This window comes from Scomber japonicus, chromosome 24 (genome assembly GCF_027409825.1).
Source record: "Scomber japonicus isolate fScoJap1 chromosome 24, fScoJap1.pri, whole genome shotgun sequence".
NCBI classification, from domain to species: Eukaryota; Metazoa; Chordata; class Actinopteri; order Scombriformes; family Scombridae; genus Scomber; species Scomber japonicus.
Window position 1 is genome coordinate 8,280,887 of NC_070601.1, and position 111,945 is coordinate 8,392,831.

At 36.8% G+C, this 111,945-nt stretch overlaps 6 protein-coding genes and 1 long non-coding RNA gene across 7 annotated transcripts; all 7 read left to right on the top strand.

Annotated features, from left to right (window-relative positions):
• The first annotated feature begins 20,707 nt into the window (after window positions 1-20,707).
• Window positions 20,708-21,065, top strand: LOC128354424 (uncharacterized). The gene is made up of 3 exons (XR_008321035.1): window positions 20,708-20,773; window positions 20,907-20,964; window positions 21,040-21,065. It is a non-coding gene; the product is annotated as an uncharacterized LOC128354424 (long non-coding RNA).
• A 19,483-nt stretch (window positions 21,066-40,548) lies between these two features.
• On the top strand, window positions 40,549-50,226 carry LOC128354033 (OX-2 membrane glycoprotein-like). The gene is made up of 9 exons (XM_053314277.1): window positions 40,549-40,675; window positions 40,984-41,045; window positions 41,507-41,575; window positions 47,213-47,345; window positions 47,758-47,847; window positions 48,119-48,208; window positions 48,374-48,625; window positions 48,806-49,138; window positions 50,132-50,226. The coding sequence occupies exons 1-9, from the start codon at window positions 40,549-40,551 to the stop codon at window positions 50,224-50,226; spliced, it is 1,251 nt and encodes a 416-aa protein (XP_053170252.1).
• Window positions 50,227-52,393: 2,167 nt separating this feature from the next.
• LOC128354034 (OX-2 membrane glycoprotein-like) lies at window positions 52,394-69,585 on the top strand. Its single transcript, XM_053314278.1, has 6 exons — window positions 52,394-52,464; window positions 53,753-54,000; window positions 58,582-58,672; window positions 59,010-59,318; window positions 69,339-69,432; window positions 69,525-69,585. The coding sequence occupies exons 1-6, from the start codon at window positions 52,410-52,412 to the stop codon at window positions 69,583-69,585; spliced, it is 858 nt and encodes a 285-aa protein (XP_053170253.1). The 5' UTR covers window positions 52,394-52,409.
• Window positions 69,586-73,477: 3,892 nt separating this feature from the next.
• On the top strand, window positions 73,478-77,103 carry LOC128354035 (OX-2 membrane glycoprotein-like). The gene is made up of 3 exons (XM_053314279.1): window positions 73,478-73,595; window positions 76,030-76,368; window positions 76,769-77,103. Exons 1-3 carry the CDS (start codon window positions 73,562-73,564, stop codon window positions 77,101-77,103), a joined length of 708 nt encoding a protein of 235 aa, XP_053170254.1. The 5' UTR covers window positions 73,478-73,561.
• A 2,692-nt stretch (window positions 77,104-79,795) lies between these two features.
• On the top strand, window positions 79,796-91,190 carry LOC128354036 (OX-2 membrane glycoprotein-like). The gene is made up of 4 exons (XM_053314280.1): window positions 79,796-80,218; window positions 89,948-90,256; window positions 90,464-90,566; window positions 91,127-91,190. Exons 1-4 carry the CDS (start codon window positions 79,915-79,917, stop codon window positions 91,188-91,190), a joined length of 780 nt encoding a protein of 259 aa, XP_053170255.1. The 5' UTR covers window positions 79,796-79,914.
• Window positions 91,191-92,830: 1,640 nt separating this feature from the next.
• LOC128354037 (OX-2 membrane glycoprotein-like) lies at window positions 92,831-97,348 on the top strand. The gene is made up of 7 exons (XM_053314281.1): window positions 92,831-92,879; window positions 93,442-93,780; window positions 94,163-94,474; window positions 95,252-95,309; window positions 96,359-96,494; window positions 97,093-97,165; window positions 97,332-97,348. Exons 1-7 carry the CDS (start codon window positions 92,831-92,833, stop codon window positions 97,346-97,348), a joined length of 984 nt encoding a protein of 327 aa, XP_053170256.1.
• On the top strand, window positions 95,185-109,134 carry LOC128354417 (OX-2 membrane glycoprotein-like). Its single transcript, XM_053314659.1, has 8 exons — window positions 95,185-95,309; window positions 97,093-97,165; window positions 97,332-97,445; window positions 98,075-98,386; window positions 98,861-99,190; window positions 101,187-101,471; window positions 102,365-102,466; window positions 106,810-109,134. Exons 3-8 carry the CDS (start codon window positions 97,376-97,378, stop codon window positions 106,812-106,814), a joined length of 1,104 nt encoding a protein of 367 aa, XP_053170634.1. The 5' UTR covers window positions 95,185-95,309; window positions 97,093-97,165; window positions 97,332-97,375; the 3' UTR covers window positions 106,815-109,134.
• The last annotated feature ends 2,811 nt before the right edge of the window (window positions 109,135-111,945 follow it).

Sequence of the window (111,945 nt, forward strand, 5' to 3'; positions counted from 1 at the left end):
TACATTAGTTCTTGAGCTCCATATCATCATTGATATATCTCTGTCTTTTTACCCTACGTGCAGCCAGTGCATTTTCCATTTATACTCATTTTAATTGCCATTGGTTTCTACTCCCTCTTTATTTCACTTCCATATTACAAAGAGCATTACAAATGGAAACATGATGTGCTCACCATGAGGGTCAAAGGTGATGTTCAATCTCCTTATAGCCACAGAGTTAAGTTAGCAAGGTTGTTCTATTTTTGCTGAATTGAATGAATTTACTGTAGTGATTTGTGAGGATATTGTGATTTATTTGACGGGGGCTGGGGTGAAAACAGAGTGAGTATTTGAGTGCTGTGAGACATGTTTGTATATCTGGGTCATGCTTTGGCTGGAGGCTTCAAAGCTTTCAGAGGAAATGCAAAGAGACAGATGTGCCTTTTTAAAACACATTTATGACTGTGAGCTTTCAACAGATGTATTAACACAAATAAAACAAGTCTAGAACTAAAATAAGCATTTCCTCCATTGCAGGACATAGTTTCTGAAGCATAAATCATTAATGGACATCAGACTCTGACAGAGTACTTTCTGTCTTTATGAAACTCACATGTGCCGTATACAATAACACTGCATTTGTTACCAAAGTAACCACAAATAAACTTATCAGATGGTATATATATATAATATATAGTTATATATAATATAGGCATAATTTTAAGACCAACAGCACCGTATATTTGTATGTAATCATAATAATAAAACATATGTCCAGACAGACACCATCATCCATTGATCCAGATCCCTTCACACAAGAGGAACGCCATGTTAACACCCACAAACTCACTGAATTATATTATTTTCTTCCAGTTTGTCATCTGTATATCAAAATGCTAAGACATAATACTAAGTTCAGTTTAGAGCTCCCGCCGCTTGTTACACCTCTTGACAAAGTTGTTGTAGTAGTTAAGATAAGTCACAAGGAGAGTACTAAATGTGTTGCTTCAAACATTGATATCAGTGATCAGTGATACCTTAAATAATACAATCTACTGTATACATATAAGACATTTAAAATCTTGGTGGGATGACCTCCCAATACTATCATATCTACTTCCTCTGGTGGGAGGCCTCAAGTTATGCAAGTGTGCAAGTGAAGTTGCACTATGCTTTCAGATGAGGGACAAAGACCCTTATCTGAAGCTGCGTCTTGAACATTACAAGTGAGAAAGAATAATCAGCAGAGTAAAAGCCACAACACCCACAGCAAAGATTGAGAGAAAACTGCGGTTTCTTTTATATGCACTTCCTCTTCTTTCGAAAGTGCTTGACTGTAAGTAGTCAAATTCGATTGTGCAGGCTCTTTTTACACATTTCTAGGCATGAGCATCATTTATTTGTCCGTCTTTGCAGTAGACAAGGACACGGATGTCAATCTGTCCAGAAGCTCACTATTTAAAGACTCTCTGCATCCTGTCAGACCAGACACTCGTTTTTCTTGAAATTACAAGTTCTACAAAAAAAAAAGGAACAGAAAAGACAAATTTGTTGGCCATGGATTTAATACTTGCATGTCTCGTTTAGAAATGCGTCTGTAATCTCCTTTTTTATCATTACTAGAAGAAATCTTAGATAGGCTCGTCACCACAAAAGAGGACAGTTTAATCACATAATCATACAATTAAATCAACATAACCACGTCAACTGCTCTGCCCAGTTCCACTTTCCCTTAACCCTACATTCATTTAACTCTCTCTGCTGTACTTTCTGTTTGTGTCAGTACTTTCTGTTTGTGTCAGTGTGTCAGTGTGTGTGTGTGTGTGTGTGTGTGTGTGTGTGTGTGTGTGTGTGTGTGTGTGTGTGTGTGTGTGTGTGTGTGTGTGTGTGTGTGTGTGATTAAAGTCCAGCTGAGGAAGCTTTGACCAGAGGTAGGCGAAGTAATGTCACCCAAAAACCCCATACAGTTTAAATCATAGTTCCACAGTACGCCTTCTGGCACTGTGATCACATTACAATGAGTAAGGAAATGGGATATTAAACTCAACGTGCCTTAAGAATAGCTTAATGAGGCATTCATTGAAAAAAACAATGCTGACATATGTAAAGATTTCATATTCAGCTTCACAACATTGGTCATAATCTTGAGCCGTGTTTGCTTCTATTGTATTCTGGTGGCAAAATCTAAACCAGTACCTATGTTTGTTGTCTTGTATTTTGTGTTTGTGTGAGATCCTCACCTCCAGAAGTAATTTGAGGTGAAGCTCAGCAACACTAGCTGTGATTGTGTCTCTGTGTGAAGGTGGATCTGTTATTTAAAGCCACAAACACAGTTCTGAAAGTCACCGAAGTGCTCAAATTTCACATCCAATTTATTTTGGGACCCAGCTTCAAGAAAAAGACCTCAGCCTTGGTAAGTTTGGCTTTGCATAACTTCTTTCTACATTCCACTCTAGAGCACATAGTGATGATTTTTTTCCGACGATTCCAAGATTCACCTACATATTGTCACAACTTGAAAGTAAAAACAGTCATGCCCTGCACTTCCTCTTCATGACACTTCTTAAGGTGTCTCTTTGTAGTTTGAGGTTTAGGGTGCCAAAGGAGTTTGTCGAAGTTGACACTCTTTCCTTTTTAGTTTAGTTTACTAGTTTCCAGCAGCAGCACTATTGTTTAGACCTTTCAGCTAATATGGGTCAATGGAAACTGTGGTTTTTCCTGCTTCTGCTGCTGTGGTTGTGTTTTGACATTGGCACTACTGCACAGGAGTTGCTTTCATTACGTGAAACTAATCCAAGTAAGTCAGTTTTACAGTTTGGAAGAATTGTAAACATTTTAATTTTCTTTCACTTTTGAAGCCTCAACTTTCTTATTGCAGAGACTATTGTGAAAACCATATCTGGGGGAGAATCAGATGTCACTCCACTGTGCCCCACTGCTCCACTGCATACCATCATGCTTATAGTGTGTAAAATCAACACAAAGAGGAGCAGAGGAGAAGAGTGTCACTTGCTGTATCAGTACGGAGAGGAGATTGAGAATGACTGTGACTCCAAATTCAGACTGATCAAAGAAAATCAGACTATATTTCTCCACCTGACTGGTTTAACATCATTGGATAGTGGGAACCACAGCTGTGAGTGTTCACATGCTCGAGGAACAGGCGCACTCCACCTCAATATCACTGTGGAAGGTAAAATTCATTTATATTCTTGCTTCTGTGTTGCTTTCAAAGTTTTGTGGCTGCAGTGTTGAAAGGAATCACATCCCAGTGAAATATAATATCTCTATAATGAGATAGAGAAATAGCTTGAATGCTGTCTGCTGATGTGACAATATTTTCTGAAAGTCTCATTTATGTGGTACAGATAGTTCAGTTTCTGTCATGTAGACGGAGGTTTGTGCACAAAATACTCACGTGGCTCAGAGTTGCGTGTGAGCTACGATGCAAGTAAAGAATATAATAGGGAGGCTAGAAAAAAGCCACAATCTAACACAGAGAGATGAAAATTTGGAAAAAAAATTAAACCTTTCAAAGAAATCAACATTTAGGTGGGCTACTTACTACAAAAGCAGACCTGTGCAAACAAGAAAAAGTAAACCGATAGTAGGAGCAGCACACGTCGAAGAATCACTTTGCACAGTGAAGAAAATGCCTTTTATGATTGCACAGCAAGTGAAAAATGGTCTCCAGGATGTGGGCGGACATGTTTTTCTTGTCAACAAACAAGACTTCATGACCATGGTGTCAGAGAACTCAGCACAAGATGCAAACCAAAGCAACAAGAGCTGTTCAGAATCAGCTTGATCACTCCCACGTTCACAACTTGAGAGCTTGGAGGTGTCAGTGGTGAAGGATGGCATCTTCAAGGAAGGTGTAAAGCCTTTGCTCATGTCTATGCCTGCAAGACTTTAGCCAATCATTGACAGCAAAGGATTTTCCACAAATGATTTAACTTCATGTGCATAAGCTTAACCTCTCAATTTTGGGCGCTACAACAGTCCATATACTTACTCTATGGCCTGCATCTGAACCACATCATTTTGATTTTCAGAAAATATTATCACATGAGCCTCCAGTTTGATTCAGAAAAGATGTCAGCAGTCAGATTCTTTTATTCCTGTTTTTTAGGAGATGAGGAGGAGGAGGCCAGCACTTTCTTTAACTCCCTCACGGTGGTGGTCGGTGGTGTTGCTGTGTTTATCATTGTATCTGGAGTTTTCCTCGGACTAATCCTGAGAAAAAATCATTGCAGGTGCAAGATTCTAACTTCATATTGTGCTTAAAGCTGAAAAGCAGTGTATCTAAAATGATGATGCTTGATATGTATCTCCATCTCTTATTTTCAGACACCACACAAGGCCGGAACCACATGAATTTCCTGAATGTGAAGGCCCTTTGGTGAGTAATGTACCTTTTTAAAAGAGACTACAGCCAGCGGAAACAGTACATTTACACATAGTTTTTTTCTTTAGCTTTAGCTGTCACACCAATCTAAGGTGACTCAAACAACAACAGTGCGATAAACAATTTCCGCACATGCTGTAAGGTGTTAAAACTGGAGGAGGGTTGCTGCATCTTACTTATACTGTATGAAATTCTCTGATGCCAGAAGTCACACGTTCAAGGGCACATTTCTTGTAGTTATAAAAATGTAGGATTTGAACAAGCACATTTACATAGTAAAGGAGAATAGAGAAAGAAGCCTGAAGATTGCAGAACAGAGGTGTGATGAAGGAGGATGTGATGACCTCGAAAGCTTTAGTATGACTCAGGTTTCCTGACCAGGGATATATGTCAACCAAATGTGAAACATGTTACTTGAATGATTTTGTTACCACTTACCACTCTGGATTTATAAGTTGTAACTAATACCTTAATGGTTTTATAATCATTTTCTGCTCCCTTCTTTCAAAATGTTTTCCCTTAACCTAATTTAACCAACCTTTAACTTTTGATAACTAACCAGCTTTTTTATAGTTTAGACTTGATGGCTTAGCATAAAGTGGAAAACCTCACTAGTAAATGTGACTGCATGTTTTATAGCTTTTTTGGTTACATGTAGAACCATTGTAAAGCTGTTAGTTGTTGCTTATAAACCTTCTTATAAAGATTGATTCATTGGAGATTTTCATCTATTTGTTTTATAGGAAGACGATGACCTGAACGACCCCTACACAAGCCTCCAGCTGCCTACAAGTGATGTCTATGAAGCCATTTCCTCAGTACGTGATCAACGTTACACCCACACAGTTTCAACCAGAGACAATATACCAATGACCCAATTGTACAGGAAATAAAGGGAAGAGAAACTGATGGGAGATGTGGTATTTATGAAAACATGTCAACCAAAAGTAAAGCTATCACACTTGTATTGTTAATATAATTATTGGGACAATGTAAAGTTTAGTTGTTTTTTTTTAGATATATTGAATTGAAGAGTGCAGTTTTCACACACTAAAGATGCAAAAGCATTGTGCTTTTGCATCTTTAGTGTGTGTGTCAGTCATAATTAAGAGCTGTTATGTTGTTTATTTATATAGATTAGCCTCCAATACCCTCCTCTCAGTACTTTTATAGATACACTACAATGTTCAGATGTTTTTGTTGATGATTTTTGTTTATGATGATGCTGAGCTATTGCAGAAGTGACAGAAATCAAGAAACACTATAATGTGTTAAAAATGCTTTATCAGATCATTTCTTACATACATGTACACTACACAAAGAAAGGGGTGTGGCTTACTAGCATTAAAACCAACAGTGTTCATAATACATGTTCATACTGCAAAACTCCTCTTGAATGAAAATAAAGTTTTTGACTGTCTGAATTTATCCAAGTGCTCTAACATTGCTCAAACAGTTCTTGAATGTAATAGAAGTGAGTGCAGGTATGATTTATATGTTCTCTCTTTGCATTCAACATCTTAAAGTGACGTTTGGGAAATTACATTTTTTCCACTCGGGATCATTAATTTGAAAGTAGAAGCGGTCAGGTTCACTTCTGTTTTAGGATGTTGCACCCAAAGTGCACCCATAGTGAACATTAGTGCGAACAAAGGAGCATTTCAGAACTGTAATCTGCAGTCAAAGCAGTATATTTGACCTTTGTCCAGTCTACTTTTGGCCAGTATGGATGGATGGAAACAATGTTTTTTTCTGCTTCTGCCACTGTGTACTGGCAGTAGAGGTACTGTACTAAAACTACCTTGTATTATGTCGGATTTATGCAGGTTATTGTATGTTTTAAAAGTGTTAAATCTAATCCACTAAGTTTCCTTTTGATTGCAGTGACTGTTGTGAAAACCACTTGGAGCGAGCAACACATCACTCCTGTATGTGTGGATGAAAACTCAGGTGGTATTGTAGTAGTTATATGTAAGGTCAACACAGGGAGACATCGGGGGGAAGATTGTAAGCTGCTGTTCACGCATGATAGACAATTTCACCACGAATGCGACTATAGGTTCACACTGATGGCCGTGAACCAGACTATATTCCTCAACCTGACCAGTTTAACACCAGTAGATAGTGGGAACTACAGCTGTGAGTGTTCATATGAAAGGGGGACATATGTTGTCCATCTGGATGTAACTGTGGAAGGTGAGTTTAGGTGGTTTATGTTTAAGTTGTTCAGTTAGAACAGATAAAATAACATGCTGTGGGTGTTTATTTGGGTTTTTGTGACCATGTGCAGATAAGGAAGGCGTCACTTTTTCTCGCATTAAGTTCATTGCTACAGCCGTCATCACTGTGACTGCTGCAGCTATGTTCATCACAGCAGCTGGAATCATCTGTACATATTTCCTGAAAGAGAAAAATCGCAGGTGAAAAACTTTAAATATGTATAATAATGATATTTTTATAGTGAGTCATGGTTAGAAGTACAAGTAGTTTTCTTTTTTTTGGCACAGAAATGTAAGATTTTCCTAATAAATGACCATTTCTAGTTTTCTTATAAGAGAGTTTCAAATAAGAAAGAGCATTTTCTTCTTTTTAAGGTGTATTGTTAAAATCTTAAGCAATTTTTACACTCATACTGTGCTCCTACTAACTCCTAACTCCTAAATTAATTTGCCCTAACAGAGAGAATACAAGTTCACAAGTGTCTGAATTAAACAGAAGTGAAACTACCCGTTATTTGGTGAGCTAAACGCTGTCTCAACACGGTAGTTCTGTTGTATGCTCCTCCTTTGTGTGCTGTGTAATGATTTTCAATTGTTTTTATAGGAAGATGACCCCTACACAAGCCTGCAGCAGCCAGCCACTGATGAATACCAAACTATCTCAAGTCATTTTGATACTGAGGCAGATCCAACCAGTGTCAATGACATAATCAGCAGTTTTAAGAATCAGGAAACGAGTGACTACGGGGATTCCCATCCAGCTTACCCCATCTATGAAACAATATCAAACTAAGATGGAAATATCAACACATGGACTTATTTTCTTCATTTATTACTTGAAATAAATGGATGTTGACTTGCTAGTATAGTTTAATGTTTTTGTACACTATTGCTATATCTGTTAACTGAACATTTGCTTGCACTGGGGGAAAACAAATAAAGTCAAAGTTATATGTCCTCTGTCTTCAGTCTTTTCTTGCTCACTGAACTCAAAAAGTAGGACACTTCCACTTCAATGGTAATCATTAATTCTCTCTTTGCAGTCAAAAATAATACCAATATGTATTTAAAATGTATTATTTATAGTTTAATATCATTAGAATAAAGAAAATGTTTTGCTTCCATACAGTTGCGGTTTGCTTCACCCTCACAGTGTCTTTATATAAGAGCAGAAGGCGTCTTGAGTCTTCACTTCCTCTCTAGAAGCGTACACACCATCTACCTCTGTGTTAGCTCGCACTTTTCATTAACGGGGTCGGGGGACGTGCTGTCCACCCACACTGAGGGGGACAGTTACTATACATTGCAAGCAGCAGCAGTGTGACTGTAGCTTGACCATTATGGGCGTATGGACACGGTGGTTTGCTCTGCTGATGCTGCTGCCGACAACGTCTCTTATTGACTGCCAAGGTACTGTACTCAAAGTAGTTTTCATAATGTTTAACTTTGCTGTTTATCTTTTTGTCTTCGGTTTAAATAGGGAATATATTTTTATGTACATTGTTGTTGTAGTACTTGCTCGTTAGGTGGATTCATGTTGATTTATGGTTGCTTGTCTTGCAGTGACTCATGTGAAAACCACCGTGGGAGAAACGTATATCACTCCTCCGATATGCACCAATGAAACAATGAATAGAGTTTTAGTTACTGTATGTAAGATCAGAACAGAGAACAGCAGCGGAGCAGAGTGTAGGCTGGCATACAAACATGGAGAGAAGTTATATAATGGATGTGACTCCAGATTCACAATTATGGAAAAGAATCAGACTATCTTTCTTCAGCTGACCCGTTTAACATCAGGAGATAGTGGAAACTACAGCTGTGATTGTTCAAAACGTGAAGGAACAATTACTCTCCAGCTCAATATCACCGTGGAAGGTAAATATTGGATTTCGTATTCCGTAAAATATACAATATTACATAACACTACTGGTAAAGTAGAATTTTAAAACCCCACTCCAGACGTTTATCGAGACAGTAGCGTACCTGATACTTGCCAATTTAAATGTCTTTTAATTACACCTATGTTTTTCACTCAAATGTCAGAACCTAGGCTATGAATATGGAAATATTGTTAATTTCAAAAGTTTCTTCACTGCACACACTCTTCACACTCTCCATATCACACTTTTATAGGTTGTATATTTGACTACGACTGACTCTAAACTAGTTTGCGATGCTGCAAATCATGCTTGCCCTAAAAGTCAGATCATCAGTGAGCTCAGAGAAACTTTCCACTTTTAGCAGATAAATGTGAAAACAGTGGAGCTCAAACAACTGTACGAACAACATATTTTGACTGGAAGAGGCCATTAAATGTTTCTTTACAAATAAAGTAAATGGCTATCTCATTATTCTGACATGTTTTTCTCCATGATTCTATTTTAGATGATGGTGATATAAAACCCACCAGTTTGACAGGCATGCAGAATATAATGATATATATTGGTGTAATTATAGTCTTCATCATAGCTGGAGTCATCCTGGGAATTATCTACAGAATAAATCTCTATAGGTAAGATATCTTGCTCATATTTAATGTTTGGACTAGATTATCTTTAATAAAGCTTATAGCTTAGTAATGGAGCTATATCAGTGGTACACATTGTGTTACACATGGAAACACTAAAAATACTATTTAGTAATGATTTAATGTGTTTATTTATCAACAGAAGACAACATGGATCAATGACCAATCTTCCAAACATGGTAATGAACATCACAGTTCTGCATCTAATTTGTTTGTGCTGTTTGTTTAACTTATAAGGAAACATATTTAAAAATGTCTCTCATTCTGCAGGAACCAGAGGAAACTGAGCCGTACAGCACCTACACACAGAGGGTGAACTCACTTTATTCAACTATCGGAATACATACTTCTAATACTAATTATTCAAATATGTTTACCACAGTAGAATGAATTCAGTAATGCTTTAATTATACAATATTCAGTATAATGTGATGTATGGTTTAATGAATAATAAGTGAAACAAAGCCTGATGTCCACAAGGTGACACTATGTTACATACATTTGTATTTGACTTTCCTGTAAGACTATTCCTCAAAATATATGTCTGTCTAAAATATTCACTCTTAATTGTTTTATATAAATTGTGATATTTTTGTATGTTTAATATTTATATAAGAGAAGAATAATAAGAGCAATGTACTGTTTGCTAAACATAATGATGATCAGAATCAATTATGTAATAAATAAAAAGTTAAACCTGATTGTTCTTCTGATGTCAGTTTGTCAAATTGCTGCAAAACTGTAAAAGTTAATATTTAACTACTAAACTAGTAGACTTAGTGCATTACTAAATCAGGTAGCACCACCAAAACTTCAAAATAAATAAACTGGTTAGCTTGGACTAGCTCGTTAGCTAGTCCAACTCCAGAGGTAGTCTGACATTACTGTAGACCGGATGTTTAAAGATGTTTTCTTTCAGGCACCTACTCTGTTTTACCTTCAGTGTCTAAATATAGTAGCAGAATCGCTTCCTTTCCACAAGCAATGAGACACCACCTAACTCTGAAGGTCAAACAGAGCAGAATATAGAGAGAAAATAGTTAAAATCTTTAAACATCAGGTCTACAGTCATGTGTTCAGACTATGGTTGAAGTTGAATCCACTAAGAAACCAATGTGACGTTTGCTACATTTAAAGTTAGTCTACTCAGGATAACAGGCAACATCATGTTACATCATGTTACATGCTTTAACAGACGTGTCGTGGTTGTCACTTATTTAGAGGCCTGTGCTTTAGATGCAAATGACAAGCAGCATGCTCTTATAAGCACACTTCTTTTAGCGGTTTAGACACATCTGTCCTTTCACTTGAATGAGAAAGTGAATGGTACTGTACACATATAGGCTAACCATGTTATATATTTAACTTTTTTTTTTTGCCTATTTCTACCTCTTTGGCAGTAGGAATAAGTTGTGGTGTTACTGTATTCATCGTTGTTATTGGTGTTGTTCTTGGATTCATCCTCAGAATATGAGTTTGCTTTGTCACCACTGATATTTCTTCTTATGTGAAACTCTCAGATCTTTGACTGAACCAGTCTGTAGATTTTACTGTAACACGAACTGATTTGCGTGAACAGGCCTCAATAAATGAACTTGAACCAAGTTCACCAGCACCAACTGTGTTTTTGTCACGTACAATAGTCAAACTAACACGATGCTGTGTGAAGACGAAGCCACAGTTTGTTTTTACAGAAAAGCTTGTAGGAGGAGGATGCCTGCTCTTTGCACAGGCCTGCAAATATGCGATGACCGCAAAAGCAAACATGTCAGTGAAAGCGAACATCATGATGTAGCCTGTTATCCTAAGTGGGCAAACTTTCTTTAAGATATAAATTAAGCAAAATGTCACATTGGTTTGGTTCTTAGTGGGTTCAACTCCAATTGTAGTCTGAACACGTGACTGTAGGCCTGATGTTTGAATATCTGAACCATTTTCTTTCTGTATTGTACTCTGTTTTGTCTTCATATGAAAGCACTCATGCCTTGCACTTCCTTTTAAGACAAGACATCAGCTCGTACCTCTGAGAGAGTTTGAGGTTTAGGTATCTAAAGATCAGATCAAAGGGGAGTGTCAGCTTCCCACCTTCAGTACAGTAAACTTTTTACAGTTACCAGCACTCAAACTGTTGCTCACACCTTTGACCAACATGGGTGTTTGGCAACTGTGGTTCGTTCTGCTTCTGCTGCTGCTGCTACCTGTATATAACAACAGCCAAGGTACTGTACAGAAAACAATCTGAACTAATGACCAATCTATTGAACATGGTACTGTACACCAAAATGTTGCTGTTTTATGTTGATTGTTTGCAGTGACCCAGATCAAATAGGAGTAATAAAATGGTTTTCGCTGGTGAATTTGACATTGGTATTGGTGATCACTGCCCTGTGGCCTGTTTTAGGAGTGCTCACTTAATCTTAAATCATTGTTAAGCATCAACTAAAACATTTTAACAAACGAGCCCTTCTAAATCATCTCTATTATAGTGATAGTTGTATTACATCTGAAATTCCAGATGTTGAGTTTGCTTTGGACCATTTCACTAAGACTTTCCTCTCAGTTGTCATGGCATGGTCGCCTACTAGATGCTCTGGGAAATAATTCTCATTGGGTTGCTTTCAGGTATTTAAGAAACAGATGTACAGCTCTGGTGAGGAAAGCCAAATCAGAATATTTTCTGGACATATTCAAATCCACCAATTTTTTGGAAGGCTGTAAATTCAATACAAATAAAAACTTTTCTTCATTTTCCAATCAAATCAAGAATTGGGGATTAGCTCCCTCTCATGTCAATTATAAAGTATTCTCTGTTTCTAGCCAGCCAGCAGTTTACTCTAGATCCTGTCTCTTCAAACATTGTCAAAGATGCTCTCCTTGCCATTGATCTCAGGAAGTATACGGAGAGGAAGATTTAGATCCATTTTTCCTTAAGCACTCAGCCTGTATTGTCTTAGACCCATATTTTCAATATCTCTCTTTCTTCTGGTGCAGTTCCTGGAGTTTGGAAAATGGTGCATGTTATACCCCTTCACAAAGGAGGTGACAAGAACTGTATTTATAACTATAAACCAATATCCAAATTACTTTCTGGGATCACTAGTAAACAATTAGTTGAAATAATTTCTGTGCAGAGTCACGTTAGTTTGATTCTTAGGGTATCAAACTTTAACTGTAGTCTGAACACATGACTGTAGACCTGATGTTTGAAGATCTGAACTATTTTGATTCTGTATTGTACTCTGTTTTATCTTCAGTGTTGCACTTCCTTTACAGAAGAGACCAGACACCATCTCTCAACTCTGAGAGAGTTTGAGGTTTAGGTGTCTAAAGATCAGATGAAAGGGGAGTGTCAGTTTCCCCCCTTCAGTATATTAAACTCTTCACTGTCAGCAGCACTCAAACTGTTGATCAGACCTCTTGACCAACATGGGTGTTTGTGAACTGTTTGTTCTGCTTCTGCTGCTACCTGCATATAACAACAGCCAAGGTAATGTACAAGAACTAGTTTCGATTATTTATCATTTAAGACTGACATTGTTTTCTGATCATCTTTTGTTTAAAGAATACAACTAAATATTTTCTAGATTTCATACCGACTTTTATGATGTTTGCAGTGACTCTTGTGAAAACCACTGGGAGAGAACCATATGTCACTCCCGTGTGTAGCAATGAAAATAAGACTCTCACACTTACACTGTGTAAGATCAGAACAGAGAGGATCAAAGGACCAGAGTGTAACCTGACATATCACTTTAAACACGGCTTTAATCATGGATGTGACTCCAGGTTCAGACTCATAAATGAGAGTAAGACTATATTTCTTCACCTGACCAGTTTAACACCAGAGGACAGTGGGAACTACAGCTGTGAGTGTATACAACGTGAAGGAGCATTTTATCCCCATTTTAGTATCATTGTGGAGGGTAAATGCTGCATTTATTTTTTTCTGCAATATAAAATATTACATGATAATACTGATGAAACAAGATCTTAAAGATCCCCTCCAGACATTTATTAAGACATCAAAAAATAAATAAAACAATGATGTCTGTTTACTAAACTATATGTTTTCCACAAAAAATGGATAATAACCAATTTAAATTTCTCAAAATTACACTGACTTATTTTCCTTCATTAAAAATGACAGTCTATCTATAAATATGCAAATATTGCTAATTTAAAAAGTTAAACTACTTTACAGAAGACGTGTCGCACTTCCCCGAAAAGTTTGTTCTTGATGTTTATGCACAGGCGGCTTCATGTCTTCATATATCACACTTTATAAGTTGTATATTTGACCAATATTGGCTCTAAATGTGGTGTCACAAATTATGATCATCACTCGTCCCTTAAAATCTGATTTTTAGTTGATAAATATGAAAACAGCCTTCTAGTGTCAAACTGTATGCATACATCATTCAGCAAAGTGGAGCTCAAACATCCAACTGTACGCAAAAGAAGAAAACATATTTTTGACTGGAGGGGGACTATGTAAAACAAATACTCATGTTATTTATCTGACAAGTTTTTTCTTCTTCACTCCATTTTAGAGGATGATAATGATGAACAAGCAACAAGTTTGACAGACATGCTGAATATAATGATATATATTGGTATAATAATAGTCGTCATCATTGCTGGAGTCATCCTGGGAATTATCTACAGAAAAACATTTCATGAGTAAGATATCATGCTCATAGTTCATTTCTGGAAAAGATTATTTTTAATAGAGCTTATGAATTTTTTTATTGGAGATACGTCAATGGTAGACATCTTGATACATCACTTGCAACACTAAAACCTATTTAGTAATGAGTTAATGTGTTTATTTATCAACAGAAGACAACATGAACCAATGACCAATCTTCCAGACATGGTAATGAACACCACAGTTTTGCATCTAATTTGTTGGTTCTGTTCATTTAACTTATAAGCAAACATATTTTAAAATGTCTGACATTTTGCAGGAACCAGAGGAAATTGAGCCGTACAGCACCTACACACAGAGAGTGAACTCACTTTACTCAACTATTGGAATACATACTTCTAATACTAATTATTCAAATGTGTTTACCACAGTAGAATGAATTCAGTGATGGTTTAATTGTACAAAATCAAGTATGATGTGATGCATGTTTTCCTGTTGAATAATAAGTGAAACAAAGCCACAAGGGGGCACTATGTTACATACATTTAAAGTAAGTATTATACTTTCCTATAAGACTGTTCCTCAAAATGTATTTCTTTGTTAACCATTCATGCTTAATGGTTTTTATATAACTGAATTATTCTTATACAGTATGTTTGATATTTTTAAGAGAAGAATAGTAAGAGCAATGTACTGTTTGCTAAACATAATGATGACCAGAATCAATTATGTCATAAATAAAAAGTTAAACCTGATTGTTCTTCTGATGTCAGTTTGTCAAATACCTGCAAGCTGTAAAAGTTAAATATTTAACTACTAAACTAGTTAGTAGACAAGTGAATTACTAAATCAGGGTGCACCATTAAAACATATGAAATATCTCTGCTAATAAACACTTATGTAATGTGTAGACTAAAAATAAAATGTGTTCAAAACATATTGGTTTGATATCCAACTCCAAGAGTGATCTGAACATGTGACTGCACACGTGATGTTCTTTCATTCTACTCTGTTTAACCTTCAGAGTGTCTTCATATGAAAAAAGTCATGCCTTGCACTTCCTTTTCAGAGTAGACAAGACATCAGCTTCCACTGAGAGAGTTTGAGGTTTAAGTATCTAAAGAACTGTTCAAAGGGCAGTATCACTTCCGCCCTTTACCAGCAGCACTCAAACTGTTGATCAGACCTCTTGCCCAACATGGGTGTTTGTGAACTGTGGTTTGTTCTGCTTCTTCTGCTACCTGCATATAACAACAGCCAAGGTACTGTACAGGAACTAGTTTCTATTATTCATCATTTAAGACTGCCATTGTTTTCTAATCATATTTAGTTTAAAGAAAAAATTCAAATTTATACATGCCATACTGACTTTCATGGTTGATTGTTTCAGTGACTGGTGTGAAAACCACTGTGGGAGAAACGTATATCACTCCTCCGATATGCACCAATACAACAATGAATAGAGTTTTAGTTTTAGTGTGTAAGATAAGAACAGGGAACAGCAGCAGAGCAGACTGTACGCTGGCATACAGAATTGGAAAAGAGTTACGTAATGGATGTGACTCTAGATTCACAATTATGGAAAAGAATCAGACTATATTTCTTCAGCTGACCAGTTTAACACCAGAGGATAGTGGGAGCTACAGCTGTGAATGTTTACAACGTGAAGGAAGAATTACTCTCCATCTTAACATCACTGTGGAAGGTAAATATTGGATTTATTTTCTTGCTTTTATGTTTCAAACTTCCTCTCAGTGTGAAATAATTACTACCCAGTTTGTTAACATTATGAACACATTAAGTAGCAGTATGATGTCTGTGATTGTAGAAGTAATCAGACCTACAGTACCAGTCAAAAGGTTTGAATGAAAAAGTGTGTGCAAACCTTTCTGTAAATGATATGTTACATTTTAAACTTTTTTTCTGCATTCACAGCAAAATACTAGCAAATAACGTATTTAATTTATTTATTTTTAATGTAAAAATTGTGTAGTGGATTCAGAGAAGATGCCAACAATAGATTATCTTGGACTTTCACTGGCTATTTTTTGTCTTTACAGCAGATCTCCCAGCAGACGAAGAGGTCAGCTCCAGTATTTTGCCTATGTCTACCTCTTTGACAGTGGGAATAAGTTGTGGTGTTACTGCATTCATCGTTGGAGTTGTTCTTGGATTCATCCTCAGAAAAATTGATTGCAGGTGAAAAGTGCTTTGAACCTCATAGAACAATGCAGTCAGTGGCTTTGTTGGAAAGCACAGAAGAGCTGATGTGTGTGTGTGTGTGTGTGTGTGTGTGTGTGTGTGTGTGTGTGTGTGTGTGTGTGTGTGTGTGTGTGTGTGTGTGTCACTAACATTTTATCTTATTTAAAGAAGCTGTTCAAGAACAGACACATCTGGATTATCTGCACGTGAAACTCCCAGCTTCTTGGTGAGTAATGTATTTTCTCATCAAATTAGCGTGAGAGTTGATTAGAACCTTAAAAAGCAGAGGTTTCACTAAATGTAGTGACCCAGCATCTCGACCATTGTTCAACATAATGAAGACAGACTTTTAAAACATGATATATTCAAATTTTGATCTGTTTTTAAAGGATAAAGATGACACAGATGACCCCTACACAAGCCTTCAGCTGCCAACAAATGATATCTACCAAACTGTCTCCTCTGTACACAATCAACAGGAAGCCTAGAAGCCTAGACAAATTCAGGCATTTTATACACATCATCTATCAGATAGAAACACTCTGTATAAAACAGTTACAGGGGCTGGATGGTTGAAAAAAATCAAACTTTATTCTAATTTTTCCTTCATGTATTGTGAATCACTGCATCTTATGTCTTCAAGCATCTAAAAGTTCACATGAAACAAATAAGCTCTCCTTTGTTTGACTGTCGGACAATGCAACTTGTAACAACTGCCCCCAGGAAGACTTTATTTTAAGGGAACACAAGTCGGAATGGTTAACCAATGAACCAGGCTGAAAATATCTGTGTAATATAGTATAATATTTTTCATGACCAGGTCTAAATAAATAGAATTTTTTGCTCTTTTCACAGGCCTGCAAATACGTTTCGTCACTAACTGTCTAATTAAAACAATGAATGAAGACAAAGCTACAGTTTCCTCATTACAAAAAAACTTGTAGGAGGAGGATGTTGGCTCTAAATGTGGTGTCACAAATTATGATCACTAACTCGTCTCTTAAAATCTGATTTTTAGTCGATAAATATGAAAATAGCCTTCTAGTGTCAAACTGCCTGCATACATCATTCAGCAAAATGGAGCTCAAACATCCAACTTTACACAAAAGAAGAAAACATATTTTTGACTGGAGGGGGACTTTAAATGTAAAACAAATACTCATGTTATTTTTCTGACAAGTTTTATCCCCTTCACTCCATTTTAGAGAATGATGATGAACAAGCCACCGGTTTGACAGACATGCTGAATATAATGAGATATATTGATTATATATTGATATATTGAATTCAGTGATGCTTTAATAGTACAATATCAAGTATAATGTGATGCATGTTTTCCTATTGAATAATAAGTGAAACAAAGCCACAAGGGGGCACTATGTTACATACATTTGTATTATACTTTCATATAAGACTTTTCCTCAAAATGTATTTCTTTGTTCAACATTCATGCTTAATGGTTTTTATATAACTGAATTATTCTTATATGTTTGATATTTTTAAGAGAAGAATAGTAAGGGCAATGTACTGTTTGCTAAACATAATGATGATCAGAATCAATTATGTCATAAATAAAAAGTTAAACCTGATTGTTCTTCTGATGTCAGTTTGTCAAATACCTGCAAGCTGTAAAAGTTAAATATTTAACTACTAACTAGCTTCAGACTAGTGAATTACTAAATCAGGGTGCACCATTAAAACATATGAAATATCTCTGCTAATAAACACTTATGTAATGTGTAGACTAAAAATAAAATGTGTTCAAAACATATTGGTTTGATATCCAACTCCAAGAGTGATCTGAACATGTGACTGCACATGTGATGTTCTTTCATTCTACTCTGTTTAACCTTCAGAGTGTCTTCATATGAAAGAAGTCATGCCTTGCACTTCCTTTTCAGAGTAGACAAGACATCAGCTTCCACTGAGAGAGTTTGAGGTTTAAGTATCTAAAGAACTGTTCAAAGGGCAGTATCACTTCCGCCCTTTACCAGCAGCACTCAAACTGTTGATCAGACCTCTTGCCCAACATGGGTGTTTGTGAACTGTGGTTTGTTCTGCTTCTGCTGCTACCTGCATATAACAACAGCCAAGGCACTGTACAAGAACTAGTTTCTATTATTTATCATTTAAGACTGCCATTGTTTTCTAGTCGTATTTAGTTATAGAAGATTTAATAGAATAATAATAATAGATTTCATACTGACTTTTATGATTGATTGTTTGCAGTGACTCTTGTGATAACTACTGGGAGAGAACTATATGTAGCTCCAATATGCACTGATAAAGTAATGAATATCATAGTAGTAGTGTGTAAGATCAGAACAGAGAGGATCAGTGGAGCAGAGTGTCACCTTGCATGTATGAGAAAGAATCAGACTTTCTTTCTTCAGCTGACCAGTTTAATACCAGAGGATAGTGGAAAGTACAGCTTTAAATGAATACAACCTGAAGGAACAATTACTCTCCATCTTAACGTCACTGTGGAAGGTAAATATTAGATTAATTTTCTTGCTTTTGTGTTCCAAACTTCCTTTCAGTGTGATGTGTTATGTGTTTTTCTGCATTCATAGATAAATATTTGAGTTTACTTGGAAACAAAACCTCATAAAACAATGCTGTCAGTAGTTTTATTGGAAACCATAGAAGAGCTGATGTATGTGTGTGTGTTTGGTGTGTCACTAACTCTGATATTTCTTCTTATTTAAAGAAACTGTTCAAGAACAGACACATCTGGATTGTCGGTATGTAAAACTTCCACCTCTTTGTTGAGTGGATTTGAACCTTATAAAGCAGAGGTTTAACTAAATGTAGTGACTCAGTATCTCTACCATTGTTCGACAATGAAGCCAGACTTTTAAAACTTCATGCATTCAAATTCGGATCTGTTTTTAAAGGATAAAGATGACAACCCCTTCACAAGCCTTCAGCTGCCAACAAATTATCTCTACCAAACTATCTCGTTAATACACCATCAACATGATGCCAAGACAAATTTAGCCATTTTATACAAATCACCTATCAGATCAGATAGAAATACTCTGTATAAAACAGTTACAGTGGCTGAAAGATTTAAAAACTAAATCTAACTTTATCCTAGTTTTTGCTTCATGTATTGTGAATTACTTCATTTTCAGCTGAGAGGAGATTTAAATTTAGAGACGCCATTACTGGGCTTTAATTATACAATATCCAGTGTAATATGATGCATGATCTCCTATTGAATACCAAGTGATTCAAAGACTGATATCCACAAGGTGGCAGTATTTCTATACATTGGTATTTGACTCTCTTATGAGACTATTCCTTAAAATGCATTTCTGTCTCAAGCATTCATGTTTGTTTTATATAAGTTGTAAAAGTTTAATATTTTTAAGAGAAGAATAGTATAAGCAATGTACTATTTGCCAAACATAATGATGATCAGAATCAATTATCTGAAAAATAAAAAGTTAAAACTGATTGTCCATTTGATGTCAGTTGGTCAAATTCAAAGTTGAAGAAGTTAAATATTCAACTAGCTAATTTCAGACTAGTGAATTACTAAATCAGGTTGCACCATTAAAACTTTAGAAATGTATCAACCTGTGTAATGTGTAAGCTGAAATTGAAATATGTATAAAACTGCATATTGGTTTGATATTCGACTCCAAGAGTGGTCTGAACATGTGACTACATATATTATGTTAAAAGACATAATTTTCTTTCATGAACCTACTCTGTTTAACCTTCAGAGTGTCTTAAGATAAAGGCAGAAGCAGTCATGCCTTGCACTTCCTTTTCAGAAGAGACAAGACAACAGCTCACACCTCTGAGAGAGTTTGAGGTTTAGGTGTCTAAAGAACTGTTCAAATGAGTGTGTCAGTTTTTCCTTTCAGTTCAGTAAACTCTTCACTGCCAGCAGCACTCAAAGTGTTGCTCAGACCTCTTGACCAACATGGATGTTTGTGAACTGTGGGTCGTTCTGCTTCTGCTGCTACCTGCATATAACAACAGCCAAGGTACTGTACAGGAACTAGTTTCTATTATTTATCATTTAAGACTGCCATTGTTTTTGTAATCATCTTTTGTTTAAAAAATACAACTAAATATTTTCTAGATTTCATACCGACTTTTATGACTGATTGTTTGCAGTGACTGATGTCAAAACCACTGGGAGAGAACCATATGTTGCTCCAATATGCACCAATGCAACAATTGATGCCATCATGCTTGTAAAGTGTAACATCAGCACAGAGAGGATCAAAGGACCAGAGTGTATCCTGACATATCACATTAAACACGGCTTTAATCATGTATGTGACTCCAGGTTCAGACTCATGAATGAGAGTAAGACTATATTTCTTAACCTGACCAGTTTAACACCAGAGGATAGTGGGAACTACAGCTGTGACTGTGTATATCCTGGACATACAGTGACTCCACGTCTTCATCTTAATATCACTGTGGAAGGTAAATGCTGCATTTATTTTTTTCTGCAATATAAAATATTACATGATAATACTGATGAAACAAGATCTTAAAGACCCCCTCCAGACATTTATTAAGACATCTAAAAATAAATAAAACAATGATGTATGTTTGACAGAGTATATTCCAACATTACATTATCTTGGACTTTCACTGGATATGTTTTGTCTTTACAATCTCCTAGAAGATGAAGAGGTCAGCTCCAGTATTTTGCCTATGTCTACCTCTTTGGCAGTAGGAATAAGTTGTGGTGTTACTGCATTCATCATTGTTACTGGAGTTATTCTTGGATTCATCCTCAGAAAAATTCATTGCAGGTGAAAAATTCTGACTGAAGTGCTTTAAACCTCATAAAATGATGTAAGTCAGTAGTTTTGTTTGAAAGCACAGAAGAGCGGATGTGTGTGTATTTGGTGTGTCAATAACTTTGATATTTCTAATTATTTAAAGAAACTGTTCAAGAACTGCTACATCTGGATTACCTGTATGTAAAACTCCCAGCTCTTTGGTGAGTAATGTACTTTCTGATCAAATTAGTGTGTGGATGAACATCATGTATTCAAATTCTGATCTGTTTTTAAAGGATCAAGATGACACAGATGACCCCTACACAAGGCTTCAGCTGCCAACAAATGATCTCTACCAAACTGTCTCCTCAACACATCATCAACATGACACCAAGACAAATTTAGCCATTTTATACACATCATCTACCACATAGGATAGAAATACTCTGTATAAAACAGGTACAGTGTCTGAATAGCTGAAAAACATCAAAGTTTATCCTAATTTTTACTTCATGTATTGTGAATTACTGCATCTTCAAGCTTCAAAAAGTTCACTTGAAACAAAATAAGCCCTCATTTGTTTGATTGTCGGACAATGCAACTTGTAACAAGCGCCCCCAGGAAGACTTTATTTTAAGGGAACACAAGTCAAAATGGTTAACCAATGAACCAGGCTGAAAATATCTGTGTAATATAGTATAATATTTTCTATGAACAGACCTAAATGAATTAATTTGAACCAAATTTAACAGATGTGTTCAATTGTGTTCTTGTCACTAACAACTGTCTAATTAAAACAATGTTGAATGAAGACAAAGCTGCAGTTTACTCATTACAAAAAAGCGTGTAGGAGGAGGATGCTTGCTCTTTGCACAGGCCTGCAAATAAGTGATGACCACAAAAACAAATGTCAGTGAAAGTGAATATCATGATGTAGCCTGTTATCGTAAGTGGACAAACCTAAAGACTTAAATTCAGCAAAAAGTCATATTAGTTTGATTCATAGTGGGTCCAACATCAACTGTAGTCTGAACACATGACTGTAGACCTGATGTTTGAAGATATAAACCATTTTCTTTCTGTATTGTACTCTGTTTGGGCTGAGCTCTGGAAAGCCGAGCCACAACGCATAAAATTCCTAATCCAGGCAGTGTATGATGTACTCCCAAGCCCGTCAAACCTCCACACATGGGGCATAACTGAGACACCAGCATGCCCTCTGTGCTCCAAGCGAGGAACCCTGGAACACATCCTAAGCTCCTGTTCAAGGGCACTTGGAGATGGACGGTACAGGTGGAGGCATGACCAAGTCCTTAAGACCATCGCTGAAGCCATAAGCACAGGACTGGCGTGGGCAAAACAGTTCCGCCCCTCCAAGAAGACCATCGCCTTTGTCAAAGCTGGGGACAAGCCAACTCCTGCCAGAAGAACATCAGCAGGCATCCTGACGTCTGCAAGAGACTGGCAGTTGTTGGTGGATCTTGAACATCAGCTGAAGTTCCCCAGCCACATCGCAGTCACCACCCTGCGACCAGACATTGTCCTTGTGTCTGAGTCCACCAAACAAGCGGTGCTTCTTGAGCTTACAGTTCCGTGGGAAGACCGCTTGGAAGAAGCTTTCGAGAGAAAGCTCTCCAAGTACGCAGGGCTGGTCAGCGACTGCCATCAAGCTGGTTGGAGAGCGAGGTGTTTCCCTGTGGAGGTTGGATGCCGAGGATTTGCAGCCCGTTCTTTGGCAAGAGCCTTCAGCTATTTAGGTATCGATGGAGAGAGGAAGAGGAGAGCCATCCGCAGTTCCACCGAAGCGGCAGAAAGGGCCTCAAGATGGCTGTGGCTCAAAAGAGGAGTACCATGGAGTCATGGTGGTTAGCTAGCCGTCTGGACACAAGCCGGGACTTGATCAATCCCGGTTGGGTCACCTGGAGGAGGGCGTATGATTGTTGAAAGACCCGAAACGTCCAATGAGTCCAGGCACATCACTGAAGATGTGTCCAGACTAGGCATCAGAAGATGTATGTACACAGTGTTTTACCTTCAGAGTGTGTTCATATGGAAGAAGCAGTCATGTCTTGCATTTCCTGTCATGTCTCTGACGAAGTTTGAGGTTTAGGTATCTACAGTAAAGATCAGATCAAAGGGGAGTGTCACTTTCTCCCTTCAGTATATTAAACTCTTCACTGCCAGCAGCACTCAAACTGTTGATCAGACCTCTTGACCAACATGGATGTTTGTGAACTGTGGTTCGTTCTGCTTCTGCTGCTACCTGCATATAACAACAGCCAAGGTACTGTACAAGAACTAGTTTCTATCATTTATCATTTAAGACTGCCATTGTTTTCTAATTATCTTTGGTTTAAAGAGAAGAACTAAATGCTTTCTATATTTCATTCTGACTTATAATTATTTGTTTGCAGTGACTCTTGTGAAAACCACTGGGAGAGAACCATATGTTGCTCCAATATGCAACAATGAAACAGTGAATAGAGTTTTAGTTTTAGTGTGTAAGATCAGCACAGACAAGAGCAGCGGACCAGAGTGTCGACTGGCGTACAGATATGGACAGGATTTTTTTAACGGATGTGACTCCAGATTCACACTTATGAAAAAGAATCAGACTATATTTCTTCAGCTGACCAGTTTAACACCAGAGGATAGTGGAAACTACAGCTGTGAGTGTTCAAAACGTGAAGGAACAATTACTCTCCATCTAAATATCACTGTGAAAGGTAAATATTGGATTTATTTTCTTGCTTTCATGAATCAAACTTCCTCTCATTGTGAAGTCGTAATACCCAATTTGTAAACATTATGAACAAGTTAAGTAACATTATGATGTCTGTGATTATAGAAGTAATCAGACCTACAGTAGCAGTCCAAAAGAAGCACACCTTCCCATTTACTTGAAAGAGAAAGTGTGTGACTAATACTGTACTTTAAGTGCTGTATGTTAAAATGATGTAGTGAAATATTTAATATTTGATTTGAAGAAGTTGCCAGTATTACATTATCTTGGTATTTCTCCTGAATTGTTTTGTCTTTACAATTTCCCAGCAGACGAAGAGGTCAGCACCAGTATTTTGCCTATTTCTATCTCTTTGGCAGTAGGAATAAGTTGTGGTGTTACTGCATTCATCGTTGTTACTGGAGTTGTTCTTGGATTCATCCTCAGAAAAATTCATTGCAGGTGAAAATGTTTGACTTATATGTTTTAAACCTCATAAAACAATGCAGTCAGAGGTTTTCTTGGAAAGCACAAAAGAGCAGGTTGTTATGCCTCAGCTAGAGGTGTCCGAGAAACAGTATGAAAACAGAACCTCATCTTCCCCAAGACAACAACACAAATCAGGTTCAATGCATTTATTTATATAAAAAAGTATATAATAAACACAACTAAGGTTACCTTCAGGGTGGACAAAGTACTCATAGTTTGGGTCATGGTGAGACAGCTGATCCACCACCAGACTAGTCCCCCAATCTGTGCAGCAGCTGATCTCGCAGTCAACCAATCACCCCCTGGCTCTGGCACACACTCATTTGCATATGGAACAACAAAAAAAAAACCTTTAAAAGAAATGTCACTGCAGGCTTAATGTGTGTGAGTGTGTTTGAGTGTGAGAGAGAGAGAGAGTGAGAGAGTGTGAGTGTGAGTGTGAGTGTGAGAGAGAGAGAGAGAGAGAGAGAGAGAGAGAGAGAGAGAGAGAGAGAGAGAGAGAGAGAGAGAGAGAGAGAGAGAGAGAGAGAGAGAGAGAGAGAGAGAGAGAGAGAGAGAGAGAGAGAGAGAGAGAGAGAGAGAGAGAGAGAGAGAGAGAGAGAGAGAGAGAGACTAACTCTGACATCTCTTCTTACTCTTAAGAGACTGTTCAAGAACAGACACATCTGGATTATCTGCACGTGAAACTCCCAGGTCTTTGGTGAGTAATGTATTTTGTGATTAGTGCTGGAGTGGATTTGAACCTTATAAAGCAGAGGTCTCACCAAATGTAGATACTCAGCATCTTGACCATTGCTCAACATATTGAAGTCAGACTTTTTAAACATCATGGATTCCAATTCTGATCTGTTTTTATAGGATAAAGATGACCCAGACAACCCTTATGCAAACCTTCATTGGCCAGCAAATGATGTCTACCAAACTGTCTCGTCAATACGCTATCAACGTGATACTAAGAAAAATTCAGCAAGAGACAGTGAAAACATATATGAAAACATTTGAACCAAGAGAAGAAAACATAAACATGTAGCTGTCTGATATTATTTCCCTAAATTTAGAGATTACAGTATCGGAGGGTGTTTTGATACCATGACAACTGGACTTATAAAGGAAAAAAAATGCACTTGCCTCTCTACCTTTATCGTCATCACACAACAAAAAACCACACAACTTCCTGTGTAGATTCACAGCTTGATCATAAGACACACGTGTTTAATGGCTATCTGCATAGAACAACAGCCAAGGTACAGTAGAGGAACTCGTTTTTTTTAAAGTCATTTATTACCAGAATGCCAACACAGCTTTGAGCATTGATGTGACTCCAGGTTCAGACTCATGAGAGAGAATGACACTATATATCTTCACCTGACCAGTTTGATACCAGAGGATAATGGGAACTACAGCTGTGACTGTGCATATCATAGAGGAACAAATACTACCCATCTTAACATCAATGTGGAAGGTAAATTTATTTTCTTGCTTCTGTGTTTCAAAAGTGTGAAGTAGTTAAGTAGCAGTATGATATCTGTGCGTGTACTACTTGTACAAGATCTACAATACCAGATTTCAGACCTACAGTACCAGTCAACAGGTTTGAACACACCTTCCCATTTACTTGAAAGTGTGTCCAAACCTTTTTGTGATATTTGACTCCGATGTAACTGCACACATGATGTTAAAAGACATGTTTTTCTTTCATGCACCTATTCTGTTTAACCTTCAGAGTGTTTTAAGATAAAGGCAGAAGCAGTCATGCCTTGCACTTCCTTTTCAGAAGAGACAAGACAACAGCTCACACCTCTGAGAGAGTTTGAGGTTTAGGTGTCTAAAGAACTGTTCAAAGGGGAGTGTCAGTTTCCCCTCTTCAGCACAGAGAAATCGTCACTGACCGCAGCACTCAAACTGTTGCTCAGACCTCTTGACCAACATGGGTGTTTGTGAACTGTGGTTCATTCTTCTGCTGCTACCTGCATATAACAACAGCCAAGGTACTGTACAAGAACTATTTTTATAATCATTTATCATTTAAGTGAATTGAGTTGAACAATTTAATGTTTTCTATATTTCATACTGACTTTTATTATTGATTATTTCAGTGACTCATGTGAAAACCAGCGGGAGAGAACCATATGTCACTCCAATATGCACTGATGAAACAATGAATACAGTTTTGGTTGTGGCATGTACGATCAGAACAGAGAACAGCAGCGGAGCAGAGTGTAACCTGGCATACAGATATGGAGGGGAGTTACTTAATGGATGTGACTCCAAATTCACAGTTATGGAAAAGAATCAGACTTTCTTTCTTCAGCTGACCAGTTTAACACCAGAGGATAGTGGAAACTACAGCTGTGAGTGTTCATATCCTGGAGACACAAGAACTTTCCATCTTAACCTCACTGTGGAAGGTAAATGTGACATTAATTTTCTTGCTTTTATGTTTCAAACTTCCTCTCATTGTGAAAGTTATGACCCACTTTGTAAACATTATGAACAAGTTAAGTAACAGTGTGATGTCTGTGATTATAGAAGAAATCAGACCTACAGTACCAGTCAAATGTTTAAACACACCTTCCTGTTTACTTGAAAGAGAAAGTGTGTCCAAACCTTTGACTGATACTGTACCTTAAATGATATGTTACATTTTAAACTATGTTGTGCATTCATGGCTGAATACCTGTAGATTACTTTAAAAAAAAATCTATATATTAATCTAAAAAAATATGTTGTGGATTCAGAGAAGATGTTAGCATTACACTAACTGACTACATCTTTCATTTTTGTCTTTACAATTTCCTAGAGGAAGAGAAGGTCACCTCCAGTATTTTGCCTATTTCTACCTCTTTGGCAGTAGGAATAAGTTGTGGTGTTACTGCATTCATCGTTGTTACTGGAGTTGTTCTTGGATTCATCCTCAGAAAAATTCATTGCAGGTGAAAGATTATGACTGAAGTGCTTTAAACCTCATAAAATGATGTAAGTCAGTAGTTTTGTTGGAAAGCACAGAAGAGCTGATGTGTGTGTATTTGGTGTGTCACTAACTTTGATATTTATAATTATTTAAAGAAACTGTTCCACAACTGCTACATCTGGATTACCTGTATATAAAACTCCCAGCTCTTTGGTGAGTAATGTACTTTCTGATTAAATGAGTGTGTGGATGAACATCATGTATTCAAATTCTGATCTGTTTTTTTAAAGGATAAAGATGACACAAATGACCCCTACACAAGGCTTCAGCTGCCAACAAATGATCTCTACCAAACTATCTCCTCAACACATCATCAACATGACACCAAGACAAATTTAGCCATTTTATACACATCATCTACCAGATAGGATAGAAATACTCTGTATAAAACAGTAACAGTGGCTGAATAGCTGAAAAACATCACAAAATCACAAATCTGCTCTGTTTGTCTCCTGCTGCTGGTAAATTTCCATTCACCACACCCCGGCTCCACTCCTGCTAATCAGCTACACCCACCTCATCAGCCAACTCTGTACACCTGGACTCTCAGCTGCAGCTCATCCCCAATCAACCCACTATATAGACCCCTGTGGTTCACTTACTCTTTGCTAGATTGTCTAGTGTGTTATGCCTACCTTTCCAGTATTTTTGATTCTGTTTTGACTGTTTGTATCTTGTCTGTTTCTTTGGACTTTGGATTCTGCATGCCCATGTTTGGATTTGTTTGCCTCTCGGACTGTTTTCTATTTTTTTGACTCTGCCTGCAATTCTCAGTAAATTAATTAATAAATTAATTTGAATCAAATTCAACAGCATAATTGTGTTTTTGTCACTAACAACTGTCTAATTAAAACAATGTTGAATGAAGACAAAGCTGCAGTTTACTCATTACAAAAAAACTTGTAGGAGGAGGACGTTTGCTCTTTGCACAGGCCTGCGAATAAATGATGACCGCAAAAAACAAGTGTCATGGAAAGTGAATATTATGATGTAGCCTGTTATCATAAGTGGACAAAAATAAGAATAAGACATAAATTCAGCAAAATGTCACATTTGTTTGATTCTTAGTGGTTTCAACTCCAACTGTAGTCTGACTGTAGACCTGATGTTTGAAGAACTGAATCAATTTCTAATTTCTTTCTGTATTGTACTCTGTTTTACTTTCAGAGTGTCTTTATATGAAAGCAGTCATTCCCTCCACTTCCTTTCACACCTCAGAGTTTGAGGTTTAGATATATAAATACCAGATCAAATGGGAGTGTCAGTTTTTCCTTTCAGTTTAGTTAACTCTTCACTGACAGCAGCATTCAAACTGTTGATCAGACCTCTAGACCAACATGGGTGTTTGTGAACTGTTTGTTCTGCTTCTGCTGCTACCTGCATATAACAACAGCCAAGGTACTGTACAAGAACTAGTTTTCATCATTTATCATTTAAGACTGTCACTGTTTCCTAATCATCTTTGGTTTAAAGAGAAAAACTAAATGCTTTCTATATTTTATTCTGACTTTTATGATTGATTGTTTGCAGTGACTCTTGTGAAAACCACTGGGAGAGAACCATATGTTGCTCCAATATGTACAGATAAAATAATGCATGCCATCACAGTTACAATATGTCAGATCAGAACAGAGAGAAGCCGCGGAGCAGAGTGTTGACTGGCATACAAACATGGAGAGGATTTACGTAATCAATGCGAGTCCAGATTCACACTTATGGAAAAGAATCAGACTGTATTTCTTCACCTGTCCAATTTAACATCAGAGGATAGTGGGAGCTACAGCTGTGACTGCTCAAATTCTGAAGGAGTTATTACTCTCCATCTTAATATCACTGTGGAAGGTAAATGTTACATCAATTTTCTTGGTTTTGTATTTCAAGCTTCACCTCAGTGTGAAGTAGTTACGACCCAGTTTGTTAACATTATGAACAAGTTAAGTAGCAGTATGATGTTTGTGATTGTAGAAGTAATCAGACCTACAGTACCAGTCAAATGTTTGGAGACACCTTACCATGTATTTGAAAGAGATAGTGTGTCCAAAACCTTTGACTGGTACTGTACTTTAGGTGATATGTTACATTCTTAACATTTTTCAGCATTCATAGATATATATATATATATGTTAAGTGTGTGGTGCAAATATTTATAATTTGATTCAGAGAAGATGCCAGAATCACATTATCATGGTATTTCACCACTTTTTGTCTTTAATTTCCTAGAAGACAAAGAGGTCAGCCCCAGTATTTTGCCTATTTCTACCTCTTTGGCAGTAGGAATAAGTTGTGGTGTTACTGCATTCATCATTGTTACTGGAGTTGTTCTTGGATTCATCCTCAGAAAAATTCATTGCAGGTGAATAATTTTGACTTAAGTGCTTTAAACCTTATAGAACAATACAGTCAGAGGTTTTGTTGGAAATCACTAAAGAGTTGGTGTGTGTGTGTGTGTGTGTGTGTGTGTGTGTGTGTGTGTGTGTGTGTGTGTCACTAACATTTTATCTTATTTAAAGAAGCTGTTCAAGAACAGACACATCTGGATTATCTGCATGTGAAACTCCCAGCTCCTTAGTGAGTAATGTACTTTCTCATCAAATTAGTGTGAGAGTGGATTTGAACTTTAAAAAGCAGAGGTTTCACTAAATGTGAAACATAGTGACTCAGCGTCTTGACCTTTGTTCAACATAATGACATCAGACTTTTAAAACATTATGCATTCAAATTCTGATCTGTTTTTATAGGGCCGAGATGACCCCTATACAAGCCTTCAGCTGCCAACAAATGATCTCTACCAAACTGTCTCCTCAATACACTATCAATACACCAAGACGAATTAAGCAATTTTATACGTATCATTTATCAGATAAGATGGAAATATATTGTATAAAACATGTGCAGTGGCCAACAAAACCAAGCTTTCTTCTCATTTTTTGCTTCAGTTTTTGTGAATTACTGCAATTTATGTCCTCAAGCCTCTAAAAGTTATTTACGTAAATAAAAATTCCTCCATTGTATGGCTGTTACATTTAAAATATGACAAATGCTCCCAGGAAGGCTTCAAGCATCTAAAAGTTCACATGAAACAAATAAGCTCTCCTTTGTTTGACTGTCGGACAATGCAACTTGTAACAAGCGCCCCCAGGAAGACTTTATTTTAAGTGGGTCAAAATGGTTAACCACTGAACCAGTGGTTAACCTCCAGTAGCAATTGATCATTGCTACTGGAGTTTTTCTTGGATTCATCCTCAGAAAAATTCATTGCAGGTAAAAAAAAATCTTAACTCATAAAACAATGCAGTCAGCGGTGTTATTGGAAACTACACAAGAGCTGATGTGTGTATTTGGTGTGTCATTAACATCAATATCTCTTCTTGTTCAAAGAACCTGTTAAAAACAGACGCATCTGACTTATCTGCTTGAGGAACTCCCAGATCTTCTCTGAGTAATGTGCTTTCTGATCAGAGGTTCAACATAATGAAGTCAGACCTTTTCTTTTTTATTTTCTTTTACTTTTTTTTATTTCCTTATTTTTGAAATGTCGTCATTCAGCATAATACAGCTGGTTGTTTTTAAAACCAAGTAGACTGCCGTGGCTATAAATCTTAATAGAGGCTAATAGTCCATGGATGTCTAATGTCTTTAGCCAACTGGAATCAGGCATGTCAGCATTGAATAACACTTGAGCATTGACCAGGAGTCAGACACAGTACCTTATACATGACATAACATTGGCATGTAATTCTGACAGAAAGACAAATGAATTATAAGCTGCCCTTTGCTGAAAAATAATAGATAAATAAATAAATAAACAAAAAACAAAAACAAACAAAAATAAAAAAACATTTTAATTTAAAAAAATGAAAAAGAAGGGTATGATGGTTCTATGCATCATATCAAATGTAAATGTAAAGCAAGGGCAGTCTGATCATTTCACCAATCACCTGTTTTTTCAGTTGTAATACAGCAGTCATGTACTCCATGTTATACAGCTCTTGAATTCTAGAAAAAGGGCTCTAAGCATCATGCTTTCAAATTCTGATCTGTTTTTATAGGACCCAAATGACCCCTACTCAAGCCTTCAACTGCAAGTAAATTATCTCTACCAAACTATCTCCTCAGTACATGATCAATATGACACCAAGACAAATTAAGTCATTCTATACACATCATCTATCAGATATGATAGAGATCTGTCTGTCTATAAAACAGTTATAGTGGCTGAAAATAATCAAGTTTTCTTCACATTTTTGCTTGATCATGAATTACTGCATTTGATGTCATTATCTTCTTTTGTTTAACAGGTAGTGTGATGCCTACTGAAGTGTGATCACATGTGTGTCGATGTAATTGTTTGGCTTTAATGTGTTTGAGAGAGTATGCATTTTTTTTAAACCAGAATTAATTAATCTGCTGTTGCAATGTTTCAACAGTAAGTGGCAGTGTGAGACTGGTTTTCCTGGTGACTGGAGTTAGGGGCATGTGTAGCAGACTCATTGCAGTATGCACAATTAAGCAACTGCAACCTAAGTATCTCAGTCTCACATTTACTTCCTGTATTTTGCATTAGTAATGTGTGAAAAACTCAAAGCATGTGCTGTAATCTGTGAGTTTATACTGGGAGATGATTTCAGGTATGATATAAGAGTAAAACGGGATGTGAAAGAGTTTGTCTGTTTAGTTTTTACCAAAGGGGCAGTCGCAGGAAGTAACAGAAATGGCACTGGACGCGCACATGTCGCTATTTATGGACATGCTAATCTAGCTGTGTAGGAAATGGTTTCAGCATTTCTATTTCTGGATGTGCAAATCCAGGTCATACATGATAGCATCTGTGTACCAGTGCATTTATGATACAACTATAGCCAACATTTATTTGGAAGTAGGAATGTAGAGGTGACAGTGACACAGAGAGGTTTGATAATTTCACTTCTGTACATGTTTTATGATCATGGAAAATGTGTCTAAAGAGACAATGAATGCAGTTATAGTAACTATGAGGAGAAAAAAAACAATGTAAGCTACTGAGATGTAAACTGTGGACGATTCAGCAATGGCAAGCCACAACTGTGTTTAATGTTTCTTTCCTGTATCCTGATACTATAACTGCTCATGGATGCTGCAGCCAGGTACTTGCAACAGTAGACAATGTAACATGTGACAAGGGTTTCCAAGAAGACATCTTTATTTTAAGAGGTCACAAATCAAAATGGTTAACCACTGAAACAAGTTGTAAATTGTAGTGTAATATTGATTCCTGAACAGCCCTCAGTAAATACATTTGAACCAAGTTCTGCAGCGTCAACTGTGTTTTTGTCCCTTACCATTGTCAAATTGATACAGTGCTGTGTGAAGGTGAAGCAGCTGTTTCCTTATAACAAAAAAAAAGCTTTTAAGAGCATGCTGCTTCCCATTTGCATTTAAAGCACAGGCCTCTAAATATGTGATAACCATGATAGTGAACATGCCTCTCAAAGCATGTAATATGATATAGCCTGTTTTCTGAAGTGGACACGCACAGAAAAGCATAAAAAATGTCATATTAGTTTGATTCTTAGAGGATCAAACTTCAACTGTAGTCTGAACACATGACTGCAGACCTGATGTTTGAAGATCTAAACCAATTTTTTTGTATTCTACTCTGTTTCACCTTTAGTGTGCCTTCATATGAAAGCAGTCATGTCTTGCACTTCCTTTTTCAGAAGAGAAGAGATACCAGCTTGTACCTCAGAGAGTTTGAGGTTTAGGTGTTAAAAGATCAGATCAGATGGGAGTGTCAGTTTCCTCCTTTCAGTATATTAAACTCTTCACTGTCAGCAGCCCTCAAGCTGTTGTTCACACCTCTTGACCAACATGGGTGTTTGGGAACTGTTCGTTCTGCTTCTGCTGCTACCTGCATATAACAACTGCCAAGGTACTGTACAAGAACTAGTTTCTATCATTCATCATTAAGACTGCCATTGTTTTCTTTTAATCTTTGATTTAAAGAGAACAACAAAATATTTGATATTTTTCATACTGACTTTTATGGTTAATTGTTTGTAGTGACTCGTGTGAAAACCACTGGGAGAGAGTCACTCCAGCACAGATGAAATAGTGGATAAAATCAAACCATCATGTAAAATCAGAACAGTGAGCAGCATAGGAACAGAGTATAGTCTGAGGTATACATATGAACACAGCTTTGAGCATGTATGTGACTCCAGGTTCAGACTCATGAGAGCACCAGCACCAGTATTTTGCCTATTTCTACCTCTTTGGCAGTAGGAATAAGTTGTAAGTAACATGATGTCTGAGATTGTAGAAGAAATCAGATCTACTACTTTACCGTTTACTTGAAAGAGAAAGTGTGTCCAAACCTTTGACTGATACTGATATTACATTTTTAACTTTGTCTGCATTCATAGATGAATACTGGCAGATAACATTGAAAAAAACTATGTTGCATTGATCGTTGTTACTGGAGTTGTTCTTGGATTCATTCAATCAATTCATTGCATGTAAAAATGTTTTACTTATGTGTTTTAAACCTCATAAAACAATGCAGTCAGAGGTTTTGTTGGAAAGCACAAAAGAGCTGACGTGTGTGTGTCTCTAACTCTGATATTTCTTATTTTAAGAAGGATTGTCAGTAAGTAAAACTCCTTGCTCTTTGGTGACTGTATGTGAACCTTAAAAAGCAGAGGTTTCACAAAATGTAGTGACTCAGTGTTTCGACCATTATTCAACATAATGAAGTCAGATTTTTAAAATGTCAAGCATTCACATTTGTATGTATTTTTAAAGGATAAAGATGACCCAGATGACGCCTACACAAGCCTTCAGCTGCCAGCAATTGATCTCTACCAAACGGTCTCCTCAGTACACCATCAACATGACACCAAGACGAATTCAACCAGTGGAGCTGGATGATGGGGAATTAGATGGAAGACACACTGATCCAAGTTATATCTACGAAAACACTTGAACCAACATTCAAGGGAACATAAACATGCTACTGTCTGATATTGTTTTTGTTACTTACATTACAGTATCGGACGTCTTTTTTTTAGAACCATGATAACTGTTTTATTTCTTACTTACAAGAGAAAGAAATGCACTCGCCTCTCTACCTTTATCGTCATCACACCACAACAGAACAGGATTTCCTGTGTAGATTCACTACTTGGCCATAAGAGACACGTGTTTAATGGGTGGTGGTCTGAGTCTACTACATCTCAGGTCCAACTACAAACACCTATGTGTCATTATTCTCACCTGATTCCTATTGTTTCCCCTCTCTTAGTGTATTAAGATGGTGTCTCTCCCCTTGTGCCAGAATTTCTTTCTTCCATGATCTCTGGCCTTTATTCCTGGTGTTAACCTCCACGTATATGAGTCCAGCTTTGCATATTGATTCTGTCTCACTCGTATTTCTCAGATCTGTTGCCTGTGTCTGACTGCTTCACCTACTAACTTTATGTGAAGTAAAGAGATATTAAGTTTGAAAACTACCTGTGTCTGAGTCGTGCTATTGAGGTGTCCTCACCTTGTGGTTTCCACAGTTCATATCATCAGGTCACTAAATATGTCATACCCACAAACACAAACATGTCAGTTTAAAACATATAACATGATGTAGTCTGTTATCCTAAGTGGGCAAACTTTAAGACATGAATTCAGCAAAAAGTCATATTAGTTTGATTCTTAGTGGATCGACATCAACTGTAGTCTGAACACATGACTGTAGACCTGATGTGAACTGTTTTACTTTCTGTCTTCATATGAAAGCAGTCATATCTTGCACTTCCTTTAAAGAAAACACATAAGCTCACACCTCTGAGAGAGTTTGAGGTTTTGGTGTCTACAGGTCAATTCAAATGAGAATGTCAGTTTTTCCTTTCAGTTCAGTAAACTCTTCACTGTCAGCAGCACTCAAACTGTTGCTCACACCTCTTGACCAACATGGATGTTTGGGAACTGTGGGTCGTTCTGCTTCTGCTGCTACCTGCATATAACAACAGCCAAGGTACTGTACAGGAACTATTTTCTATTATTTATCATTTAAGACTGCCATTGTTTTCTTATAGTATTTGATTTAAAGAGAACAACTAAATATGTTCTATATTTTATACTGACTTTTTATGACTGTTTGTTTGCAGTGACTGATGTGAAAACCACTGGGAGAGAACCTTATGTTGCTCCAATATGCACCAATGAAACAATGAATATTATCACACTTATAACATGTAAGATCAACACAGAGGCTATCAAAGGACCAGAGTGTAACCTGATGTATCACATTGAACACGGCTTTAAACGTGGATGTGACTCCAGATTCAGACTCATGAAAGAGAATCAGACTATATTTTTTCAGCTGACCAGTTTAACACCAGAGGATAGTGGGAACTACAGCTGTGACTGTGTACAGCCTGAAGGAACAATTACTTTCCATCTTAACATCACTGTGAAAGGTAAATGTTGGATTTATTTTCTTGCTTTTATGAATCAAGCTTCCTCTCATTGTGAAGTCGTTACTACCCAATTTGTTGATTGTATGAACAAGTTAAGTAGCAGTATCATGTCGTGATTGTAGAAGAAATCAGACCTACAGTAGGCTACCAGTCAAAAGTTTGAACACACTTTCTCATTTAATTGAATGAGAAAGTGTGTCCAAACCCTTGACTGATACTGTATTTTCAATGATAATATTACATTTTAAATTGTATTCTGCATTCATAGATTAATACTGTCAGATTACATTGGAAGAAATAGTTTGTTAAAATTATGTGGTGGAAATATTTATGATTTGATTCAGAGACGATGCCAACAATACATTATCTTGATATTTCACCTGACATATTTTTGTTTTTATAATTTCGTAGAAGACGAAGAGGTCAGCTCCAGTATGTTGCCTATTTCTACCTCTTTGGCAGTAGGAATAAGTTGTGGTGTTACTGCATTGATCGTTGTTATTGGAGTTGTTCTTGGATTCATCCTCAGAAAAATTCATTGCAGGTGAAAATGTTTGACTTAAGAGCTTTAAACCTTTTAAAATGATGTAAGTCAGTAGTTTTGTTTGAAAGCACAAAAGAGCTGATGTGTGTGTGTTTGCTGAGTCACAAACTTTGATATTTGATCTTATTTAAAGAAACTGTTCAAGAACAGACACATCTGGATTACCTGTATGTGAAACTCCCAGGCCATTGGTGAGTAATGTACTTTCTGACTAGAGGAGTGTTTGAGTGTATTTGAACCTTGAAAAACAGAGATTGCACTAATTCTAGTGACTCAATGTTTCAAACATAGTTCAACATAATGAATTCAAATTTTGAACTTTTTTTATAGAAACACAATCACCCTGATGATCTCTACATTAACCTTCAGTGTCGAACAAATGATACACAATCAGTACACAGTCAACGTGATGGAAGGACTAAATCAGCCAGAGAAACTGATACAAGTAATCACATCTATGACAACATTTGAACCAAAATTCAAGAGAACATGTAACTGTCTGATATTATCTATCTGAATATTGAGATTGCAGGATCAGAGTTTTTTTTAATGCTGTGATAACTGTTTTATTTCTGACTTACAAGAGAAAACAATTCACTCACCTCTCTACCTTTATCATCATCACACCGCAACAGAACAATGGATTTCCTGTGTAGATTCACTTCTTGGTATAAGAGCCACGTGTTTAATATGTGGTTGTCTGAGTCTACTACATCTCAGGTTCAACTACAAACACATTCTTAATGCAGTTATAGGCATTGTGACTTGTCCTTACATGCTGTTACATTACACTAATAGCTCAAAGTTTCTAATTACGTTCTTCAATCAAATAGGATTGACAATTTCCTCATGACTGAGTTTGGCCAGTTTGTTTTGAAATGCTCTGTGTAACTGTAACTGTTGCAATGGCCGACAAAATCAACAAATACAATTAAGTAACTCCCACTCCTTTTTTAAAACACACCTTGTTATGAGCAATGTACCTCAGATTCTTCCCGAGTTGCAGTTTCAACACAAGATTTAAAGACATTTTCTGAATCTCTTAACTTAGTAAACACACAATAATATAGTTAAAACTTTGCATCCTATGCCCACAAATTGTAATCCAAATAGTAACCTCGTAGTGTATGTTGCCTGTGTCTGACTGCTTCACCTACTGACTTTATGTGAAGTAAAGAGACTTTGAGTTTGAAAACTACCTGTGTCTGAGTCGTGCTATTGAGTCCTTACTTAGTGGTTTCCTCACTTCATGTCATAAGGCCTCAAACTCCCGCTGTAGTCTGAACACATGACTGTAGACCTGATGTTTGAATATCTGAACTATTTTCTTTCTGTATTGCACTCTGTTTTGCTTTCAGGGTGTCTTCAAATGAAAGCAGTCATATCTTGCACTTCGTTTTAAGACAACACATTAGCTCACACCTCTGAGCGAGTTTGAGGTTTAGGTATCCAAAGATCAGATCAAATGAGAGTGTCATTTTCTCCCTTCAGTATATTAAACTCTTCACTGACAGCAGCACTCAAACTGTTGCTCAGACCTCTTGACCAACATGGATGTTTGTGAACTGTTTGTTCTGCTTCTTCTGCTACCTGCATATAACAACAGCCAAGGTACTGTACAGGAACTAGTTTCTATTATTTATCATTTAAGACTGACATTGTTTCCTAATCATCTTTGGTTTAAAGACAACAACTAAATATTTTCTATTTTTCATACTGACTTTTATGGTTAATTGTTTGCAGTGATTCTTGTGAAAACCACTGGGAGAGAATCATATGTCACTCCTGTGTGTAGCAATGAAAATAAGACTCTCACACTTATAGTGTGTAAGATCAGCACAGAGACGATCAGACAACCAGAGTGTAACCTGACATATCGCATTGCATAATGGCAATGGTGCTTGTAGAAGAAATTACACTTACAGTACCAGTGAAATATACTGGAACAAACCTTCCCATTTACTTCATAATAATAATAATAATAATAATAATAATAATAATAATAATAATAATAATAATAACTTTATTTATATAGCATATTTTAAAAACAGTTTACAAAGTGCTTTGTAAACCATACTTGTAAGAGATATTATTTTAAGTACTTTAAGTACTTTAAATTATGTGTTAATTTTTAACTTCCTTTCTGCATTCATAAATATTCATAGATGATGCCAGATTTACATTATCTTTGTCTTTCACGCAACATTTTTTGTCTTTACAATTTCCAAGAAGAAGAGATCAGCACCAGGAATTTGACTGTTTCTTCCTGGTCGGCAGTAGGAATAACTTGTGGTGTTATCACATTCATCATTACTGCTGGAGTTGTTATTGGATTCATCCTCAGAAAAAATCTTTGCAGGTGAAAAATTCGGACTTCAGTCTTTTAAACCTCATAAAACAATGCAGTCAGTGGTGTTTTTGGAAACACACAAGAGCTGGTGTGTATGTGTTCGGTGTTTCATTAATTCTGATATTTCTCCTTATTTCAAGAAACTGTTCAAGAAAAAACACAGCTGGATTGTCTGCATGTGAAACTCCCAGGTCTTTGGTGAGTGGATTTGAACCTTATAAACCAGAGGCTTCACTAAATGTAGTGACTCAGCATCTCGACCATTGTTCAACATAATGATGTCAGACTTTTAAAACATTATGCATTTAAATTCTGATCTGTTTTTATAGGATAAAGATGACCCAGACAACCCTTATGCAAACCTTCACAAATGATGTCTACCAAAATATCTCATCAATATGCTATCAACGTGATACCAAGACAAATTCAGTCACAGACAGTGATCCAAGTTATCAAATCTATGAAAACGTTTGAACCAAAATTCAAGGGAAGACAAACATGTATCTGTCTGATATTCTTTTCTTAAGTATGGAGATTACAGTATGGTAGTTTTTTTTGAAAGCATGATAACGTTTTTATTTCTGACTGACAAGAAAAAATAAATGCTCTTGCCTCTCTAGCTTTATCATCACCACACTTCTAGAAACTGCACAACTTCCTGTGTTTAGTGGGTGGTGGTCTGAGTGTAATACAGCTCAGGTCCAGCTGCAACAGTGTCTTAGTGCAGTTACTGGCATTGTGACTTGTGAGTACATGGTGTTACATTTGGCTCATAGCTCAAAGTTTCTAGTCACATTCTTCAATCAGATAGGATATATACTTTCCAAAAGCTAACAACATGTAACCTCCACATCTCCAGTTCTTTCCTGCTACTCATGACTGAGTTTGGCCAGTTTGTTTAGAAATGTTCTGTATAAAACTGTTGTAATGGCCGGCAAAATCAACAAATACAATAAAGACTTGGACACATAACTCCCTCTTGCAGTGTCACTGTTTTTTTAAACTCACATACCTTATTATGAGTAATGTATCTTAGATCCTTTCTGGAAAACATCACAAAATTTAAGGTCATTTCCTGATTCTCTTAGTTTGTGCACAATAATGTAGTAGAAACTATACAGAGAGAAGACTTTTTATCTTAGGGCCACAAATTACACAATACTGATAATACATTATTGGAATATTAATATAAAAGTCAGGCAATAAGACTGTATACTTGTAATCAATAATATCTCAAATGCTAAATTGTGCACGCAAACAAAATATTTTTCCTTGCTGTTGTTTGAAAGATGCCAAATGTATAAACTAGTCTGTAAAATGAAGATCATTTGTTCTCAGACTGACCTATCATCCTTGCTTCAAGTGATGCATTTTTGACACAAATGTGTGAAGTTAAAACATTGAAGTGTGAAGATGACACAGTGGTTTCTGTATTACAAAAAAGGTGGTAAGAACATGCTGCTCAGTGTCTTCATCTCATGGACAGGCCTCTAAAACTGTGATACCCACAAAAGCAAACATGTCAATTGAGGCCGTGTTAAATTATGTAATTTCCTTACTTAAGTGTAGGTAAGATACTGTAAGACATAAAGCAGGCAATGTTTTGTATTAGCGTATTCTTAGTGGATCTAGTTCAAGAGTGATCTGATCACATAACTGTAGAGCTGATGTTTAAAGGTCTGAGCTACTTTCTTTCTGTATTGTACTCTGTTCACCTTCTTTTAGAGTGCCTATTTATAAAAGCAGCCATGCCTTGCACTTCCTTTTGCAGAAGAGAAGTGACGTCATTTCGTACCTCTGAGAGTTTGAGGTTTATGTATCTAAAGACCATATCAAATAAGAGTGTCAGTTTCTCCCTTTCAGTTCAGTAAACTCTTCACTGACAGCAGCACTCAAACTGTTGCTCAGACCTCTTGACCAACATGGGTGTTTGGCAACTGTGGTTCGTTCTGCTTCTGCTGCTACCTGCATATAACAACAGCCAAGGTACTGTACAGGAACTAGTTTCTATTATTCATCATCCATTGTTTTCTAATCATCTTTGGTTTAAAGACAACAACTAAATATTTCATACTGACTTTTATGACTGTTTGTTTGCAGTGACTGATGTGAAAACCACTGGGAGAAAACCATATGTTGCTAAAATATGCAACAATGAAAACAATACTCTTACACTTATAACATGTAAGATCAACACAGAGAGGATCAGAGGACCAGAGTGTAACCTGACGTATCACATTGAACACGGCTTTAATCATGGATGTGACTCCAGGTTCAGACTCATGAAAGAGAATCAGGCTTTCTTTCTTCACCTGACCAGTTTAACACCAGAGGATAGTGGGAACTACAGCTGTGAGTATGTATATGCTGGACATACAAAGACTCTTCATCTTAACATCACTGTGGAAGGTAAACACAAGTTATATATTTTAACTCATACTTTGGCTACATTTATGGTGATTATTATTTATTGCATTGTATTGTTAACATGCTAACAACATGCAGTGATTATAACAGAAATATTGTACTTGAAACAGCATTAGTGCTCACACTAACAGCCTACATTGTTTTTGGGCTTGGCGGTGGTAATTTATTAGCTTTTGTTTTGCAGATTTCAACAATCAAATGTTATAGAAGCATCTTATCTTTTGTTTTGTTTTGCAGTTAGAGAAAATTCCAGTGCCATTTATCTGACAACAAGTTTTTTGTTATTTTAGAGGATGAGGAGGCCCACGAGTCCCAAACAACAGTAATTGCCAGTTCTGTTATAGGTGTGACTGTATTCCTTATTATAACAGGAGTTATCCTAAAATTTATCCACAGAAGAAAAAATAACAGGTGAGAGACTTTAATAGTCATATTTCTTATTTCTAATACATTCTTATATCATTTAAAAAGTACTTTTCTTTCAAAAATATAACCCGTCATGCATTTTTATCTCATTTTAAGTGACTTTGAATTCACCACAGTCACATAACAAGATCTTAACTGCCATGTTCATATGACACAATGAGGGAAGACGTGTTGTTTCGTTTCCTGTCTTGTTTAATAAATTCAGAGTGCATCAAGGTCAACATTTTTTTCTAATGCTGCTCTTTTGTCTGTTCAACCAACAGAAGACAGCAAGAGCCGCTGAGCAGTCCTACAAACATGGTACAGTACAGAAAAGTCTTTTATTTCATCTGCTTCATGACTACTGCTCATTTAACTTCATTCAGTTTTTTAAATGTTTATCTGCAGGAGCTTGAAGACATTGAGCCGTACAGCACCTTCACACAAAGACAGTGTGGCCTTTATTCAACTATCAAAGTACAATGCCCTAACACCAACAATTCAAATACGATTACATGAAATGAGACAAATTGAAGGACTTTTTTTTTATCAGAGCTGCAATGAAACTAAACTGTATCTGTTTCCATGTTTTAATGTTGAGTAATAACTGAAATACCTCAAGATGTCCACATGGTAGCACTATTTTTGCTTTATTATATATACACATTCATAATTTTTTATTAACACAGTAAGAACAATATACTGACTATCAAGTGTAATTGTCAAAATCTGCAAAGTATATCTGTTAAATAAATATGAAAAACATTATTCTTGTCCTTTTTATTTTTAGTTTTCCAACTGGATAAAATAGTTCAATCATTTCAGAAGGGGTTTAAATTTCCACTAAAACAGCCTCTCAATAGAAACATATCCTAATTAGACTTAATTGGCAACTTTTGATATTGAGGCTTTAATTTGCTACACACTTCTATGTGTGGCTGTGTGTTATTAATTCTAATAATACATATCTGTAATACTCTTAAACACATTGTGAGTCATAATCTGAGGTTGCTTTGGGGACTGTTTTTGTTTTGATCTTTTTAACATTATGTACTGTACAAACTCTTGATTAATCACCTTTAAATAGCTTATTTCCATTGAAATATTTTTTCTCAGGTTTTAGTAATAGGGCAACACTTTTATATATTTGAATGAATTGTAGTTTACATACTGTATATTAATTCAGCAACAACATGCAGTGTTGTGACTCTAGTGAAAAACTCCACATGACCAGTAGATAACGCTCCAGTGTGTGTTAATGAAATGCTGTCGTCTACCTGTAGCTGCACTTTGAGCAAATCAGCACAGAGACGCCATCTGCTGTTCATTTTAGAGAATTACACTTTGAGCTTTAGTGACGTAACAGGAAACTTTCAGCTTTCTGAATGGAACAGTCCTCTATTTCACTGCTGATTTGTTCCTCTCTGATAAGATAAGACAGACTTTATTTGGCATTCAGATTATACATTGTGTACAGTGCACACCATAACAAGATTCCGTCACAATGGAATACTGCAACAAGTGCTGAATATAAAAATAATAAAACAGGGGAAATAAAATAAATACAAACAGGGGAAATTTAAAAAGAATGTACGAAAATACGAAAATATATTGCACATTTTCATGAATATATTGCACAGCAGCATATAAAGTTGTACAGTCATGGAAACGTGTGTGTGTGTGTGTGTGTGTGCGTGTGTATATAAGTGTTGTTTTTAAGTTGTAGTTTTAAAAAAGGGTGAAACAAACACCAGAAATTGTTGATGAAATTGATGAATTTTCCTGAACGTAATATGTAAGAAGAACTGTCTGGTATTCTGCTAATATGCTACATCTGTATACCTGGCCATTTTTACCTGGCTGGTCACGTCCTCCCTTTCGCTTAACTGTCACTTTCCAAATAAGGAAAACGCCACAACAAACCACAACTACAGTTCATTCAGTTGTCACCCGGACACACACACAGGTAAAGTTATTTTAGCTTTCTATTAATAGTAAAAATTGCAAATTACAGCTAAGCCCAGTCGTGAGCGTCCAGACTGGTGGAAGACGGGGTGAATCCCATCTGTTAAGGTAGGAGCTGTTGCCCACGCTATCTTTGTCTTCGTGTTTATTAAAAGTAACAAGTTTCTTTATGATATGAGTCCAGCAGGTGGCACTAAAACCTATTTGGCAGTTATGACCATAGCTGAGGTGGAATGAAACCTATCAGTATCTACTCTACTAAAGGCCATCTCATGATGCTTTTAATATACCTTTGCTTTATTATAGAGTAGTTTGATACTGTTTTGCCTACAGCTTGTTCCACCCTTTATCCTTTTTTCTTCTTTTTTTTTTGCCAAATTCTACTGCTATTTTGTCATTTCTGGTTTAGCATATTTTTAATTTATTTGTGGCCTATCTTTGTGTTCCGTGTCAAACCCACTGTGCACCCTCCATCTTTTTAAATGTAATGTGTCTGTGCACCATCATTCAGGCTGCATAGCAAAGTCAACTCATGACATAGGTCACATATGCCACATGCTTAGGGAGGAGACACCAAATGAATTACATTACTACATGTATGCTTGCTAATATGTAGCTTTTGGAAATCGACACTTGCATGGCTTTTCATCTAGTTAGATTTTCAAAGCATTACTGGTCTGTCAGCTTCTCAGCCTGATAGTCACCCAATTTAATGTGCAATGCCACCAAATACTCATTGAATGGCATCTTAACCAGTCAATTGTGTCAGAGTTGATTGATCTGACTCTGATTAGCTGTTCTGAAACTGAAAACTCTTTCTCTATCTCAGGGTTAATCAGGCTCAGAGTTTATTGAACCTGCTGTAAGAGCCCTTTATCAACTTGTTTGCCTTTGCTGGGTTCCTTGGGGTTTTTTTTATCTGATACACTTACAGCAGATAGCAGTTATCTGTTATCTGTTTCTGCTCTTAAATGCAGGAGGGTTAATGCAACCAAGTGTGCAAGCCAGGGAGGCCATGGCGTCTGCTGTCACGTAACAGTACCCAAGGTTTGGTTAGGTTACCTAATTGGGTGACTGATATTTTACCAAGATGCAATAAACTTTGTAAATATTTGTAAGCAATAACTGGAGCAGCAAAAGTAAACATCTGGACATTGTAATGGGTTGGTGATGATTTTTAAAATAATGATCTGACACTAATGACTGAAATGGTAAAGAAACCTATATAATTAAGAGGGTAAATTATTTTATACACTCCCGTTTTATGGTTTAACCTCTGTTCTTTCAGTTTTACTCTACAAATACGCAGACAGGCTATACTTATTTTGTTGTTGTTGTTGTTGCTGTTGTTGTTTTCTCTCTGGTCTTCCCCTGCTAAATGTGCTATTCTTCTCTATTTCTAGAAGAAGAACTAGGTCTGGAAAACCCCTACTTTAGTGAATAATGTATTCTTCTGTTCTACACTTCTAAGCAATACTGTCTCCAAATGATTTACACATCCTGAATCTCCTTTTGGCTTGGAAAGGGCAATAATCTGGGGCAGACCAGTGGCAGAGCTCCAGCATGTCTGATTATGTGTCCATTCTCTCAGCATGATTGAGTGAAAGAAGTCTGCTTTCTTTAAATAAAGTTGCAAAGTCAGTGCTTCTCCACGTGACAAGGTCAGCATTTCTCAAACACAGTCACGCATTTTAAAGCATGATCATGTGTTTTTCTTGGTTCAAGCTGACTATGACTATGCAGTATTAAAGGCCAATCTCAATACAGGCAAACTAAACTGATAACAATTCAGTATTCTGTGCCCAGCTTGAGAGCTATATTTTGGGCTAAAAAAATCCAAATATGTGTGTTCCTTTTTCCTCTTTGCAGCAATGCTGATATTAGCCGTTATTCAGATTTTAAAAATTACTCTGCATGAAATTTCATTATCTGACAAACCTGACCCACACAGAAAACAAAGAATTGGACCCTGTCTTAGTTTTTCTTTGCATGAAGTTGCAAATGATGACTGAAGAAGCCGTGGCTTTTTTTTTTTATGCAAATCACTCAGAGATGCTCAAAACAATCTAAAGTTGATTTTGAAACTGTTACTGTCAACAGCTGGTTGCACAGAGATATGTTTAAAAGTAAAGGAAGTGGCGCCTGTGACCAAAATAGCAGATACGTTCTGGTCTTATCTGTAAATTAAAGGTCTGGTATATGATAATAGCACACAACCACAAGCATCTGGCTTCAGTTTTAGCGTCGCATTCTGGTTTAAAATTACATGTTTTAGCTGCCAGGTAGGACAGGTACTTCCCAGATGTAATTTATCACTTGGAATGGATTTTTTGTAATTTCAAAATTGGTTATACTGCTGCAGAAGACTTTGCACTTTGAAACATATAATCTGTACCTATAAAGTACAGTCAGACTTGGAAATACTTTAAGTTGTCTAATCTTGATGATTCATTAGATTTATGAGGTCATAATGAGTTAAGAGAATATTGAAAATGATACTGATTGCTTGAGGACAGGTCATTGTACATTTCATTAGGAAATAAGGTTTGTCTCAAAGTATTCCCATCAGAAGTACAATCATCATCATTTTTCTGCTCTGAAGTAACTCTTCCAGGAAGTAGGTTAGGTTATTTCCTATTAAGAAATTTAAGAGAAATTATGCAGCAACTCTCCTCCCCCATACTGTTTGATAAACATGAGAGACTCACTTTCAGATTAGTAGTTGTATCTGGGACAACAAACTCACTCACGTGGTTTAGAGGCCACCCAAGGAAGCATCTTGGGTTCAAATCTGATCTGGTGCTTCTGTTAGCATGTGACCTCTCTGTCTTGTTGTATATCAAGTTAAAAATGCAGGAAAGAAAACTGCATAATTGCACAAGATTCCAGTCACATTGTACTGAATGTTTGTTAGATTTCCTGAGGATATAAATCACAGGATGCTTTTTGACCTCTGGAAAGTTTGGTAACTACAGACTGCACTGTGATTAATATATGACTTGTTACACTGTCATGACTGGAATGTAACTATGATAAAATTATTTGAACAGAAGGGAAGGCAGCTTTATTTATATAGTGCATTTCATACCAAGGGGCAACTCAATGTGCTTCCAATTCTTACTGTTGAACATTATTCAACAGTAAGAATTGGAAGCATGAAAACATATAAATATATAATAAATATATAATAAAAAAAGAACAAAAAAACAACAACTACCCAATAATGAAAATGCAAAGGTTCATATCAAGCAGAAATTGTGTCACATTTATTGTAGTAATCATCCTATACTAAAATATGGTTCCATTGCAGTATAAAATAAAATTTGTGTTATATTATGACTCAGTGACACTAAGTATGGGGAAGCTTTACAGCATGATTGATGTTTCTTACAGGTTATCACACCTAAGTATTGCAGTACTTCTAAGGAGAGTGTGGACTTTCCTACTATTGACTTCACTTAGAGTTGTCTGTCATGAGCTTTCTTGTAAGATGGGAACACCTAAATATTAAGTGTTACACATGTGTTTACTATCATGAAAATCTGATTCAAACGTGGACTCCCCAAGGGAACCGTGCTGTTAAAACCTCAAACTGCGAAATACGCAAATGCTCCGTAGGGACACTTCCTCTTTCTGGGATTTTTATGACCACTTGAGATTACTGGAGTTGTCAACATTACAGTAAGTATACAGTTTGCTGATCATTACAGTAGTGTTAGAGGTAGAAATATGAGTAATTAGAGATTAGAAGTGTGAATAAATATCAGTTTCAGAGTGTCAAATGAGGAAGAAATAAGCCCAGGCTTGTTTTTTGTTTCTTTATAGTGTTGCAGAAAGTGAATAATAAACTTTTATATGAGTATATTATCATGTTTAATATTCAATACCTTTTAACCTGATGGTCTAGCTTCATTATTGTGGTCCATAGTTTGTTTTTACATCTTCTAAAATAGTTTCTATCCAAGTGGACAAAAAAAATATATATTTTTAAAAAGACCAACATGATACATTTGGCTAAAATCAGTCATGGTAGAAATATTCAAATCAGCACAAGGTGCAATACCAAAGATTAAAAATACTTAATTACAAGTAAAGGCCCTGCATTCAAAGTTTTATGTGTTTGAGTAAGGGGTTTTGGCTGTGGCTCAGGAGGTAAAGCAGATCGTCCTCTATTCGGGAGATGGTGGTTCGATTCTCGGCTCCTCCAGTCCTCATATTGACATGTCCTTTGGCAAAGATATTGAACCCCAAATTGCTCCCAATAGCTGGGTGATGGTGACTTGTAGTGTAAATGCACTTTGAGTAACTGGCAGACTTGAAAGATGCTATAAGGGCAATCTGCTTACCATGTAAGTATGGAAGTCTTAGCAACTGTGCAAATGTGCTTAAAATATCTCAAGTATTAATTACACAGAATTACATTTGTGTTGTTGTAGTAGTATTGATATAATATGTAACACGTTCTTTTATTGTCAAAGTGGAGTTAATGGTAATTACTTAAGTAACAATCTACAGTTTAATGTAATCCATCAAATTTTAAAATAAATACATTTTGTCTGTAAAATCTTAATCTTAAAATAAAATGTGCAGAGTAATATTTCACAAGTGACTGCCAGTAAATCAGCACATTTGTGTCAGCACCTACACAGCAAAGTCCCCACTCATAGTTTCTCTTTCTCTTTGGTGCTTAAAAGGCTGCACTGCTGCTGAACTGTCAGTGTTGTTTGTACATCAGTGGAGGAAGATGTTGAAGTTCCTGATACTTACCAGTTTGCTGTTGGAAGGTGAGTGACACTGGAGATGGATGAGAGACAAAGCTCCTTTTCATTTTAGTAGCTTTATTAGTCTTTTTTGTAGTGATGTAGCTTATATTGTATTTTGTAAATCCTAATTGTTTTCTTTTTTAAATATTTCTTCCTCATTTAACTGAAAGTTAAAGCCTATTTATGTATTACAAATATATATATAGACGTATAACAAATGGATATTTATATGTAGCATGACAAATGGATATTTTACCTTAAGCCTGCTCTTAGAAACACTTTCTGTTTTCAGCCTGTACATCGCAGATTACTGGATATGGAAACAGAACAGCTGATTACGGCGGTGATGCACATTACCACTGCACACTGCAGAACCCAACAGGTGATCATATTCTCCTTCTCTTATCGTCTGCAGCCTGGTTTATAATGTTTCATTTGTGTAATATCTCTCTCCTTGTGTCAGAATACAAGATATGTTTTATATAACTTGAGATGTTTTCCCTCTGTAAATACTGACTGGAGGATTGCCATTTGGGATTACCCACAGGTGTGCTCCAGGTCACATGGCAGAGGTTGTTCAAGGATAAGTCCATAGAGAATTTGGCAACCTACAGCGGGCGGTTTGGAGAGCAAGTGAACGATCCTTACCAGCAAAAGTTGATGTTCACAAAGGCGTCTCTCAACTCAACATCTATCGTTTTCAGGAATTTAACATGGGAAGATGAAAGCTGTTATATTTGCTCGTTTAATGTGTATCCGGATGGTTCCCAAAGAAGACAGATTTGCCTCACAGTGCAAGGTAAATTACAGGGAAACCATACATGTCGATGGAAAGAGATTTGTTTTAATTATGAGGAAAGGTTTCTGTGATTGATTCTGTGAATTCTAACCACAAGCACCCAAATGATCAAAAAATCTTTTGTAAGGATAGCTGGAAGAATGGCTGAGGTTCTCAAAAATGTTTCAATTCTCTATCAAGGAATATCCAAGGTGGAAACTGGCGTGCAAGTTCCCAGCCGAGAACAAGAGGACAAAGATGTGATAGCTGTGTTTAGCTGCTCAGCAACAGGTAAACCAGCGCCCACCATTCAGTGGCAGGTTTCACCTCCTGCGATCGGCTCAGAAGAAGCAGAGACTATCACCATAACGAACAGTGACCACACTTTTACCAGCAGCAGCAACATCACACTGAAAGTATCTGCCAACTGGAGGGGAAATGTCAATTGCCTGGTGAATAAAGGAAGGAGGGGACAGAGGCAGGAGTTGATTCGTTTTCCTTTACGTGAAGGAAATATAGAGGACACAAAGGAGGGTATGCATATCAATCATTTTGTATAGACTGTTTTACTTTAACAATAACTGCTGTATTTTTAACTGGTATTAACAATATCAATCAATCAATCAATCAATCTTTATTTGTATAGTGCCAAATCACAACAGAGTTATCTCAAGGAACTTCACACATAGAGCAGGTTCTAAACCGAACTCTTCAGGTCTTAACTTTAAAGAGACCCAACATTCCCACATGAGCAGCAGTTGCAAGAAAAGACTCCCTTTTAACAGGAAGAAACCTCAGGCAGAACCAGACTCAGAGTGGGCGGCCATCTGCCTCGACCGGTTGAATAGATATTCAGTGAACTGCCCAATGACAGAAGGGGCTACTAGACTTTTCTAATGACCAGTGTCGGATTCATTAGAGAGTGACTTACCTAAGAAGTTGTGGAAAATTCCCGTCTTCCCTGTCATTGACTGGAGGTGATGTCACTGTATAGTGTGACATCAAACAGAAACAGGTTTATATTGGGATGCCTGGAAGGTGTATGAATCCCAGATGACTCATTACTGTGGTGGCTGACTCAACCAGAAACCCAAGAAAAATCCTGAAATTTAAGTCATATTATTCGAAAGAAAGAGCCAATTTGAGACATGATGCAATATATAACAGTCAATAGTCTGTTCTGTATTTCAGAGTGCAAATTGTAAATGTTCAGAACAGGTTATTACTGTTCTTCATGGCCAGTCAGCTGTGCAGTGCCTCAGTTTCAGTTTCATTTGTTGCTAAGTTTCATGTTCCAGAGAAACGTCACAGCCCAGTGAGTTGTTGCGACTGATGTTTAGCTCTCCGGGAGGTCATATGACAGATCTATACTCAGATAAAGTTGGGGAAGTTGTGTCAACAGTTACAATTCAGAATGCTACCATAAACTTTTCCCGCCTTCCTCTTTTCGGGGAATGTCATTTGATGCATTACTGCACTGAAACAGACTAACCCTGTGTCTTTTTTCCTTTTCTTTTCTTTCTCCAGGTGGAGGATGGGCTTCATTCTGGATTGCATTTGCGATTATTGTTGTAGTGGTGTCCTGCGTTATTGTTACTGTTGTGATCAAGAGAAAAAAGTGAGGTTTTGCATGATAAAAATCTATCCAGTTGCACAATATCATATCTTTTATGTGTAATTGGCTTTCCACTGTAAAATAAACTGTACTTTTCTTTCTTCTTTGCAGGTCAATGCTTGACAGAAGACCTGAAATCATTTAAAGAACTTTAATTAAGAAGCCCCTTTTCACCATCTTGAAATATCACTTTTCAAGCATGCAAGCATTACAAAAATGAGCATTTCTTTGCTTCTAAACTTGAGGGATGTAACAGTCAGTTAAGCTAAAAGCTGCAATCCAAGACGCATGCATTGTGTTTGAAAACCTACCTGTCCTATTTGCATTTCTTTTAGATTGCAATATTAAGCACTTTATCTTTCTTATGCAACTTCAAGCAGCTACATTTAGAATGTAATCAGTCTTTCTGTAGGAGTATTATATTATGTTATATTAACTGTCAGTAAACAAGATAGTGTGACCGTTGATTGTAGAACAGTGCAATCCAATATATCAAACAAGTCGAACAGATTATGAGTATAAACAGCTGGTAAAGATGTTTCCTTTTTGTCATAGCGAGCGATCATGTGAATAGACAGGAAAATAGATGACTTTCACTTGACCAGTGGAGCAAGAAACTGAGGGGGTGAGTCAGAGAACAATTGTGACAGATATGTACGTCAGGGAGTGCTTAACATTTGAACTGACAAATGTTTCAATGTGAGTACAGGAAACAGGAAGCAGGAAAAAGAATTCGGGGAAAGTTGAGAGCAAAGTAAGTTGAAGCCATGAGGTTATGTTTCGATGGAACTTCATGGCACTGAGCCCTAGACTGATCTAAGAGTACTGTGGCGCCATCTAGTGTGCATATTGGAAAAGAACAGAGATTACAATGGCACTTATGAGGACTGAACTGAATGCTTTACTAAGGCATATAATTCAAATTTCTGTTAGATTGGGATACATTCCTTCTTAATTTGTATACTGTTGAAATGTGAAGTTATTAAAAAGATATTAATATTCATCTATTGTGTGTTGTAAAGTTTGAATTAGAGATAATATATTATGTCATGGACATTTGTATTTGTATATGTATTTTGTTCTTTTTGTGATTTTGCACTTTAATGTTTGTGTATTCTTATAAAATGTATTTATGTAAAAACACATCTTTGTCAATCACTTATATGTATTTTTGCGATGTGATCTTTGCAATAATTTCCCTCACTTTTCCTCTGTATGTTTATTTATTTGTTTATTTATTCGTGTTCAGCTAATTAAAAATGGGATTTACACTTGTGTATAATACTGGTGTTGCAGATGTGATGAACAGAATCAGCTTTACTGTGAAAACTGTCCAAAAAAGACCAGATTACAAGTTTTCAAATGCAGCTTCACTGAGAAAGAGGAAAGTCAGATACATGATCTGACAGACATGCATTGTTAAAACCAATGAACAAAACTTAATCCTCCTCGAAATGTTGGTTGCTGCATGATTATTGTTTTTCTTCATTTCATTCATGTGTAGTGAAGTATTAAATGTCTTGTGATAGGCTGCAGCATGTCTCTATCTGGAAACCCAGCAAACATTCACATTCAAATTGTATTGCTTGTGTGAAAAAGCGTAATTCTTTTCTTTAAAATAGCATATTGGAAAGGACTAATGTTATGCATATGTGACGTACACATATAACAATAACATTTGACTAGGCCTATACATATTTAATATGTATGTTATGTCTTGTTTGTCTTTTCAGCCTCTCACATGATATGTAACACTTTGAAAAGATATCAAACTTAAGAAAATTAGATTGGCCTCTATCGTTTTGAATAATAATAATTTGCTTTGAGGGATTACTACTATAACCTACTTGTGAGTATGTGCAACAGCTGTATCAGGAAGACGTCTGTTGACGAAAGTGAAAGTAAATCTGTTCGGGATGTTCCACTATAATAAGAGGGGGTGGGAACTTTATATGCTGTTATTATTATTATTTTTTAGTTAAATCAACAGTTCATCAGCAGTTTATTCAATATTAAAATGATTCTCGTTATGATAATTATAGGGGGATTGATTTCACTATTTCATTATTTTTATATTGACACCTACCTACTGTAAAAGACCTGGATTGGTACAGTCCAAAGGTCCCACAGCCAGACCAATGTGCGCAGGTCACCTGTTGATTCAAATATTTTGGCGCACATGAAGCAGCAATGGCAAATCATGCAGTCTTATTTTTCCTTTTAGTGGTGGAGGTATTTCTAAAAGGTAAGAAGAACAAGTGCAATTATAATCTAAGTTGCAGTTGCTTTTAAAAGTCATTGGTTGTGAGTTAAACCTGAAACAATAACTCGTTTTTAAGATTGTGTCAGTGCCTGCTGGCTGCTGCATGCTTAGGCAGTAATATAATACATAATGGCGTTACGTTGTTAGGATAAAAAAGAAATGCATTTACATTACAAACATAATTGCATTACAGACGACATAATTTGCATTACAAACATTACATTTAGTAAAAAAGGGATTATTAACAGGATTACAATTTGAGAGCACTTGTGCTTGCTTGTAGCCCACAACACATTCAAACATTAATTAGCCTACTTTAAATGAATGAATTTAATGAATTTAATTTAAATGCATTCAAGTCCCAGTCAAATGGAAGTTGGAGCGTGTTTATCTTATGTGCTCATTTACCAGTGAACCGGAGTACTTGAATATATTGCTTTTTTTTTTTTAAGTTTTTAAAAAAGAGTGTTGCAAGTACAATGCCGTTTCAAGAGGTGTTCAATTCAAATCATCAGCGTTTTTAAAAATTGGCGGGTCTAGTTCAGTGCAATATAGGAGTTGCAAAAGACTGTTGCCTCTGTACACACACCTCCCTCACCTGTTAATACGTGAGGAGGGAAAACGGGTAGAGAGATTGTCCCGGAAATAATAAAAAAAGAGGTTTGCCCCAACGTCTCCTTGACCCATAAAACAGTGAAGTGTGACTTTATATGACCGGTGTGCGTAACTCCTCTCAACAGTCACATTTGATTGGATAGAGATAGCCAAAATGACCAATGAACACAGGATTGGATTAAAATTAAAATGTGTAAATTGTGTAGGAATGGATTGACTTTACTGTCCTTCAGTTTATTCTGTTCAAAAGATGTGACCTGTCAAACACATCTCCTGCATCAAGAGAGCATAAACAGGAAAAATCATTCCTATATATGCACTAATTCTTTTAAACCCTTATTGTGCAGCTTCACTTCTCTGACTGCCCTGAGCATTACACCTTTCTTCCTGCCAAAATTCCTGCCCTTTTTGAATAATAATAACAGAGATACAGAAGAGCTGGATATTTAAAATGCTCATGTATGTGACCTCTGACCTCACTTTTAACAACATTTCTTAATGGCGCTCTCTGGGCACAATTTACCCATGTGACAACCAACCACATTCTCCCCTAATTAGTAATTGTATTGGATTACATTTTAAAAAATAGCATTGTTAAGTTATAGTAGAACATCAGTCTCACATCTGTAACTATCATTTCTTTTCCTACATGCAGGTCTAACAGATGTGATTCAAACACAGCAGCATGTGATGGTAAAAGTAGGAGAAGATGCCCATGTCAGCTGTCAGCTCATGCAGACTAAAGATGTTCTTCAGGTCACCTGGCAGAAAGATTTACCTGAGGGGAAGAAGAATATTGGCAGCTTCAACAAATACTTTGGACAAACAGTGAATCCTGGTTTTAAGGGTAAACTGGAGTTTAAAGATGCTGGACTGAAGAACTGCTCCATAGTTATCAGGAAGGTGATGGAGCAGGATGAAGGCTGCTATTGCTGTTTGTTTAACACATATCCTGATGGTTCTCTGACAGGAAGAACCTGCCTCTATATCTATGGTGAGGACTAACTTTGATTAATCATTATTGTTATTTATCTATTTATATATTGTCATTTTATTTGCTCTTGGCTTGACCAGGCCTCACTTCTTAATTCCGTACCTCCTCATGTCCATGCATATGTTGTTGGTATGACAATATAGTATCCTTGAATTTTTGAATCCTTGAATCCTTGTTCATTATGTTCTCAATTTTTCATTTTGTACATAAAATGTCCCAGAGATTAAGTTTAATATCAGATATATTCACATAACATATATTCACATATAACAAACTGGGCACAGAGTTTCAAGTCAAAGCTAATGTCTAAGAAATTAATTAATGTGAAACAGTAATTCTTCAATCTCAATCTTCAATCTTTGCAGAGCTGCATGAACCCATTCTACAAATCAGAGAATCAAATTCTAGTGAAGAGACAGTTGTGTCCTGCTCGGCCACAGGTCATCCTGCTCCCACAGTAACTCTGAATGTCCCACAACAAGACCTCTACTTCTCTAACAGCAGCACAGTCAGTGTCACCAACACCAACGCTACAGTCACTGTCACCACTACAGCTGTGCTGTCCGGTGGTTTCCATGGAAATGGTGCACAGGTTGGATGTGTAGTACGACTGCTCACAGTCCCTGAAATTCAGGTGTTTAAGACGATTCCTGCAGTCAAACAATCATCTGATGATGGTGAGAAACATTTTAAAAATCACTGATTTATAAATTAATCATCACTTTATAAATCTGATGTTTGGTTTTAATTTTTCAGGTTTTGATGATGAATCTGGATCTGATAAGAGTAAGTTAACCTTAAAGTTGTCTCAAGTCAAAAATCACATTTAAACTGTAGCTACTTTATGAGTGTTTAGTGCTCCATATCACTTTTTTTTCCTTCTCTTTTTCTCATAGATTTCATTTTGATCGTTGCATTGGTCACACCAATGGTCATTGTTTGTGTTGCTGCTGTCATCATTGCCATCATTTTCCTGCTCAAACATAAACATAAAAAGAGGTAATTTCAGCTTTCAACTCAGTATCTGTCTTGTTGTGATATCAGAGTCTCGCGGTTAATGTGGTAATAATGTATTAACATTAAGAGGATACACAGAGCTTAAAGAATCTATACAGACAACATCTATAAATAATAATATATAAATGTTCTTAAATCCTTCAGACTGTCACACAGGGACGCTGAGAAGAGCAAGACGCCACGAAAACCAACCAAAGAGGCTTATGAGTACGATAATTTCATTCATTTGTATGAAATAACTACTTCATCAGAAAATGGTTTAATCTGTCTTCTCTCTGTTTATTTTGACAGTTAAGTTCCTTTCTGTCTCTATATCTCTAACTAATGTGTTATTTATACATGAAGCTGATTCTGATGCACTTTACTCTTTATGGCTCATTGTGTATTCATAGTCAGTCTGTTTATCTACATAACTGTTAACTGTCAGTGATTCAGTGATAGAAATATGTATGATGTATTATAATAATGCAAATGGAAATTGGCTGATTTCTTGTTTTTATCTGAAGGTCCAAAACACCTTTAATGGAGAAGGAGAACCCGGAGATCATACTACAGTCATCTGGGACAAATCCAAAAGGGGAGAAACCAAAACTTCAAGACATAGCTATTAATCTGTCTTTTGAAACACAAACCATGGACACTGAGAAGATCAAGATACCACAAACTCTCAATGACAAGTAAGACAATTTCATATTCATATTGAAATTTCCACTCAATAATGTTTATGTAATTGGCTCATGTCTTGTTTTAATTTTTAAGGTGTACAACACCTTTAATGAACAAGGAGAACCAGCAGATCAGGCAACGGTCAACTGTCAAGAAAACTGCAAAACAGAAGAAACCAAAAGCATCACCTTCAGCATCTAAACGTCTTATGCTTTAATTTGAAGTCAGTCAGACCTGAACAAAGCTGCATGAAAACATGTGTTGGTAAAATGTTCAGATATTGTCAGGTATCTGTAATGTAACATACACAGAGTACTTGGCATTTCTTGTAAATATTGTTATGGTATTGTGTGTCTGATTATAGCTACAGTTATCATCAATCAGTGTAACTTCTTCTTAACTTGATTTTAGATAAGTTTGTGTGTCACAGCTTCTGCCTCAGTCCTGATCATTGATCTCTTTCTGTCTCTGTCTCTGTCTCAGCCTCCTTTTTACTTCTTCAGACCTCTTACATTGACCCTTCAATTCTCTGCCATTCATCATCTGACCACCAGGTGGCCTCAAACTTCTTCACTGGTCTGCTCACTTGTTATCACCTGTTAATATGTAACTACCTTCTTAAATCATTTTTAAAAATGTAATTTAGAGCAGTTAAGTATAAATCTATAATAGAAATTGTATTAAAATATTCACATAAACCTGAAGTACACAACCAGTTGGAGCCTAATTTAACTTTCCCTCTATGCAGGTTTAACAGCTGTGATACAAACACATCAGGCACATTGTTCTGTGTGACTTTAAATACTACCACATATTGTGTAACTTTTTATTGTTATACACCAATTTATTACTGCATCCATCCATATTTTTGTAAAATGTAAATAGATTCTGTGGAAGTGTTGAGCCATGAAGTTGAATCCAGGATAGGCTTTATCAGTGTTTCTCATCTGTCACATTAGGTAGGCTATCAGTATTACTGTAGACTAAAATGTATTCATTTGTAGTGGTAACCTGCAACAGAAACATTTGCATCACCAACATTGTGTTAATCATGTTAAAAAGTGTAATACATTTCTTCAAAATAGCATAAATGAAGTGATGTGCATATTTCACATGTAGGCCTATAAAGATAGTACATGATATAAAAAAAAGGAAGAAAGTTGAATTGGCCTCTGTTCTGAATAATAATTCTTTACTTCTAGGGATTACTATAATAAACTCCTACCTGTGAATATTTTAGGGCTTAAATGTGCAATTTCTACATTTGAAAGCTGTATATACACTCTAAATACTTCTTACTTTTAGCCTTAAATTTGATGACTTGAGCTTAAAACATTAAAGTGTAGCCGATATTTAGTTTTAGTTTTTGACCCATATTCATTGATTAATGTTTTTCTCTGAAAGCTTCCTTAAGGATTCATCTCGTTTATTATCTGGGACTATTAATGAATGATTTGTTCAGAAATTTGGTAGAGACTAATAATGAAGAGAAACTGAAGAGTCTGAATATGAACAGTATGTGAGGAGGGTTAAATACAGAACATGGGCTCAAATTTAAACGTCAGCACTAGAAACCGAAAGTAATTCAATGATTTGTCAGAGGAGCAGGTTGTTCCAATATAATAGTAGAGGGGGGGGGATCAGTTTATATGCTGGCAATATAACTTCTTTTTTCTCTAAAGCAAAACAGCAGCAGTTGAATCGACAGGTTATTATATATATATTTAAGAGAACCCCGCTGTGTTGTTTATGGACAGATTTATTGGAAGGATTATTACTTTACTTTTATTATTTTGATATCAATACCTACCTGCTGTACAGCTAGATTAGTACAGTCTTGGTCACATGTCTACGAAGAAACGGCTCGGCGGTCTTTTCGATTGAAATTTTGGCGCACATGGAGCGAAAATGGGGATGTGTGCAGTCTTATATTGCTTCTTTATGGTGGATGTATCTCTACAAGGTAAGAAAAGTAAATCCATCCATCCACTAAAGGAAGTACTCACCGTCTGTATTTCTGTATCTCTTGAAACGTTCATCCAAGTGACGCCAGACTTGCCAGATGCATTCCCGGTGGAAACGGGATGCAGTGTTAGTGTTGAATTTGGTGCAATTTGGATACGTGTAATGTTAAACTTTGAATGAAGCAGTGATCAATAAGCCGCTCATCTCTGTGCAGGAGCAGGATGGCATGGTTGAGAGTAGATCACCTGCATGCGTCTGGAATCACTCAGCCTGATAGTGACAATTACAGTAGGCGCGTAAAACCAGTCTATGCGTAAAACGGAGCAAATACCGGTACTTCCACTAGTTGTTATAGAGTAGCCTACTTAAAGGCTATCGTCCATATAGAATAGATTGTTGGTTTCTTTCATGTTGTTATTATACTCATTCACACATCAGCTGTATAAATTACGCTGTTGTACAGCCAGAGTCCAAACAATCACCCGTTCCTATTACACATGTTTTGAATGATAACTGCATTATAAATCACAATGTTAACTGTAGTAAAAACATCAGCCTCAAATCTATGGCTGTTATTTATTTTCCTACATGCAGGTCTAACAGATGTGATTCAAACACAGCAGACTGTGATGGTAAAAGTAGGAGAAGATGTTCATCTCAGCTGTCAGCTCATGCAGACTAAAGATGTTCTTCAGGTCACCTGGCAGAAAGATTTACCTGAGGGGAAGAAGAATCTTGGCAGCTTCAACAAATACTTTGGACAAACAGTGAATGATGGTTTTCAGGGTAAACTGGAGTTTAAAGATGCTGCACTGAAGAACTGCTCCATAGTTATCAGGAAGGTGATGGAGCAGGATGAAGGCTGCTATCTCTGTTTGTTTAACTCGTATCCTGATGGTTCTCTGACAGGAAGAACCTGCCTCCATCTCTATGGTGAGGACTGACTTTGATTAATCATTATTGTTGTTTATATATTTATATATTGTAATTTTATTTGCTCTTGGCTTGACCAGGCCTCACTTCTTAATTCCGTACCTCCTCGTGTTCATGCATGTTGTTGGTATGACAATATAGTATCCTTGAATATTTGAATCCTTGAATCCTTGTTCATTATGTTCTCAATTTTTCACTTTGTACATAAAATGTTATTTTTAGTTTAATATCAGATATATTCACATTAACAAACTGGGCACAGAGTTTCATGTCAAAGCTGATGTCTAAGAAATGAATTCATGTGAAACATTATTTCATTAATGTTGTGTCTTTGCAGAGCTGCATGAACCCATTCTACAAATCAGAGAATCAAACTCTCGTGAAGAGACAGTTGTGTCCTGCTCGGCCACAGGTCGTCCTGCTCCCACAGTAACTCTGAATGTCCCACAACAAGACCTCTACTTCTCTAACAGCAGCACAGTCAGTGTCACCAACACCAACGCTACAGTCACTGTCACCACTACAGCTGTGCGGTCTGGATTCCGTGGAAACAGCACACAAGTTGGATGTGCAGCACGACTCCTCTCAGTCCCTGAAATTCAGGTGTTCAAGACGATTCCTGCAGTCAGACTATCATCTGAAGATGGTGAAAAACACTTAGAAAACAATGAATCTGAATCTGAATCTGAATCTGAATCTGATAAGAGTAAGTTAACCTCAAAGTTGTGTCAAGTCAAAATTGAACTGTTGTTGCTTTATGAATGTTTAGTGTTTGTCCTCTTTTTCTCATAGATCACACTTTCATCCGTACACGGATCTCAGCAGTGGTCATTGTTTGTTTTACTGTAGTCATCACGGTCATCATTTTCCTGCTCAAACATAAACATCAGAACAGGTAATTTCAGCTTTCAACTCAGTATCTGTCTTGTTGTGATATCAGAGTCTCACAGTTAATATGGTAATAATGTATTAACATTAAGAGGATACACAGAGCTTAAAGAATCTATACAGACAACATCTATAAATAATAATATACAAATGTTCTTAAATCCTTCAGACTGTCACACAGGGATGCTGAGGAGATCAAGAGCACACAAGAACCAATCAAAGACAAGTAAGCCAATTTCATAATTATTCACTAGTACATATTTATTATTAATTGCTTCATCAGAAAATGATTTAATCTGTCTTCTCTCTGTTTATTTTGACAGTTAAGTTCCTTTCTGTCTCTATATCTCTCTAACTAGTGTGTTATTTATACATGAAGCTGATTCTGATGCACTTTACTCTTCATGGTTCATTGTGTATTCATAGTCAGTCTGTTTATCTACATAACTGTTAACTGTCAGAGTGATTCAGTGATAGAGATATGTATGATGTATCATAATAATGTGGGTGGAAAGTGACTGATTTCTTGTTTGCATCTGAAGGCCCAAAACACCTTAAATGGAGAAGGAGAACCAGCTGATCAGACTACGGTCACCTCTGCAAGAAACCCAAAAAGGAGACAATCCAGAATTTCAAGCCATATTTCTTAATCTGAGTTTTGATGAATAAACCGTGGGACACTGAGAATATCAAGACGAAACTGAATCTCAAAACTCGTAAGATGATTTCATATTTGTACTCATAATTTCCTATCAATAATATGAGTCCTGTGGCCTCAGTCAGTCAGAGATAATGGGGTAATGTCTAATACTTGTACAGTATCATAAGGCAGGCTCCATTAATCTTTGCTCTCTCTATTTAACCATTTGTAGAATATATTAGGTAAGAAACATATATAGCATATATGTAGCAGGAGAAAATCATAAATTGTCAATGTACACTGATGATATATTTACTTATTTATCTGAGCCTGAACAGTCATTTGAAGGGCTAATGAATATAATTGAAGAATATGGAGATATTTATTGGTACACACTAATAATAATAATAATGCATTTTATTTAAAGGCGCCTTTCAAAGCACTCAAGGTCACCGTACAAGGCACATATAACACAACAACAGTACCTCAAACAATATAAATCAGGTGACATTTAGTGCAAAGATAAAGAATAAAGAAGAATAAATATGAACGTGACTAATGTAAATAAATCAGAAGTTATGATGATGGGCTGTACAATTAGAGATTACATCAAACATGAATATGCATTTCATTGGGATGTAGAAAGGATAAAATATCTTGGGATAAATAGAACAACGAGTCTGAATAATTTGCACTCAAAAAACTTTGAAGAATTAATAAGTCAAATTAAACAAGACTTAAATCGATAGACTACTGTATCATTCCCTTTTCACTTTGGAGAAGAGTTACAATTATACAGATGAATGTACTACCATATTTGTATTCCTTTTTAAAGCACTGACCATATATATTCCTCCTCACATATTTAAGCAATGGGATTCCATTATAATGAAATTCATATGATGTGGCAGAAAACCAAGAATCAAAATGAAGAATCTTAAAATACCAAAAGTAATGGGTGGGCTTAATCTACCAGACCCGCAAATTTATTATCAAGCAGCACAATTAAGAAATATGAAAGTATGGATGATAGATAGCTCACATACAAAATGGAGGCAGATGGAATTAAATTGGGAAGATATACCATTAACTGTATTGTGTGTATTAGGTGTTGTTTTTTATTAGGTGATGCCTGTAACACAATTTTGTAAAATGCAAATAAAAAATAAAACAATGTGAGTGAAAGTTGGCTCATGTCTTATTTTATTTTAAGGTGTAGAACACATTTAGTGAAGGGGACCCAGCAGATCAGGAATCAGACATCTGAGAAGAAGACTACAAAACAGGAGAAACCAAAACCATCATCTTCAGCCTCGTCAGCAGCCTCCATTACATATCTGTGTCCCCAGTGGTTGATAACCACTTTATAGGGATCATTGCAAAATAAGTGCATTTAAGTATATATTTTGCATATATAAGATGTTCTGGCATTCTCATTACAAAGATTATTGACCAATATATTAATATCAGAATTTGTGTACTCATTAATATCGGCATAGGCCCCAAATCTCCAGTATCAGTTGTTAAATATTTCTGAACATGAATACTTTCTCATAATGTCATGTGCCCATCATTTCATGTCTTTTCTTTTGACTGGTAAGTTAAGGTCCTTTCTTTACTTCTGAAGACATTCATGGTAAATTATAGTTAACATTAATGACAATAGGAAGTGATCACTGTTAAATTGTCTGCTTGTTGTCATTGTACCTTGAAATGCCTCCATTTCCAGAACTAAAACTCTTCATTATAAATGTATCTGTTGATTATTTTCTCAATGTAACATCTGTACATGAAATGTAGCAAAACCCAAAGAAGTTTAGTTTGATAAATGAGTTTTTGGCATTTCTGCTGAAGTCAAACAATACGTCAATTGATCAGTGCAGCTGTAAGGACCTTTCTGCATTAAACTGAAACAGCCTGAAAGTGACAAATGCTGCATCAACAGGTGATTCTTTCTAGGCCATAAAAACTAACAAACTGGACACAGAGCTTCATGTCAAATCTGTTAGAGATTTTAATTATGCAGCCCATAGATCAATGGAGATAGTAGACAGGAGTCCAGGATGTCTTGTATTGAAAAGGTTTATTTACTTGATCAAGGAGAAGTGAAAGAATGATCATTACATGTTTATGCCCTGATGCTTCCTTCAATTCTGACGCTTCTCTCCTCCGGGGATAGATTTTAAACCACACAGATAATGCCCAAGGTTGAGCCATGCCCAAATATGGGCAGATCCAACACATCTACAATATACAGAATTTTAGTCTACTCGTCTATAGACAAAACATTGCTTAGACCTCACTCAGGACCTTTGCCCTACATCCAACACTATATCAAACCTCTGACTCCAACTGTTTTTGACCGCTGGATAATGGATGAATATTACCTTACACTGCTGAACCAGGCGTGTGTACAATGCGCACAGTCCCTGGCTACAGTTCTTCACAGGCACTCAGAGGAGAAAATGATCATGTTGAGACATATTGGTAAAAATCAGACATGAATCTACATGAAACATTTTTATCCAGTTTTGTTGTACTTGTGCAATGACATTAGAGATTCTGTTCTATTCTATCTTGTGATTTTTTTTGGAGAGCTGTCTGTATATCTTTGCCAACTAAAGTCATTTTTATAGACTGATGTTGTTGTTGAAATGTGCTGGGGGGAAAAGAAAAGACCTCCAGTTTAACCGTTCTGTGGTTTTTCTGTTAGGACTGCCTTCCTGCCACCGCCCATCAATTTTAACTGAACTAACATGTTAAATGATCTTCAGCAAATACAAAAATGAAAGAAACTTGATCTTACCTTTTTCGGCCTGACTGTATTGTTTCTTTACACCGTGGGACTCAGAGACATAATATGTTGTTTTATATTATATTTCAGAAACAAATCAGTGTATGTTAGTGTTTCATATATAGACCTATATTTATTCAAGTGTTAACTTTTTTTTTTTTTTTTTACATTGTAACCAACAGAAATCATATAGTTGAGTTGAAACATGTGACAATGTTGCTTCAAGCTGCAGTTACAACAATCTTTTTTGTTTTGGGATTCTTTTCAAAAGGTAAGAGAGAGATGTTACAGTCATCTGTGTGTGGACCTTTATAAAAGTCCTTTTTTCTGCTTAAATTTAAAGGACCATAAACTAGGATTCCTGTAATTAACCGTCACACAAAGGGACTGTTTTGAGAACACACGTATTGAAACCTGCTGATTTATTTTATTGGTTTTTCACGTTCAAAGTGTAAAACAGGTGAATGCTTCTTGCTTTTGATTTTTTACTTACAGTAAACTAAGGCAAACAAGCTACATGGATACTGTATTAGAAATGTAATTGCAATATATAAATCTGTTTAAAAACAGTGTTCTCTTCCTGTTTTCAACATCTGCTGTAACCGCAACCAACTAGTGACACATTTATAAATTAACATGAAGCTTTAAGTGGCACACACCCTTTTCACTTTTAACATCACTGTTCAGTTTCTGTAATAAAGTTTAGTGCTTTACTTTCAGCCTATCCTACTCTGAAGAGCAAAACTATATTTGCTCAAATAAGAAGATAAGCAAGCAATTTATAACAGAATATATATTCACATGTTCACATGCTCACATCAACCTAACTACATATGTCTTTTCCTCCATGCAGGTCTAACAGATGTGATTCAAACACAGCAGACTGTGATGGTAAAAGTAGGAGAAGATGTTCATCTCAGCTGTCAGCTCATGCTGACTAAAGATGTTCTTCAGGTCACCTGGCAGAAAGATTTACCTGAGGGGAAGAAGAATATTGGCAGCTACCACAAAAATTTGGGACAAACAGTGAATCCTGGTTTTAAGGGGAAAGTGGAGTTTAAAGATGCTGGACTGAAGAACTGCTCCATAGTTATCAGGAAGGTGATGGAGCAGGATGAAGGCTGCTATCTCTGTTTGTTTAACACATATCCTGATGGTTCTCTGACAGGAAGAACCTGCCTCTATATCTATGGTGAGGACTAACTTTGATTAATCATTATTGTTATTTATCTATTTATATATTGTCATTTTATTTGCTCTTGGCTTGACCAGGCCTCACTTCTCAATTCCGTACCTCCTCATGTCCATACATATGTTGTTGGTATGACCATAAAGTATCCTTGAATTTTTGAATCCTTGAATCCTTTTTCATTATGTTCTCAATTTTTCACTTTGTACATGAAATGTCATTTTTAGTTTAATATCAGATATATTCACATTAACAAACTGGGCACAGAGTTTCATGTCAAAGCTGATGTCTAAGAAATGAATTCATGTGAAACCGTATTTCTTTAATGTTGTGTCTTTGCAGAGCTGCATGAACCCATTCTACAAATCAGAGAATCAAACTCTAGTGAAGAGACAGTTGTGTCCTGCTCGGCCACAGGTCGTCCTGCTCCCACAGTAACTCTGAATGTCCCACAACAAGACCTCTACTTCTCTAACAGCAGCACAGTCAGTGTCACCAACACCAACGCTACAGTCACTGTCACCACTACAGCTGTGCTGTCTGGTTTCCATGGAAATGACACACAGGTTGGATGTGCAGTACGACTGCTCTCAGTCCCTGAAATTCAGGTGTTTAAAATGATTCCTGCAGTCAATCAATCATCTGATGATGGTGAGAAACACTTCAAAAACAATGAATCTGAATCTGATAAGAGTAAGTTAACTTCAAAGTCGTGTCAAGTCAAAATTGAACTGTTGTTGCTTTATGAATGTTTAGTGTTTGTCCTCTTTTTCTCATAGATCACACTTTGGTCCGTACACGGTTTCCAGCAGCGGTCCCTGTTTGTTTTACTGTAGTCATCACGGTCATCATTTTCCTGCTCAAACATAAGAACAGGTAATTTCAGCTTTCAACTCAGTATCTGTCTTGTTGTGATATCAGAGTCTCACAGTTAATATGGTAATAATGTATTAACATTAAGAGAATACACAGAGCTTAAAGAATCTATACAGACAAAATCTATAAATAAATAATCTATAAATGTTCTTAAATCCTTCAGACTGTCACACAAGGACGCTGAAGAGATCAAGAGCACACAAGAAACAATCAAAGACAAGTAAGCCAATTTCATAATTATTCACTAGTACATATTTATTATTAATTGGTTCTTCAGGAAATGATTGAATCTGTCTTCTCTTTGTTCCTTTCTGTCTCTATATCTCTCTAACTAATGTGTTATTTATACATGAAGCTGATGCACTTTACTCTTCATGGCTCATTGTGATAGTCAACCTGTTTATTAACATAACTGTTAACTGTTAGAGTGATTCAGTGATAGAGATATGTATGATTATAATAATGTAGGTGGAAACTGACTTTTGTCTTATTTTTATATGAAGGTCCAAAACACCTTTAATGGAGAACAAGCAGATAAGGAAACAGACAACTCCAGATGAGACTTTAAGAGAGGAGAAACCAGAACTATTATTTCAAGGCGTAGTTATGAATCTATTTGGTGACAAACAAACCACAATGTTGTAGTTTCAGTCCAGTTTTCAGTCCAATCAGTCATTTTAATGCCAGTCAGATTTCAACACAGCTGCATCAAAGCATGTGTTGGTAAAATATTCAGACATTGTAAAAGAATCAAAAGGTTTCCTGTACAAGATCAATCTCTCATCTTATATCTGCAGATCAAAATAATTCATGTACACAGAGGTTTTGATATTTTTGGACTTTTTCTTTTTACTGTATTTTCTTTTTGCATTTTAAACTTTTCTTAAGATAAAAAAAAAATCTCTTTTTTTGTTGCTGTTTTTTTGGGTTTTGTCAATATTGTCAATATAAAAATATATATTAGTGTTTTTCAAATATTATTTAGATGATATTTGTTGTATGTTTGATCCCCTTTCTCAAGTCCACTTTTTTTTTGGCTATGTGTTCACAATGAGTTTAGTTTTTTCAATGTATATATTTTGCATATATAAGATTATTGATCAATATATTAACATCAGAATTTGTGTACTCGACATAGGCCCCAAATCTCCAGTATCAGTTGTTTGTATATTAAATATTTCTGAACATGAATACTTTCTCATAATGTCATGTGCCCATTTCTCCTTCCTCTGTGATTTTGCTACTGCTACAGTTTATTCATTTACTATAATTGTCCAGTGGTAACCCTCAACAGAACCATTTACATCACCAACATTGTTTTAATGATGGGTAAAGTGTCATTAATTTCTTCAAATTAGCAGATAGTGACTGTGTATATTTCTCATATAGGAGTATAAAGATAGAACCAGATATAAAACAGGAAGAAAGTTGAATTGGCCTCTATCAAATGTGTGCACATTTTAATATTTGCTGAAAGTGCTGATGACCCATCAAGAAACTGACAGTTATTCAGTGTCCATATCACTTATTCACAGAAGCGAAGTGGAGGGGGGATCAGTTTATGTGCTGGTCATGTAGTCAAATTAGCAACTGGATAAATCAACAGATTATTATTATTATTATTATTATTATTATTATTATTATTATTATTATTATTATTACTATACATTAAAGTAAAGCCTGCTATGTTGTTTATTGGCAGATTTATTCAAGGGATTCATTACTTTTTTCCCCCTTTTTTTAAAAATATTGACACCTACCATATACAGCTAGATTAGTTCAGTCCGAGCCTCACTCAGCCTGACCAATCTGCACAATGCACTTGCAAAGTTTAGTTGCAAATGGCAAACCATGCTGTCTTATATTACTTTTTGTGGTGGTGAAATTTTCAAAAGGTAAAAAAAAAATCCAAGATTACAATTTGAGATACAGTTGGTTTTGAAATCATTGTGAGTAGGTTAAACCCTTTTCAGATTTTTTTCAATGACTGCTTCATTACCTTATAAATCACAACATTAAGCCATAGTAAAAACATCAGTCTCATATCTATAACTGTCATTTCTTTTCCTCCATGCAGGTCTAACAGCTGTGATTCAAACACAGCAGACTGTGATGGTAAAAGGAGGGGAAGATGTTGAAATAGAAATGTTAAATGAACTTCCGCAAATGCAAAAACGAAAGAAATTTGATATTAACTTTTTCTTTCTGCCGTGGCGCGACTGAGACGTAATATATCCTACAGTTTTATATTATATTTTTTTACATTGATACTGACAAGGATCATATATTGGAGTTGAAATTTGCGACAATGATGAACCAAGCTGCAGTCACAACAGTCGTTTTAATTTTTGGATTCTTTCCAAAAGGTAAGAGAGAAATGTGAAAAAAAAATCTTTTTCTGTTTAAACTGAACGCACCGTCGTAGTCTACTTCCTGTCTGTTTTGAACGGTCTCAAGTTTCAATATTAAATCCTACTGATTTATTCTTTTTTCTATTTTTCTTGCTGGTGACACTTTTTATTTACAGCAAAATAAGACAAAACTCAACATGGCTAATTTATTAGAAATTGAATTACAAAAGCCTATACAAGTCTGTCTCAAAAACAGTTCCGAGTTCTCTTTGTGTTTTCATCTGTCACAACAACCAAGCTCCATGTTATAAGTTAACATGGAGCTTAAAATGACTCGCACTCTCTTTCATTTTTAACATCACTGTTCAGTCTCTGTAATAAAGTTTAGTGTTTTACCTGCAGCATGTCCTAGTTTGAAGAGCAAAACTGTATTTGCTGAATGAAGTGATATTTTATTAGTTTTCCCCATGACATTATCAATGATTTTGAGCAGTTAAGTAGCAATTTATAACCGAATTTATGTTGATGTTCACATAAACTGAAAGTACACACACAGTTTTAACCTCATATTTCTTTTCCTTCATGCAGGTCTAACAGATGTGATTCAAACACAGCAGACTGTGATGGTAAAAGTAGGAGAAGATGTTCATCTCAGCTGTCAGCTCATGCAGACTAAAGATGTTCTTCAGGTCACCTGGCAGAAAGATTTACCTGAGGGGAAGAAGAATATCGCCACATACAGTGAACACTTTGGACAAACAGTGAATGATGGTTTTAAGGGTAAACTGGAGTTTAAAGATGCTGGACTGAAGAACTGCTCCATAGTTATCAGGAAGGTGTCGGAGCAGGATGAAGGCTGCTATCTCTGTGTGTTTAATACGTTTCCTGATGGTTCTCTGACAGGAAGAACCTGCCTCCAGCTCTATGGTGAGGACAAGGCCTGAAACTTATTTTCATTATTGATGACATTTCTGCTTAAATGGATAGTTTAATTGACTAATCTGTGCAAGTGTAAGGACCTTTCTGCATTGTTAAAGACATTTCCATAATCATCAAAGTGGATTCTGTATTTCCAGTATTAAACACATTCCTGCAGGAAAATCACTCACAACTTGAATCTCTTTCATAATGTATCTCCACTCTCACATGCAAATAGATGGCAGATTGAAATTATATTTATTTGTCTGCTTGTCATGAAATAATTTTTTTTAACTTGTCATGTGACAATAACTGTTTTCACACCGCAAATGTGAAGTGCAATAAGCAACAACAAGCTGCAACAATTAATCAAAAGACAGAAAAACAGCATTAATGTGACAGATGCTGCATCACCAACAGCAGGTGATTCTTTCTAGGCCATAAAAACTAACATACTGGACACAATGTTTCATGTCAAGGCTGATGTCTAAGAAATTAATTCATGTGAAACTGCATTTCTTTAATATTGTATCTTTGCAGAGCTGCATGAACCCATTCTACAAATCAGAGAATCAAACTCTGGTGAAGAGACAGTTGTGTCCTGCTCGGCCACAGGTCATCCTGCTCCCACAGTAACTCTGAATGTCCCACAACAAGACCTCTACTTCTCTAACAGCAGCACAGTCAGTGTCACCAACACCAATGCTACAGTCACTGTCACCACTACAGCTGTGCTGTCTGGTTATCGTGGAAACGACACACAGGTTGGATGTGCAGCACGACTGCTCTCAGTCCCTGAAATTCAGGTGTTTAAGACGATTCCTGCAGTCAATCAATCATCTGATGATGGTGAGAAACACTTCAAAAACTACTGATTTATGCTGAGTTGTGGATTAATAATTACTTTATGAGTCTGATGATTTAGTTTCTCTTTGACAGCTAGTTCCCTTTGGTTTTAGTTGCATAATGAAAGTTTCTCCATGTGACAAATGTTCCTGTTTTTCTCATAGATCACACTTTAATCATCATGGTGGTTGTTGCAGTGGTCTGTGTTTGTGTTGCTGCAGTCATCATTATCCTGCTGAAACAGAAATATTACCACAGGTAAGTCTTTCAGTCAGTATCTATTGTAATACCTGTGTCTGAATTAATATTGAAATAGTTTCTTGTTTGTTAACTTTGCTTTAATCCTTCAGTCGCTCACACAGGGACTCTGAGATGGATGAGATGCTCCAAGCAACAAATAGACACTTCTGAGTAATATGCTTTTATACTATCATTATATTGCTATTTTTTTTTTTTTAAGTTCCATTCTGTTGTTAAATACGTTTTAATCATGTAGCCCAAAGTTGAAAATTTGTCTCAGAGCTTTAAAATCTGAACAAAACATGAAGTCTTTATTTGGATCATTGACTCCATGTTCTATTATTAAAGAAACATGGCATATGAAGTGATATAATAATGCACACATGCATTCATTTGCTTTTTTCAGACCTATTCTGACTGGAGATGAGTGAAGATTTGAAGGTTCAAGTAAGGAGACGATGGAATTTATGACATTAACAGATTAAAGTATGAAAGGGTCTGTTATTGTATGTTTTGTTATTACCCAGGGATCATCTGAGCTTTTTTGTAATGTATCTGTATTTGTTTTAATTCTGTGCATGTGGTGGATCACATAATGCTTTCTGCATTATTAAAGACATTAACATAATTATCAAATTGGATTCTGTATTTCTAGTATTGAACACATGCATGCTGGAGAATCACAACTTTAACATGTTTCATGCTGTATCTCTACTCTCGCATAAAATAGATGGTAGATTGAAGTTCTGTTTGCCAGCTTTCTATTAAATTGAATTTTGTTTTGGGGTTTGATTACTTTCTTTTTTAAGTTATTTTCTTTTTTTACATGTGACATGTACCAAATCATTTGTAACATCTATAATATCATTCAGACCAACTTTTTTCCTTCAAAGTAGTATATAGGAAGTGACTACATATTTCACACGTAGGCCTATAAAGATAGTTCAAGATATAAAAAGGAAGAAAATTGAATTTGCTTCTATTGTTCTGAGTAATACTTCTTTACCTTCAGGGATTACTTCTATAAACTCATGTGGTTATTTTAGGGCTTAAATCTGCAACAAAAATATTAAATGCAGGAAATGTTAGTAAATATAAAGTACAGACAGCCCTTCAAAGAAGCCGACGGTTAATGTTAATATTTCACTAACCTGACAGGAGCGGATTGTTCTACTATGATAGTCGAGGGAGGATCAGTTTATGTGCTGGTAATGTAGAGTTTTGGTCATGTAGAAAAAAGCAGCAGCAGCTGGATCATTCTACAGTTTGACAAAGTGAATACCATTATGTTGTTTATAGAAGGATTTGTATAAGAGATGACTTATTTACTTTATTGTTGTTATATTTACACCTACATCCTTTACAACACCTGGATTAGTACAGTCCTATAGTTCTACAGACACACCTTTCTGCACTTTGCACTTGTTAAGTGCTGGACCACTTGGAGGAACAATGGCGAAGCATGCTGTCTTATATTTCTTTTTTATGGTGGAGATATTTCCAAAAAGTAAGAAAAATGAATCAATGATTACAATTTAAGTTACAGTTTGTTTGAAAATGTATTATTGTGAATAATTTACACTTAAAAATAACTGTAGTGTTTCAGAAGTAGTAAGTAAGTAGTAAAAACATGAGCCTCATATACATAACTGTCATTTCTTTTCCTTCATGCAGGTCTATCAACTGTGATTCAAACACAGCAGACTGTGATGGTAAAAGTAGGAGAAGATGTTCATCTCAGCTGTCAGCTCATGCAGACTCAAGATGTTCTTCAGATCACCTGGCAGAAAGATTTACCTGAGGGGAAGAAGAATATCGCCAGCTACAACAAATACTTTGGACAAACAGTGAATGATGGTTTTAAGGGTAAACTGGAGTTTAAAGATGCTGGACTGAAGAACTGCTCCATAGTTATCAGGAAGGTGATGGAGCAGGATGAAGGCTGCTATCTCTGTTTGTTTAACATGTATCCTGATGGTTCTCTGACAGGAAGAACCTGCCTCCATCTCTATGGTAACGTCCTTTCTTCACTTCAAACTGTCTTCCACATTCATTTTCCTGAATTTGTGAAATGAAATGTTTTCTGTGGCATAAAAAATGATTCTTTCTCATTCTGCCAGAAATACGTTTGATTTACAATGTTATGAAACAGGTGAAATCAGCAAACTACTGATTATTGCAACAACTTGTTCCATATGATATATTTAATGTTGCATCTTTGCAGAGCTGCATGAACCCATTTTACAAATCAGAGAATCAAACTCTAGTGAAGAGACAGTTGTGTCCTGCTCGGCCACAGGTCGTCCTGCTCCCACAGTAACTCTGAATGTCCCACAACAAGACCTCTACTTCTCTAACAGCAGAACAGTCAGTGTCACCAACACCAACAATACAGTCACTGTCACCACTACAGCTGTGCTGTCTGGTTTCCATGGAAATGGTACACAAGTTGGATGTGCAGTACGACTGCTCTCAGTCCCTGAAATTCAGGTGTTTAAAATGATTCCTGCAGTCAGTCAATCATCTGATGATGGTGAGAAACACTTCCAAAACCACTGATTTATAAATGAATCATCACTTTATAAATCTGATGTTTGGGTTTAATTTTTCAGATTTTAATGAAGAAACTGGATCTGATAAGAGTAAGTTAACATTGAAGTTGTCTCAAGTCAAAAATCACATTTAAACTGTAGCTACTTTATGAATGTTTAGTGTTCCATATCACATTTTTTCCTTCTTTTTATCATAGATCACACTTTAATTGGTGCATTGGTCACAGCAGCAGTCATTGTTTGCGTTGCTGTAGTCATCACTGTGCTGTGGCATAAACATAAGAACAGGTCATTTCAACTTTAAACTCAGTATCTGTCTTGTTGTGATACCAGAGTCTCACAGTTTATCCACACACCTGTTAACAGTGACTCAGTGTGGAAATATTTATGATGTATTGTACTATTGTGAGTGGAAAAATGACTCATGTCTTTTTTCTTATCTGAAGGTGCAGAACACATTTAATAAAGCAGGAGAATGAGCAGATGAGACTACAGACACCTCAGGAGGAAAATCAAAAAGAATAGAAACCAGAATAAAAAGTTTGAAGTGTAGAAACAAGCAGTGGAGTTTCAATCAGTGAGACTTGCACAAAGCTGCATCTATGCATGTGTATTAAAATGTTCAGACATTGTTTCCTGTGTAAGATGAATCTCTCATCTTATACAAACCAAAAAGATTAATGTACACAGAGGTTTTGATGTTTTTATACCTTTTTTTTTACCATTTTCTTAAAATCATATTCTAAACTTTTTACGGTAAAATAAATCATTTAATACAACTCCTTTCTCTTATTTCTTCCTCTTTCTTGGGACTCTACCAAGTATTTTGTAACAGGGCCTGAATAATAACGGAGTTGCATACACACCGTTTTTTCAGTGATCCCTCAAATGGTATCAAACAGTTGTGACAGATAGATATGAAAGGAAGGCAGGCATGATATTTTACAGTTTAACAAAATTTATTGTAAACAATGTGTCAGTGAGTGTATCAGTGCACTCAGAATTGAATCATTACAAATATCAGACATATATTTCAGTATCAATATAGCTGTCATAGGTCAATGTCGACTGACTGATATATTATCAGATATGTTTCACTTTACACTAATTTACTGTCATTCACTTCATTACAACTATTTTTTATGTTTAATGTTATTCATGTCTTAAATTTACATTCAATAAAATAAAGAAACAGTCTGAAGTCTAAACTCTTGCCGTTTTAAACTGTAAAAAACTGGGATAATTTCTGTAATTTTCACTTCACAGAGGGCCTAAAGACAAGATGTTTTACTTTTGCTCATTTTTTTCAGACCTTGAAGGCACCTATCACAATCTGGGTTATGTGTATAATTCAATTTGATCTCTTTCTCAACACGTGTGAAGTCGCTTAATCAACTGCCTCAACATGTATTTTACACCTCCTGCCACTAGGGGGAGTAGTGCCGCTGTAAATCAGGCAGAGGTTGATATAATCATGTTACTTGACACAAGTGTTACTCAGGAAGAGCAAACCGTTTTTGACCGCTCGATAATGGATGAATATTACGTTTTCCTTTGTCTGTGTTTGAGAAATAGACTTGTTACAGAGAAAGTGGATGTACTCTGTTTGCTTTTGGAAACCTTCGGACTGTAAGTAATAAATCGCATTTATATTTGAAACTGTGGACATTGCGTCTCTTTTGCAGGAATCAAAACTAATCAATCAGCAGCGTACGAGTCAAAACTAATCAATCAGCAGCTTGCACGAGTCAAAACCAATCAGTCAGCAGCTGTTGTGGCTTTTTTGACAGGCAAAGGAGGTCACTGCAGAGTGGACTGGACACCTCTGTGGATCAGTGTTTTTATGGTTTGATAAAGGACATGAAGCTGTGCCAGGCGTGCGTAAAATGCGCACAGTCCCTGGCTACAGTTAATCACAGGCACTCAAAGGAGAAAGTCTTTCACACCGTCATTTGTGGACTGACATTTCAGAAAGTCAAGGATTGGGCGACATTCAGTCACATTTGGGACATATTAGTAAGAATCAGACACAGGAGTTTAAAGATGCTGGACTGAAGAACAGCTCCATAGTTATCAGGAAGGTGATGGAGCAGGATGAAGGCTGCTATCTCTGTTTGTTTAACACGTTTCCTGATGGTTCTCTGACAGGAAGAACCTGCCTCCATCTCTATGGTGAGGTCCTTTCTTCACGTTTGAAGACATTTATTGTGAATTATAGTTTTAACTTGTTTCACATTGATGACAGTTGGAAATAATGGCTGTTAGATGTTCCGTTTACCGTCATTGCACCATGATATGTAAATACTTCACATCACAAAAAGCATGTTGTACTTGCCACATATTTCACACACTTTGTCTCCAACTATCATAAAATATAAATATATTTTCTAAAATATAACAAGACATAATGGCTGTGATATTTAAATTATGTTATATTTATCTTAAATTCCTCAGACTGTGAAATGAAATGTAAGAAATAAAGACAACTACCCATCATAATGTCATGACGTAAATTATCAAGTCTAAAGTCCAAATATTTTGATAATGTTATAAAACGGGAAATCTGAAAATTATTTGATTTTTGTAACGATCTGCTCCACGTGATATTGTTGTATCTTTGCAGAGCTGCATGAACCCATTCTACAAATCAGATTTCAACAAATCATCACCAACATGTGAAAAAGTGTAATTCATTTCTTGAAAATAGCATAAAGGAAGTGACTGCATATTTCACATGTAGGCCTATCAAGATAGTACAAGATATAAAAAAAAGAAGAAAGTTGAATTGGCCTCTATTGTTCTGAATAATAATTATTTACTTTCAGGGATTGCTACTATAAGCTCCACCTGTTGGTATTTAAGGGCTTAAATGTGCAACAACAATATTTAATGCAGCAAATGAGAGTACATTTAAAGTACAGTCAAACATGACGGTTATTGTTTAACTGACTTGGCAGGAGCGGGATGTTCCACTATAGTAGTGGAGGGAGGATCAGTTTATATGCTGGTCTTGCAAAATTATGTTTAAGGCAAAAAACAGCAGCAGCTGGTTAAATGGACAGTTTGTTAGATATCAAAGTGAATCCTGTTATGTTGTTTATAGTATTTGTATAAAGGATTGCTTATTTACTTTATTATTTTTATACTGACACCTACTACTGTACTACACCTGGAGTAGAACAGTCCTATTGTTCCACGGAAACACCTGTCGCACATGGAGAACAATGATAAACCGTGGAGTCCGATATTTCCTTTTTATGGTGGTGGTTTTTCCAAAAAGTAAGAAAAAGAAATTTATTATTACAATTTAAGGTACAGTTTGTTTGGAAGTTATTTGTTGTGAGCATGTTAAACTTTAAGAAAAAAAGAAAGAAAATTGTAGCGTTTCAGATTTAGACAACGGCTCTTTCCTTTCCTTTGAATTCCTCATAAACTGTATCCTGAATATTTCCCCTTTTAATGGGTAATAGAAGCCTAAAGCGTCTTACTCTCATTAAACCGATTCGGTTCAAAAGAAATGGACCATCGAATATGTCTTGTGGACTTGTAGACTTGTCCTTTGTTATTTTAATGGGAAAAAATAAAAATATGTAAGAAATCTTAAAAATGAATTAAAATTTTGGTATCACTGAAATACAACAACCCAACACGTCACAAGAGAAAATAAATAGGAAAAAATAACTCCTAAATGCATTTATTATCCTCCTTATTTAACAATATTGTGCTTTTTGTTCAACAACCACATGTTAAAGCAAGTCTAAAGTATCTAAACTATCACTCTGTCTTCATACTTTTTAATGGTAATAATTGTTTTGATATTAAACGTGTGTTAAAACCTAGGAGAGAAACGTCTTCTCACCTCAATGTCAAGTGGTTTAATCTGGAAATTGAAAATGACATTTCACTCAGAAATGTTCAGTCCCACCACTCAACAGCGCCCTCTATGGAGCAAGTTCTAATGAATGTGAGAAACAACCCTGTTCTCCTACATTAATCACAGTGTTAAACTGTAGTAAAACATCAGCCTCAAATCTATAACTGTCTTTTCTTTTCCTCCATGCAGGTCTAACAGATGTGATTCAAACACAGCAGACTGTGATGGTAAAAGTAGGAGAAGATGTTCATCTCAGCTGTCAGCTCATGCAGACTAAAGATGTTCTTCAGGTCACCTGGCAGAAAGATTTACCTGAGGGGAAGAAGAATATTGCCACATACAGTGAACACTTTGGACAAACAGTGAATGATGGTTTTAAGGGTAAACTGGAGTTTAAAGATGCTGGACTGAAGAACTGCTCCATTGTTATCAGGAAGGTGATGGAGCAGGATGAAGGCTGCTATCTCTGTTTGTTTAACACATTTCCTGATGGTTCTCTGACAGGAAGAACCTGCCTCCATCTCTATGGTGAGGACAAGGCCTTATTTTCATTATTGATGACATTTTAGTTGAAATCAATCAGTTGGTCAGTTGATCACTGCAGCAATAAAAACCTTTCTGCATTGTTAAAGACATTTCGATAATAATCAAAGTGGATTCTGTATTTCCAGTATTAAACACATTCCTGCAGGAAAATCACTCACAACTTGAACCTCTTTCATAATGTATCTCAGCAACAACAAGCTGCAACAATTAATCAAAAGACAGAAAAACAGCATTAATGTGACAGATGCTGCATCACCAACAGCAGGTGATTCTTTCTAGGCCATAAAAACTAACATACTGGACACAATGTTTCATGTCAAAGCTGATGTCTAAGAAATGAATTCATGTGAAACATTATTTCTTTAATGTTGTATCTTTGCAGAGCTGCATGATCCCATTCTACAAATCAGAGAATCAAACTCTGGTGAAGAGACAGTTGTGTCCTGCTCGGCCACAGGTCGTCCTGCTCCCACAGTAACTCTGAATGTCCCACAACAAGACCTCTACTTCTCTAACAGCAGCACAGTCAGTGTCACCAACACCAACGCTACAGTCACTGTCACCACTACAGCTGTGCTGTCTGGTTTCCATGGAAATGGCGCACAAGTTGGATGTGCAGTAAGACTGCTCTCAGTCCCTCAAATTCAGGTGTTTAAAACGATTCCTGCAGTCAATCAATCATCTGATGATGGTGAGAAACACTTCCAAAACCACTGATTTATGCTGAGTTGTGGATTAATAATTGCTTTATGAGTCTGATGATTTTGTTTCTCTTTGCAGGTCTTGATGAAGAAAAGGAACCTATTAACAGTGAGCCAGTTATTGTTCACATGTCCTGTCAGTGACAGCCAGTTCCCTTTGTTTTTAGTTGTGTTCTGAATGTTGCATCTGGCAAATGTTATTGTTTTTCTCATAGATCACACTTTAATCATCATGGTGGTTGTTGCAGTGGTCTGTGGTTGTGTTGCTGCAGTCGTCTTTGTCCTGCTGAAACAGAAATATAACCACAGGTAAGTCTTTCAGTCTTTCAGTCATTATCTATCGTAATACCTGTGTCTGAATTAATATTGAAATAGTTTCTTGTTTGTTAACTTTGCTTTAATCCTTCAGTTGCTCACACAGGGACTCTGAGATGGATGAGATGCCCCAAGCAACAAATAAAGATACTTTTGAGTAATACGCTTTTATACTATCATTATATTGCTAATTATTTAATGATCAGCCTCCACTGTGTTTTTAAATCAGTTTTAATCATGTATCCCAAAGTTGAAAATTTGTCTCAGAGCTTTAAAATCTGAACAAAACATGAAGTCTTTATTTGGATCATTGACTTCATGTTTTATTATTAAAGAAACATGGTATATGAAGTGATATAACAATGCAAACATGCATTCATTTGCTTTTTTCAGACCCATTCTGACTGGAGATGTGTAAAGATTTGAAGGTTCAAGGAAGGAGACGATGGAATTCATGAGATTAACAGATTAAAGTATGAAAGGGTCTGAAGTGGAGAACTAAAACGTGTTTGAGTATGTTTCGGAGCTGATTGAGGACCTCTCTCCAACCAACCTTTCCGCTGACATGTTTCAGTGTGAAATACCAGCCCAAGTGGTTGGGGTGGGTAGCAATTCTATTTGCCTCCTTTTTTTTTATTAGAGTGGGAATTAGATTAGTGGTGTGTGTTTTTGTACCTTTTGTTTGAGTAGATGATAGGTTGCTTCGCTTTCGTTGTTTTTCAGTTGTTATTTTGATGTTAGCTCACCATGAAGCCTTGGAGATTTTGAATAACATCTGTAAAGGACTGCAGATTCATTGTTGGTGGTGGTTCTTGGGAGCTGGGAAGACGGGAGTGTCTTTCTTTCATGTTGCACCAGAGTTTCCACTTTGGCCAGGTCATAATAATGATTTATTTATGTATTTATGTATTTTTTTGAAAAAAGAGAAAAACAAAAAACAATCCTTGTCATTTTTTTGTTTATTTAAACTTTGGCACTGATAAAAACAGTATTTTTTATTATTTTAAGCTCAAGCAGAAACACTTTGACATGTAAATGTTATATGTCATTCATTTACAAAACTGATCCACCTGTGTTTGTTTTTGTTTGAATTATGAACTTGTTTTTTCATGTGTTTTTTTATATATAGTGTGCATTTACTATTGCTTCTTTATAGTTTGGCTCCGTTTCTTATGTAAACAATCATAATTTGATATCTTAAAATAAAAATGTGTTCTGTTTTCACGACTCAGTCAGTGTTTGATTACATTATGAGTGTTATTATAATGTTTTAGAGCTGTGGCAGGAACCTGTGAATATTTATTCTATCTTTTTTTTAAAAGGCTACACTGCAACTATCAAACCTTCAAGTGGCTCTTTCAGTATGTGAGTGAATCTTGGCTGCAACCACGCAACAAGTCCAGCAGGGGTCTCTCTTTCCTCAAATATGCTGATGAAGAGTTGAGGTGGTGTCTGGGGGACTATCACCTTTCACTGGGTAAATTTAATGTCTGTTTACCCTTTGAGGATTAGATCTGAAACGTATTTCATAATTCAACTGTTGATTGTTTTCTCAATTTGTCTTTTCTTATGACAACATTTCATGACATTTACAAAAACACCCAAAGAAATGTAGTTTAATGTCAGATGTTCATATTCACAGAGCTGGAAGCAGTGATTGGTGCAGCTGTAAGGACCTTTCTGCATTATTAAAGACATTAACATAATCATCAAATTAGATTCTATATTTCTAGTATTGAACACATGCATGCTGGAGAATCACAACTTTAACATGTTTCATGCTGTATCTCTACTCTCACATAAAATAGATGGTAGATTGAAGTTCTGTTTGCCAGCTTTCAATGAAATTTGATTTGCTTCTATTGTTCTGAGTAATACTTCTTTACCTTCAGGGATTACTTCTATAAACTCCTACATGTGGTTATTTTAGGGCTTAAATCTGAAACAAAAATATTAAATGCAGGAAATGTGAGTAAATATAAAGTACAGACAGCCCTTCAAAGAAGCCGACGGTTATCTAATGTTAATATTTCACTATTCACTGACAGGAGCGGATTGTTCTACGATGATAGTCGAGGGAGGATCAGTTTATGTGCTGGTAATGTAGAGTTTTGGTCATGTAGATAAAAGCAGTAGCAGCTGGTTAATTATTGTTGTTATATTGACGGCTACATCCTTTACAACACCCGGATTAGTACAGACAGTGCTATTGTTATACAAACACACCTTTCTGCACCTTGCACTTGTTTGTACTGGACCACATGGAGGAACAATGGCGAACCATGCTGTCTTATCTTTCTTTCTTATGGTGGAGATATTTCCAAAAAGTAAGAAAAATGAATCAATGATTACAATTTAAGTTACAGTTTGTTTGACAATGTACACCTAAAAATAACTGTAGTGTTTCAGAAGTAGTAAGTAAGTAGTAAAAACATGAGCCTCATATCCATAACTGCCATTTCTTTTCCTCCATGCAGGTCTAACAGATGTGATTCAAACACAGCAGACTGTGATGGTTAAAGTAGGAGAAGATGTTCATCTCAGCTGTCAGCTCATGCAGACTAAAGATGTTCTTCAGATCACCTGGCAGAAAGATTTACCTGAGGGGAAGAAGAACATCGCCACATACAGTGAACACTTTGGACAAACAGTGAATGATGGTTTTCAGGGGAAACTGGAGTTTATAGATGCTGGACTGGAGAACTGCTCCATAGTTATCAGGAAGGTGATGGAGCAGGATGAAGGCTGCTATCTCTGTTTGTTTAACACGTTTCCTGATGGTTCTCTGACAGGAAGAACCTGCCTCCATCTCTATGGTGAGGTCCTTTCTTCACTTCAAATTGTCTTCCACATTCATTTTCCTGAATTTGTGAAATGAAATGTTTTCTATGGCATAAAAAATGATTCTTTCTCATTCTGCCAGAAATACGTTTGATTTACAATGCTATGAAACAGGTGAAATCAGCAAACTACTGATTATTGCAACAACTTGTTCTATATGATATATTTAATGTTGCATCTTTGCAGAGTTACATGAACCCATTCTACAAATCAGAGAATCAAACTCTAGTGAAGAGACAATTGTGTCCTGCTCGGCCACAGGTCGTCCTGCTCCCACAGTAACTCTGAATGTCCCACAACAAGACCTCTACTTCTCTAACAGCAGCACAGTCAGTGTCACCAACACCAATGCTACAGTCACTGTCACCACTACAGCTGTGCTGTCTGGTTTCCATGGAAACGGTGCACAAGTTGGATGTGCAGTACGACTGCTCTCAGTCCCTGAAATACAGGTGTTTAAGACGATTCCTGCAGTCAATCAATCAGCGGACGATGGTGAGAAACACTTCAAAAAACACTGATTTATAAATGAATCATCACTTTATAAATCTGATGTTTGGTTTTAATTTTTCAGATTTTAATGAAGAAACTGGATCTGATAAGAGTAAGTTAACCTTGAAGTTGTCTTAAATCAAAAATCACATTTAAACTGTAGCTACTTTATGAATGTTGAGTGCTCCATATCACATTTTTCCTTCTTTTTCTCATAGATCACACTTTAATTGGTGCATTGGTCACAGCAGCGGTCATTCTTTGTGTTGCTGTAGTCATCACTGTGCTGTGGCATAAACATAGGAACAGGTCATTTCAACTTTAAACTCAGTATCTGTCTTGTTGTGATACCAGAGTCTCACAGTTTATCCACACACCTGTTTACAGTGACTCAGTGATGGAAATATTAATGATGTATTGTACTATTGTGAGTGGGAAACTGACTCATGTCTTTTTTCTTATCTGAAGGTGCAGAACACGTTTCGAAGTGTAGAAACAAGCAGTGTAGTTTCAATCAGTGAGACTTGTACAAAGCTGCATCTATGCATGTTTGATGTTTTATACCATTTTTTTACCATATTTTTGAATCACATTTTAAACTACACCTCCTGCCACTAGGGGTAGTAGTGCCGCTGTAAATCAGGCAGAGGTTGATATAATCAGGTTACTTGACACAAGTGTTACTCAGGAAGAGCAAACCGTTTTTGACCGCTCGATAATGGATGAATATTACGTTTTCCTTTGTCTGTGTTTGAGAAATAGACTTGTTACAGAGAAAGTGGATGTACTCTGTTTGCTTTTGGAAACCTTCGGACTGTAAGTAATAAATCGCATTTATATTTGAAACTGTGGACATTGCGTCTCTTTTGCAGGAATCAAAACTAATCAATCAGCAGCGTACGAGTCAAAACTAATCAATCAGCAGCTGTTGTGGCTTTTTGGACAGGCAAAGGAGGTCACTGCAGAGTTGACTGGACACCTCTGCGGATCAGTGTTTTTATGGTTTGATAAAGGACAGTGAAGCTGTGCCAGGCGTGCGTAAAATGCGCACAGTCCCTGGCTACAGTTAATCACAGGCACTCAAAGGAGAAAGTCTTTCACACCATCATTTGTGGACTGACATTTCAGAAAGTCAAGGATTGGGCGACATTCAGTCACATTTGGGACATATTAGTAAGAATCAGACACAATCTAGGCTACATTTCGTGTTTTTTGGAGAGCTCTGTCTCTACAGGTTTGTCCACTAAAGCCACGGGAATTGTGGATTTTGCGCTCAATCATTTTTATGGACTGATATTGGTGCTGAAATGTGATGGGAGGGAAATAGAAAAGACCTTCAGTTGAACTGTCCTCGCCTGCGGTTTTCCTGTTTGCCATTCCTCCACCTGAGGTTTTTTTTTTTTTAGGTTTCCTTTCCACAATAGGACCCACAAACGTAATACGTTGTTTTATACAATACTTTAGACACAAATCACTGCGTGTTACTGTTGTATATAGCCCTAGGTTATTTATTTGTAGCGATAACTTTTCTTTTTTTTCACATCGATACCAACAGAGTTAGCCTAAGTAGAAATTTGTTACATTGATGAATCAAGCTGCAGTCACAACACTCTTTTTAATTCTGGGCTTCTTTTCAAAAGGTAAGACAGAGATGTTACAATAATTTGTGTGGGGACTTTTACAAATATCCTTTTTTCTGCTAAAGCTGAACGCAGCGTGGTATTTCCTGTATATGTTTAATCCAAAACTAAAGTGGCTGCTTTGAGAAGAGATATTGAATCATTCTTGTGTTCTTATTGTTTTCATGCTGGTGACAATTTTTATTTACAGCAATCTGAGACAAAAAGCAACATGGATCATTTCTTTTAGAAATTGAATTACGATAAATAAGTCGGTCTCAAACAACTATCTCCATATGAAGAGTTAATGTGAAGCTTAAAGTGACTCTCACTCTTTTTCAGTTTTGACATCAGTCATTGTAATCAAGTTTAGTGCTTACTTGCATTCTGTCCTACTTTTAAAAAGCAAAATTGACTTAAATCATATCACAGGGTTGGAGTTTCCCATTATATTATAAATATCTAATAATCTGAACTATTTAGAGACCGTGTTGTTATTGGCATATCGGACAATGATGTTTCTCAAAAGTTACAGGTGGAGCCAGACCTGTCACTTGAAAAGGCTATACAGATATCGACCCATAGTGAACAAATCAAGCAGCAGAACATGAGTCTTCAGGCCAACTATGTAGTGGACACTGAAACAATGGACACAGGAGCTCCAGGCCAAAAGCTGACAACAATCATAACCCCTATTGGGAGATTGTGCATCCGACAGCTGCTGTTTGAGTTAACGTCAGCCTGGGAAATCCTCCAAAAACATGTGTCAGCACTGTTAAATGGCCATGAGAGAGTTGTTGAGAGTTGCTGATTTATAAATTAATCATCATTTTATAAATCTGATGTTTGGGTTTAATTTTTCAGATTTTGATGATGAATCTGATAAGAGTAAGTTAACTTTAAAGTTATCTCAAGTCAATTGGTATTAAACTGTAATTGCTTTATGAATGTTTAGTGTTCCATATCACATTTTTTCCTTCTTTTTCTCATAGATCACACTTTGATCCGTACACGGATCCCAGCAGTGGTCATTGGTTGTGTTGCTGTAGTCATCACTGTTATCATTGTCCTGCTCAAACATAAACCTAAGAAGAGGTAATTTCAACTTTCTACTCAGTATCTGTCTTGTTGTGATATCAGAGTCTCATAGTTAATATGGTAATAATGTATTAACATTAAGAGGATACACAGAACTTAAAGAATCTATACAGACAACATCTATCATTAAATAATATATAAATGTTCTTAAATCCTTCAGACTGTCACACAGGGACGCTGAGATCACGATGTTACAAGAACCAATCAAAAATAAGTAAGATAATGTCATAATTATTCACTTTCTGTCTCTATATCTCTAACTAATGTGTTATTTATACATGAAGCTGATTCTGATGCTCTTTACTCTTCATGGTTCATTGTGTATTCATAGTCAGTGTGTTTATCTACATAACTGTTAACTGTCAGAGTGATTCAGTGATAGAAATATGTATGATGTATTATGATAATGCAAATGGAAATTGGCTCATGTCTTATTTTATCTGAAGGTGCAGTAAACCTTTAAATAACCAGGAGATGGAGCAGACCATGCAATTGACACCTGAGGAGTGAAATCCAGAAGGACACAAACTAGGAACTCCACCTCCAGTTAAAAGGAATATTTAGTGACACAGAATCACTGACATGACTGCAATAGAAAGTACAGACTACAAGATGTTACAAGTATTTTGTAACATCTATAATTTATTGTTTTACATCAATTTGTTGTTACCTCATCTGTTTTCTTTAAAGTATGGATATGATTTTTGGCTTTGCTCTTTCTTTTCTTCTTTTCGTTTGTTATATTTTCTTGTATAAACCTAACAAAGCCAAAGATTAAATTACAAGGAAAACTGAATATAGATGTTTTTATTATTCCTGTGTGAAAGTTATGTTCAACAAAATGGTCAAAAGTCCAACTCTTCACTGTTTGAAATACTAAGATACTGTTCTCAGAGGGCATCTGGAGTAGATAGATAACTATGGAGCTCCCTGAGTGGCTCAGCTGAGGGGGAAAAAGGAGCCATGTTTAAATCTGTGCTCTCACTATTTTTTATCCTGTTTTGTTTTTTATTTATTTTATTTTATTTTTATTTTTTAAATATGGAACATGTGTCACAACTGTAAATGTAGCCCATTGTTGTAATAATTGCTACCTTAATTTAACTTATCTGTCTCACCTTATTTATTTATTTATTTTTAATTAATTAATTCATTAATTTATTATTATTATTATTATTATTTATTTATTTATTTTATTTATTTATTTTTTCTCTCTCGTTCTATCCGCCACAGACATTCGGGGTGGGGGGTGGGAGAGGTATGATGCTTAATTATGATGGCTTCATTACGTTGTTGTTGGTTTTGGGTTTTTTTGTTTTGTTTTTGTCATTCTTGTTATTGTTTTATAAATGTTCAATAAACACTCAATGTGTAGATTAGCAATTAAGTTTCAGGGATCCTCAATGTCATTCTTTCTCAGAAAAAAAGTCTCTTTGACATTCGTGTATTGATCCTAGTGCGACATCTAGTGACCACACTTGGTGGGATTTTTCTCTCTGCATCGAGGGCAAATGCTGACTAGTAAAAATTGGATAGTAGATATCTGACTTAAGAAATTTTCTGATTAAGAATTCCATTAAAAACTCCACAGTGTTCATTCTGTATGTCAAAAATGTAACAGTGGATATCTGAAATTGAAATCCCAGTACAAATGAGTGACATAAGCGACATCAGTTATCCTAAAAACAATGTCACTGTGGATATCTGATGTGTTCATTTTGACAAGGAAAACATGTGAGTACTTGGAACATATTAGGCCAACATTTCTCTGCATGGCTGAGGTATTATTCGCTGATATGACAACTCTTTGAGTGAAGACTGTTCTGGTACATGTTGAAGCCTTTGCAGTTTCCTTCATGTGGATCTGTATGGTACGAATAGGACTTCTCACAAAAAAGTATGTCACATCTTTAGATATGTCTAGAGCTGAGGGGAAACGCAACTGAAAGACATGTCGTTTTGGACTAAATTATTATTTTGCGATAATCAAATATATCCTATTTTATATGTTCATCAGTAGCCAGACTATCACCCGCCACCTCTGTACACCTCTGCGTAAGCAGGCCGTAAAAATGGAAGATTAATTTAATTTTCACCAGTCTTTCTTTTTTATCATTCAATAGCTAGACTGGATATGTATTGCAGATATCTGTAATTTGCGTCTTCTTATAGTCGGCATTTCATCCACATCATCCTTCCTGGGACAAATGACATCACTCTTTCCATTCGTTTATTGGGCTTAGTGTGACATCTAGTGGCCACACTTTGCTGGCCTCTTCTATTTTCAGACAAGTAACAGTTGGACTGTAGGATTGTAGGTATCTGATTTTAGATAACTGAGAGAGAGATTTGCATATATGGGTGTACTACATATTCTTGCATTGTGGAGAAGTGTTTGTAATTAGTCTTCATTGTAAATTTAAAGTAATATTAACTTCTGCACATTCCGGCTTCTTTTCTCACTTTGATTACAGTGTCTGGGTTTCCTTTGTTACATTTGTGTGTCATCTCTTCATGAGTTTGCATTAGAAGCTGTTGCTCAAGTATGCAGCACGTCTTCTCCATTTCTGCATCAGTGAATCTGTGATGGATCGAGTGGTGTTTTTAAGAAAGCTGTGAATGTGTTCTTATCTGAATTACTTAGACCTGGATTAACATAGTCACATATCCTCATCCTCGATTGGCAAATGTGCAACGGATTAAACCAGGATGAAGTGATGAGATTATGTCAAGCCTTGCTTTTTCAGTTATCCAGGATTTCTGAATACTGCTTTTGTTCAATAGCCATCAGGAGTTTTGTTTATAAATGTGTCAGCATATTCTGTAATTATATTGTTTGTTTCTGCTGGGACAATAAGATCTGAATAAATGTTTGTATAGATGATTGCAAAACAGAAATTATTTAGAGGTTGGGCCTATGAGTCCTAAATTGTGTGAGTACTTGGAACATGTTGTGTTGAGTATCTAAAACTATGTGAGCTGTTTGACATATTGCTGTTCTGCTGAGTGTCCTTATGCCAACATCTATCTGCATGGCTGAGATATTATTGCTCTCACATCATTTGCTTATTATTCACTGATATGCCAACTGCTTTACAGAGGCAGACTTGTTCTGGTACATGTTGAAGCCTTTGCAGTTTCCTTCATGTAGATCTGTATGGTACGAATAGGACTTATCACAACCAAGTATGTCACATCTTTAGATATGTCTAGTGCTGAGGGAAAATGCAACTGAAAGACATGTCGTTTTGGACAAAATTATTATTTTGTGATAATCAAATATAGCCTGTGTTATAGGTCATCAGTAGCCAGACTATCACCCGCCACCTCTGTTTCCCTATTTCAATTTTAGACAACTCAGATAACTTTTTAGTTTTACATTGACCGACAGGCATGTGCACACATAGGGCCCTAGGGGTGCTTGAACCCCTGCCCTTTTTGCCTCGTATTAAAAAGCGAAGTGCCCTCTGTGTGTGTGTGTGTGTGTGTGTGTCAGGGGGAGGGGGGGACGTCGGAGCACTTCCGCCACCTCTATTTCCCTAGATACATTTTTATCAGTCAAGCCAGGTACATTTCTAGTTTTACACACAGAGAGATCAGTATAGCTGAGTTGAAACATTGCCACTTCCAGCAATGATGATACAAGCTGCAGTCACAATAATCTTTTTGGGAGTCTTTATAAAAGGTAAGAGAGATGTTACAGTATCCTGTCTGCATACTTTTACTAAAGTCATTTTTTCTGCTGAAATGTAAAGCACCATGGAAGATTCCTGTGTCTTTTAACTCTAACACAAAGTGATTGTTTCTCAGAGGAAATATTGAATCATGTTAATTTATTCTTGTTTTTTCTATTGAGATTAAAAGTAAGTAGGTATTTTATTAGAACATTTGATTAAGATAAATAAGTCTGTCATGTTCTGATCTCTTCCTGTTTTCAACATCTGTCACCACAACCAGTGACACAGTTATGAGTTAAAGTAGCTGTATGTAACAAATATATTCCAAGTAGTCATAAAATTGCCCTAAATATCCCCAGACATTAAGGAATCATGTTCATTTCAAACACTGATATCACTGACAGTAGTAGTCCAGCCAGAATATTCACATTTGAAAAGCTCAGTTGCAGCCCACAAGTAATGTTTATGTTGTCATTCTGTGTTTTGGCCTGATGCGCCACCCACCACCTATCTACCAATCACCAAGTCAGTAGCGTTTCAGCAGCCAGGTTGCCAGTTACCACTGAGCTGCAGCCAGGCGGGGAGTTCCTGTCCTCTGAAAAGAAGCCAATGTGGAAGTAATTTAGAGCTGCATTCTATCAAAAGGCCACCAGGGGGCAACCGTCTCTATACAAGTCAATGGAGAATTCACCAACTTCTCACTTGATTTCTAACCTCAGTAAACATTTTCAAAATGTGTTTATGGTCTCAATCATTAGTTTAAAGCCTTCTTCAATGCAGTATGATGTTCATTTGTGACATTTTGGCCTCCCTGATTTTATATTTGATGATAAAGCAGGCTACGTGGCTACGTTGTGATTGACAGGTTGATTGACCAATGTCCTTGAGATCCAGCCCTCGCAACCAATCACAGCCTCCCCGCTCCGCCGTTGGTCCCGCCCATACGTCCATCCATGGCTCCGCCTCATGCCCATATAAGTAGAATCCGTGTTCTTTTTTTCCGGCATGCACCTGAAATTTTCAAGATGGCGCTGCCTAGATTCGATACTATTGGCTTCTGAGCAGCAGTCCACAAACCAATGGGTGACGTCACGGATGTTACGTCCATTTCTTATATACAGTCTATGGCTGCAGCTAGGAACACTGCAGATAATGTCTGATGTTACAAAACCAAAAAAAACTCATTACGACTCTCAAATACGTCGTAACAATTTGAGAAACAAAACCAGGGTATGTATAGGAGATGCCTTTGAAACATGGAGACGGTTACAGCGTCATACAGCACTCAGCTGCACCCGCTGATACGGAGGATATGCAGGATCATGTCCAACAACTGGCAACCCGCGTGAAGTAGACTCTGGCAGGGAGGGGGCGAGGAGTAACAGCTCTCTCAAGTGTTTTGAACGTGGGCCACAGTGCCATTTCTAAACGCTTGGTGTCAGAGTTAAATACTTCAACTTTAACATACTCTTCAAATTTACAGTCTCTGTCATAAAGTTAAGTGCTTTACCTGCCACCTGTCTCAAATAAATAATATTTTATTATTACATGGGAGTTTTCACATTAAAGCTGCAGCTGGTAAGTCTTACAAAAGTAACTTTTTGTCATATTTGCTAAGACTGTCAATATGTAAAGACAGCATTACATGAAACTAGTAATCTGTAAAAAAAAACAACAACAAAAAAAAAACAACAGGATTGTGTCTGATGGAGGGTCTGACAGCTGTCGATCACTGCTCACGCACACAGCCCCCTCCCCCTTCCTCCTCAGCTCGGTCAAGCTCATATCTCTAGTTTCTAGGTAAGGTATAGCCATGTGAAAGTCACTGTAAAGCGTTTTATATCTAGCTGTGTGGAGTGTAGTTCATGTATTACCGATCGCGTGCACGTGGTCGCGCGCACGTCAGCCTCCTCTTGGGGAGGGACTTTGGAGGCAGGGCAGGAGTGACAGAATTTATGTTGAAATGTTCACATCACACACACACAGTTTTAACCTCATATTTCTTTTCCTCCATGCAGGTGTAACAGATATGATTCAAACACAGCAGACTGTGAAGGCAAAAGTAGGAGAAGATGTTCATCTCAGCTGTCAGCTCATGCAGACTAAAGATGTTCTTCAGATCACCTGGCAGAAAGATTTACCTGAGGGGAAGAAGAATATTGGCAGCTTCAACAAATACTTTGGACAAACAGTGAATGATGGATTTAAGGGTAAACTGGAGTTTAAAGATGCTGGACTGAAGAACAGCTCCATAGTTATCAGGAAGGTGATGGAGCAGGATGAAGGCTGCTATCTCTGTTTGTTTAACACGTATCCTGATGGTTCTCTGACAGGAAGAACCTGCCTCCATCTCTATGGTGAGGTCCTTTCTTCACTTCTGAAGACATTTATTGTGAATTTATTGTATAGTTTTAACTTGTTTCACATTGATGACAGTTGGAAAAAATGGCTGTTAGATGTTCTGTTTACCGTCATTGCTCCATGAAATGTAAATACTTCACATCAGAAACAACATGTTGTACTTGCCACATATTTCAGACACTTTGTCTCCAGCTATCATAAAAGTTCATTTTATTCTAAAATATAACAATATATAATGGTTGCGATATTTAAATTATATTATATTTATCTTAAATTCCTCAGACTGTGAAATGAGATGGAAGAAATAAAGACAACTACCCATCATAATGTCGTAATGTAAATAATTAAGTCTAAAGTCCAAATATTTTGACAATGTTATAAAACGGAACATCTGAAAAGAACTTGATTTTTGTAATGATCTGCTCCATGTGATATATTTAATGTTGTGTCTTTGCAGAGCTGCATGAACCCATTCTACAAATCAGAGAATCAAACTCTAGTGAAGAGACAGTTGTGTCCTGCTCGGCCACAGGTCGTCCTGCTCCCACAGTAACTCTGAATGTCCCACAACAAGACCTCTACTTCTCTAACAGCAGCACAGTCAGTGTCACCAACACCAATGCTACAGTCACTGTCACCACTACAGCTGTGCTGTCTGGTTTCCATGGAAACGACACACAGGTTGGATGTGCAGCACGACTGCTCTCAGTCCCTGAAATTCAGGTGTTTAAAATGATTCCTGCAGTCAATCAATCATCTGATGATGGTGAGAAACACTTCAAAAACCACTGATTTATAAATGAATCATCACTTTATAAATCTGATGTTTGGGTTTAATTTTTCAGATTTTGATGATGGACCTGATAAGAGTAAGTTAACTTTAAAGTTATGTCAAGTCAATTTGTATTAAACTGTAATTGCTTTATGAATGTTGAGTGCTCCATATCACATTTTTTCCTTCTTTTTCTCATAGATCACACTTTGATCCGTACACGGATCCCAGCAGTGGTCATTGTTTGTGTTGCTGTAGTCATCACTGTTATCATTTTCCTGCTCAACCATAAACATAAGAACAGGTAATTTCAACTTTAAACTCAGTATCTGTCTTGTTGTGATATCAGAGTGTCACAGTTAATATGGTAATAATGTATTAACATTAAGAGGATACACAGAGCGTACACACAGCTTACAAATAAATAATATAAACATATTCTTAAATCCTTTAGTCTGTTACACAGGAACACTGAGGAGAATAAGATGTCACCAAAATCAAACACTCATGAGAATAATTATCCATTTGTACCTATATATCATTAATTACTTCTTCAGAAAATGATTTAATCTGTCAATCAAAAAGGCAATTTCATAATTATTCACTTATGTACATATTTATTATCAATTACTTCTTCAGAAAACTATCATTTTGACAGTTAAGTTCCTTTCTGTCTCTATATCTCTCTAACTAATGTGTTATTTATACATGAAGCTGATTCTGATGCACTTTACTCTTCATGGCTCATTGTGTATTCATAGTCAGTCTGTTTATCTACATAACTGTTATTCAGTGAAAGAGATATGTATGATGTATTATAATAATGCAAATGGAAATTGGCTCATGTCTTATTGTTATCTGAAGGTGCAGTAAACCTTTAAATAGCCAAGAGATGGAGCAGACCAGGCAATCGACACCTGAGGAGTGAAATCCAGAAGGACACAAACTAGGACCTCCACCTCCAGTTAAAAGGAATATTTAGTGACACAGAATCACTGACATGACTGCAATAGAAAGTACAGACTACAAGATGTTACAAGTATTTTGTAACATCTATAATTTATTGCTTTACACCAATTTGTTTTGACCTCATCTGTCTTCTTTAAAGTATGGATATCATTTTTGACTTTGCTTACTGCTGCTTCTTTTCATTTTTTATATTTTCTTGTATAAATCTAACAAAGCCAAAGATTAAATTACAAGAGAAAACTGAATATAGATGTTTTTATTATTCCTGTGTCAAAGTTATGTTCAACAAAATGGTCAAAAGTCCAACTCTTCACTGTTTGAAATACTAAGATACTGTTCTCAGAGGGCCTCTGGAGTAGATAGATAACTATGGAGCTCCCTGAGTGGCTCAGCTGAGGGGGAAAAAGGAGCCATGTTTAAATCTCTGCTCTCACACTCAATCTGTAGATTAGCAATTAAGTTTCAGAGATCCTCAATGTCATTCTTTCTCAGAAAAAAATCAAGTCCCTTTGACATTCATGTATTGATCTTAGTGCGACATCTAGTGACCACACTTGGTGGGATTTTTCTCTCTGCATTGAGGGCAAATGCTGACTAGTAAAAATTGGATAGTAGATATCTGACTTAAGACATTTTCTGATTAAGAATCCGATTAGAAAACTCCACAATGTTCATTCTGTATATCAAAAATGTAACAGTGGATATCTGAAATTGAAATCCCAGTACAAATGAGTGACAAAAGTGACGTCAGTTATCCTAAAAACAATGTCACTGTGGATATCTGATGTGTTCATTTTGACAAGGAAGAACTGAATTACAGATATCTGCAGTATGTTCAGAATGATCCCTTAATTAAGAGACACTTCGTACTGAACTGACACAGTACTGGACGCATTCTTTCCGTATTTTTTGAGAGTTAATTCAGTTCATATCTACATTTCAGGAATATCTGTATGAGATAGAAGGAATCCCTCCTGCCCTGTCATTTATGATATCAGCCTATTCTGTAATATTGCTTTTCTCTGCACAATAAGATGAATAAATGTTTGTATAGATGATTGCAGAACAGAAATTATTTAGAGGTTGGGCCTATGAGTCCTAAAGTTAAACATGTGAGTACTTGGAACATGTTGTGTTGAGTATCTAAAAGTATGTCAGCTTTTTGACATATTGCTGTTCTGCTGAGTGTGTCCTTTAGGCCAACATCTCTCTGCATGGCTGAGGTATTATTGCTTCTCACTTTGTTTGCTTATTATTCGCCGATATGACAACTCTTTGAGTCAGAACTGTTCTGATACATGTTGAAGCCTTTGCAGTTTCCTTCATGTGGATCTGTATGGTACGAATAGTATGTCCAACCAAGTATGTCACATACTAAGTCTAGTGTTGAGGGGAAATGCAACTGAAAGACATGTTGTTTTGGACAAAATGATTATTTTGCAATAATCAAATATAGCCTGTGTTATACGTCATCAGTAGTCAGACTATCACCCGCCCTCTCTGTTTCCCTATTTCAATTTTAGTAAGCAGACAACTCAGATAACGTTTTAGTTTTACATGACCGACAGCTGAGTTGAAACGTTGCCACTTCCAGCAATGATGATACAAGCTGCAGTCACAATAATCTTTTTGGGAGTCTTTATAAAAGGTAAGAGAGTTGTTACAGTATCCTGTCTGAGTACTTTTACTGAAGTCATTTTTTCTGCTGTTATGTAAAGCACCATGGAATATTCCTGTGTCTTTTAACTCTAACACAAAGTGATTGTTTTGAGAGGAAATATTGAATCATGTTGATTTATTCTTGTTTTTTCTATTGAGATTAAAAGTAAGTAGGTATTTTATTAGAACATTTGATTAAGATAAACAAGTCTGTCATGTTCTGATCTCTTCCTGTTTTCAACATCTTCATCATCACCAGCGACACATTTGTTAGTCAACGTGAAGCTTAAAGTGGCAAACACTCTTTTTCACTTCATTTTAACAGTCTTTGTAATAAAGTTTAGGGCTTTATCTGCAGCCTGTCCTATTTTGAAGCTAAACTATATTTGCTCAAATAAACAATATGTTATCACTGAGATGGAATTTTCCCATTTCATTGTGAATCATTTTGAGCAGTTAAATAGCAATTTATAAAAGAAATTATGTTGAAATGTTCACATCAACCTAAAGTATACGCCGTTTAAACTACATATTTCTTTTCCTCCATGCAGGTCTAACAGCTGTTGTACAAACACAGCAGCATGTGATGGTAAAAGTAGGAGAAGATGTTCATCTCAGCTGTCAGCTCATGCAGACTAAAGATGTTCTTCAGGTCACCTGGCAGAAAGATTTACCTGAGGGGAAGAAGAATCTTGGCAGCTACAACAAATACTTTAAAAAAACAGTGAATCCTGGTTTCCAGGATAAAGTGGAGTTTAAAGATGCTGGACTGAAGAACTGCTCCATAGTTATCAGGAAGGTGATGGAGCAGGATGAAGGCTGCTATCTCTGTTTGTTTAACACGTATCCTGATGGTTCTCTGACAGGAAGAACCTGCCTCCATCTTTATGGTGAGGTCCTTTCTTCACTTCTGAAGACATTTGTGGTGAATTACAGTTTTAACTTGTTTCACATTGATGACAGTTGGAAAAGATGGCTGTTAAATGTGCCATTTCATGGCACAATGAATTCACATCACAAAATGATGTACTTGCTGCATATTTCACACACTTTGTCTCCAACTGTCATAAAAGTTAATTTTATTCTAAAATATAACAAGACATAATAGTTGTGATATTTAAATTATATGTAAAATATTATAAATATGTTATGTAAATAATTAAGTCTAAAGTCCAAATATTTTGATAATGTTATAAAACGGGAAATCTGAAAAGTACTTGATTTTTGTAATGATCTGCTCCAAGTGATATATGTAATGTTGTGTCTTTGCAGAGCTGCATGAACCCATTCTACAAATCAGAGAATCAAACTCTAGTGAAGAGACAGTTGTGTCCTGCTCGGCCACAGGTCGTCCTGCTCCCACAGTAACTCTGAATGTCCCACAACAAGACCTCTACTTCTCTAACAGCAGCACGGTCAGTGTCACCAACACCAACGCTACAGTCACTGTCACCACTACAGCTGTGCTGTCTGGTGGTTTCCATGGAAACGGTGCACAAGTTGGATGTGCAGTACGACTGCTCTCAGTCCCTGAAATTCAGGTGTTTAAAATGATTCCTGCAGTCAATCAATCATCTGATGATGGTGAGACATGTCCAAAACCCCTGAGCTGTGGATTAATAATTGCCTTATGGTTCTGGTGGGTTTGTTTCTCTTTGCAGGTCTTGATGAAGTAAATGAACCTGATGACAATGTCCACATGTCCTGTCAGTAAAAAACAGTTCCCTTTGGTTTTAGTTGCATAACGAAAGTTTCTCCATGTGACAAATGTTCCTGTTTTTCTCATAGATCACACTTAATCATCATGGTTGTTGTTGCAGTGGTCTGTGTTTCTGTTGCTGCAGTCGTCATTGTCCTGCTGAAACAGAAATATAACCACAGGTCTTTTCAAGGGAAAATGTTTTGTATAATGCACATCTACTGTTGCTACTTTATATTATTTATATTTCTGTAAATAACAATTTGTTGCCAGCAGATGATAATTAGAGATCTTCAAATAAAAAATCTGTTTTTAATGAATCTTCATGTGTAGAAGTACAATATTTGGTCAAATTAGGAGTGTTATTATAATGTTTTAGAGCTGTGACAGGAACCTGTGATGAGTTATTCTCCTATTGAAAAGCAATTACTGCAACTATCAAACCCTCAAATAATTATATGAGTTTTGGCTGCAATTGCGCAACAATGACAGCAGGGGCCACACTTTCCACAAATATGCCGATGAAGAGTTAAGGTGTTTTGCGAGATCAGGGAGTGAAATGAGGCAGCAGGAACTCAAATTACTCAACACACTGCTCGTTCGTAGTTTGATGTAGTAAGCATGGATTATTCTGCTCCACTTTCACATTACCTGTAACACAGGAGCACCGCACAGACTGGGAGCCAAGCTGGTGTTTGGGCGACTATCATCTGTCAACGGGTAAGTTTAATGTCTGCACGACTTTTATTGTAAGTAAAATAAGCTTGGGACAATTTAAAAGTTCAGTAGTTTGAAGTTATTTCTGGTCATTTTTACTTATTACAAACTTTTTATGGTGACACTTCTGTCTCCTGGATTCCTGGATGCACAATCAGTAGCCTATGTTTAGTAGATCAGGCAGGTCTATGTAGATTATGGCTAACCAGGTTCCAGTGAAAATAACATAGAATTAACATTTTACAGTATTTTTCCCCTTATAATGAACTCATCATGACCTGTTCATTGATTTAAACTAAAACACTTTTAATTTGCTTACATCATTTTCCCTGTTGCACTTGTTATATAAACTCTGCAGAGCTGGAGATCATTTTCTGTCAGTCCCTCACCATGTACTTGGGGCAAACATCTTTTAACTTAATGTAAATTATGTCAGTGTCACTTTGTGGTTTCCTTAAAGCATTTCATTCATTTGATGGGATGAATTTTTATCCACAAAATTGGACTGATTACATAAAGAACCCTTCCAATTCTTCTTGTGGCAAAGAAATCTTGGGGGGAAAAACACACACTCAAACTTCTGTAACTGAACCAGCTGTGGAGAAATATTCAGTGCATCTGGATGGAGAGCAGATTTTTAGAATAAAGTTGCCAGCCTGGCTTCATTAAAATTCAACTCTGCTGGATGAGTTTTCTCAACAGCAATAAACACTGGGCCTCCTACAGATTGTCTTGTGTCTGCCTTTGAACAAGGCATTTGAGCCACAAATCCTCTAATAGTTGTGTTTTTGTGGTAGGAAAGTCATTTAAACAGTTGGCCAACAGGAGCAGGATGTATGTTCGAAGCCAGATGGTTGACACTACAAAAGAGCAAATAATGGCAATAAATCTCTGAGGTCTGCACCTTGTGGTTGTGTGGCTGGTTTCTCTTTCCCAGAAAGTCCACTTCACTCCACTTATAGAAACTGATCAAAGGCCAGTGTATGCCTTATCCCTGCTGTTTACAGTCAAGCCTCTGGTGTGGCATCTTTCTATTGCCTCTACTAAACAAGCATGGAGCTTTACCGCAATGTGAGGGCTTGGCTGGTGTCTCAGCACTCACACACCTTACGCTTGCTGCAAACCATCATGACTAATGTCTCCTCATCACGCCTGGCATCATCATCCGGATACTGTAATTTCATTGAGGTCAGTTCTCTAGTATTGATTTGGAAATCTTATGGCTTGTGTTGTCTAGACATGAAAGTGGCAGCTTGTTTTGCTACCAGATGATTATGGGCTTACTGGAGGCAGGGTGCGTGTTGTGGATTAACATATTAACCTCTGTTAGACCCCAGGTGATGTTTCCTGAATCAGCAGCTGTTGTTGTTCAGTGATGGCTTTAGTTATTTAGTATTATTGAGTATTTGAATTTCATAGATCTGCACCCATTAAATGTATCTGCAAGTATTTGGTTTCATTCATTTAAAGAAATTATTTGGTTCCTGCTTCTAAATGTGTATATTTTCTGGTTTCTGACAGTAAACTGAATATCTTTAAGTTAAGGACTTTTGGTCGAGACAAATAAATAGACATTTGAGGACGTCATCTTGGGCTTTTGGAGACAGTGATCGCCATTTTTCATCATTTTCTGAGATTTTAAAGATCAAGCAACTGATCGATTACTTGAAAATGAAAATAATTGTTGGTTACAGCCGTAGAGTTTTGCACAGTGTAATCTCTCATGAAGCTGCCACGATGCGGTCATTGCTAATGTCATCCTCTGGCTTCATGTTTCTCATTACAGCAGACAGTGTGCCAGTACGATGCAGCAACAACTACACTGACCAACACGTCAGAGCACTGGACAGCTGAAAGGAGTACGTCTGAATCCACAGCCTTAATACACACTCATTGATTGAACATCTTTTTCTTAAGTTTATATATTAGCTTCCAGATGAGAAGTGCTTGATGTTGAGGTTTTACAGTGAGATTAATGTTGTGGTGGAAGCTGTTAAAGTTCTCTGACAGTGTTTGTGTTTGCAGCTGCAGCCTGGATGTGATACTTGGTAACCCTGCGTCGGTGTGCGATGGGTGGACTTGGTCTGCCCCTGTGTTTGCTGGTGTGGATAGCGGGAACAGCTGTCTGCAGGACACAAGGTACATTTTTCATATATATTTATTAATTGTGTTTAGTAAATGAACTGTAGCTTCTTTCAAGAGGATTTTAGATGCCTCAATGCCCCCAATTTGTGTGTAGAAAATACAGATTACAAATCAGATAGATTAAGATTAAATATAAAAAACACATTTTAAATTTGTGAAATACAATATTTATTAAAGATTAATCTCCAGATCTTTTTCGATTGTGTAGTTGGAAAGCTGATGGTTTAATCTAAATTAGCTGGAGGCCCAAAGAAGAAAAAACATTTCACGAATGGCAAAAACTAGAGAAAGTCTTCTTCTTTGATTAGTTATCTCACAAACTCCCAACTGGATATTGTGATTATTTGGAGAGGGGAATCCCCTGGACTAAACTGCCAAAAAGTAGATTAACAAAGTAGATAAATATTCTTTCTTATAATTTATATCACCACCTTTTCTTATGTGAAGTTTACTGTTAAATACCTAAAACCTTTTCAGGAAATAAAAGAACCTGTTAAATTAAGTGGTATCAAAAATGTAACTTTAACAGTTATGTCAATAAACCTTATTTGAATGAATTAACCTAGAAAAACCTCAGTCTGACTGTGCTGACTGGCTTGCTTGTTGCATTTGTGTGGTCTCAGTGGTCATAGCTCCTGCCAATATGATCGCAGAGGCAGGTCATCCCCTCCTGCTTGGCTGTAACGTCACAGATGGCACCATCCGGCAAGTGAGCTGGTTGCACAAAGGCAACAAGAAGCTCCTGGTCTACGAGCCAGGTGAGTCGGTCCGTATCAGCCATCAAGAGTCCAACGTGCTGCTCAACTCCTCGCATAACAACTCCAGCTACATCACCATCAAGAGCTTGCAGCAGGATGATGAGGGCTGCTACCAATGCATCTTTGATATTTACCCCTTGGGCCGGCAAAAAGGAGAGATGTGTGTCACAATCACTGGTGAGTCCAGCTTTTCACAAGCTCACCTACAAGCTACTTCCTTTTTGGTTTATTTCTATAAAGTCAACAAAAATTTTCCAGTGTTTATTTGTTGAAGTCACCCACTGTAGTCTGTGTGCAGCATGTCCCAATCAGGGTCACACATACTGTTTGTTCTGCTCACTAGTCCCAGAATTTCTTGAAGCAGGAAGTTGTATGCTCAAGCCTGAACTCCTAGACCAGCAGGCGAGAAAGGCCACCCACCCAGCTCTCCTTTGCATCCTGTTGTTACCATTAAACACACACACACACACACACACACGCACACTTTTATTACTCCGTGTTATCCCTGCTCCTGTGCACAAGCAACAGCCCTTTGAAGTTTTTATTGCACATTTTGATGCCAGCAGAAATAATCCACTGACAGATACAGCTAACATACAATCACACATTCATGTAATGATAAAAATAATGGGAATGTTTCCTTTGTTGTAGGTAAAGTGCAACTGGAGGGCAACAAGACAGCCGTGAGCGGGAAACCAATCACCCTCTCCTGCCGGTACAGCCTCCCCGAGAGGGTGCAGCAGGTGCTGTGGAGGAAGATAGCCGAGCAGGGCGACACCACCACTGTGGCCTCCTTCACCAAAAAAGGCGACCAGACCATAAATGACATGTTCAGGGGGCACGTGAGTCTGAGCCGAAACCTGGCCAACACCGAGCTAACCATCAAGGTGGTCAAGACCGAGGATGAGGGGTGCTACACCTGCGAGTTCCACACGTACCCAGACGGCACCAAGAGTGACACCGCCTGCCTCTCTGTATTTGGTGAGTCTGATGAAAAGAACATTTGTTGTTTTTTAAAATATTAGCATTAAACAGACGCTCAAAGGGCAAAATTGAAGCACTTTAAAAGAAAATGAAGGAATATTATTGCCTGGTTGTAGCACTTCAGCTTATTGTGCTTGAATCCTGAGTTTTCTATTAATTTAGTTACTGCTTCAACCTGATCTGAATTTGCAGCAAGAGTCAGCTTGAACACTTTGGACAAAGCATTTCATTTTGTTTCCAAGAGTACATTAGTAAAGTTCTGTAAAGTTAGGGTTCTTCCCAGGGACATATTCACAAAAGATCAGTCAAAAAATAATGTTGCAGAGTCAGTGATGTCCTGACTTTTAGTGCTATGGGTCAATCTCTGAAAATAACAAATCCTTCCCAAAATGCAACTGTCTTGTCTTTCAAACTCAGTGCTCCCAATGCAATTTCTATTTCTGTTAAAAGATTATAGTCTCCAAACCCAAGTTAAGATACCTTATGATACCTGGATGATGTCATTTTCTTAGACTCGCCAAAGCCCCTCCGAAGTCAAATTGATGTCAACATGTAAAATTGGAGGAGGTAATGATGAGTTATCATGTTTGATTAAGCTATTTCTGGAATGATTAGTATCAGCCATTTCCATACAACATCAGTACATTGGCCTTTATACAAATACACAAATGCTAACAAGAAAATAAAACACAAACAATAATGAACATTCTTCTACTGTCTAAACTAGAGCTGCAACGATAACTCAATCGCTTTCATATCTTAGAAAATGTTCCAGCTTCTCAAATGTGAATATTTTCTGTCTTTTTTTGTCCTCATTGGTGACTAAATAACTTCAGGCTGTTGACTGTTTTGGACAAATGAGACATTCGAGGATGTGACTTTGGCCTTTGAGCAACAGTGATTGACATTTTACACCATTTTCCATTTTATGGACCAAACAACTAATGGATTCATCAAATAAATAGTCTAAAGATGAATTGATAATGAAAACAATTGTTAGTTGAAGCACTTGTTTTCACCTTTTTAAAAGAGTGTATTACTTAAATGATCTTGACATGAACTGGAGATATACTGTACTGTTTGCTGAAAGGAAATATGTCCTCTTGTGTGTCCCAGATATAGTTCAGGAAAAGGAAACGCTGTGTATAAACAAACCACAGGCAGCCCCGAGGTGAGAGTTACTGAAGTGGGTCATTAATCTACTGTTCTGACCTGCTTTGGAGACCTGCCACAGCGATTTGTGTCCCTCGCCACCCATGGCTTAATCCCCCCTGTCCTCTTTTTTCCCCTCAGTGCTGCTACTGTGCCATAAACGTGTAAACCACAATATTAAAGCAGTGTTACGTCTCTTAGACTTTTAGAAGTGGTACGCAAACATTCCACATTTCCAGCTTTCCAGAAGTGTGAGTGTCTGTTGATCTTCTTCTGTATGTGTGTTTGTGTGTGTGTTTTTGGGAGTGATAATGTCCACAGAGGGAGGGTGTCATTGAGGGGAAAGGAGTGATTAATTTGGGTGAAAGCCCAGGGGATGAGTGGCTCACTGTTTCCTAGACACAAGGCTTCTGTGTATGTGTGTGTGTGTGTGTGTGTGTGTGTGTGTGTGTATGTGTGTGCATACCCATACGTCCGTCTTCTAGCTCTGCTAACAAGCGTTGCTTTTGTGTGAACTGACGGAACCAAAGATCCAGACGCACACACATACACGCAGCGTTAGTAAAAGCTGCTTTGCCTCTGTTCTCTGTCTGGGTTTTGTTTCTAGGCTGGCCTGTCGCAGGACGACTTGTGTCATTGTGTCGCCGAGAAGAGACTGACAGGCAATGTGCTCTGTCTCTCTGTCTCCATTATGAGGGCAGAGGAACAAATCTCTGCTTTCTGTTGTCTGTGATTGGCAGGTTTCAATAAAATAAAAAGTGGCAAAACATCTAAAAGAAACCACAACATAAGGCTCACTGAACTTGAACTGAAAGGCACTAAACAACCTTTCTTTCTCCAGTTTTACCCAAACCAGAAGTCAACTATGTGACCTCGACTTCGGGGGTCACCGAGGCCAACTGCACCGCCCAGTCCCGGCCCGCAGCAGAGATCATGTGGGACGTTGAGGGGGACAACCGAACGCTAGGGCCATCCATTTCATCAACCTACAATCAGGGCGACGGCACGACAATAGTGACGAGCACGCTGCTATTCCAGTCGGCGTTGCTCAATGACATGTCCGTCAAATGCATTGTGCACCACCAGGGTTTGAAGAAACCTCTCTCAGTGACCCTCAACAAAAATGGTGAGGAGTTTTTCTACTGAGGGTTTTTATCAGCCTGCATGGCTTGCTGATCTCTAATCAAATTAGCTCACAACAACAAGGACTTAAAGGCCATGCACTCCCTCAGAGGTTACAGTTATTCTTAACTTAAGCTTTAAATTCTTTCATGTGCTCTACTAACAGAGGATTGAAACTAAAGTGCAACTCAAATGAATTCACTTTTGGATTCTGGGTCAATTTTGGATGAATGCAGCAACCATGGCAACGTGTTTTGTTCTCAATCCCAGCAACAAAGTGCTTTCTGCCAGGTTTCTTCTCCATAGCAACAGCAGCCGAGGCGTATGAGTATTGTTGTTCGTGCTGTCCAAAACTAAGAGACTAAAAAGTTGAAATAATTAAAACTAGTGATCATAATATGAACCCATAGCATCATTACATTATCTATGAAAGTCCTGTATTTCTTTGTGACATAATATTGTGGAGATTGTTTATGGGAACATTTGAAATGGGGACAAAGTACCATATGTTTAAATAAGACATAATAATTAATAGCAGGTAATACTTTAAAGCAGAAAAACACACCCAAAGTAAAACTAGACACACATATTGTAAAAAAAAGGGTATACTTCCCATACTTTAGTGCTGAGGTGCTGTACAAAGACAGCTTTTGTTTTCACATGTGTGTATTGTCAGCTATTTTAGTCAGGGGTAATTATGGCTGCTTTGATGGGGTCCTAAATCTAGTAATGTTTCAGCATACGGGAAGTGGGTGTTCTCATCTGAGGATTCTTGTACCACATTGTTGTATATGTTTAGTCCAGATGTCATATGCTTACATGTTAAATGTCTGAAACATATCTGTAAATAGAGCTTTGGTGTAAATGTCAGTGTGTGTGTGGGTTTGTGTGCTTCAGTGAGTCCAGCCATGGTTATCCTCCTCTCAGTGTGCGGTGTGGCCGCCGTCCTCCTTCTGTGCCTGTGTGTGTGTCTCTGCAAGTGCTTCATCTGCACTGACGGTGAGTGTCGACTCTGCTGCTTCACTTTTTTTACTCTGCTAAGTTAAATTCACATGTGAAATATCCTGCGACAAGGTCCCAAATGTTCTCTAGTGGGTTTACTTAAAGTTATTTAAAGAAATCAAGGGTGAGGGTGCAAAAGAGTAATTTAGCATGTCATCAAAAAATACTGTGATGATCCCAATAGATTCAGAGTTTAATAGAAGACTGTGGTTGTTCTGGGAATGACTCTAATTATAGGTACTTCTTTACTATGGTCTTGATCATGGGAGAAAACTGTTCATCTCATATGCATGGACTTGCTTATCTTGTGGTCTGATGTGCTGGCCAAGTTATAAGTGGCTCTGTTCACTGTTATGATTATGATAAAAAAATGTCCTAGTACATTAAATGAAACTGAAAACATTCCCATATTTTATGAGTTGAGAGCAAGATAACCTCAGTGAACTGATTTGATAACATTTTTTGCAAGGCCTCATTTTTTCCCGGGAAAATAAGTTGTATTTTAACGCACCATGAAGATTCTAGCTGAATGTGAACTTGCTGTTTGCATCAACTTTTAACGCACGTGAGAGAAAATAACCAGCCAGCTGTCTGTAATATAAGAATTACCATTATGTGGTACAGTGCAAGATCCAGATCCAGAAGTAAACTACAGTTAACAGAGCTAGAAAGGAAGAAATCAGCATGGAGTTGCTGCATCATGCTGCAAACCAGATGCCATATTTGTCATTCAAAAAACAAACAGACAAACAAACAAGCCTGCCAGTTCCATACCACAGTAAATGGATGAAATCATATGGTGCCAGTTGTGTAAAGAGGTAGAAACCAACAATGCATGATTTTGTAAGACACCATCCAGACATGTTAAGACATAAAAATATTCTGCTCGTAACAACAATGACAAAATCTTTAAAAATGCCATGTCCTTTCTCAATGTTTGTGCATTAGAGGCTTAAAATTCCCACATCACACTTGTGTAAGTTGAATATTGGACCAAAATTGACTCCAAACTAGTTATGATCTAAATCCTGCATATAGGCCTGCCTCAGTGAGATCAGATAAACTTTCCACTTTTAGCACATGAATGTGAAAAAATGATTTTAGTGGCTGAATTCAATATTTGATTTTTAATGTCCGATAACAGAAACATGCAGCATAAACTTTTTTTGTAAGAATCCATTGCATTTGGTTTATTTACTGTTGAAGAATTCAACACAACATATGTTCTTATGTGGATATTATACAGTTGAAAAATATATTACAGTCTAAATCAAAATGTCCTCTTTTGTTTGGCAGCATGAAGAGCTTGTGACCAAAAAATGAGCCAAAAAAAGGATATTGTCCTTTTTAACCTTTTGTTCTGGAGAAAATTCAGACAAATGTAATTCGGGAAATAATCCCAGAGGAAGTGAATAGGGAAATGTGTACGTGTGTTGGTAAGGTGACAATGGGGAAAAAAGCATAATCAAACCTTGAAATAGGTCACATTTATCTGAAAACACACTCAGAGCATCAACACCCTGCAACTTTCCACACAGAGGCGTCAGCATCGATGTATCATCAACACTCCCTTAGCTCCTGTTAACACCTTTCCCACAACCGAGTGTCACAAAAACAGTGCAGCCTAATGTGACATGTGGATCTCTGCCCACTTCCCCTTGATTGTACATTTTCTTTCCAAGAATAAAAGAGGTAGAGAAAACCGATCTTATCACAGGCACTGACTTAGTTGATGTTTGCACTTTTACTTGCCAAATGAAAGTCTTGGCTGCAAAGGAAGAAAAACAAAAGTTGGAGCTGATGTCATAATCAGTACGATCCCATGACTCCTTTGACTTGTGTCAAGATAAACTTAATAACAATAAATGGATGTATTTGTTATGCCTGCAGATGTTTGCAGTGTTTTAAGAACATTGCAAACAACGAAAAGTAAGACGTTTTGTCTCTCCTTCTTGTGCGATAAGCCAACAGAGGGCCCACACACCCGTTTTTCCCGACGTCTTACAGATGGAAACCCACTGACACATTCTCTTAATTCCTCATTTCCTCATCACTCAGGGTCCAAAACCAACATTCGCCCACATGGGTTGAACGCAACAAAGACGTCAGTCATGCTGTTGTTTGTGTTTTTCTCACATCCCTAATTTATGAGACCATGAGGCACTGTCTTTACACTCCTAAATACAGTGTTTGCATGTTATGATAGCTTTGTGTTGGACCGGGACTTGCTTAAGAGTCTGTGGCGAAACTTTGGCATGGAATATTTTGAAGAGATCACGCTGCAAAAATAGATTTTTCTTATAAAATAGAAAGAATCCCCTGTTTGCCTGAAACACTCCAAACTCCCAAGTCTCCTTGCTTTCCAACTCTGGATCCTGAGCAGAATAACAAGTGGTTGTACTGATTGTGTGGAGTTAGCAGCCTGAAGAAAAGACCCCCGTCTCTCTGTCTAATCTCTTGGACTATGGAAGAAAACGGCACACAGTAGGGGCCTGGAACAGGGAGAAAGTCCAAAGCTACGATCCTGGCCAGTTGATAACAACGCCCACCCTTCACACTTGACTGTACAGACACACACATCCTGTACCTCGTAGTCTTGGCTTGTCTGACATGTGCCGGGAACACAAGCATTTACTGTGATGAGACTCAGATTGCAGTTCAGTGAAAGGGAGCTGTGATTCACATGTGATGCTAAGTGCCTCAAGATGTCTGTATTCATTGGAAGTGATGATGATTAATCAATTAGCAGAAATGATTCAGAAACTATTTTAACAACTGATTGTGTTCTGAGTCATTTTGTAGATATGGTTGTGAATATTTCCAGATTTCCTTTTATTGCACTAAACTGAATGTCTTTGGGTTATGGACAAATAAGGCATTTAAAAATATCAGTTTGTGCTTTGGGTAACTGTGATTGGTATTTTTAAGTATGTTCCTACTCTCTGATAATGTCTAATGATAACTCAAAATAACTAGACAAAGTTTCACACACCTGATAGTGATAGTGATAGTGATAGTGTTAATATTAACACTAATGCAATGGCCGGTTGACACAAATCTAGTTAAATCTAGTTGTTTTTTGTGAGTATACTTGTTAGAAATGTAAGTGTATTGGTCCTTTAAACCATTGCTAAAAAGATGCAGGTACATTTTCACATTATCTGAGCTCAGTCATGACTTCCCACTAACTGAGTAAGAAAAACTGGAACTCCTCTGGTGTGTAACAGCTGTCTTAAAGGAAAACTATGCTGACAAATATTTCGAGTGTCAGTGAGATGTTTAACTGCAGAGAAACACACTGTGGATGGTTGTAAAGAGTTGTGATGTCTGCAGCTGAAGTCAAAACCACAAGCCTGCCCCAAGTTCCAACTTTCTGGTCATTTCTGGATCAGTGGGTGTAGTTCAGTCCCTGCCTGCTTCAATCTCAGCTGGGAAGTTAAGCAGAGGTCTGAGGTTCTTCCAGTAAGATGTGATTTTTTTTTTTTTTTTTTGGTGTGGCCTGGGTGGAGATGTACAGACTATAAGGTGCAATGTTGACACAGCTACGAGGACAGGGAGTTGAATACAGATAAGCAGCAGTTTCATTAATGAAAGCAAATGTTTTCAATGGTACCTTTCAATGTGTGGCACCACAGGAAGGGCAGGGGAGTGACCACATCCTGTCCGGCACACAAACACAGTCGCCTTCAAATCATAAGGGAAGAACTGAGGGCAACTCTAATTGCTCCTGGGAGATTAGACAGAGGAAAAGAGGAGAAAAAATAGACAAGAAGAGGCACACACACTTATGCCGAAAGCAACACCTGCTGGTGCCTACAGTGCCAAAAGATATTTAGCCTCTGCAGTGTTGATTCATTTTCCAGGTTAGTTATCTTGTCACTCTTGCTCTAATTGGCTTTTAGGCTACATGTGTGGATCCAATTTTAATGCTTTTGCGAAGTGAGCCCCATCCACATAACTCACATTGTTGCCACATGTAGATTGAGGTGTGGCAGGCATTTAATTATGGCTTAGGAATTCCTGGTATTTCATTATATGTGGTCTTTTGGCTCTGAGTGGGCGATTTTTGGGACTATACCAACGTGTATGTGCTTGCTGTGTTTATTTTTGCATTCTTGTGTGGGATATAGATCAAGTAAATACACCTCTGCCCCATGACATAGTGATATTTTTGCCTTGAATAGACAAAAACTGGGAAAATGCAGACCAGTGAGGAAGGACTGGATCTGCGTGATTCTTGCAGGAATGGGAAATGACACACGGAAATTTTCTCAGGACAAAGCTGATCAACTGACTGTGTTTGTGTGTCTCTCTCTCTCTCTCACTCACTCTCTGTCCAGACTGATTTGGAGCCTGGCAGCCAACATTGCTTTGATGGAAGTCCAACGGAGCTCTGAGCCTGACCTAGCTGCTCAGTACTGTGCTCTCCAGTTCAGTGCGCAGAGGACGGGAACAGAGCATTCACAGAGCTGAGCCAACACTGATGGTTCTGCTTCCATTAGCTGGGAAACTCATGAAGACACAAATCACTGTTGACAGAACTAAAAACACTTTATTTAATGCTAGAAGTCACACTTACAGTAGATACGTTGCTTTGATTGATGAAGTAGTTGTGAAAGGAACGGAGGCTTTTGTTGGATCAGCATGGTGGCATCATGGACGTCCAATGGAGAACTGACTATAAATAAAACAATTTGGCAAAAGCAGACCCAGTAGGCCCATGAAGATTATCTGATAAGTTATATTTCTTTCTAAAGGCTGATATATGTACCTTAAAAGCTTTTTTAGTTAAGAGCAAAGTATTTTTGACTTTGTGAAGTAGCTTATTATTAAGCAAGTTAATTAAGCAATTAAATATATTAACACATAGGGAAAAAACATTACTAATATATTAACTAATATATTAAATTGCCTTTTCTACTACAGCATACCTATCTGCTTTGTGAATCAGTTATTCTGTATTCTCTTTTGAGAAAGAAATCTGAAACCAAAAGGGAGAAATTTATATTTTATTTATTTCATTTCATTATTTTGATTAAATACTATTCCATAATTTCTAATGTAGCCGGAGACCTTATTGTCATCACAGCAAATCAAATCTAAAGCAATAACGTGGCCTTCTATCATTGGCAAAGCAAACACACTGAGCCTGACAGCCTCCTGCAACTCAACACAATACTCTGAACAATAACCCACATTAGCTGTCCTGCTGAAGTATCTTTCTTATCTAATTTTCAAACATGAACACACCTCTTCCCTCACAGCTTAGCTTGTTGAGCTGCCAAACAAACATTCAGGGGAAAAGTGCATCAGTAATTACATCAAACCCGTTAGATGCTGGTTTGGTTCTTACTCTTTAGCACCACTGCTAATCCCACACTGTCTGTCCATGACCTGCAGCTACAGTAGTTTGTTTCCCTTGACTCTGTTAACACTGTTAGCCTGCTAGCTAATGTCAATCAAATGAGCCACTGTTAATACACCTATCTGATATTTCCCCCAAATACCTTTTTTCTTCATTCTGATAGTACAAAACTATTAACAATACATTCAAAACATATTGAAATTATGTTTGCAAATGGAAATGATTAAATTTCAGTTGGACTTTCAACGTTAAGGTCTCTATCTTTACAGTTTTACTGTGCTTTAATGGTGCATTCAGTACTGAATTGTTCCAATTTAAAGAAACAAAAACAGGCTTCAAAAAATATTGAAATAGGTTTTCTAGCGTATTAATTTGAAGTGGCTGAAGTTAGACACATCAGTCCAGAATGCCTGACCACCACAGGGCTCTTACATCACCTGAAAGCCCTCTATTTGTGGTTGTCAGTGAGGCAAACATAATGTAAACTGTAGTGGACAAAAAGAATGATTGTGCCAATTTTAAACTATACTTATAAGTTACAGGAAGGAAAAAAAAAAAAAGATTGGGCAAGTGAGGTTTAAGTGCACCATGCCTGTATGACTCATACTGAGACGACGGTTTGAGAGAAGAATGAAAGGTTTGTTATTTATAGCTGCTGGGACAGAGAAGGGTGGTTGACCTGTAACCTCCATAGGCTTGCTGGTTAGCACCGCCCAAATGATGCCCAAATAGATGAACCCTTCAATTGTGAATCACTGTTTTTGTGTGTATGCAATACGGACGGTGAGAAAACGAGGGTGGGTTTTTTTGCGTGTGTTGTGCAGGTCTGTGTGTGTATTTTGAACGCTAAAGAAGTTTATCTGTTTTTATTTGCATTGATGTACAGTATTTCATGACTTACAGAGCCGAACTGTAGGGAGCACCAGTGTTACAGTTTAACTTTATATTTGCAAACCTTTAGAAAACATATCATAGTCTTATACTATGGGCCATGTACAGTATATATTATTTTGCAGAAAATTTCATATATCAGAAAAAGATGTATTCTAATAACAGTTAATCTCATCATTTACTTTACAGTTAAGTCACTTATATTATCTGTATATAAAGGTTTTAATTTTAATAAATGTCTATAGTGATGTTATAAAAAGCTGAGATACTAAAGCTGCTGTCTTGAGTATCAACAGTGTTGTTTTCTCTTTCTTTTTTAAACAGTGTTCACCTTTCTTTACTATGTGTCAAGTTTCCTGTGGCGGTGCTGAGGAGATAAATGAGAAAGGTGGAAACAAATAAAATCTGAAACTGCATCTTCTCTTGTTTCACTGCCTAAATATTTCGGAGATACAATTTTTAAATTTTTTTTAAATCAAGTGTTTTCTTGCACGCAGGTGCTCAAATTTGCAGCTGAACTCTCTCAACCATCTTCAATTCTTGTGACATTGTTGGGTGCTAAAGTATGCTGTATGAAGGCTGTGGGTGGTGGTGTAAGTTACACAGTAGAAAACCCATTTCCTCTGCAGCCCACTCAAGTGACTTTACTATTTCATTCTCAAAACCCCTGGGAGTAGCAGGTTGGCTTTGTTGCTCTTCTTCTTAAATGGCCTATGACTAACCAATGCAAATATCTCAATTTTTACAATACCCTTAAATTAACTAACATCCAGTGTCACAATGTATTATTTAAGGTATTATTTCAGTGAGTCAGTTGTTAATCATAGATGAGTTTCATACCAGAATAACATCCCTGTCATTAGAAAAATACGTTGAAATTAGCTGTTTAAACACACCAAAGATCACAGGATGTGACTGTCAGTTAATATACACTACTACTTATTGTCCCAAAAAGTCATACACTGAAACCACACCTGCTCTCCCTGAAAAAAAAACAAAGCAATTGTGTTATATTCAGAAAGGTAGCCTCATATTTATCTTAGGAACAGATATGTGTCCTCGACTGTTTTTCTCCCCAGATTGACTTTATCCTGTTTTGGAAATGAACTCCATATGAATGGGACCAAAGTAACATTCTCTCCAAAACACCTTTCATGTAAGTAAAGACTTCTTTTTTTCTTCTTCCATAAACCTCACAAAGACAGGAAAGGGTAAGTAGCTCATTTGTTCCTTTGAGATGTTGGGCAGACTTATTATGATTATCTACATCCATACCAATGTCATCAAAACAAATAATTTGACTAGCAACAAAGCAGAGAAGCTTATCAAGAGGAAACTGCTTAATTTTAATGGGCTTCATGATAAAGTTACCATTGTGCTTTTGTATTGGTCCCTCAGTGGCTTTAAATGTTTATGGACTCACACTTGCAGGGAATGATTTTATGTGAAGGAGGGATTGATGTCCTGTTTAAAAATTGAGAGTGAAAGTGTGGAGCTTTTATACCACTAGGTGGCAACCTTCATTAATTTGCTTTGAGGTGACAGGTTTAATTGTATTTGTCCCATCCAGCTCTAAATTACACTACTTATAAGCCTAAGGTGCTTAAGGAGCTTAAAGGTAATGACATCTGATCAACATTGTAAGTATTTATTGGTTTTGTTGTAATTCTCACAGCTCAGATGCAACCAGGATCTCCACCTGCATGCAACATTTGTTGGGCAGTGTGCAGCGTGTGAGGTGTTCAAGTCAGTGACACCTTACTGTGCCAGATGCAGGCATTGCTGTGATGTACGTCAGCTTTTAGCACTTTCAAAACCACTGAGGTAACACATCCCACAGGCCAACCCCACCTATGCCTGCTTTACTTTCCACTCAACAGTTAGATACAGTCAATTCACAGGCTTGCATCCTTGATCTAATGATGATAAAAGTCAACAACAAATGTATCAGACATTCACTGTGGTTTGGTTATAGATTTGTTGCCACTTTCTGAAAGGTAACATCCATCCATAAATTATCCATCAAAGAGGCTCCTTATGCAGAAATGAGACAGCCTTTGACCTTTACATTCAGAGAATCATAGTTCAGTTTTTATTAAGATTTTATTCAGTTTCAGTCTGAACTGAAACGTCTCATTTCCTGGATTTGAGGTGGGAGAGACATGTTTTTCCCCGTCTCGCTGCTCCCAACACACTGTGACACCTGCAGGTTAAGGGTGACTCATACTGAAATGTGACAGATGTCATGTTGGGATTTTTGTGGCTTGGACTGGGCCAACGTGACTGTAACAACAGGCCTATGTGTTAAAATTAGAGGACATTTGATGCAACTCCCCCTAGCACAAGTTATAACTAATTGAGTTGAACTGACTAATTAAGTTTAATGTAATGCATTTACTTCATTAAGTCAAATAAAAACACACATTTGCCAGTGTATTTCTATCTGTGTGTATGTATGGTGACAGTTTGGTTAATGTGTTTTGCTAAAGTTAATTAACAAGATGATCAATTTTGTCTCAATTATTTCAGCTATAGCTAAGATTCACTCTTGTTTTAGGCTAGTCATGTTACTAGCTTTGCTAAATTAGCTTGCTAATAGAAAGCTAACACCATAATAGCTACCCGCTGTTTATTTTTATAGTTTGGTTGTTATCTATCTGATACCCATTATGTGTCTGTAAACATTAAAGATGAATATTTTTCAATATATTTCAAAATGTTTTAAAAGACAGCAGTTTTTCGGCCATGCTACTAGCTTGTGGCTGGCTAAAAAATCTCAACTGTCTATCAAATATATATATATAATCTTTATGGTCCCCACACAATAAATCCTAATAACTTTAGTGACCCCCTGACTTTTCCTCTAGCTCCACCAACAGATTGTGGTTTCGAGTGAAATGCCCTTATTTGATGGATAGTTGTGAAATTTGGTAAAGATTACCTTTTAATCTAGCACCAACAGGTCAAATTTTCTATTTCTCCAAAACTTTAGTTTATGACTAAATAAATAGCAAAAATAACATTCTCATCATCCTCAATGGTAGATTACTTAAGCAAATGTTAGCATACTAACAGGCCTCATACAGCTTCAAAAAGCTGCCAGCATGGCTATTAGACTCTCTTTTTTTGTCTTTTATTAGTGTTAAGATCATTATCATGCAAATATCACTCTCGTTTTAGGCGAAATATGTTAATAGTGTTGCTAAATTAACCAGCAAAT

Excerpts from the sequence above, each read along its gene's own strand:
- LOC128354033 (XM_053314277.1), top strand. The coding sequence starts at position 40,549 with ATGAAAGAGAATCAGGCTTTCTTTCTTCACCTGACCAGTTTAACACCA. Across the intron at positions 47,346-47,757 it reads TAGCTGGGTGATGGTGACTT|GCTGCACTGCTGCTGAACTG; the intron begins GTAGTGTAAATG and ends GGTGCTTAAAAG. Across the intron at positions 49,139-50,131 it reads TATAGAGGACACAAAGGAGG|GTGGAGGATGGGCTTCATTC; the intron begins GTATGCATATCA and ends TTCTTTCTCCAG.
- LOC128354034 (XM_053314278.1), top strand. The coding sequence starts at position 52,410 with ATGGCAAATCATGCAGTCTTATTTTTCCTTTTAGTGGTGGAGGTATTT. Across the intron at positions 52,465-53,752 it reads GGTGGAGGTATTTCTAAAAG|GTCTAACAGATGTGATTCAA; the intron begins GTAAGAAGAACA and ends TCCTACATGCAG. Across the intron at positions 59,319-69,338 it reads CAGACTATCATCTGAAGATG|ATCACACTTTAATCATCATG; the intron begins GTGAAAAACACT and ends TTTTTCTCATAG.
- LOC128354035 (XM_053314279.1), top strand. The coding sequence starts at position 73,562 with ATGTACTCTGTTTGCTTTTGGAAACCTTCGGACT. Across the intron at positions 73,596-76,029 it reads CTTTTGGAAACCTTCGGACT|GTCTAACAGATGTGATTCAA; the intron begins GTAAGTAATAAA and ends TCCTCCATGCAG. Across the intron at positions 76,369-76,768 it reads AACCTGCCTCCATCTCTATG|AGCTGCATGATCCCATTCTA; the intron begins GTGAGGACAAGG and ends GTATCTTTGCAG.
- LOC128354036 (XM_053314280.1), top strand. The coding sequence starts at position 79,915 with ATGGTTAAAGTAGGAGAAGATGTTCATCTCAGCTGTCAGCTCATGCAG. Across the intron at positions 90,257-90,463 it reads CAATCAATCATCTGATGATG|ATCACACTTTGATCCGTACA; the intron begins GTGAGAAACACT and ends TTTTTCTCATAG. Across the intron at positions 90,567-91,126 it reads AACCATAAACATAAGAACAG|GTGCAGTAAACCTTTAAATA; the intron begins GTAATTTCAACT and ends TGTTATCTGAAG.
- LOC128354037 (XM_053314281.1), top strand. The coding sequence starts at position 92,831 with ATGATACAAGCTGCAGTCACAATAATCTTTTTGGGAGTCTTTATAAAA. Across the intron at positions 93,781-94,162 it reads AACCTGCCTCCATCTTTATG|AGCTGCATGAACCCATTCTA; the intron begins GTGAGGTCCTTT and ends GTGTCTTTGCAG. Across the intron at positions 95,310-96,358 it reads CGACTATCATCTGTCAACGG|CATGGAGCTTTACCGCAATG; the intron begins GTAAGTTTAATG and ends CTACTAAACAAG.
- LOC128354417 (XM_053314659.1), top strand. The coding sequence starts at position 97,376 with ATGGGTGGACTTGGTCTGCCCCTGTGTTTGCTGGTGTGGATAGCGGGA. Across the intron at positions 98,387-98,860 it reads GATGTGTGTCACAATCACTG|GTAAAGTGCAACTGGAGGGC; the intron begins GTGAGTCCAGCT and ends CCTTTGTTGTAG. Across the intron at positions 101,472-102,364 it reads AGTGACCCTCAACAAAAATG|TGAGTCCAGCCATGGTTATC; the intron begins GTGAGGAGTTTT and ends TGTGTGCTTCAG.